Source organism: Pelobates fuscus, chromosome 1 (genome assembly GCF_036172605.1).
Source record: "Pelobates fuscus isolate aPelFus1 chromosome 1, aPelFus1.pri, whole genome shotgun sequence".
Taxonomy (NCBI): domain Eukaryota; kingdom Metazoa; phylum Chordata; class Amphibia; order Anura; family Pelobatidae; genus Pelobates; species Pelobates fuscus.
Genome location: NC_086317.1, coordinates 103,144,563 through 103,288,741, shown reverse-complemented (window position 1 = coordinate 103,288,741; position 144,179 = coordinate 103,144,563). Strand labels below are relative to the sequence as shown.

General features: G+C 41.3%; 1 protein-coding gene across 1 annotated transcript; it reads right to left on the bottom strand.

The window, feature by feature from the left end:
• Positions 1 to 27,236: 27,236 nt before the first annotated feature.
• LOC134606766 (amine oxidase [flavin-containing] A-like) lies at positions 27,237 to 132,738 on the bottom strand. Its single transcript, XM_063450142.1, has 15 exons — positions 132,537 to 132,738; positions 121,260 to 121,354; positions 118,708 to 118,845; positions 81,610 to 81,714; positions 79,968 to 80,059; positions 77,914 to 78,055; positions 77,010 to 77,159; positions 76,415 to 76,574; positions 73,946 to 74,042; positions 54,431 to 54,484; positions 53,576 to 53,633; positions 36,343 to 36,440; positions 31,841 to 31,952; positions 30,351 to 30,413; positions 27,237 to 28,796 (listed from the first exon to the last, which is right to left on the bottom strand). Exons 1-15 carry the CDS (start codon positions 132,580 to 132,582, stop codon positions 28,641 to 28,643), a joined length of 1,566 nt encoding a protein of 521 aa, XP_063306212.1. The 5' UTR covers positions 132,583 to 132,738; the 3' UTR covers positions 27,237 to 28,640.
• Between the last annotated feature and the right edge of the window lie 11,441 nt (positions 132,739 to 144,179).

Genomic DNA, 144,179 nt, shown 5'->3' with positions numbered 1-144,179 from the left:
GAGAGATTAGGTTACCGTAGACTGTGTGTTTTATACATAGGCTGAGTGTCTTGGTGTTTAAAGAGATACACACACACTGGGTTTATATCCTCTCTTCAATCCTCACTTCTGGGTTACCGCTGTGAATTACCTGCAGCTGTGCTACTGCTATGAAGTCCACCTAACTCTAGCATCTATTTGATAGGAGACTAAGTGTTTTTAAGCTTTACTAATAAATATTTTTTCTTTTAACGATTTAGCGCACTCTAAAGGGTTGTACCACTTTTTCCCGGCACCATACCCTTTTGGGTATATGTGTCGGTGAATTAGTATTTTTTTTCTCTTTTTTTCAATTAATATATATATATATATAATTATATATATTAATATTAAAATACACCTAGACAGTGTATGTGTGTGTGTATATATGTGTATATATATATACTTAGATCATATATATATATAATATATATATATGATCTAAGTATATAATTTTTTTTTTTTTTTACACTGTTTTAACTTTTTTTTTATTTGATTTCAGCCAGCAGGGGGACTAACTGTCATTTCAGTTAGTCCCCCTGCTGGCTTTGCAGCAGCCAGCTATCCCGGCCATGTGATTGTGAGGTCCTCGCAAGGACCTCACTCTCACATGGCCGGGAGGGCTCCTGGAGGGCGGACGTGCCGCGGGGGGCTCCCTGGGATTCCCCCCAACCGCGATCGCCGGCGTGGGATCGCCGGCGACCGAGTAAGTTACTAAAAACCGGAGGGCGTACTATTACGTCCTGCGGCGTTTAGAGCCGCTTTTAAAAGGACGTAATAGTACGCCCTCCGGTCTTAAGGGGTTAAACAAATATATTGCTCGAATTCCAGGTTTTGTTTACGTTTTGTTTTTATCAGAACTTGTACAATTGCCTCTGTCCCTAAGGTACAGAGATACTAGTGCTTTGTATACATTTTGAAAATAGGTGGAGTATCCGAAAAATAATATTAAGAAAAGTAGCAGCTAAACACCAAAAAGTGTAACTTTTCCAAAACAACACTAACAAATAGTACAAAGATTAAAAGTGTAGCGCTTATGAAAAGGCAATTATGACCTTACTGTTTTAAACTGTGCTACTCTATTGAACCCTCAGGGTTTCAATTTATTTAATTAATTAATTTAGATATTTTATAATTATATATTTTGCTAGCTGGGGTGGGTGGGAGTTATGGGAAAGTGGGGAATTTACTATTAGTGTTGCTTACTGCTAGTTAGGGGTTAACAGTAAAAAGAAAAGCTTATAAAAATGTTACATCTAAAATGTTAAAAATGTTAAAAAAAAGTTTTAAGAAAGTTTAGGAAAGTTTAAAAAAAACTAATAAGCTAAACAAAAAGTTTAAAAACTAGTTTTAAAAAGTAAAACAAGTTTAAAAAAGTAAAAAAAAATACATTTAAAGCCGCTCATTACCACTACACCTGCAACAAACTAGAGAAAAAATGATCCCAAGCTAAGATTCAAAATACGCTTTTTGAAATACCCCATGGTGTATTCTTTTTTTTTTTTTATTCTTTATTTTTTCGTGCATGCGAATTACAGTCGTTTCGTCAATGCCCCAACGGTAATGACCAACAGTGGACTTGACATAGCGTGACAATTAGAAGCATTTGAGTAGATAGCACAGTTTTTTGTATAATGCGAGTCTCAAGTGAGATCTAACTGACATATTACGTTTCAACTGACATATTACGTTTCAACTGACATATTAGGTTTCAACTGACATATTACGTTTCAGCTGGCGCATCACGTTTCAACTGACAGATTACGTTTCAACTGACTTATTAAGTTTCAACTGACATATTACGTTTCAACTGACTTATTACGTTTCAACTGACTTATTACGTTTCAACTGGCTTATAACGTTTCAACTAGCTTATGACGTTTCAGCTGGCTTATTACGTTTCAGCTGGCTTATTACGTTTCAACTGACTTATTACGTTTCAACTTGAATCAATGCTTTTTTTTTGGTTGTTTCTGTTTTGTGCTCGCTTAATCTAGCTGAAACAAACATACATGACTGCGTGCAAGGCAAGGCGATATTTACAAACATTCAACATTATACATGTAGCAAGATAGTTAACATAAAAGCATGCAGGTAACCACTGGAGGTGGGCAAGCCCAAGTTGTATTACACGATTCTGCGTGAGGCGGGAGAGCATAGCCATGGTGTACTTTAGAGTGCATTGGGTCTTAGGCGGGGAGCAATGCATGTGGAGCTGTTGTCCCTTCTATAGTCCATGTTCTGTGGGCTGTGTGTGTTTCTATGCCTGTAGGTCTTACTCGATCCCCATAGACACTTATCTGTTAACACAGCAGGTCTGCGCGCTCTCAGTGTTGTGGGGACCCTCAAGTCATTCCAGGTGTCGCTTACACTCTGCTGTGCTCGGTAGGTCTGCAGTGCCAGGCTTGTTGTCCCGGAAAAACCACACTTGTCCAGCACTTAGTTGTTTGGGGATGTCCTCTTGGCATGATTCTGCCGTGGGTCGGCACCTCTCGCATCCTGCCTGCTTGTCGGGTAGAGGGTCTCTCTTTCTCCCAGACCGAGGGGGTCGGCGTTTCTATCGGATACCCTGCTTTAGGGCTTTCCGTCAGAACGGACGGCGTAACTGCTGCTTGCTCTGTGGTGCGGGGATAGATGGCGCAGTGCCGGAAACCGCCGCCATTTTGCGAGGTAGGCCTCGGATGTTCTGTGGGTCTCAGTTACCTTACTGTACTAACCCGAGCCCTCATCAGTGGAGACCGGGATGACCCCCCCCGGTCCAAAGGGGGGGAAACGGGACCGGCTAGCGACGTATGCAGTCCGGATGTGGTAGCCGGGTAGGGAGACCCGGCAGCGGCCGTCCACCTCGCCTCCCTCCCAGGTAGGCCGCAGCCCTCGAAGCTTCGCGTTCCCCCTTGGGGGTTCAAAACTCCTGATCTCGGGGTCTGCTGCCTCTCCCACAGCCTTGGGTAGTTCGTGGGCTCTGTTTCTTTTGTGCCAAGTCTGCTTTTAGTTGCTTAAGAGGCCAGATTCCTCTGGAGCCTCTCCTGCATGCGACCGGTTAGCATGGCGGTCCGGCCCCGCCCCCCCCATGGTGTATTCTTTAATAAATAGTATGTGTTTGTGGGGAAGTTTCAATAACCAACATCCACATATAGCTGACAAAGGTACATACGGGGGTATTGCTGTACTCAGACGACATAGCTGAGCAACATATGAAGTATTATACAGTCGTAGCACACATACGATTTGCAAAATATACTGTGCAAACTCACTGTGTGTGTCAAAAAGGCAGAAAAAATGCTTATTACCACTACACTTGGAAAAAGCCAGCGGAAAAATTATCCCGTGCTAAGATTCAAAATATGCCTTTTCAAATACCCTGGGATGTCCTCTTTAAGAAATGGTATGCCATTATGGAGTAGTTGTAATATGTAGCCTGCTCAAGTCCTCCAAAGTGGGACATAGACACATCAAAACTCTCCATGAAAATTCACACTTAAAAACCAGAACTTGTCACGTCTCTTTTACAGCACTGTAACTTCACAAAATAGTGTCTAGGTCATACATTGGGCATATTGTTTTACTCAGAAGGTATAACTGAGTATAATTTGGGGATTTTTATGACAGTGGAACATATTAAGTGTAAGAAATACTCAGCCAAAATGCAACATATATGTAAAAATGCCATCCTCCCCCCCTCCCCCACACACCACAAACATTGACATGAATTGGTGAAAAAATGGTGACAAGTTAAGGCACAATATACACCATGTAAGATACCCTGAGGTGTCTGCTTTAGCAAATGAAAGCCCTTTGTGGGGTTATTTGAACAATCACACTGCTATAATACCCTAAAATGAGACATAAGCCTGTCAAATCCATCTACGAAAATTCTAACTATAGAAACTGAAATAGCCTTGTCTCCTATATGGCACTGTAGCTTTACATAAAAGTACCAAAGGCATACAATGGGGGTATCGTTATACTCAGCATATGTACCTGAACACAATATGGGATTCTGTGCAGGAATAGAACACACCAGCTTTATGAAATAGACACTACAAAAACCTTGGTATATGTGTAGATGCCAAAATTGAGAAAAAACACAATTTTACTCCAATATTTAGCAGAGATTGGCGATGAAATGGCTACGTAAAAAGTGTCAAACTAACCTTAGGTAAATAGCCTTTGATGTCTACTTTATATAAATATATACTTTTGTGTGGCAATTTTGTTTTCTGTTATGGCTACTAAAACTACAAGACAAACATACCAATTTCTAAAATTGTTGCAAATTGAAATTTTATTTTAGTCCTTGTATTTTGTGACCTGTAGCTTTCAAAATAAGTTGAAATCCTATACATATGATGTACTCTATAAATCAAGACACATAAATTAATTTATTTTGAATGACGTTTTCTAAGTTGGACATATTATGCATATGCTATTATTGCCAAAACTGTGAAATTTTTTTTTTGTTTTGTTTCAAATCTTTTGGCATTTTTATATAATTAATGAGAATGCATCTATGTACATGTGACATCAAATTAAAGCCCTGTTTGCCCTCTAAAAAATGATGTATACGGGGCGGGGCTTGCTACCCGACATGAACGGACGCCATCTCTCTCAGCTCCCAAACCCTGCGGACAAAATCCCCTAAATATCGGTCTTCCAAGGACCCATCCGTACTAGCCACATACCCCATCGGCACCAGCACACCGAGCCGAATCTCCCGATGCCCTTCTTTCAACCGCAACGAGTGCAAAAGCGGAGACGCAAAACCGGGGCCTACTATACCCCAACGAGCCTGAGCCTCGAGGACCTGCTGGGAGAACACCCAGTGGAATTTGCTGATCACACAGGCTCCCTGGACCTATCCAACGCCCGAACACATATACCGGCAATGGGACGCCGATCACAGAAACCACAAGGTACGGCAGGGGGCAGAGACATTGGGATTATGTTACAAACCCCCCCCCCAGCCCAAACCCACTCCCAGGGCAAGAACACCGGAGGCTGATCCGACACCCAGCACACCCCAACAACGGCCGGACTCACCTGGGCTCCCCCCCAAAGCAGGACAACAGGGGCATGAACTCCCTGGACAGCACCAAAATCTGCAGCTGCTCACCCAGACACCACGAGGCCCGGTTTCTCAGGGACCCTCAAGGGCAACACAGCCTGACAGGGCACTCAACCCACTACAACCCAGGCCTGATTCACAAGAGCACTTACAGACACCACTGCAGCCACTGCTGGAACCCACGGATGATTCTGCACCTACCACCAAACGTGACCTAAAGCTCCTATTAGCAGACATCCACAAACTCCTGGCAGCTGACTCAGCCCTTATTAAGACCGAACTACACACGGTGGCAGAAAAGGTGAAAGCCACGGAAACAGAACTAGTGGCGGTACATACTCACGTTAACACGATGGAAGACTCCATCAAACAAATTCAGCAACAGCAAACATACCTGTCACTCAAGATGTCAACCATGGAAGATCGCCAACGCCGCTCACACATAAAGATCAGGGGCATCCCAGCGGAGATATCGGCTGAAGAGCTGCCGCATTACGCCAGACGCCTACTAACTACAGTACTCCCACACACGGCGGTAAAGAAAATGGCTCTGGATGGGATATACCGCCTGCCCACTCCACCCCACCTAAAGACCCCAACGTCCAGAGATGTCATCCTCCGATGTGTCACGGTGCAGGACAAACTACACATAATGGCCGGGCTCAAAGGCAAGACACCACTGCTGTTTGAGAATGCTTCCCTAACGTTCTTTCAGGATCTGTCCAAAGCCACCCTTATGTGGCGCAAAACATATGGACCGCTTACCACACAACTCCGAGCAGCGGGAATTACATACAGGTGGGGTACTAACGGGACACTGGAGGTTACCCAAGATGGCACCACCCACGTTCTAACCTCTATGGAGGAAGCACCTTCCCTCCTAACCACATTGAAGCTACCCAACCCGATACCTTTACTACGACCAGGCCCTCCAATGGAAGTACGAGACCCTGGAAAGTCCGCCCAGTCGGAACCGAGACCCAGCGGATCCCGACACCCTGTACCATGATTGAAATGGACTGATACTACAGATTTTGCTACCAGAACTGGTGCACGTATTATGTTTTGAATCTCTTCCGAGACTTTACTTATGTTTTATGTTACTACTTATGCTTTCTGCTATGTTTTACGTTCTTGTAAGCCTTTGTTATAAATATCTAACCACCGCAGGCCACTGAAGCACACACCCTCTCTAAACCTACGAGAGCCAGCGCATCACACTTACAACCACAGGGCGCCCGACAACTCACCCCCCCCCCCCCCGCAGCCCCCTTGGTTAGGGGTAACTAGCCCAACAAGCCACTCACAGCAATAGCTCACCTCCACTAATACAGGCTGACGCCTATACCCAGTTCATCACAACGAGCCTGACCGTAACACACGCAACTGACGCAACCATGCCGCCCCACGACTCGAACTCAGACAAAACCCTCACACAAAGTCTCCTCACCACCTGAACCACACTTGAAGGGAGCTAGTGCTGTACAATGAAGCCCCATCTCAAACACTAAGATGCACAATACATCATATTATCTGGATGCTGATTACTATGTTTTGTTTAACATGTTACTATTGTTCAAGTTCTGTTATTGCCTGACCCAAAATGGTGCGAACCAAGAGCGACACAGAACCTTGATTTCTTAATTGTCTGTAAAGATTAAAAGGTTGCACCAAAACTGAAAATAAAGAATTAAAAAAAAAAAAATGATGTATACTATGTGTTGGTGCACTAAATGACAGAGATGCAAATTGCGTTTGAATGCAAACAGCAAAAAAATGCAAAAATGGACTTTGTCCTTAAAGGGAATCTCCAGTGCCAGGAAAACAATCCGTTTTCCTGGCACTGGAGGTTCCCTCTCCCTCCCACCCCCCAATCCCCAGTTACTGAAGGGGTGAAAACCCCTTCAGTCACTTACCTGAGGCAGCGACGATGTCCCTCGTCGCTGTCTCCTCCTCCGCGCCGCTCCTCCTTCTTACTCCGTTGGCCGGTTGGCGAGACTGATCCCGCCCACCGGCCGAGGAGACCTAATGCGCATGCGCGGCAATGCCATGCATGAGCATTAGGTCTCCCCATAGGAAAGCATTGAAAACGAATTCCAATGCTTTCCTATGGGGATTTGAGCGACGCTGGAGGTCCTCACACAGCGTGAGGACGTCCAGCGATGCTCTAGCACAGATAATCTGTGCTATAGAGCAGGAAGTTCCCTCTAGTGGCTGTCTAGTAGACAACCACTAGAGGTGGAGTTAACCCTGCAAGGTAATTATTGCAGTTTATAAAAAACTGCAATAATTACACTTGCAGGGTTAAGAGTAGTGGGAGTTGGCACCCAGACCACTCCAATGGGCAGAAGTGGTCTGGGTGCCTGGAGTGTCCCTTTAAGCGTAAGACAAGCTTCTGAAGCTCTGTCCTTAAGGGGTTAAAAACTATATTAGCATAACATTTATTTGAAACACGGAATGCATAGTGAGCACATAAACATACATCTTTAGAAAGTATACAGTGATAACAGGGCAGTTTTCACCCCTCATGTATCAGAAATCTGAGGCTGGTGTTGTTCCTGCAGTCGTGACTGGGAATTTTGGCTCCTTTGAAGGCAATTTGAGGCCTCCTGAATTGCGGCCTACTCGGGTTGGGAGAGGGGCAGATGGCAGCTTTTGCTCACCTGCTACAAACCAGCCCCTCGACATAACCTGTTGCTGATCCCGTTTCCCCCCCTCTCTGGACCGGTGGCGGTTATTCCGGTCCTTACTGGGTCCGCTAAGCCTGTGCCAAGAATATTGGATGGAGGAACCCTGCAAGCCACACGACTCGCCCAAGATGGCCGCCAAATTGAAACCGCACCATAACCAGCAGAGCCCAAACGGCCAAGATTGGAGAGAAGCCTTCAACAAAAGATTTGATCCAATCTGTTAGGCCTTTTGGTACCATCTTGCCAAGTAACAACCCTCGCTGTGCCGAAGACAACCCTGGAAGCAGTGCCGGTTGCCTGTTCCCCTTCTGGGCTGGGCGCCCAAATGGAGTCTTCTCCAAGTCACAGTCCATATACTTGCCAGGAAGCCTGCACTCCAGAAAATCTACGGGCCCATAATCCAGCCGCTCCAAGCAGGAGGATCCATGCACTAATGGCACTGTTGCCCTCTACGGCGCGGATCTGCAACTGCAGGGAACCGCAGCACTCAGAGCTACTGACCACCCGCCTGTCACACATACGGCACTGTCAGACATACCCTGTGTGGAGCAGAGGAGACAAGACACTTGGCATGGAGACAGACTCTCTGCTATGGCCCGCAAGTGGTGTGGGTGATCTCAGCCAAAAATATCTGCTCCTGTACCTCAGCTTTTGCCGGAAAAAGATAATTAATGATATGCTCAGCGCTGATGTTTGCTGATTTGCCTAACACTCCACTACCTGCCATTACCCAGTGTCAACTATATTACCTATGTTTTTTTTCTTTCATTTATTCTTAGTGTTTGTCACAGTAAACTGCAGCACAACGTCCATGCTATATATAGCCTATTCCTGACTAAGCGTGGATATCGACTACTGTTTATTTTACTTACTCTAACATAAAGAGAGGCTTGTGCACTCTTGTTACAACGAGCAACGTGTTTATCTAACATCATATATTTTCCTATGTAGACCTAGCCTGTTTATTATATTGTAAAAATGTGCAGTTGTATCAAATGTCTTATCATGTCTAATCCGAAATACTTTCATTAGCTATAGTGGCATTGTGAGCTTGTTGTAATCTTTTGCACTGCAAAAATAAAGAATTATATAAAAGAAAGAAATTATACAGTGCCCTTTATCGTGCGATTTTTCACACAGAGTCTGAAATACTAAAAACAAAAATAAAAATGTTCTCACATACATCAGTTGTGATAAAAATAGATACATTAAATTGGCCTGCTTATAGATATTTGCAAGAACCCTGAAGGCATTGAAGTACAGCTTACTGAAAATGGCAACAGAATGTAAAAAGAATGGTTGCATTTGAGCATATTTACTTGAAGAATAAAGGTATTTTAAAAGCACTTTTGCAATTACTATCTTTCTCTGAAATGCTAATGCAAAGTTAACAGTGAAATGGGACAGCTATTTCACCCCCTCCCCCCTACTGTAGGGATGATATAACCCTTTGAAACTGCCTTTACTGTTTACTGAAAGGAGAGGGTGAGCTATCATTTTCAGACCAGAGATAAATGTGTTCATCTACACGCTGGGAATCAATAAGTCCTAGAGTATACCTGAGGGCGAGTGAGGCTTGATTGACTAAATATTTTACTAAATTTCATTCTGCAAAGTACATGGCAGTAAAAAAATGTATTTTCAATAATGGAAGTGAAGCGGCTATTTTAATTTTCTATAGTTTATTTTAGTGCTTAGTTATTTTTAATTGTAGTTAGGGTTTTTTACTAAACTGTAAATTACCGTGTATTCATAGTGATAATCAGACTTATTCTCAAAGGAACACTCCAGGCAGCATAGCCACTATTGCTCGGGATAGTGGTTGTGTTACCAGGCCCTGGAGCTCACTCCCCCCATTGCCAGAAGGTCCGCAGCAGGAACAAACGCTAGCTCTCCTGAGCTAAGCCCCACAATGCAGATGTAGATATATTTAAAACATATCATGCTATATTTTAATCCATTAAGGACAGAGGTAATTGTCCAAAACCTAGAATGTGTGGTTTATAAAAGATCAGATAAGACAATTGGGTTTACTTGGTATATTACCAAAAAACTTTGAATTACCTCTTAAAACTTATTGATATTATTTCTGACTTGAAACTCTTTTAACCACCTTTTAGATTATATATCTAATGAATTTTCTCTATTATAGGATACCTGTAAAATCATAATATAGTAAGAAATATTATCATTATAAAAGTATAAAAAAAATGATCATCATGTTTAACCATACATAAATCCGTATTTTTACAGTAAAATACCACTACGGTTCATACAACTATGGTCAGTGGACTGTGACCTGTGATCTAAGTACATACACATCTATCATACAGTATAACATGCAGCACAAAATGTCCCTACTATGGCTCTCTTCTATGAAAACACCTTTATTAATTCCTACATAAAGACTGAGCATAGCACAAGGCACACACATGTACCCACAGCTGATCAGGGACTAAAAGTGGATCGCATAAACATCACACTGGGCTGGGGTTCAAAGTGGAAAACAATCAAGAAAATCTCGAGACATGGACTTTATGCAATTCTCTTATGTTTGATGCCTATGATGAATTAGTTCCTGAACATTCTATGAATCAACCTGAGGCAGGCCTGAGTGGCAACTAGCTTTTTCCTCAATACCAGACAATTTCTGGCAAACCATAGTGTGAGGACATTAGGCGAAACACATCTTTGATTATACCCACTGTGTGTGCCTTAAAGGGGTCCATATAAAACCCAGCATTGAGACAAGGGGTACCTGTCTTCTTATTTGTAGAGTTCCCTTTTCGACCTGCTGTCGATATAAATAAATGACGGAGAAGGGCAAAATGATCACTTGGCACTGCAGGCATTCTTCTTGTGGAAAAATAAAATTCTGCAACCATACGCACCATGTTTTTTTATAGCAGCCTTTTCTCTTCATGTGTGCTGTTGCTGTAGTAACATTAATCAGTCATCACTTTCACCGTTCTACAGATGAAGGGATTACACAGAAGATGTAAGGGACCCCTCATGCTGTATTGACTTGTTTCTATGACAACCAGCAGCCCAACAGTGGAAATAATTTAAGCATATTAATGTACAGACAGTTCATAACAAATCACATGGCATGGCCATGTGATTTCCCAAGAAGCAAGACATTATGTGAAGCACTCTATATATGTGGAATTTGTCAATCTGTGTTTTATTGTCACCTCAGCAATGTACACACAGCTGCAATAAGATGTCATATCAATTCCTTTATGTATAATAAACTCAAATACACAACTGCATCAAAAGAGATTTACTTTAAAAAAAAATGTAAAAGGATCAAATAGGAGAATATAAAATCCAGCGCACTCGCTTATTCACTAAACAATGATTTCAAATCTTGCAGATTGTAATAGTTTTATTTAAAAACACCTCGCCTATGCAAAAAATAATGGGGGTTTAGTTAGATTATATGATCAAACATTGCATAAGCCTGCCACAACGTCAACGTACCCCATTGTTGGCAGGTCCTATCCTAGCAGCCTCATGCTTGCTCTTATGAGATTAATCCACTTACTTGGGAAATGCTTTCTTACTGGGACTCTCTGCAAGTCAAGGCTAAATAGGGTCCTAGAATGAGGCACCTGTGACAGGGAGTTGGCATGGACTCCCAAATATATATATGTATACCAAAAATATAATGAATGCATGTTCAGGTGAGTGCAGCCCTCTTGGTTTCATTTATATATTTGGTAGTCCAGGCCAACTCCTTGGTTTTGCACCCCTCCCTGTCACAGGTGCCTCATTGCTGGACCATGGCATTGCAGGAGGAGCTGCAGGCTAGAGCTCACTCTATCTAACGTTTAATACTATTATTTTTTAATTTTTTGTCAATTCATTTTTATTGTTTTCTTTTCAATACTCGGTAGAAAACAGAAAAAAAGTCATGTGCAAATATGTATATCGTTATATTAGTTATCAGAAGCCAGAGTAACATGCATGATACATGAAAAACAAAGCATGATAATTATATCCATGACGGTTTAACCGTGACGGAAGATCAGCCTTAGTATCAAGATGTACCTCAATTTGTTACAGCTATAAGGGGAAAATAATGCTGTCTGTCTAGAGGGGGGAAAATAGAGGAGGGGAGTTGGGTGTAAGGAGGGGGTGTAAGGAGGTGTAGAGCTACAGACCTTCAACAAAAGGGCTAGGCCAATATCATCAGAGCACCGGAGCACATAACGGTAAGTACAACACGGTTAAGGAGGTTGCAAAAAGAATATCTGAAAATGCAACTGGTATGATAATAAAATTAAGTTAGCATAACAAAACACGAGAATTTGAGCCGCTTGTATATACTGTGACCCATAGCATAATCAGGTCAGGAAAAAATACATTTTACCTCTCTTTTTTTTCCTATTTTTCTATCTAGTCAGATTCAAAGGGAGAGAGGCTTACTACAATTTTCGTCCTTATGTCCCCTTCTTACCAGTCTATGCGAAGACCATCCATGCTGAGTTAACACCCTTTGACTCTGTATTAAGCACAGCACTTGACAGACATATATATATATATATATATATATATATATATATCTTTCCACATATATTGGTACTATCCTGCAATTACCATCACAACATCAGAAGTAACACATGCTAGTATTATCGATACTATTGGCATGATTACTTTGTATTTTATTTTGAGACACATACTGTGATGATCCTTGCTCAAATTTGACTAATATACATACAGAATCTACCTTACACTGGATCTACTTTTTTTTTTTTTTTTTCAATTTGACAATTTTTATTTTCTCAAAACAATAGGGGTACAGAAAAGAAGGGATAGGGTTAGGAAGGGAACATAGTACTGGTTTTACATATGACTTATTACAGAGTGACATTGCAAGGTTGTATTTACATTTCGTTTACATTTCCATGTTTGCGTTATGCTACACTCTGGGTCAGGCATAACTACTAGTCACAATATATCTTGGTACACGGTAACAATCCAACTCCCTCGTCCCTGTATCATGTTTCAATTATGACACCTAACGTGCGTGTATGGATTGGGGGCAGAGCAACGTGTGGGGAGGCAGCTTGGGTCGGCACCCATAGATGGGGGGGGAAGACGGGAGGGAAGGGGGGGAGCAAGGTGTATTGTCAGCATTCTGTTAGCTACCCATTGTAAATATCTCGGCTTTACTAGCATTTTTACAGTGTGGAGTGAGGAGCTCCATAGAGTCGTTACCTCTCAGACCATGTTACTACATTTTCCGTTGTCTCTGTACGGGTATAGGACCACATGACTTTTCATGACAATAGAGTTATGTGTGGTTAAGTAAACATGTGTGTCTCAAGTCGGGTGTTTTAGTTCCCAGTCCTCCCAGACTTCGTGTTTCCAGCTGTTACCAGGTGGTACTTGTGAGATGTTGGATTCATATTTCCCCACCTGGCACACATATTTAATTATTTCTTGTATTGAGGCATTATTGGGTGATAGCCAGTTTTTTGCTATAAGTTGTTGAGCTGCCACCAGAATGTGAAATATTAAATATTTCACGGATTTAGGGTAGGTGGTGCCGAACATGAATAGGAGTAAAGAGGCCGGGGTGTTTGGTATCGTAACTGACGTGTGTTGGCGGATCAGTGAGATGATCGCTCTCCAATATGGTTGGAGTTTGGAACACTGCCACCAGATATGAAGGAATGAGCCCGGTTCTTGTTTGCATCTCCAGCATGTGCTGGGTAGTGTCGGGTCTATAGTGGCTAGTCTTGTGGGGACCATATACCAGCGATAAAGGATCTTACGTGTTATTTCTAGGTGAGAGGCGCATTGTGTTAAGCCTTTCGTGATATTTGCCGAAGCCAACCAGGTTTTCTCTGGTATCGTCATGTTTAGATCTTTTTCCCATGCGAGTACATAGGAGAGGGTTTTGATACTTCGTCTAGGCAACAGCAAAGTATATATGGTTGATATTTGTTTTTTAACCTGTTTCCCTGCCACAACACATTTCTCAAAGTTTGTAAGTGTGATGCTAGTTTGAGTTTTGGGGATATGTATGTTGGATTTCCACCAGGACGATAATTGGAGGTAGGAGTGGTGCGCCGTGTTCGGAAGGGTATGGCTTTGTGTTAGTTGATCAAAAGTGGCTAGTTTCCCTTCATGTAGGAGGGTATGTACCTGAAGCACCCCGCATCTATTCCAGACCCTGTAGTTAAAGTCAGGTATTATCCGGGCCAGAGCTTTGATGGGGGTTGAGAGGGGGATTGGGTGGTTGCTGCATAGGAGTTTATGCGAAACATCCCATATTTTTAACATCGCTAGTGTGGCGGGGAGTGCTTGCGTGGTATCTCCTCTGCTGTTGGAGGGTAACCACATTAGTATATTAATATCCTGGTTTTGTAGCCAATGTTGTTCAATGGTTACCCATTGTGGTTGGATTCTAGAGTGACTGAGAAAAGACTGGCTAGTACAGCTGCTCTGTGGTACAATTGCACATTGGGGAGCCCCATTCCTCCCGTGGTTTTGGGTTGGTATAGTGTGGATATGGCCACCCTGGGTCTTTTCCCCTGCCAGATGAAGAGGTTAATTTGTTGTTGGAGTGATGCGAAATAGGTTGTTGGTATCCATAGGGTGAGTGTCCTAAATAAATATTGTAATTTGGGCAAAATTACCATTTTAACAGCTGCTATACGCCCTGACCAGGAGATGAATTTATTTTTTCCAATTTTGGAGAGTAGTTATGATCTCTTTACTAAGTTTAGTGTAGTTCAGGTTGTACAGGTTTGACAGATTGTGTGGGAGCCTTATGCCCAAAAATGTGAGATAGTCAGTTCTCCAATCATAAGAGAATTTCCCTCTCAAAGTCGACAGGTATGTCTCCTCCATCCCCACCACCATGGCCTGTGTTTTGGAGAGGTTCAATTTGTAATATGAACATTTACTGTATTCCTGTAGTACGTTATGGAATGCCGGCAATGATACATGGGGGTCAGTGATAGTGAGCAGGACATCATCCGCAGTTTGTGTTCTCTGCCTCCCACCCATATTCCCTTGATCTCCCCCCTCTGAGCAGATGGCCTCGGCTAAGGGTTCCAGGGCCATAATATACAATAGGGGAGACAGGGGACATCCCTGCCGCGATCCATTCGTGATGGAGAAGGGTATGGATTGAAATCCTGATGTGAAGACCCGGGCTTCCGGGTTACTGTACAATGATTTGACCACTGAGATGAATTGCGTGGGGAAACCAAATTTGGCCAGGACCGCCTGCAGAAAAGGCCAATGCAGGCGGTCAAAGGCCTTCTCCGCGTCCAAAGACAATAGGAGACTCTTAGGGGATTGTTTGTGCATAGTGTGTAGGAGTGTAAGGGCTTTGCGCGTTCCATCAGTACCCTGCCTGCCGTGTACAAATCCGGCCTGGTCGGAGTGTATAATATTTGGGAGTATGTTCGTTAGGCGATTGGCATACACTTTAGCTAGGATCTTCACATCCGAGTTCAGTAGGGAAATGGGGCGGAAGTTGGCACAGTGGGTTGGCGGTTTCCCTGGTTTGGGCAGTGTGGCTACGTTGGCTGCAAGCATATCCGATGGCATGGATTCTAATGCGGTGGTAGATGTGAAGAGTGCTACCATTTTGGGGGCAAGAATGGAGGAAAACCTTTTGTAGTACACATTGGACAGACCATCCGGGCCTGGGGCTTTGTTGGGAGGTAGATTGTGTATAACTGTGTCCACTTCCAGGCGGGAGATAGGTGCCGCTAGGGAGAAGTGTTGTGTGGCGGTCAGTTTGGGGAGATTCACTTTCTGCAAAAAATTTGCTATTTCTTCTTCTGTGGGTTGGTGGACTGTGGGGTCATTTTTGAGATTATAGAGTTTCCCATAGAAGTCTGCAAATAGGTTACTTATGTCTTGTGGTTTCATTATTTTCTTCCCCTCTTGCGTGAAGAGGTGGGAGATTTTGGTTTGGGCTTGTGCTTCCCGAAGTCTGCTTGCTAAGAGTGAACCTGCTCTGTTTCCCATGCAGTACTCTCTAGTTTTCAGTCTCTGAAGTGTCCGTGTGACTTTGGTTATGTTAATGTCATTAAGTTCTGATTAGATTTGGGCCATGAGTGCTGCATCCTTTGGGTTTGGGCTGATCATGTGGGATGAGGAGACATCCCTCAATTTCTTCAATAGAGTCAGGGATTTGGTTTGGGAGATTCGTTTGAGGTAAGAGGCCCGTCTTATAAACAGACCACGTACTACTGCCTTATGGGCTTCCCATACTGTGGTTGGGGGTGTGTCTGGTGTTTCATTAGTGGAGAAGTAGTTTTTAAGGTCCGATTCTATTCCCAAGCAAAACTGGTCGTCTCGCAAAAGCGATTCGTTTAATCTCCATGGATTACATCCCCGATACCTAAAATCGTCCTTATGGGTGGCGATCACTGGCGCGTGGTCAGACCACCAGATGCTACCCAGAATGCAGGACTGGATAAGGTTGAGGGAAGGGCCTTGCATGAGTAACACATCTATTCTAGAGAAAGATTTATGAGGTTTGGAGTAATATGAATATTCTCTATCAGAGGGGTGGAGGGTAAGGGTAAGGCTTTAGACAAGCAAGCTACCACTGGCCACCAACTGTCAGTAAGGCTTTAGACAAGCAAGCTACCACTGGCCACCAACTGTCAGTAAGGCTTTAGACAAGCAAGCTATCACTGGCCACCAACTGTCAGTAAGGCTTCAGACAAGCAAGCTATCACTGGCCACCAACTGTCAGTAAGGCTCCAGACAAGCAAGCTATCACTGGCCACCAACTGTCAGTAAGGCTTCAGACAAGCAAGCTATCACTGGCCACCAACTGTCAGTAAGGCTTTAGACAAGCAAGCTACCACTGGCCACCAACTGTCAGTAAGGCTTTAGACAAGCAAGCTATCACTGGCCACCAACTGTCAGTAAGGCTTCAGACAAGCAAGCTATCACTGGCCACCAACTGTCAGTAAGGCTCCAGACAAGCAAGCTATCACTGGCCACCAACTGTCAGTAAGGCTTCAGACAAGCAAGCTATCACTGGCCACCAACTGTCAGTAAGGCTCCAGACAAGCAAGCTATCACTGGCCACCAACTGTCAGTAAGGCTTTAGACAAGCAAGCTACCACTGGCCACCAACTGTCAGTAAGGCTTGAGAACGATCTACTGAAGTTCCGCCGGAGCTTAAAAACAGCTTTATTTGCTCAGGCGTACGGGATGACATGAAAATTTTTAACTTGGTCCAAATGCATGTGATTATAATGCTGTTGTTTGCTGGATATTGTTTTGTCTGTTTTTTATTGCTGGTATGCGCATCGAGACCCTATGGGTAATAAGACTGCGTTTCTTAAGAATTTTTAATAAATAAATAAATAAATAAATATCATATAAGTTGAATTTCATCAATAATTGCGTCAGAGCTTTGCAGTTTGGTTTAAGGGATTTATGTCTGGGTGTATGGGGAGGTATTGAGGTGTCGAGATGCGGGTCCAAAGTGTGGTTTATGTCCCCACAAATCACCGTGGTGCCCCTCTGCCCCTTTGCCACCTTTGTGAGCACACTGAACAGAAAGTTCCGTTGATTCTCGTTTGGTGCATAAAGATTTACTATTGTGTAAAGCGCGTTGTTCAGTAAGCAAATCAGGTACCTGCCATTTTTATCTGGAATATTTTGTAGCAGCTCAAAGGCTATTGAGTTGTGAATATATATGGATACTCCCCTGGATTTGGACACATAAGGTGCGTGAAATTGGTTAGGGAAATATTTCATGCCAAATTGGGGAGTGTTTGCCTTAGTAAAGTGGGTTTCCTGAAGACAGAGTATGTCTGCCTTCAGTTTGCAAGCTTCTCGTAGTAGTATATGCCTTTTGTGGGGTATATTAAGACCCCTTACGTTATGGGAGTAGATCTTCAGTGTGAGGCTTTGTTGTGTCTGTTACTTAAGCGAGTTAAGGCTTCATTTAGAGGCTTACGCAGCATATCATATAGGTTTTTGGGAGGTTTGATGAAATTTGCTGGATGGAACGGTCCTGAAATTGGAAGCCGGGTGCATGGTTTGGTAGACATGAGTAAAACCAGGGCGAGAGGATAGAGGGATGGAGGGAGGGTATAATCATGAAACAAAAGTATATACAAATAAACCCGATCTCGGTGCATGGCGTCAAAGTGCAACGCCGTGGGGGGCATGTGATCGGAGGTGTGGACAAACTATGGCCTGAGCAGTCGATTTGGGTGAAGTGCTGTGTGCACAACTACGTAACTTCAACTTAGATGGTCCATTGCTTCGGAACCGCAATGGAGTTTCGTAGGAGCACTTGTGTCTACGTGTATTAAGTGAGTCATCCCCGCGGGATGTTCGAGTTAGAGGAAAAGTAGTACTTTGTTTAATGCTACTAGGCGGTTGGTATCCCCGCTTTGGTACGGAACTGGGTGTTTTTCGTGGAGTGCTCTCACTAAGGTCAAAACCCAAAAATACAATTGACATACATCAGATGGGGAGGTAAGGAGTGCGTGTGTGGGAGGCCTTTCGCCGATAGGGTGCATGGGCACAAGGTATACTATATGGGCAGGTAAACCTGAATTACCGCGGCACTAGTATTGGGTCTCCCAGCCCCGCAGGCCTCGTTAAAATATTGTCATGTGCGGTCACTCAAGGTGCCGCAAGCTTGCCCTGCGACCTGTCTGGGTGGCAAGAATTTTAGATAGGCACTGGACATTTAAAACAAGGTAGACCCATCCTGGTATATTGAGAACAAATGTATAAATACAGTGTAACCAATTTTTAGTAGATAGGGTACTTCCCAAGTCTGTCGGGACCTTGTGGGTTGTTATACCTTGTGCCCCTTTCAAACTTACTTTTTAGTATTACATAGATTTAGAATTCCAATGGGCCATTAGTACATCATCTAGCTAGTATAAACTAAGTTACATATAGACACCTGGGGTGCCTGTGTCGATAGTTCGTCTGAGGATTAGTCAGGTTTATCTGAGCGCATTATTTGGATGTGACTTGGATTATCTTTTTTTTTTCTCACTTACTGTCTACCCAGGGGCCAGTAGTCGCGGCAGTCAGCCATGGAGTTGTTTCTGGCCCCTGCCACGTCCATGAAGCCCCGTGAGCAGTAACAACCAGATGGGAGTTGCAGTCTATCTGAGCTAGAGGAAAAATTATCAATGCTTTCCCTAGGTTTTACCACAGGCGATAGCTTTAATAGCACTCCTATGTGTATTAGGTTTGGGCTGTCTACTATACCTGGTGCGGTGCACGGGTTAGGTATCAACTAGTAGGTATGTGTATGCAGATCATGTTACCTCTATCAGACATTTTAAGACCTGTTGTAGTGGTTACCATACATCTTAGGTGTACTCAGGTGAGGTATAGGGCAGCCCCTTGGTTACTACTCGTGGGCATCAGAAGTTAACTATAGTAGCTTATGTGTGCTCATTACCTAGGCATTGTCTAGGTATTGCTGGTAGCCCTGTAGTCACATGTATTTCAAACGCTCATACATCTATATCCATAAAGCACCGTGTGAACCCTCAGCGTAATTCAGTTAATTAGCTTTGTAGTGGGATTGGTGTGATGGTGGCTTCAAGCATTGTCAATGCTGTGCATAAGTATTGTGCACAGAGGCTAGTCCTGCATGTTTACTAGGTGGATGAGTTCCACCGCTTCACCTTAGTTATCGAGTGCTGGGCAGGTGGGCTAACTATCGATTTCGTATGAGGTTTATAAGTTACGACCTATCAACATGGGTCTATTAACAGTCAAGGACCCGGGTATTTGGGTAATATAACAATACGGTACTGTACTGTGTGGTGCATCCATCGCATGGATGTGTTTGGGTAAAATATAGTGGGTTAAGTACTTGAGTGAAATACAGGTTATTTATCAGTCATGTACCGCCAAAGCGGGAATACTTGCTGTGAGTCGTCAGTTAGCGGTATGCCAATCTTTATCCACCCGACGCGGTGGCTTAGGCGTTTGGGTGTTTCCCACCAAAGGCATGTTCCACTTGCGGAGCAGGTTTAGGCCTTCGTCCGCTGTATGGATGATGTCGGTTGTTCCATTTCTGGAGACTATGAGGCGGACCGGGAAGCCCCAACGGTATAGGACATGGTTGGCTCGGAGGGTCTCAGTTATCCGCTGAAATGATTTTCTTTGGCGCAGGGTGGCCGCTGTAAGATCGAAGAACATCTTGATGCTGGAATAGTCGGCAGGTAGGTCTTTGGCTGTTCTGCTTCTCCTCATCAGAAGGTCTTTCACGTGGAAATAGTGGGCTTTCAGCAACACATCGCGGGGTAATGAAGCCGCTATTTGCTGGGGTTTCGGGACTCTGTGCAGGTGGTCCAGCAGCAGCATATCTGCATGTATTTCGGGGACCAGAGCTTTAAAGAATACCTGTACGTAGCTGGGGAGATCTGCTTGGAGGACTGTCTCCGGTATACCTCTCAGTCTGATGTTACTTCTCCTGGACCTGTCCTCTAGGTCCATGATCTTCGTCTCGCACTGTTGTAATTGGGAGGTGAGGGATTTAATTTGTTCTGTGGATGCATTGTGCGCATCAATCAAATCCTCCATTTTAGCTTCCACGTACGGGAGCCGATGTCTTGTATGTCGCGTTTTAATTCTGCAACACTTGATTGCCAGATTGTAATCAGCCTTTGAGATTGTTCCTCTAAGGCTTGTTTCAGGGTGGTAATAGTAAGTGGCCCTCCATCTCGCGGCGATTCTGCCCCCGATCTCGGGCTGCCGCCATCAGAGTTTTCGGTGCCATCTTGCAGATCCGCGGCCGCGGACTGCACAGCCAGAGCTGTCGCCTTTTTCTGCGAGAAGAAAGTTGATCTTTCAGGTTTTTCTTGTTGTCTTCTTGATTTAGATTGCGACATCTTAGTTATGGCACTTATTCCTCCGCAGGGGACTCGCTATTGTGCAAATTCGCCAAGCTCGTGGTGCAGAGCTAAGGGCTCAAGCGGCCCTCTTCCTCCGTGGTCAGCCACGCCCCCCCCTGGATCTACTTTTTACCAACAATTAAGCCACTCATGTATACTGTGTGGTAGACCTGTCTCATCTAATATAGGAATAGCCTTACAAGGCTAATGAATATATTTATATGGCCATTTTGCTAATAAGTTAAGTTTTTGTTACATTTGTCTCCACCACAGAGATCACACCATTACTTTAAATACTGGTATATATTCAGGGAGCCCTCTCCTCACTTATGTGAGAAGATTTGGCTTATTCCTTTTTCCTTCTTTTTTTCATACATTAGGGGTTAAGCCCTGAGACACCCCTGTAGTGTCTCACTGGTGTAACACCTCTGTGACTGTGTTAACATTTAAGACACATGTTGCTGTTACTCTGTTGTATGGGTGTAACACAGTCATAGAACCCTTTTCTATAAGTAATTCTGCAGGCTTGGATATCTTGTGCACAGTCCCATTGTGTGTGACCACCAAAACCCTAGGCGATACTCCACTTCAGCATAGTTACATAGTTACATAGCTGAAAAGAGACTTGCGTCCATCAAGTTCAGCCTTCCTCACATTTGTTTTTTGCTGTTGATCCAAAAGAAGGCATAAAACCCAGTTTGAAGCACTTCCAATTTTGCAACAAGCTAGGAAAAAAATGCCTTCTTGACCCCAGAATGGCAGTCAGATTTATCCTTGGATCAAGCAGTTATTACCCTACATTGAAAGATTATATCCTTGAATATTCTGTTTTTGCATCTCTCAGTTGACAAGATTCAGAGTCTTTCACCACAGTAAAGTGCACTGGGCAAGGTACTGGGAAATGTGAGGTTAGAACCTTCAAAGGTAAATGGTGTCATGCCCTCAATGCTGTCAGCAAGATCCTTTTATCCTGTCATGCGGTACAGCAGACAATGAGATCACACACTGCGGAGGTAGGAGCTCTGCTAGACTGTAGGAGATGATAAATCCCATCCAAGGAGAACTTCTTAGCCTGACATGGTGATAATACTGAGGCCACAAGGCATTTCACATAGTGAGGAAGCTCTTCTGGTGTGATTGTATCGGGTACACCTCTGATCTTCAGGTGATGGTGCCAAGACCAGATGTCTAGTGCAGTGTAATAAGGGTAGTTAATAAGGTTGCAAGGTTAGTACAGAATCCTTTAGAGAAGGCAGGCCCTGCTTGAGATCAGCAATGTCTTCCTCCGAGGCCTTCGTCCTGTCTGCGAACACTTGCAAGTCTGCTTTAATAATTGCAACATCAGCTGCCAATAGATTTTAATTTCCACTACCAGATTATAAACATCCCACTTAGTAACAGGAGCCGACCCATCATGGGTGTCCGGTATAGCATGCACTTGTCCCGACGGTTCAGGCCATGGGTATGATTCAGCCTGTGTGGGGTCGGGTGGTACATCTTCAGACTCACAGCCCTCTGGTGCTATTTTGAGCTGTGGCTGCCACTGAAAAAGAGACTCTACATTTCTGGACCCCGATGGTAAGTCCTGGTGTGAGCTCTAGGATTGCCTTCCCAGGGTGGATGCCGATTCGGGCAATGGAGAGCTAGTGACAGCTCCTGCTTCAGAGTCGCCGAGAGGCTCGGAACAGGAGAGTCAGATTGAGGCCTGTGGGCAGTTCGTAACCCCGGACCTGAGTTTCTGTCGTTTTGCCTTGGGGGTATGGAAAAACACCATAGGTTTATGCGGAGGTACTCACGTAAGTTATTGCTGGCAACAATCCGAGCGGTTGAGGGTTGTAGCACCCAAAAACAGGCTATTTCAGCGGAGATATGTGAAATGGCGTCTGCTCCGTCTTAAAGTTAGGATTCCCCCTCTATTATTTTTTGTTTTTTGGGGAGGGGGGGGAATGCATACTTGCTCCCTCTACACACAATTTAGACCTTTTACCCAGCACTTTCCAACACTGCATCCCTCACACACATACATTGCACCCTTCACACACACACACTGCACTCCTTACACACACACTGCACCCCTGACAAACACACTCTTGATCCCCTATGTACACACTAGGTTTTCTGTACGCAAACACTCTTTACTGCCCCTAGACACACTACATCACCTATACACACATAAACTACAGCGCCTAAACACACTATGTTCCCCCATACACACACACAAATATACACTATCTCACTCTCTACAGCCCCTAACCACACATATTACACAACTGAAACCAACCTATTTACACAAAGCATCACACCACAATCAGCTCCCTCTACACAGACACAATCCTACAAACAGCCTGTTTTGTCTCTGGTTTCCCACTTATGGAGATACCAGAGACAAGTCACAAGCAAATTTGTGTGCTCTGTGCATGGGCTTCTCTAGATAAGCATTGAACCACCATGCTCACTTTGAGGGGGCATGCTTGTCATTGGTGATAACAGAAGACTCTCTCTCTGGCTTCTGCCCTTTTCATTGGACGTCTGTGATTAAAAAATGCCTATGAATATGTATATATTTGTTGCATTATGATGCTTATTTCTGTTTAGATTTAATAGAGTACTTCTGGAATACTTCAAGTCAGAGGGAAGTGTGGCATTTGTATAGATTATTTTGCACTAATAGTGCTGCACTTCACATCAGGATTCTAGTAATTGTGTGTTTTTGAGAAGTTACACAGGAGTGTGGTAGAAGCTGACTATCATATTTATTCTGCACGTTTACATATAAAGTTTTTTTGTTTTTTTGATTGCACAGAATATTGTCACATACTTTGCATTATTTGTTGATATCAAGAACCGAGGCATAATTATTTTGGATATTTTACATAGCATTTTTCATTAATAAAACCAGCCAAGTGGTTATTTTATTTAAAACACAACTATTTCAGTGTTGCGTAACTACGTTCTAATGGTTTGGGTAATCTGTTGTTTGCCTTTGGGAATGAATGCATTATGTGTGGATTGAGGTTGAATTAATTGCTCGCAATAATGCTTTTCAAACATTGTATGAGGAAAGCTAAGCTGAGTCTATAGCTTATTTTCCCCAGCTAATCTTATGTAACTAGAGAGCAATGCTCACATTTTATATTTTCTTCTGAGCACTTGGCAATTAAAGTCTTATCATGGGAGAAAAATCTCTATACATATCTTTCTAATCTCACCCACAAGGACAGTCACGATCTGTAAAGCTGTGTAAATCCCTTTGTGTGAAACTCTGAAACCATAGATGATTAAACCGTCTGTAAAAGTGAGGCATGGCATTGATTAGATGGATACCCTGCTCTGGGGAAATTTGCCCGAATATAGATTAGAGGGATTCCCTGCTCTGGTGCGTTCGTCTATGTTCGAGGAAATTTCCTGGAACATAGACAAGTGCACCAGAGCAGGGAATCCCTTAACTACTCACTTAACGACCAATTTGCTATATGACCGGGTCCTAGGAACGGAACCCGGTCGGTAAGTGAGGAGTGTCTGTACTAACTATTACTGCATCTGAACAGTTTCATGAAGAAGCAGATAGTTGTAAAGACAGCTTTTTGAATGGTAAAACAGATAAACTAAAAACAAATCTTTTTGTATTTGTATTTACTTTGTATCACACAGCCTGGTTACAATGCTGCTACCCATCCCATGTGTTCCCTATTAAGGGTTAATAAGTATAGGGGTGTATCTAAAAAATACCCCTTTCTGTCTCATTAAAGATATCTTTGCCAGAAGCTCAAGGAAGCAGGCTGAAGGGTCAGTGTTAGGACCCGCTTAGGGGGGGTCTGCCTTGACGTTGGCAGGCGGGCATCCCTCCAATGGCCATTGGAGCAACTAAATGACCTCCATTTGTCTAAATATACATAGGGATTAAGGAGAAAGCGCAGGTAACGTTTTTCTTTTCTTTGGTTTTTACTATATATTGGGGCTGATGTGTGTGATAGTCCTTGCTGCTTAAGCGCAGGACTTCTCTTTTGTATTTGTAAAAACAAATCTTTATTCAGAATAAAGCAGACCCATGCCTATTTACCAACAAATAAATGTAAAATGGACTTATCTAGTACCATGGACTTATCTAGTAGTTCATGTAGAGGACATGTTACCCCATCAGGCTCATTGAAACCATATAGAATAAAGATCTTTGTGGTCTCCAGCTTTTGGTCAGTATAGCTATTATACACTTATGGGTTAATGCAGGAAACACTTTATGTGTGGGTTTATTGTATATTGTTAAGCACTTCACAAGTTTGAACTTTATTCAAATTGTACTTATGATCACATATTTTGTGAATAAAGCCTATTTTTGTGCAATATTTTGGTGTGCTATGGGTTTATTCTATATGTATTGCACTAAGCCAGAAAGGATACTGCCCAACAGCATAGACGACAACTGACATTTTGACAAAACCCTTGCCAAGATACATTTTTGAGAAACTATGCTTGAAGATACATTTGGTAGTTTCCAATTAGGCACCTTCGAGAAGAGGATTGCTCGTAATAATCGCTAGTGTCTAATCTGTATGTGTTGGAAGACTTACTGAGTGCTATATAGTGTTTATAGTGCTAAAAGAGAGATGTGTTGCTTTGTATTTCTTAACTTCATCTATCTCTCTTTTTCTTTGCAGCCATTTTTTTCTCTGTTGGAGAGAGCTACTTGACCCAGTTCTCTTTTTAATGGGTATGTAAAGAGCTGAAATAAGATCAAGATAAGAACAAGGTAAGGTTGTAGAAGGCTCGGAAAGTTGAAGTAGCATGGGAGTTTTCACATTATTTGCTTAGAATTATCTAGAAAAAAAAATTGGGTCTGAATTTGAACAGTAGATTGGTTCTTTAAACATATATTGATCTCTGCTGTAATCACATTGCCGGACAAAAAAAAACATACTGAAATATATTTGTACAATGGTGAGTTTACTACAGATTTTTCTAGCAGAATCATACAACATTCCAATACTGAAGGACTGGCATTAGTATTTTTTATTTTTTATTTTTTTTATTTACATTTGATGTATTTCTAGACAAAGCTTTAAGATCACATTTTAATGGTAGTTTATTATTATCAAGTGCAAAGAAAAGGTAAAGCTGTGAAGGTGTCAACTAGCAATACGAAGTCCAAATGAAGCTCCAGGGTCTAGCCACAAGACAGGACATTTCTAAGAATTAAATTAGTCCAAGTCGTAATAAAATATTTTGATATGTAGGGGAGATCATCTATTTTAAAACAGAACACTCACGGATTTGGTTTTGTGTTACTTTTTTGCCTTTAGAATATATCCAATTTTCATATTAATAATCAGCTGCACCTCTGCATTTGAGGCTGGTCCATAGATGTAAGCTGCAGATGCTTGTAAGGGGCAACTAATCAGGTCAAGACACTTTTGAAGAAAAAGACAAAACACAGATTACCAGGATTTCTGATGTCAGCCTTTAGCTGTACATTAAATGGAAGAATATAAATATCCAGGCACACCTGAGGTTTCTTCTAAAAGGCAGTCTTTTAATTTGAAACAAGAACGTGGAGACATTTCAGCTCCTCTCTGGGCATTTATCAGATTAATAAAGGCTCAGAGAGAAGCCGAAATATTGTCTCCACTTTCTTGTTCCAAATAAAGGAAGTATTTCCCCTTTTTTAGTGTGTGAGTTATACTCCTGTTTTTTTGTTTTGTTTTAGCCGTGCAATTGGGAGTCATATCCCGATTGCCTCAATAGACAGGTCTACATGGAACATATGTAATATATAATGCTGGGATCATGTGTTACATTGCTGGTACATAATTTACATATCAATTTTGATAGTTGTGTTTGAACTTTTGCTTCTCTCCCTAAAATCATGTTTAAATGAATAGATGTGTGTTTAATTATTTTTAAAAATACACCATGAGCAGTAATTAGCCAATATAATGACAATGTTTATTAAAAATGATTTTCTTTATTTATTGGGATATCAGTAATCATGTAGAATTCAGATTCAGATGTGAGACTCAAAACAGCTGTGTTATGCGATAGACTACAAGTGCAATGATGTACCACACAAATATTGACTTAAAGAGATAAATTGTTTGACTGAAACGTGTCAGATACTGGAAAATAGTTCATTCCTATAACGTATGAATCTAAAGTAAACATATGGTGTTCCCAGAGTAACACAGATTATTTGCCTTTTGCTAGAATATACAATAATTAATGTATAATAAAATGTTGCTTCTCATTTCTGTTGCACCCATCTACAAACCAATGACAATATGTATTATGTGTGTATGTAAGATCAATACCTGCAATTACTTTTATCAGATTGTCAGCAATAGACTGCATTATGTAGTATAGAAAGCAGAATGTTGTTTTGTAAAGTTTAGAGGCAGACTTGCTAAACAATAAAAAATTTGACCCCCCAAAAATCTTGGATTTTATTCATTAAAAGGTGGACTGCCTGGCTATATTGGCAGCTGTAAAAAAGGCAAATAGTCATTGGAGCCATCAGCGGAGGGAAGTTTAACTTTTGTTTTCAAAGAGTTTTCAAATTAAAAGGGCAGCCTGGGAGATATTTTTTTTGTGTGTGTGAAATAGCAGAAACTCAGCATGTATCTATGCTTTGAGACAGCAGAGTGACATTTGTAGGGTTTCCTGAGATAGGACTAGCATACCAACTAATTTATTTTTTCCTGAGTTTGTAACTGCAAATTTTCCATAGCATCCATATCTCTTAAATAAGTTCTCCAGCTTTAAAACCACACATTGGTTTGAAAACTGTGGCACATTAGCATAGTGGCAGTCTATGCACGATATGGTATTACAAAACCAACCTTTTGTTTTATATGAGATGGGTGTTTTTATGTAGCTTTGAAAAAAAAACAGTAGCTCATGGATGTGTACTGATTCCATTATGAATTGTGTATTTTCTGTTTATTTCAGCAGAATTTTTATTGTTATATGCTTGTTTATGTTAATGATTCAGTCACGGTTACCCCACTGAGTTTATAAAAAGGACTGTACACTGCAGCTGTATTTACAGCATATGTTAGGCTCCATTTCCATTCCAATAATTAGGAGATTGTTAAATCTGAACTAAGGTATTATGATGCATCGGTGGGCTACTTTTACAATTAGAATGCATTTGAAGTATTTGGAATAATGTATTCCAAGCTGGACATGGAGATGTCGTGACTATCCCCCTACAAAATATGCAGTAAGTAATCTGTATACTAGATGAAAGTGCTAGAATTGCCATTGTCTTCATAATGTAAAAAATAAAATGCATTTTCAGTTCTGGTTTCATGAATAACCATGTGTATTTATAATCCTCTTACATGTCAACTGCCTTTATGAAACATATTTACATTTTTATTAATATATATGATAGTTTGACAATTAAAAAAAAATATATGGAAGGGTTTTCTTAACTTCATTGGACATCATATCAATTTATGATAAAAAATACTCGTATTACGTACAAGAAATCTTGTTGTCCTAATGCTAGAATTAGGCACATTATCTCTTAGAGGCATTTCATGAACTATAACTCCCACAATCATCTTAAAACAAAGCCTGGATCATTAGTGTGGGCAGTTTAACAAACTTCAATAAACTAGAAAATTAGAATGTATTTATTAAAGTAAAAAAGAAACAATCATGCACTGCTCCCTGAAGCCTATGATCTCATAGAATGTATTACTCTTTAGTAAGCACTTAAGATGCTTTAAAAAGTATAATTTGCATTTAGCTGTATTCATTATAAAGCATCAACATGTTCTATAGTACAGTAATGTATGAAACACTGTACCATTCAAATATTTGGAATTGTGAACTGATTAGTCACCAGATTATGGATGCTAAAGAAATCTTGGTCAATATGGATTACAATCAAAATTGTATGTTGTCTAAGTAAAGTGATTAGTTAAAAAAAAAAAAAAAAAAACAAAGTTAGTTGACATCCAGCTGCTGGAAAACGATTAGGTGATTTTTAGTTTAATTCTTGCATGCATGTACAATGCAACCCTTTTTGTATACACACAACCCAAGAGCAGCAGCAGAGACGAAGAATGTCAAGAACCTTGCAAATCCTTGTGCGGATGGCAGCATTCTTTCCAAAAGCGTTCTGTTAAATGGCAGGGCTGGAACATCCTGTACAAAAATAGATTGATGTCACTTCTAATAAAAGAATCAAGAAAAAAAGGGAATATATATATATATATAGTAAATACATTGTTAAACGCAGATCTGCACACCCGCTGTCAAGCCATAATATTTGCTTTTTCCACAGAAATCTCATATTTGCAGTGATGTTAGTACTGCAAGGGATTCTGGGTGGGCATATGCAAATACCTTCAACGAAGAATAACCTTTTTGCCTCATTAATCCATTTTACACATGGATTCCTTGAACTTTATGTATGCTGTATAAAGCAGCTGTGAAACTAAATTTAGGAAGAAATGCAAAGCCAAGGAATTCATGTTAAAAATTGAATAATGAGCAAAAGGGTGATTAAAAGTGCCCAAGATTAAATGATTACATAGTTACATAGTTACATAGCTGAAAAGAGACTTGTGTCCATCAAGTTCAGCCTTCCTCACATATGTTTTTGCTGTTAGTCCAAAAGAAGGCAAAAAACCCAGTCTGAAGCGCTTCCAATTTTGCAACAAACTAGCAAAAAATTCCTTCTTGACCCCAAAATAGCAGTCAGATATCTCCTTGGATCAATCAGCTATTATCCAACTAATTAGAAATGATATCCCTGTATGTTATGTTTTTGCAAGTATTTATCCAATTGCAGGTTAAACATCTGTAATGACTCTGATAAAACCACCTCTTCAGGCAGAGAATTCCATATCTCTATTGCTCTTACAGTAAAAAAAAAAAAACTTTTCTTTGCATTAGATGAAATCCCCATTCTTCCAGCCTAAATGTGTGACCTCGTGTCCTATGTATAGCCCTGTTTATGATTAGTTTAATCAAATATTGGCACTTACTGGCTATGAACTAATAGTTATGGGTAGGTATAAGATACCTTATATAAGATACCAAGATACCATATGAGTAACATTTAAAAAAAAGCTTTTTCTTTTAACTCTTTCATCGCTGCAGCAGAAGAATTAAAAGTTTTCTTTTAACTCTTTCATCGCTGCAGCAGGACAGTTTTGTGTTCCTAACACTATAGAGTTCCTTAAAGAAAAGATTGTGTTCATACAGTATGATGAAATAGGAATACATATAAGAGCACTTATAACCCAAGCACAAAATATAACTTTTAACCATGTATTATTTGGAACTAAAAAAAGGAAAATATATCAGAAGAATTGATTTAAATTGAGAATGTAGAGAGAATGGATAAAATAATAAATGTAATCAGTAAAACGTTTTGAAAAATATGGTTATCCTTCCAGATATTTAGGGAAAATATTTGCAAAGAATACATTTAAGTCCATATTATGTGCCCGGTTATATAGAAAATATTGTTTATGCAAAGTAAAGGAGGCAATTTGGGTCAGGGACGCAAATAATATGACTGCTGAATGTTAAATTGTAATTTCTGTAAAAGATTAAATAAGCATTTGTGGCAAAACTGGGGCTATTTCTAAGTATATTGCATTGTATTATACATATAAAAAATGTAAAGTTATATTAAAAAAAAAAAAAAAAAAGATGATTTATATTATTTGAGTACAATAGTAAACTTACCACTGATTCAGGTTCCGGCACCCATATTTCACTTTCGGAAATTAGCCCCATCTGGCACATTACCTGCAAATGAGACATTTAATAACATAATTTTAGAAAAGGAAATATTTACAAATTGAGCTGGAATTAAAAGGGCATTCTAAGCACCATAATCACTTGAGCCAACTATAGTGGTATGGAAATTGTCATACCATTTACAAACTGTTTTACTCCTTACACTGGGAGGGTGCCAGAGTACTTCCTCGAAATATATTACAGCTGCAGTATTTATGGTGCTTGAAGTGTTTCGGTAATTTTATTTTAAATACTAAGAAAAAATTAAAATAGTTTGAATGGAAAAAAAATGTACACTCAGAAACCACAGTGGGATATTGAAGGTAATTACAGTTTTGTGACTCCTATGATTTGAGTGTAGGCAATCAGTCCAAATTCCTACAATTAATCTAATTCCAGCTGCAAACAAGAAACATAAAAGCAATTCACACAGACATAACTATTAAGCTACCAATCTTGTATTGCAGTGTACCATTAAATATATAAAATATGCAGACAAGAGGAAAGAAAAACAAAACACACCTTCAACATCTGACACTTATTCATAGGTATTACTGTGATTATTACAAGTGATGGTTACCGTAAGTAGGTAACAGGGATATATAACATAAATCACTTATTTCAACAAAAACAAATTTAAAAAAAGCACAATAAGATTTAACCAACAAAGCCATGTAGTGGGAGCATAGCCCTAAATGACATTACAATAAACTCTACATTTCCGAATCAACAAAACTAAAGGAAATGGGACAGTAGATGAGCGAGTATTACTATGTCGCTATAATATAATTAGCACTCTGTAAGGAGCACATTTTGCTGGGGGTAAGCTGACTTGTCAATAAAGGTACACAGTTTGATCTGCACACTTGGGTATAAGTCACAAAACATCAGACATAAAATCTACTACTCTCTGCATCCTACTCAAACCCTTGTGTGTTGTTTCTAATTGCCCCTTAACCCCTGTTTTTTGCTCTTAACCTCCCTCTATGCATCTCTTAACCCTCCATTACTTCCTATGTACATCTCTTATCTCCCTTCATTCTATGGTGTCTCTTCTAACCTCTAATACAATCACCTTTCAATATTGTAGCATAGCTAAAAGGGTTAATGGCACAATATAAGGCTCTGTAACCTGCTCTGCTCAGTCTGTGATTGGAACGCATATCCCTAGACTCTCCACTCACTATGCATGCTTCAATGACAGACCAGGCAGAGGTCTATGAATATAGACAATTAATAAGAAAAGGTAAATTATTATTAAACGTTTACAATCATTCTGTTATCACGCAATATATCTCACTTATTATAACATAAGAATACCATAAATAAAATAAATATTTGAAAAAAGAAAAAGAACATGACAACTTGCTACTCTTAGTTACATTTCCCACTGCAATAAAGTGCCATACTGACAGCCGTATAAAATGCTTTCTTACTTCTCTGGCAGCTCTCTCCCCAGCCTGCACAGCTCCTTCCATATATCCACTCCACTGCGTTGCAGTCTCAGTACCGGCAAAGTACAGCTTTCCCACCGGCTCACGGATGACACTTTTGACAAAGGAGATTAGGTAGCAGTGCAGAAATGAAGTATAAGAGAGACAGTTAGTTTGTTGATTCATAATGCATAGCATTACTGATCCTTTGCTACTAGTTTTCTCCAAAGAATGAGCAGATAGCTACATGTATAATAGAGAATTATAGCTGTAATTCTAGCTTCTATCATTTATTGATATCAAGAGAGGCGCATCGCATTTAGGCATCATTTCCAAATACTTTGCTAACAGTGTCAGGAGAGAAGCAAACCATATGGCACGTTTAACTTTTTTATAATGGTTACAATCATGTAGTATGACATTTTCTTGACTAGTTAATTTACAGTTTCAGTTCATTAGGAAAATAACATTTACAAATTCTGACAATAATGCATAGTAACAGAAGTATAAGTGAGATTTTTATTTAGTTATGATAGAAACAATTGAATATCCTCCTTCTAGAGTTAACTTACTGCACACCTGGTGTGTCAAAAATCAGAAATGACAGAGCTATAAAGGAAGATCTGTAATATGTAAAATGTTTAGCTGAGGGTAGAGGAACACAGTTATTGGGCTGGATAACAGAAAGGCATGTCTCGGTTAACTGAATAGCAATCAGATATCAATGGGAGAACTGTTATTCTGTCAGGAGGACAGGAAGAAAAAGGGAAAATAAATCTGAACTGTGCAGTCAATATGGTTGGTCTTTAAATCTGTACAAAGCAGTATATGTGGTCAGTCTTTGACTGCACAGGTCAGTATGTTGTCGGTCTTTCTATCTGAGAAAAGCAAATATTTACTTGTACTAAGCGCCATACATACTGTCTTTATAGATGCACATTGTCCTGCCAATGTTTAGTCTGTATGTGTCTATATATTGTAAGATTTATATTTGAACCACTGTTATTCTGTACGTTACATATTTTATTTTCCATCTAAAAAGTATGTGTACTATCTTTATGCAATATTGCGCTGGTGATTAAACCTGTCTACAGTAGACATGTGCAATTTGTTTCGGTCCGAATTAAAATTCGTCCGAATTTCGGGTAATTGAAGTGCCGAAATTACACAGCGTGGGAAAGTTCTTTGGAATTTTCCCACGCTGTGTAATTTGACTCATAACTCTCTGATTGGTTACTTAATCCACCAATCAGAGAGTTATGAGTCAAATTACACAGCGTGGGAAAATTCCAAAGAACTTTCCCATGCTGTGTAAAATGACACAGAGCACTCTGATTGGTGGATTTCAAACCAACCAATCAGAGTGCTGGGCCAGGTAAATGTAGAGACTTACCTGTCAGTCTCTTCATTTACCTGTCAGAGCACTCTGATTGGATGGCTTAAACCCACCAATCAGAGTGCTCTGAGCCTAATTGCAGGGCGGGGCAAGGCTTTATAAGCCTTCCCCCACCCTGCAGAGCTCAGTCTGCGTGGAGCCCTCCATGGGTGAAGATGGATTATATTTTTTTGCGCTCGTTTTTTTTTTTTTATTGCGTCAGTTATTATGGATTTTTATTTGGCCTTTTTTTGGGCTGACAAAAGAAGATGTTAGAAGAAAGAAAACATCAACTGGTAAGTTTATTTTTATTTTTACAGGTACTTAGTTAAAGGTCCCCCCTCATTATTTTAGGGTGAGGGGAGTAGGTAGGGGTTTATTTTTTTGGGGAGGGGGTGACTAAGGGTTTGGTGACCCCTAGTCACCGGGGGGTAGGGGGGCTAAATTTGTATTTAGGGTCCCCACCCACCGCTCAGGGGTGAGGGCCAGGGGGGAGGACATTAGGTCCCCCCAATTTGTATTTAAATTATGCCCCTACTCGCTATATCGCGAGTAGGGGCATGTCTATTAAACAGTGAGCAGCCACAGGTAAAAAAAAAAAAAGATTCCCCCCTCCTGAGCCCCCACCCGCGACGTGAGCGGTGGGTGGGGGCCCTAAATACAAATTGGGGGGGACCTAATGTCATCCTCCCCCCTGACCCCCACCACTGAGTGGTGGGTGGGGGCCATAAACTAGAATAAGGGGGGGACATAATGTCCTCCCCCTGGCCCCCACCCCTGAGCGGTGGGTGGGGGCCCTAAATACAAATTGGGGGGCACCTAATGTCCTCCCCCCTGGCCCCCACCCCTGAGTGGTGGGTGGGGGCCCTAAATACAAATTTAACCCCCCTCCCCCCGGTGACTAGGGGACCCCAAACCCCTAGTCACCGCCTCCCCCCAAAAATAAACCCCTACCTACTCCCCTCACCCTAAAAATAATGAGGGGGGACCTTTAAAAGTACCTGTTAAAAAAAAATAGACTTACCATTCAATGTTTTCTTTCTTCTAAAATCTTATTTTTTCAGCCCCAAAAAAGGCCAAATAAAAATCCATAATAACCGACGCAATTAGCCACAGGCGGCTCACTGTTTAATAGACATGCCCCTACTCGCGGTATAGCGAGTAGGGGAAAAATGTACTAATACTAAGTAATTTTTACTTAGTATTAGTAAATTTGGCTGAAAGACCAACTTAGGTATTTCAGCCTTTTGGTAGATAACTCCCTAATACCGTGGGAATTAGGGAGTTATCTACCAAGCGTCTGCAAGAAAAGTCCCGAAATGCCGGAGTTCCGAAGTTGTCGAAGTGCCGAAGTGTCTAAGTTCCGAAATGCCGAAGTCGCCGAAGTTCCGAAGTGTCGAAGTGTTCAAGTGCCGAAGTTGCCGAAGTTCCGAATTGCCGAAGTCCTGAATTGCCGAAGTCCTGAAGTCCTGAATTGCTGAACCGAGACGAATATTTTCCCCATGCACATGCCTAGTCTACAGTGAGCTGGTGCTTGGAATGTTTCTTTCAAAAGGGATTTAATTCTGACAAATACAGAAACATAGTTGACACACCTTAGATCGCCTTCTGATGATAAAGGTTCAAACATGCTCACAATACACAGGCAAATATTGTGTTTTAAAATACCAAAATAAAGTGAAGAGAGTTCTTAAAGGGACTCATGTCACATGTCAATCAAGCGTTCTGGGGGCCATGCAGAGTTAAAATCACTCACACAGCCACTAGAGGTGCTTCTGTAGATATTGCAGACCATCTGATTGGTGTAGTGCAGCGCTTTGCTGCACATGCGCACTGGCCTCCCAATGCTTACCTATGGGAAAGCAAAGGATTGGCTAAAGTAATGAATCTTGATGATCTCAGGCAAGGAAGCGGGGCCAGCTACGGAGCCCATCATTGCAAAGGAGAAAAGGTAAGTAAAAGTACTTTTTTTTACTCCCTGCACGTGGGGGCCAATAAACTAAACGACCACCAAGACACTATAGTGTTAGGAACATACATATAGTGTCCCTTTACGTTGAATAGTATTGAGAGTTTTGTTAATTTTGTTTTGGTTAAAACATCTAATTTTCCCAGGAATTCTCGAAGATTTCACAGTACATGATATCACCTTACTGTTGTTTAACAATACAGGGAGTGACAGTACAGAAAGAGAAATACATTTGAATGGGAAATATTCCCTACAATTTGTGCACAATGTCTATGCGTGTGTAATTGTGTAACTGTAGGTGTATACTATTTCTGAGTTTCTGTGTGTGTGTGTGTATAGCAGTGTGTCAGTGTGTATACTGTGTGTTTGTGGCAGTTTGCTAATCTGTGTATAATGTGTCTGAGTGTGTGTAGTATTGTGTCATTGAGTGTGTAAAGTGTCTAGCAGCACGTGTCATTGTATATATACTGTCTGAGTGTGTTTGTGTATAGTAGTGTGTCATTGTGTGTAATCTTTGTCTAACTGTTTGCATAGCAGTGTGTCCATACTGTGTTTGAGTGTGTGGCAGTGTGTGAATATTGTGTCTGAGTTTATGTGTGTTAGTATATAGAAATATGTGTACCCACCATGCGTAATAGAGGTGGATATTCTGGCTCCATTTGTCTTATCAGAGTGTCAACCCTAGTGTGTAGGAAATGGCATGTAAAAACTTAAACGTAATAAGAAAAGGATGCATGGTGGATATTGCATGTGCACTAATGCCAACCTGGCATTAAATGGAGGTATAAATCACAGAAAGTACAAACCTGGATCCACATGCCCTTTCTCAATGTACAGTACCCCCTGTGCATTGAGGGGTAACTGAGAAAGGGCATGTAGCCTGTAACCCTTGCACTTTTTGTTAGTTATAGCTCCATTAAAAACCAGGATGGCAGTAGGGCATCTCCAATTTCATTGTTTTGTCATTGATTTGAGTCATTAATGTCCACTGAATTGAGCTAACAATGTTCTGCAACCCAATGTAAAAGCAGTGGGTTACATTCTCTAAACATTTTAGGTACTGCAGTCACCTATAATCTTTTTGTGCATACAAATGAGAACCTGTGTGATACCTAATTTCACATCTTCCTCTTGCACCAAATGTAACCAATTTTATCTTACCTTCCGTACTGAGTCATGACTCCGGGAGGGAAATAGGCAGTGTAACATCCTCCAGAATATTGCTCTTCACACCAGTTCTTCTCCTCGTAATGTATCGGCTGTCAATCAATAATAACTATTTTCATGACGTATAAAACATTTCACATAACAATCAAATACTTTTGGTTCAAACATAATGAGCGATTCAGGTTTTACTGTATAACCTTTGCCTCTGTATGTAAGTTTAAATCACATTACAGCCTGTCCATACCTTTCACATTTATAATGCTTTTCACTGACAGGTACTCAAACTCAGTTAGAAGTCACCACAACCAGCCTCATGCCAGTAGCCAATTAACCACAGCTATAAGGGCAGTGGCTGGTAGCAACAAGGTGACAGAGCTTGTTTTTTTCCCCATGTTTTGTTTAGATTCGTAAAAGTTTTTGTTTTGCAACAACTCAGTTTACAGATTTGTACCTCAATAATGTATCACATATGAGCAACATCGCCAACACTGTTAGCAAGGTATATTTTGCTTGCAAATATGTCTAAGCATCAAAGTGATGAGGATGTAGTGTATGCACCTTCTCAGCTTTGTGTGGCCACTTCTGTGGGCGTTTGTGGAATACATTTATGTAACACATCCCGTGCTTATTCAGGATTAAAGAGTTATAGTGAGCCATAAGGGCTCGAATGCAATAACATAACTGATGTATCGGCATCAGTAAGCAAGTTAGTTTCTCATCGGAACATGACATAACCTAACTTATTATAATACATAGCATAACTCAATACAATACATCTGGGCATTAAGTCTACAGTGGTACTTAACTTTTGAACTGGCAAGACACCACTCCACCCCCTGGCCCAGTGACAGAGCTTAATTTTTTTATGAAAATGGGTAATAACTCTTAGATCAATGGTTTCCAAACCAGTCCTTGTGACCTACCAACAGTCCAAGGTTTATGCATTCCCCTTTTTTATTCCAATGAAGATACTCTACAAAACCTGGACAGTTGGTGGGTCATAAGAACTGGTTTGAGAACAACTGTCTTTGAATAGTAATGTCACAAAAAAAATACAAGATAGTTTTCTCAGATCAGCCCTGGAGAGATGGCTTCCCTTTGCTGCTATCTGCGCTAATATGGAGGCTTTACTGTAATTTATTGTTTTGGCAAATCCCAAGCGCCAATTTGTGAATGAGGTGTGTGCCAAATTTATGAAAAAACAATGCTCTCTGTGTGCCCATACAATGTTTTTTAATTACTGCTGAAATATTTTGCGAAATTATGTGTAGAAATGTTACAATGGTTTATAGAATATGTACTTTTGCAATACTGTAATGCCTGATTCTCAAGTTTTCTATTTATTTAAGGAAGTTTCCTATGGTTATGGGAAAAAACATAATTTTCAAAGTCTTTGGTATTATAAAGTATATCAGGTTGTTTTATCTTTATTCATTGGACAATTTAGATTTATAAGTACTCATGGTCATTATGTCCACAGCAATCCCCATAGCCTTTGCCTTGGACTTAGTTCTAACAGGAGACATTGTTCTATGCTGAAAGAAATTTATAAAGTGAACAAAATGAGGAGTTGAGAAAAGATTAGTAGAAGGACATTGGCCTCTATTTTATTGCTCCTGTGGTGTTTCTACTCTAGGGCCTACAAAGGGAATAACTCCCAAGTGCGCAGCCTAGCCTTCCCAGCAACCAAGAGGACGCCTAATTCAGAAAGACTACATCGCCCTGATTAGAGCATTCCTATAGTGAAATAACATAACCTCTTTTTGTGTGCCATGTAAACATGAACTTTAAATATCTCAAAGTCTTTTTTTGGATGCTGTTATTTTTTTCATTTTTCTATTTTTATGTTCTTTTTGCTAAATTTTTTTAATTTCTTGTGTTTGCAAACTTGCAGAATAGGGATTTTCCCTAGGAGTATATGTAAATAATTTTTGTCTCTTTACAAATAAATGAGACTTTAAACCTAATACTTTTTGACTGTAATTAAGAGGCTACTCTATTTAGAATTTGTCTTGTCACAGGACTGTCTCATCCAGGTTTCCAAGATACTTATTCCCTCTAGAAATTTTAATGCTGGGTAGTTGGCATTTAATCAGGCAGTAAATGAAACATTTAATCAGGCAGTTCACGTGTATCTAAGTATAGCATTTGTATCCTTGCTCACTAATGAGATAGACCTAAATACTGTGACTAGGTAGCTTTTCGGGTTTCCATAGTGTTACAATATTAATTCAGTTGTGAAAGGACTTTAAAAAAAAAAAAAACACAGTGGGAAAGTGAATGCACAAGGAGTGGCCTCATAGTGGCAATTGGGTAAATCATTTGGATCTGGAGCCTTTCTAGAAGGAACACTTGATTGTTTGATTTCATGTCATATTTAGTCTTATTTTAAAACTCATCTGCTTTATTGTACACTATATAAATAAAGGATGGCTGTGACGAACTGAACCTCATCATGGGTTCTTGGAGGGGACTGCTGGCCAGCCTCTTGCCTCAGGACTATGGGCCCTGCAACATACCTTGCCCAATGCACTTTAAAAGGCTCTGTTCATGTGATGTATGTACTTTTTACTCCAGACAGAGAGACCGATCGTTAGCCCTAATTCTCTGGAACTGTTTTGGGCATGGGATAATGCTAGCGGTCGGTCAAAATTAAGACTTTCAGGAAAATCCCGAACCCCTGAACTGATCCGGGTGATTTTTGGATATGTTGGTCATCCAGATCAGGGCTATCAGGGGATGTAAATCAGGGGTTTTACGTATTTTTAGGGTACTTTGGGGTGTTTGGGAAAAGGTGTGTTTTTTCTGTGCTTGGAGATAATTGGTACAGTACCTGAACCAATTATCTCCCAGGCACAGAGGAGGGATTAGAAGAAAAGTAGAAAAGCCAAAGTCAGTTCACCTATATGAGTGGAGCATACAGTGATAGTGATGGACACCTACCCTATAACAAGGGTCGTCTAGTCCTGATATTGTAGCAGTATCACTTTAAATTCAGCATATATGTACATAGAAAGAAAAACATATACAGGGAAATAATAGTGTACATCTGTGTGGTAATTAACCGTTGTGCAGTGATCAAAACAAAATGCTAACTCACACTTTTTAGAGCCTAAGATGGGATAGGCTCAAATCACTTGCGCTTTAGTACCGTCTGGTGGTACTTGTGCCCTTTTTTTGGAGCATTGGTGGAATCCCTCAGAGATAAGAGATACAAGGAAAACGTAATAGGAGATAATATAGTGTAGTAACTTAAGTTATAAAGGTGAGTATACTGTATCTTTAAATAGGTGCTCACCTTATTCAGAGCCAGGTACTCGGCTCTGAGTTTACCAACATGAGTGTCAATAAGGGAGACACTTTCCCTTCTTGGAGCAGGTTTGGTGAAGATCAAAGGGGATTTAGATAAAAAATAAAAATTTATTTTGCCAGCAGGCAGTAAAATACAAACAAACAAAACAGAGTAAAAAAATGTCCCATAAATATCCTTCACTTCTGAGACACGTTTCACCCTACTTGAGGGCTTTCTCAATCGGTGTTCACTGCTCTTCTCCTCATTCTGGTTTAAATATCCCGGTCCGGTTCTTCATTGGTAGATTTCCTCATTCAGTGAGTGATGTGATTGGCTAATGAAAAATGATTATGCCCGTAACCAAGTTCGTTCTTACTCTAAACACAGTCCAAACATAGGACTGAAGACCGCAATAATTATGGTCCAAAATATAAACAGGTGGATAGGAGGTACCAACCATATGCTCCCAATACACTACAACAACACCATATGAGATATACTGCTGGAAATAGAGACTCGGGATCCATACACACCACAAAGGTTAGGGACTATTCCAAAGGGAGGAACCCTTCAGCGCATACCAACACTTACACCCCTGAACAGGTAGTAAGAAGAAGGGAACCCAATAGACCTACACACCATCACTCCAATACACATTTCCAACAAAAAGCCTATCACTATCAAAAATCTCATATTCCCCTCCAGAATAGATTTAGTAACTTGGAGGTGTCCCCGGGAAGGGGGGATTTTCAAGGGACTTATCTCAGGGACAAGCACAAGGATATACCATAGAGATGTTTGGGTAAAAGAACGAGGAGTTTAGAAGAAGGGGAAGTAGAGGAGGAACAGCAGTACAGAAGAGAAAGACAAGGCAGATGGGATCCATAGAATCTGAAGGTATCTTTAACCTTACAACCCAAATATTAACTAACACGCAAATTACACTTTTATCGAAAGGTTTAAAGGATGCTCCAACTAAACCAATAGATAAATTTAATGTGTATGTGGATCTTCAAAAATTTAAAAGAAAACTGTGCCTAAAAAAGTTTTTTCTAAAAAACCCAATGAACTCCACTGATCCTCCTCAAGATGACTTTATCCACTCTAATCTCAAAGAGCCGTCCACTTTCTATCCCCAATCTCTGATTTCAGAAGAGATCATTACATTTGAAAAGATGGTAATGAAGGAAGTTAAAAATCTCAAAGCACCAAAAACATGGGAACATAATCTTAATAATAAAGAAAGAAATACCCTTAAAGATCTTAAGAAGGATGACACACTGGTAATCAAACCAGCTGATAAGGGAGGGGGGATAGTTCTAATGGAAAAAGACAACTACCTTAAAGAATGTCAAAGATTATTGATGGATGTAAAAACATACAAAAAATTACCAAAAGACCCCATTAATGATATAAAAATAACTTATAATCAACTTTTAGACCAGGGTAAACTACTGGGGATTCTAAACAATGAGGAACAAAAGTTCCTTAGTGTTCAGCATCCAAGAACCTCAGTATTTTACCAACTCCCTAAAATACATAAGGATAAAAGTCACCCTCCTGGAAGACCTATTGTGTCTGGCATCGGCTCTATATCTAGCCGTTTGTCTCAGTATATAGATAGGTGCCTAGAATCTGCAGTCCCGCGCTGCCCCAGCCATCTTAAAGGCACATTAAGTATACTTAACATCTTGAAAAATCAGATATGGGAAGATAACTTTTTCTTGTTAACAGCAGATGTGAGTTCACTCTATACCATCATCTCCCATGAACAAGGATGCCAGGCCACTAGGTTTTTCTTGGAGGAATTTGGGGTATTCCCTGGTGATCAGATAGATTTCATCATTGAGGCAATCAGATGGATCCTTACCAATAATTACTTTTGGTTTGGAGGTGATTTTTTCCTTCAGGTCTGTGGTACATCAATGGGCACCAGATTCGCCCCCAGTTACGCCAATTTGTTCATGTCATTTTGGGAACATCAACATGTATACACGAGGTGGGACTGGGAGGCAAGTCTGGTGCTCTATCGCCGTTACATAGATGATATTTTTTTAATCTGGAGGGAGACGAAGAGTCCCTCCTATCCTTCTTATCAGAACTTAATGACAACACATGGGGTATTAAATTGGAGAGTAACTACAGCCGTCAGTCCGTTGATTTTTTGGACCTTCAAATATACATAGATGAAGGAGAGATCAAAACCAAGACACATTTCAAAAAAGTAGATGTCAATAGTTATATTGAGGAGACAAGCTGCCATTTTTCACCCTGGCTTACCAACGCATCTAAAGCACAACTGATGAGGATTAGGCGAAATTGTACTGACAATGAAGTTTTTAATATCCAATCTTGTAAAATTCTCAATAATTTTAAACAAAAAGGTTATAAAGCCCAACTATTAGATAAAGCTCAACGTGAAGTTGCTCTAAAGATAGAGAGTCACTCCTACAGTACAAAATACCGCCCACTGAGACAGAGGAACGTAATCTAGTGTTCATTTGTGATTTCAGCTGCCAAAGTTATAAATTAAAAAGAATTTTCCAAAAATACTGGCCAATTCTACAAAATGATACGTTCCTGAATTAGGTTTTGCCAAATAAACCTATTTTCACCTATAGAGGAGTTCCCAGTTTAAAGACTAATTTAGTACGTAATCAAATAAAAGAAGGTGCAACGATTAAAAATGTCTTTAATCAAAAGAATGGCTTCTATGGCTGTGGCACATGTGGTGCCTGCAGAAATAGCGGCCAAAAAAAGAGACAAATCACTTAATTCCCTACCTGTGAGTCTCAATTTCAAAGCAAACAGCCTGATAACTATAAAATAAATCAACGTATAACTTGCTATTCTAAACGAGTCATCTATCTTATCACATCTCAATGTGGTCTAAGTTATGTAGATAGGACCACTAGATCCCTCTATATAAGAATACAGGAGCATATCCGTAATATTAGGAAGGGTTTTGAGAAACACAGCCTTTCAGCACATTTTAAATATAAGCACAACTGTGATCCAACCCAATTGACATTTATGGGTATTCAAATTGTTAACATCAATTGGAGGGGTGAGGATCCAATAAGGAAGATGGGACAACAAGAGATGAGATGGATTTTCAATCTCAACACTATGATTCCCACCGGCCTTAATTGCGATTTTGAAATGTGTCATTTTTTGTGATATTATCCCAAGCAGCATGTATTAATCCTCTATGTTTATTATGTATTTGGAATAAATAGATGTATTTCCCTTTATAAGATGCTTATCACATCGATTCTATAGGATTCAAGTGAAGCTTTACTCACAGGTGATTGAAAATTACTATTAATAACTATGTTAAAACCTATCTCACTATATAATCTATTTCTGTAGCTACTGCTTTAAAGTTTTTCGAAAGGATCTATATACATGCTGTGGGAATGTAAATTTTTATTGTATTTAAATTCAATGCACAGTTTATTTATATATGTATTTTTGTTTTTCATTTACGCCCCAATCATTTTTCCTGCACGCTTGACAAAAATGAGGACATCTTTTCAATATACAAGATATATGTGCATCCTTCTACTTGCTTAACACATATTGCATAAAGAATATGGGTAAAGGGCATAAGGGAAGTGACAAGCATGAATATATGGTGCTCTGCCACTTTCCCCACTTATTGCCCACGAGCAAAATGGCGATAGCAATACCGGAAGTGACGCGGCAACATGCCCGACGTCACTTCCGGTTACGGACGCAATAAAAAAAAAACGGAATTTGACAAGCCACATTACACTCCCCCCAAACAAGTGATGTGATTGGCTAATGAATGTGGAAATCTACCAATGAAGAACCGAATCGGGATATTTAAACCAGAATGAGGAGAAGAGCAATGAACACCGATTGAGAAAGCCCTCAAGTAGGGTGAAACGCGTCTCGGAAGTGAAGTATATTTATGGGACTTTTTATTACTCTGTTTTATTTGTTTGTATTTTACTGCCTGCTGGCAATTTTTTTTTTAATTTTTTATCTAAGTCCCCTTTGATCTTCACCAAACCTGCTCCAAGAAGGGAAAGTGTCTCCCTTATTGACAATCATGCTGGTAAACTCAGAGCAGAGTACCTGGCTCTGAATAAGGTGAGCACCTATTTAAAGATACAGTATACTCACCTTTATAACTTAAGTTACTACACTATATTATCTCCTATTACGTTTTCCTTGTATCTCTTATCTCTGAGGGATTCCACCAACGGTCCAAAAAAAGGGGACAAGTACCACCAGACGGTACTAAAGCGCAAGTGATTTGAGCCTATCCCATCTTAGGCTCTAAAAAATGTGAGTTAACATTCTGTTTTGATCACTGCACAACTGTTAATTACCACACAGATTTACACTATTATTTCCCTGTATATGTTTTTCTTTCTATGTACATATATGCTGAATTTAAAGTGATACTGCTACAATATCAGGACTAGACGACCCTTGTTATAGGGTAGGTGTCCATCACTATCACTGTATGCTCCACTCATATAGGTGAACTGCCTTTGGCTTTTCTACTTTTCTTCTAGTTTCTACAATTTGAGGTGGGTGTGAGGGACCCCCACAAGAGTGTTGTAGCATCTACACGATTTTCAATATTCTATAAGCGCCTTTTATACACAGTTTCCTTTGTCTTTTTCTCTACAGAGGAGGGATTATCTGATTTTTATGGGAGTGTCCTGGACCTGAGAGCCAATGTGATTGTGTATTTATTTCTACTGTGGTTTACTCTCAGGTCCAGGGGGGAGTGCCCCTTGCATGGGGACTGTCATAAAAGGCCAGTTGTGGCTACCATTAAAGTGAGATTAGTTTTTCCCTTCAAAAAGTCTAGGCTCATGTTTGAAGGATTGGAGAGCTATAGTTACACTCTGGGGATTGCTATATCACAATACTCCCCTGGGTATAATCTTATAAGAGCTGTTCCTGCTATATTTTCTGGAGTAAGAGAGGTTCACCCACTGGAAGCTGGATCCTGGTCTTGGGTCCAGGGTGGGTGAAGGACGGCGAGATCCCCAACCAAGCTGCAGCGATTTGTGGGTTTTACGGTGCTGATGGTGTCTGGTGGAGTGCCCGAAGTACTCTGTGAGCACTAGGGAGCAGCGACTGACGGAGGTACCCGGTCGGGGTGCCAGGCAGTCCGTCACAATGGCTAAACTGCATATACATGTAAATAAAAAACAGTGACCTCTTAAAGGGTTACTACAAGCACCATTATCACTTCAGTATTTTGAAGTGGTCATAGTGCTTGGAGTTTTTTTCTGCAGACTTTTCTGCAGTTTTTTTCTCAGTAAGAAATACTATCAGCAAAGTGCTTTAACTCTGTGCATGCAGAGGTGTAATTCCACCTCCATAAGTGTCATTAGCCAGTCCGGAGTAAGAGTTCCAGGCTGGCTAATGTTAATTCTGTGCATATTGGGAATCTGTCATCAGCACAAATGACGTTGCTGGCGACAAGCAACCGATGGTGGCACAGCTAGCCGGTGCTAGCCATTCGTACCCTCAGCTAGTCCTCAGGAGGAGGAGTACCAGGCCTTAGCATGGGATCTAAGGTAATTTTTTTTTTTCTATCTTTTTTCTTTTACAGAGGAGACCATGCCAGCCAAGCTTACTCCATTCTAAAACAGTGTTTCAGTAATGCATGAGACAAAAATACCACTGGAGGTTAACTAGAGCAATATTCCAAGTAGAGCATCCACATGAGGTGAATAGAGCAAATAATCAGATTACTTTAATGGACACTTCAGCAGTATCAAAAAAGACTTGAAAATGTCAATTTAATTTCATCATATGTCTAAGTATAACTACGGTGAGTAGGCTGTAAAGGTTGTCCCTGTGTTATCCAGTAATGCTTTAAAAAACTTATACCAAATATTTCACCAATATTCTAAGAATTTTTTTTTAATTGGAGCCTTTGTATTAGGGATCGACCGATTATCGGTTTTACCAATATAATCGGCCGATATTCGGTATTTTCGGCAATATCGGTATCGGCCAATAGGGATACCGATATTGCCGATATTGCCGATAATACCTCCCAGGACCGCCAGGCTCATTACAAGCCCGGCGGTCCTGGGGGGGGGGGGGGCGGGCAGCAAGCGTTTACTCACCTCCCAGCAGCTCCCCTGTGTAAATCTCGCGAGACCCGCGGCCAGCTCTGACGGCCGCGGGTCTCGCGAGATTTACACTGGGGAGCTGGAGGAGCTGCTGGGAGGTGAGTAAACGCTTGCTGCCCACCCCACCCCCCCTCCTCCCCTCGCTAAGCTAATGCCACTGGACCACCAGGGATTAACATATCCCCCCTCCCTGGCAAGGAAACAAGCAGGGAGGGGGGACAACAAAAAAGAAATAATAATTAAATATATATTAAAAAAAAAAAACACGTTTTTATTAAAAAATGCCCCCTCACACATACACTATTATTATATACATACACTACACAAACACACTGTGTATATAATTCAGTGTGTTTGTATTGTGTGTGTGTATATATAATGCAGTGTGTTTGTGTCATGCCAAAAGCACGAGTTCTTGTTTGATGTGTGTTTATATATGTTAAGAGTTGTTTTTTTGTAAACCTTGGGATGGCATTTATTGTGGTCTTTGATCTTGCACCAGGCCTAGACCATAAAACATCTAGATAGCCATCACCAGAGCTGGACACAAGGAATTTCATAGAGTGGGCAATAGACTGATTCAGAGTCTGATAGTGCAACAAGCCCAGCAGAAAGACCCCAAAATTAAAGAGATGATGGGTGTTGATACAGCACATCTATCCTGGGAGTGTTCTCTTTCTGCTTTTTTGTGTGCTTACCGGGGAGTGCTGCATAAATCCATTGGTTTCTTCCCCTTACAACTACTACATGAGCGCAATGGGTGTGGTTTAAGGGATGTTACCAGAGATCGATGGGAAATTGAAACAGGCAAATCAGGCATGTTTGTTGAGGATGTAGCAGTGGTATGGACTGATCACAACCTGCTGCAGGTGTCAGGTAACAGTGATAAACTGCTCCGTTGGAGCCTTATCCTCCAGTATAATTTCACTGCCCAGCACAAAAAGGGCAGCTTGCATGGGAATGCAGATGGTTTGTCTCGGCAACTAGAAGGTTAATGGTTGACAGATAAATCAGCCTGTGGCTGAATTTTTCTGTCCACCATCTTAAGGGGGAGGTGTCATGCCAAAAGCATGAGTTCTTGTTTGATGTGTGTTTATATATGTTAAGAGTTGTTTTTTTGTAAACCTTGGGATGGCATTTATTGTGGTCTTTGATCTTGCACCAGGCCTAGACCATAAAACATCTAGATAGCCATCACCAGAGCTGGACACAAGGAATTTCATAGAGTGGGCAATAGACTGCCAGACCAACCCCCTCTGATTCCCCCAGGGGTCTGCCCACTGAGAAATAACTAGTTTTAGATATATAATGAGGGTGCTGGACTATCCAGAGTCAGTATTCATTTTTCTTTTTGTCAGTAACTTCCAGGAGATCAATACCATCTAAGACTCCCACAAGAATTCTATATAGGGTAAATATATGTAAGGAATTTCTTGTGTTTTCTCCTATTTTATTATATGTACTGTTTTGCAATTTATCTGTATGTCATTTATTTCTGTATTTTGTACTCAGCACTGTGAATCTTTTTTGTCAGATTAAATGTTTAATTAATCAGCTTGTGTCTCTGTTTTCTACGAGCTCCCCTCCCCAGAGAGCTCAGGTAAACACGTTACCAAAAAGGGTTAATTATAAGTGTTTGATTAGTAAAAGTAGAACTGTGATCCTAGAATTCTCCTGTGTGTGGGGTAACCTAAGACGCCCGGGTTTAAAAGTCTTGGTGGTGGCAGTAAAGTGTGTACTAGGGGGTTAGTGTAGAAGGGATTGCAGGGGTTAACTGAGTGGTTGCTGGGACTAGCAACAGGTAACCAGGGGTCTGGTGTCATTAACCCTGTCACTTCCACGCTCTCCCCACTGTCTCGGCTGGGCCTATAGCCCACGCTCGTGACAAACTGGCGGCAGCTGGTGGGATATATTTAGAGATTTTTAGTGCTTGCTAGATTTTACCTGTAAAGGGGGTCTTAGCACTAAAAGAAATTGCATACTTGTTTTTGTGTAATTTCCAAAGACCAAGCTCAGTGCTGATTTAAAATACATACAAAGTGCAAAACAGTTCCCCCCTCCCATCTTTTGTTTTTCTTTCTCTATCCTATTTGTGAATATGGAGGCCTATCGCAAACACTCGAAAGAGGCCTTGGAATTTTTGTGCCAAGAAAAGGATTTACCAACTTTTGGCAAAAATAAGGCACAACTTATTGCTGACCTTGTGGAGGCGGACAGCCATGTTTTGCAGCCAGAGACGGACACTGAAAGGGTTACTGAGCTCCCTACTACTGCAGGAGTGTTGCTTACTGAAATGCCTGGTGGTTGTACTCCTCAAAACATTAAGGACATTTGCTCAACTGATTTATTTCGGCAACTGATGGCTGCAAATCCTCAGGAGGCCCTGCATGTGATGATCCAACAGCAGGCTGCAGAAAGGGAATCTGCAGAGAGGCTAGCCGAAAGGGAGGCGCAACGGCAGGCTGCAGAAAGGGAATCTGCAGAGAGGCTAGCCGAAAGGCAGGCTGCAGAAAGGGAATCTGCAGAGAGGCTAGCCGAAAGGGAGGCGCAAAGGAGACATGAGCTGGAACTTGCTAAACTGCAATTTACCCTTCAGTCCTCACTGAACAGCAATGCATCAGAGTCCAGCACACGTAGGCTCCGTAAGGATGATTTTCCTTCCCTCGAAGAAGGGACAGATTTGGATGTATTTTTAAAAAGTTTTGAGAAAGTATGCAGGCAGCATCAACTACCCTCAGACCAGTGGGGCAGATATTTAACTCCACAATTGAAAGGGAAAGCCTTGGATGTGTTTGTGTCCCTTCCCCCAGAGACTGATAACAACTATGAGGCAATCAAATCTGCATTGCAAAAAACTTTTAACCTTACTCCTGAGTCTTACAGGAAAAAGTTTAGGAGTATGCAGCAATGCCCATCATCCAGCTGCATTCTATATGTTGCACAATTAGAAAGCACGTTCCGGCAATGGATAACAGGAGTACAAGCTACTACCTATGAAGCCCTTAATGACTTAATGGTCCTGGAGCAGTTCTTGCAGACCCGGAGCCCTAATGTACGAGAGTGGATTTTGGAAAGAAAGCCAAAAAATGCTAGGGCTGCTGCAGAACTGGCAGATGACTATGCCGACATCCATGCACCCACATCCAGGCGTGGGCTGGTGTCAGCTGCTACTTCGACCTGGAGAGAAGCTACAGTTCAATCACCACCTGTAAGATCTGCAGTGAGAACTTCACCGCCGACTGCCAGCGTAGCCGGGGCTATGTCAAGTGAGTCAGATGCCCGCCGTTGTTTTCGATGCAACCAGATTGGTCATCTGAGCAGGACTTGCCCCACTAGGAATATACCCTCGCCAGCCCGTGGAGGGGCACCATCAGTTTTGCTTGTGGGTGGGTCCGTGGGGAAACGAAACGATAACCTGCAGAGTGTAATTGTGGGTGACCGAGTGACCATGGGACTGAGAGATTCTGGAGCTTCATTCACCCTGGTGCGCCCTGAAGTGGTGAATACGGAGGACATAATCCCTGGAAGAACCATGTCCATCAAAGGAATTGGGGGTGTGCGCCCCGCTGTGCCCCTGGCATGTGTGTACCTTGATTGGGGTGCAGGCAAAGGTTTGCGGGAAGTGGGGATTTCGGAGGATATCCCTGTTAATGTTCTGTTGGGGAATGATTTGGGCAGGATGCTCTGTCACTATGCTCCACAGGACACTGTTTGTGAGCCAGAAGGGCTGACTGCTCCACCTAAGGTATTGTGTGAGACTTTGGGAGACATTGTGAACTGTGATGGCTGGGAGGGAGAGCAGGGTGTGGATAAATATCTACCTGTAACTGAACCAGTGATGTCTACCAAATGTGAGATAGGGGTGAGTAGTGATGTGCCTGTATCAAAACACTGTGTGACTGGGATGTCAGAGAGTAAGGGAGAGGAGGAAGGTAAGAGCAAGGGATGTGTACCACTAGTCACAGTGGTACCAAGTCAGCAGTGGGTCAGGGCTAAAGCAGGAGAGTCTGAGGGGCTATGTGAGATTGTGAGAGGATGGCCTGCCTTGGAGAAAAAATTATGTGAGTGTGTGCAAAATTCTGTATCTGATCAAGGGGGGTCAAATGTGTCCTGTGAAAATGTATGGGAAAAGCCTTCCAGCGAGAGGGGGCTGAATGAATATATGTGCCAATATGTGCCTGAAGCAGATGTATGTGATGCGCTGGGTGAAACTGTGAAGGGACAGCAAGGCTATAAGGGAGGGCAGAGGGTGTGTGAGCTTTACTCTGCGCCTGGCTTAGCCAGTTTCCAAAGTTCTGTATGTGTGATGACCTGGAGTGAAAGTGAGGGGCACGGACAGACTCAGCCTGTGGGTCCAGGAAGGATGGCTGCAGGGAAACATACTGTTAGAGGAACCAGGGACTTTGTCAGTTTATCACAACTCACGCATACACCTAAGCAACTTTCTGATTGTGAACCAAAGATTCAGAGTCTGATAGTGCAACAAGCCCAGCAGAAAGACCCCAAAATTAAAGAGATGATGGGTGTTGATACAGCACATCTATCCTGGGAGTGTTCTCTTTCTGCTTTTTTGTGTGCTTACCGGGGAGTGCTGCATAAATCCATTGGTTTCTTCCCCTTACAACTACTACATGAGCGCAATGGGTGTGGTTTAAGGGATGTTACCAGAGATCGATGGGAAATTGAAACAGGCAAATCAGGCATGTTTGTTGAGGATGTAGCAGTGGTATGGACTGATCACAACCTGCTGCAGGTGTCAGGTAACAGTGATAAACTGCTCCGTTGGAGCCTTATCCTCCAGTATAATTTCACTGCCCAGCACAAAAAGGGCAGCTTGCATGGGAATGCAGATGGTTTGTCTCGGCAACTAGAAGGTTAATGGTTGACAGATAAATCAGCCTGTGGCTGAATTTTTCTGTCCACCATCTTAAGGGGGAGGTGTCATGCCAAAAGCATGAGTTCTTGTTTGATGTGTGTTTATATATGTTAAGAGTTGTTTTTTTGTAAACCTTGGGATGGCATTTATTGTGGTCTTTGATCTTGCACCAGGCCTAGACCATAAAACATCTAGATAGCCATCACCAGAGCTGGACACAAGGAATTTCATAGAGTGGGCAATAGACTGCCAGACCAACCCCCTCTGATTCCCCCAGGGGTCTGCCCACTGAGAAATAACTAGTTTTAGATATATAATGAGGGTGCTGGACTATCCAGAGTCAGTATTCATTTTTCTTTTTGTCAGTAACTTCCAGGAGATCAATACCATCTAAGACTCCCACAAGAATTCTATATAGGGTAAATATATGTAAGGAATTTCTTGTGTTTTCTCCTATTTTATTATATGTACTGTTTTGCAATTTATCTGTATGTCATTTATTTCTGTATTTTGTACTCAGCACTGTGAATCTTTTTTGTCAGATTAAATGTTTAATTAATCAGCTTGTGTCTCTGTTTTCTACGAGCTCCCCTCCCCAGAGAGCTCAGGTAAACACGTTACCAAAAAGGGTTAATTATAAGTGTTTGATTAGTAAAAGTAGAACTGTGATCCTAGAATTCTCCTGTGTGTGGGGTAACCTAAGACGCCCGGGTTTAAAAGTCTTGGTGGTGGCAGTAAAGTGTGTACTAGGGGGTTAGTGTAGAAGGGATTGCAGGGGTTAACTGAGTGGTTGCTGGGACTAGCAACAGGTAACCAGGGGTCTGGTGTCATTAACCCTGTCACTTCCACGCTCTCCCCACTGTCTCGGCTGGGCCTATAGCCCACGCTCGTGACAGTTTGTATAGTGTGTGTATATAATGCAGTGTTTGTATAGTGTGTGTGTGTGTGTGTGTATATAATGCAGTGTGTGTTTGTATAGTGTGTGTGTATATAATGTAGTGTGTGTATATAATGCAGTGTGTTTGTATAGTGTGTGTATTACACACTATACAAACACACTGCATTATATAAGCACACTGCATTATATACACACACACTATACAAACACACACACTACATTATATACACACACACTATACAAACACACTGCATTATATACACACACTATACAAACACACTGCATTCTATAAACACTACACAAACACACTGCATTATATAAACATTACACAAACACACTGCATTATATACACAGTGTGTTTATATAATGCAGTGTGTTTGTGTAGTGTGTTTATATAATGCACACTACACACACACACTCTGCATTATATACACACACTATACAAACACACACACTCTGCATTATATAAACACACTACATTCACTATACACACAACACAAATACACACACTCTGCATTCCTTATATGCACACACTACACAAACACACACACTTTGCATTTACTATATACAGCATTCACTTTACACACACTGCATTCACTTTACGCACACTACCCACACACTACACAGACACGCTGCTTTCATTATATACACACTAGACAAATACACACTGCATCCACTACACAAACACACACTGCATCCACACCACTCACACTACACAAACACACACTGCATCCGCTACACACACACTGCATCCGCTACACACACACTGCATCCGCTACACACAAACTGCATCCGCTACACACACACTGCATCCACTACACACACATACACAGCTCCCCTGTCTAAACACACTGCATCCACTACACGTGGCATGTATATTTTGTGCATTTACCTTTAGAAATAGTTTTTTATTTTCCAAAATGGTAAATGTACAGAATATCGGCAAATTATATCGGCTATCGGCCTGAAAGTTCACATAATATCGGTATCGGTATCGGCTCTAAAAAATCAATATCGGTCGATCCCTACTTTGTATTTAAAGTCTGTCAGTTTTATTATTCTGCATACATTTTTAAGTATTTTCAAGCAATATCCTGAATAAGACAGGTGGCATCTTGTATATATCTAGGCTATGGATCTAGCCAACAACCGTTTAGGCTTCGATAGGTTGAGATTAATTAAAGCAATTAGAGGTTTGAACTAGTCCTTTTATTTAAGATGTTTTTTGTTTTAATTAATTTTATGAAGATTCCCCTAATTTTTGCCATATACACTAAACATATTTGACACTGAGGTGACCTCACTAGTGGGATTTTCTTGGAAATAGATTTTGGAGAATGCACCAAGGGACCACATTTACCAGGAAGAGTTTTGATTTTGGACTCTAATCCTTTTGTTCTAATAGTGTCCCTCTTTTCTAGAAGATCCAATTGTTCATTGCTTATTTCACTGACCCTATAACAGGCATAGGCAACCTTTGGCACTCCAGATGTGTTGGACTACACCTCCCATGATGCTCTCCCAGCATTATGGGTGTAAGAGCATTATGGGAGATGTAGTCGACAACATCTGGAGTGCCGAAGGTTGCCTAGCCCTGCCCTATAACAATACTCAAAACAATTCAGCAGTCATTTTTCACAGTATCTATAGTAAACCTCCACGATAATTTGACTTTTATCTAAAAATGTTTTTAGAAATGAGTCTGCAAAAATACTTCCATCTAGTCTTATATTACATTTTTATTATATCATTGTTTCTCAAATTTGGCCTCACTTTTACCCACACTACCTAAAGTCTGAGTTCTCCTTTGGTAGGGACCTATGTATAATCAGACACTCTGTTCTATTGTGATATGGTTGTCAAGATCATTTACTATTTAATAAAGCAATATCTGTGGGTGGGATGTTACTGTATTGCAATAACACAGACAGCAGTTCATTGGAACAAAAAGAGTTCAACAATATGTCCCAAACACATTTACAAATATAGTTAATAATACATTAATATATAATAGACTTATCTCTTACATGCAATGCTTCCTCTGTACCCAATGCTTTGGCATAATATTCACATATTCTTTTCTTCCTAAGATAAGAATACAGATGTGTTACAGATTTAATATTTCTAATGCAAAAATAATCACATACTTTTAGGGACACTATATTCACCAGAACAACTACAGCTTAATGTAGTTAGGCTGTAGTGTGTACAGTATGTTCCTGCAGGCATTTAACCCCTTAAGACCAAAGCCAAATGTACAAGTTGTGATCCCAAAAAAATTTAAACAAACCACAGAATTTTACTATATGTCTGTTCAACAATAATTTACCTCTTTCATATTAAATGCAACCACACTTATTATATGTAATTTTATTCAGGGGAAACCGGGCTTTTATTTAACATTAAATATTTAGATATGGAACATAATTTAATATGAATAAAATATAAAAAAAACTGAGAAAATAAAATTTTATTAAATTTTCTTAGTTCTACGTGATATTTTAACTGTGAATGTCATAATACTGTTTGCTTCTACTGCAATAAAATACACATTTTTGTATTTAGCAATGTCTCACGTGTAAAACAGTACCCCCTATGTACAGGTTTTATGGTGTTTTGGAAAGTTACAGGGTCAAATATAGCATGTTACACTTATAGCATGTTCAGTTTTTTCACATTAAAATTAGCCAGATTGGTTACGTTGCCTTTGAGACTGTATGGTAGCCCAGGAATGAGAATTACCCCCATATCTATGTAGGTAATTTGTATTTAAATTTTAAATTGCAATGCAATCTCTGCCCTGCTGTGGTTGCCCAATTTCTAATTGCAAAAGCTACTAACCAAGGTTTTTGAAAAAAAAAATGGTATTAAAATAAACATACCTCTCTTCCTTGCTCAGGTTTGCCAGTGCAGTTGCTTTTCTGGACAGGATAAATCTATAAAAGGACATACGTTAAAAAATTAATTACAGTATGATTATCAGCCTTTGAATACTGGAGGAATGGGAAATATATTACAATTAACTTTACAAAGTTGTTTTCCTGACACTATAGCTCCTTATAGTGCTGACCCTCACTTACCTTACCACCTCCGCTCCTCCGCCAGCCCAGGCCCGTCGCTACCCGACAGGCAAAACAAGCAACTGCTTGGGGCCCCGAGCTGGCCCGGGGCCCCAAGCAGAGCCGGCAGGGGCATGCGGTCCTGGGGGGCCCGGACTGCTCAGGTCGTCCGGGCCCCACATTCAGTGGGAACATACCGGGTCGCAGGGGGCCCTGCGACCCCGGTATGTTCCCACTGGGCCAGCCTCTTCTCCTGGGGGGCCCAGCAGCCAGTCACCTCAGGGACCCCCAGAGGCTGGCCCTGCTGACACCCGGCGGGCGCGCGAGGGAGCACTCTCCCTGTCTGAGTGCTTCCTCTTCAGCTCCCTCGCGCACCGTACTGATGCCGGAGCCGGAAGATGACGTCATCTTCCGGCTCCGGCATCAGTACGTGGCGCGCGAGGGAGCTGAAGAGGAAGCACTCAGCCAGGGAGAGTGCTCCCTCGCGCGCCCGCCGGGTGTCAGGGACAGCCAGTTGGGGGAGGACATTTCAGTGAGTGGGGGAGAGGGAGGGAGGAAATTGGAGGGGGGAGGGGGGAGAGGGAGAAAATTTGAGTGGGGGGGAGGGAGAAAATTTGGGTAGGTGGGGGGGGGAGAAAATTTGGGTGGGGGGAGGGAGAAAATTTGAGTGGGGGGGGGCGAGGGAGAAAATTTGAGTGGGTGGGGGGGGAGAGGGAGGAAATTTGAGTGGGTGGGGGGAGAGGGAGGAAATTTGAGTGGGTGGGGGGGGCGAAGGGAGGACATTTGAGTGGGTGGGGGGGGCGAGGGAGGACATTTGAGTGGGTGGGGGGGAGGGAGGAAATTTGAGTGGGTGGGGGGAGGGAGGAAATTTGAGTGGGTGGAGGGGGAGAGGGAGGGAGGAAATTTGAGGGAGTGGGGGGGAGAGGGAGGGAGGAAATTTGAGGGTGTGGGGGGGAGAGGGAGGGAGGAAATTTGAGGGAGTGGGGGGGAGAGGGAGGGAGGAAATTTAAAGGAGTGGGGGGGAGAGGGAGGGAGGAAATTTGAGGGAGTGGGGGGAGAGGGAGGGAGGAAATTTGAGGGAGTGGGGGGAGAGGGAGGGAGGAAATTTGAGGGAGTGGGGGGGAGAGGGAGGGAGGAAATTTGAGGGAGTGGGGCGGAGAGGGAGGGAGGAAATTTGAGGGAGTGGGGGGGAGAGGGAGGGAGGAAATTTGAGGGAGTGGGGGGGAGAGGAAGGGAGGAAATTTTGGGGGGGGAGAGGAAGGGAGGAAATTCGAAGGGGGGAGAGGAAGGAAATTTGAGGGAGGGGAGGGAGAGGTAGGAATTTGAGGGGGGAGAGGAAGGGAGGACATTTGATGGAGGGGGGAGAGGAAAGGAGGACATTTGAGGGAGAGGAAGGAAATTTGAGGGAGGGGGAGAGGAAGGAAATTTGAGGGGGGAGGGAGGAAGGAAACTTGAAGGGGGGAGGGAGGAAGGAAATTGGAGGGGGGAGGAAGGAAATTGGAGGGGGGAGGAAGGAAATTGGAGGGGGGAGGAAGGAAATTGGAGGGGGAGGAAGGAAATTGGAGGGGGGAGGAAGGAAGGAAATTGGAGGGGGGGGATGTGAAGAAATGACTATATTATTCGATATTTTGTTGCATAGTTCTTGTTTTTTGTGTATTTTTCATTCGGCAGATGGGACTGCCGAACAGAGACCACCCCTGGCTCACTTAACTTCAAAGCCGGCATCACTTTCACCCTCTATGTGTGCGGTCAGCGTTCGTACTGCCGAACGCCACGTGGCAGAGAAAACCGCGGCCATCTTTTTTTCGCCAAACAAAGGCAGCGGGACTTGGTCGTCGAGTGTCTGGAACTAAAATCGGACACTCAACTTCTATAACACCGGTCTCAATCATACGAACGCTGGAACTAGTGATACCGATTAGCTAGGAGAGCGCTATTCGGTACAAATATGCACACGAATGAGGGGAACAATCGCTGCTAGGAGCCAGGGGAATTCATTCGGTACTTTTATGCATTTTTTCCCTTTTTCTGAAGTGACCGGCAAAACCACACGAACCTCTGGAACTATTTTGGGCAGTCCGCCCACAGTGAACCGGTCACAAAGGACTTCCATACTTTTTGCGAACCCCTGAACCGATCCGGGTGAAATTTGGATATGTTGGTCACCCGGATCGGGGCTATCAGGGGATATAGTATTTGTGGGGATACCCCAGGTATAAAGGGGTGTTCCAGAAATTGGGGAAAATAGTGAATTTTCAGCCTGGAGATAATTAGGTTGTTACTATATCAGACCTGATTATCTCCAGGACTAGGGGAGGGAACTGCCTGTTTGTATTGGGTGTGTTTTATATTTTTACTGTTCGGGATTGGATAAATGTTACTCCTCCCTGTGGGATGTCCCCTTGCATGGGGACCTGCATAAAAAGCCATGTGTGTGAATAAACGTTAGTTCTACTTGTATCCTGAACCTGGACTCTGACTGTTATTTGGAATTCGTATGCTGTAACAAGGGAATTATCTTATGCAGCTGTTTTATTCCGTATGGATTTCGGTTCCTGTAACTATCGAAGCAAGCTCGCACTACCTTAGACTCTGACCTTTCGGGAGGAAACTACCGAACGCGGTTTGTCTAAACTTGGTTTCCTTACAATTGGTGGCAAGCGGCGGGATCGTTCCTACAACCAGAGGGACAGCTACAGACAACACCATTTCTGGATTACAAATTGAGGGCAACGCTAGTATCCGTACAGCGACCCTATCTACAAAGGAAATCAGGAAAATGGAAGGAGACAGAGTCGCAGCTGCTACAGCACCTCCGAGGGAGGAGGAGGAATCCGAGTTTTCCAGGGAATATAGGAGCAGGATGGCTCTATTCTTACCACCCGAGCTCAAGCCAGACTGGAAGCTCCGCTGCACTCTGAGGAAAACCAGGTAAGAGTCGAAATACCCCCCTTACCCGATCCTCCCTTTCCTTTCTGGGATACCCCCCAGGGGTTTGAACAAGAGCAGCGTACCGACCCCACATTAGAGGGTTATAGGAAGACCGCGGCCGTTACCCCAGGGAACAACCCGCACGAAAAGTTTGAGTGGTATAAGGGATTGCTGTATAGAGTGACCGAGGGGGTGGGACAGGGGGCCACCCAGGTCATCAAAAGACAGTTAATTGTACCCCGTAAATTCCGGGCTGAGTTGTTAAAACTCAGTCATGACATTCCCCTAGCAGGACATTTAGGGGTCAAAAAGACAAGAGACAGGTTAACCCAAACCTTCTTCTGGCCCAGGGTCACCCAGGACCTCAAGTATTACTGCAGGACGTGCGACGTCTGCCAAAGGGTAGGAAAAAGGGGAGACCTTCGGAAGGCCAAACTTCACCCATTGCCCATTATAGAACAGCCCTTTCACCGAGTAGCGGTAGATTTAATAGGACCCCTCAGCCGACCCAGCCAGTCGGGCAAAAAGTTCATATTAACCGTGGTCGACTACGCCACTAGATACCCGGAGGCAGTCGCCCTCACCAATATAGAGGCAGAGACCGTGGCCGAAGCCCTTATTCAGATATTCACCCGAGTAGGTTTCCCACAAGAGATCCTATCCGATCGGGGAACTCAGTTCACGGCTACCCTGACACAACAATTGTGGCAGAGCTGTGGAGTGAAACCCCTGTTCAGCGCCCCGTACCATCCCCAGACTAACGGGCTCTGTGAACGTTTCAATGGCACTCTAAAACAGATGCTAAAAACCTTTACGGAGTCCCACAAGAACTGGGAAAAATTCCTCCCCCACCTTCTGTTTGCCTACCGTGAGGTGCCCCAGGCCTCCACTGGGTTTTCCCCCTTCGAACTCCTGTACGGGAGAAAAGTTCGGGGCCCACTGGAGCTCGTACGGGAGCACTGGGAGGGCAATACAGACGAGGGGGGAGTCCCTATCGTCCAGTATGTCCTGGAGTTCCGGGACCGTCTGCGGGCGCTCACCGCATCGGTTCGGGAGAACCTGCAGACGGCCCAGGAGGACCAGAGGAAATGGTACGATAGGGGAGCCCAAGATAGAGTACTAGACTTAGGGCAGAAGGTGTTAGCTTTGAGGCCAGTTAAAAAGGATAAGCTCCAAGCCGCATGGCAGGGACCATTTAAGGTAGTCGAACGGGTTAGCGAGACCACCTACATCGTGAGCAAATGCTCAGATGAAAGGCTGACCAAAGCCTTCCATGTGAATATGCTCAAACCATACTTTGAGAGAACAGAGGATGTGGGCGCCGTGTGTGCGCCCGCCACAGAAGATAGTGAGGGACTACCCCTCCCCGATTTACTAGACACCGCTCCCTGTACTATTGACCAAGTAAGCTTGGGTCAAAATTTAAACCCCCTAGAGAAAGGTGAGGCCACGCAACTGCTGCAGAGATACCAAGAGATGTTTTCAGCCACCCCAGGCTATACCTCCGCTGCGGTACACCGCGTGGAAACCCAGGGAGAGACGCCACTGCGGCAACAACCATATCGGATCCCGGAAGCAGTGCGTGAGAGTATGCTCACCGAGTTAAGGGATATGTTACAGTTAGGGGTAATAGAACCCTCGCAAAGTCCTTGGGCCTCCCCGGTAGTACTAGTACCGAAGCGCGACGGCACCACGCGCTTCTGTGTAGACTATCGGAGGCTTAACGATCGTACCATAACAGACGCCTACCCCATGCCCAGAATAGATGAGCTCTTAGACCGTATGGCGGGGGGGAACTACTTGACTACCCTGGACCTGTGCAAAGGTTATTGGCAGATCCCCTTGGAGCCTGCGGCCATCCCCAAGTCGGCATTCGTCACCCCTTTCGGGCTATACCAATTCAAGGTTATGCCCTTTGGGATGAAGAATGCCCCGGCTACCTTTCAGAGGATGGCCGATAGGCTCCTGGAGGGGTTTCAGGACTTCGCATGCGCGTATCTAGACGATATTGCCGTCTACAGCCGCACATGGGGAGACCATCTGGGCCATGTGTCCAGGGTACTCCAACGAATCCACCTCGCAGGGCTCACGTTAAAACCCGACAAATGTCACGTAGGTCTGGCCGAGGTACAGTATCTCGGCCACAGGGTGGGCTCCGGTAGACAGCGTCCAGAGCCAGCTAAGGTAGAGGCCATAGCGAACTGGCCCCAACCTCGGACCAAAACCCAGGTACTAGCTTTCTTAGGGACGGCCGGTTATTATAGAAAGTTTGTCCCAGAGTACAGCGCCCTGGCCAAACCCCTCACCGACCTTACCAAAAAGGCCCTCCCCAAACAGGTTTCCTGGACCTCAGAGTGCACGGACGCTTTCCAGAAGCTTAAAGCGGCATTGAGTGAGGCTCCTGTGTTGGCAGCACCCGACTACACTAAACAATTTCTTGTACACACAGATGCCTCCATGTTCGGACTGGGAGCCGTGCTAAGCCAAGTGGGCACAGACGGCATGGAACACCCGGTGGCATACCTCAGCCGTAAACTGTTACCCCGAGAAGTCAGCTATGCCACCGTAGAAAAAGAATGTTTGGCCCTCGTGTGGGCACTCAAGAAGCTACAGCCCTATTTGTATGGGCGGGCATTTACCCTTATGACGGACCACAACCCCCTGGTATGGCTTAACCGGGTAGCTGGAGACAATCCCAGGCTATTACGGTGGAGCCTAGCCCTTCAACCTTATAATTTCACTATGCAGTACCGGCCCGGAAAACAAAATGGTAATGCGGATGGCCTGTCACGCCAGACCGAACTGGACTCCTAAACCGCTACTTTTCTCGGACATCCCCAAGCCAACCCGACAGGGTCTAGGCGGGTATGCCGACCTATGGACTTATAGGGGAGCAGTGTGAAGAAATGACTATATTATTCGATATTTTGTTGCATAGTTCTTGTTTTTTGTGTATTTTTCATTCGGCAGATGGGACTGCCGAACAGAGACCACCCCTGGCTCACTTAACTTCAAAGCCGGCATCACTTTCACCCTCTATGTGTGCGGTCAGCGTTCGTACTGCCGAACGCCACGTGGCAGAGAAAACCGCGGCCATCTTTTTTTCGCCAAACAAAGGCAGCGGGACTTGGCCGTCGAGTGTCTGGAACTAAAATCGGACACTCGACTTCTATAACACCGGTCTCAATCATACGAACGCTGGAACTAGTGATACCGATTAGCTAGGAGAGCGCTATTCGGTACAAATATGCACACGAATGAGGGGAACAATCGCTGCTAGGAGCCAGGGGAATTCATTCGGTACTTTTATGCATTTTTTCCCTTTTTCTGAAGTGACCGGCAAAACCACACGAACCTCTGGAACTATTTTGGGCAGTCCGCCCACAGTGAACCGGTCACAAAGGACTTCCATACTTTTTGCGAACCCCTGAACCGATCTGGGTGAAATTTGGATATGTTGGTCACCCGGATCGGGGCTATCAGGGGATATAGTATTTGTGGGGATACCCCAGGTATAAAGGGGTGTTCCAGAAATTGGGGAAAATAGTGAATTTTCAGCCTGGAGATAATTAGGTTGTTACTATATCAGACCTGATTATCTCCAGGACTAGGGGAGGGAACTGCCTGTTTGTATTGGGTGTGTTTTATATTTTTACTGTTCGGGATTGGATAAATGTTACTCCTCCCTGTGGGATGTCCCCTTGCATGGGGACCTGCATAAAAAGCCATGTGTGTGAATAAACGTTAGTTCTACTTGTATCCTGAACCTGGACTCTGACTGTTATTTGGAATTCGTATGCTGTAACAAGGGAATTATCTTATGCAGCTGTTTTATTCCGTATGGATTTCGGTTCCTGTAACTATCGAAGCAAGCTCGCACTACCTTAGACTCTGACCTTTCGGGAGGAAACTACCGAACGCGGTTTGTCTAAACTTGGTTTCCTTACAGGGGAGAAGGAAGGAAATGAGAGGGAGGGGGAGAAGAAGGAAATTTGAGGGGGGAGAAGGCAATGAGAGGGAGGGGGAGAAGAAGGAAATTGGAGAGGGGGAGAAGAAGGAAATTGACGGGGGTAGGGGGAGAGATTGACATCCATCACACACACACACAATGCACCCCTTGCACACAGAAAAACACACAATGCATTACACACAGACACACATACACAAGCAATGCATCCCTTACACACAGCAACACACAATGCACCCCTTCCACACACTCAGTGCATCCCTTACAGCAGTGTTTCCCAACCCAGTCCTCAAGACACACCTACCAGTCCAGGATTTAGGGGTGACCCAGTTGTGTCTAAGGTGTTTTTTCTTTTTTTTCTAAAAACCCCTTAGACAAAACTGGGTAATCCTTAAATCCTGGACTGGTAGGTGTGCCTTGAGGACTGGGTTGGGAAACACTGCCTTACAGACACACACACTGCATCCCATACATACACAAACTCACCTTGCAGCCCTTACACATACAAACACAGATTCACACAATGCATTCCTTACACACATCAGGACATACCCCCCCCCCCCCCCCCCACACACACACACCCCTGTGAACAAACTCATTGGTGGAACATGAAGGTGGACCCTGGGACCCAGACCTTGAGCTGTGTAAATGGCCCTCAAAAAATGGAGCTGCTCCCAGAACATTGATTTTTGTGACCACAGTTACAAACCGCCTCCAGAGAGCCTGTTCTACACCAGTACCAGTGGAGCCAGACGGCAGCTGAAGCCCATCATCATCCTCATCTGGTTGTAAGTAGGCAATCTAGTATATTATTCGTGGCACTAATCTCTAATTTACCTCACATTAAAGGGACACTATAGTCCCCAAAACCACTGCAGCTTAATGTAGTGGTTCTGGTGTCTATAGCCTGTCCCTGCAGGCCTTTTATTGTAAACACGGCGGCACTGCAGCACTGTGTTAGTTAACATGGCAGATCATATGGGTGGGGCACTGTGATGTCACATGGGGGGCGGCAAACTTTACTTTTGCCTAGGGCGGCAAAAATCCTTGCACCGGCCCTGCAGACACTGGGAGGACCCGGGTGCAGGCGCCGGGGGGCCCAGACCTTGAGCGTGCATGTGGGGGCCTCCATGTCCGTTTTGCTTGGGGCCCCCAAATTCCTTCAAACGGCCCTGCGCCAGCCGGCAGGAGAGACCTAATGCACATGCACAGCAATGGCCACGTTCACATTAGTATTTTAGTATGTATAATGCTTTCCCATGGGGTTTTACATGAAGCTGGATGTCTTCATGCATTACCAAAAGAAAGAAATCGTGCAAAGTGTGTTCGTGGTTAAAAAGGGTGATCTAACGGAGCTTACTAGCAACGATCCAAATACTTTTTTAAATGATACAACATAGATATGAATGTGAACCGATATGCATCTACAGAAAAAGTATGACATATACAGTTGCAAGAAAAAGTATGTGAACCTTTTGGAATGATATGGATTTCTGCACAAATTGGTCATAAAATGTGATCTGATCATCATCTAAGTCACAACAATAGACAATCACAGTCTGCTTAAACTAATAACACACAAAGAATGAAATGTTGCCATGTTTTTATTGAACACACCATGTAAACATTCACAGTGCAGGTGGAAAAAGTATGTGAACCCTTGGATTTAATAACTGGTTGAACCTCCTTTGGCAGCAATAACTTCAACCAAACGTTTCCTGTAGTTGCAGATCAGACGTGCACAATGGTCAGTAATTCTTGACCATTCCTCTTTACAGAACTGTTTCAGTTCAGCAATATTCTTGGGATGTCTGGTGTGAATCGCTTTCTTGAGGTCATGCCACAGCATCTCAATCGGGTTGAGGTCAGGACTGGGCCACTTCAGAAGGCATATTTTCTTCTGTTTAAGCCATTCTGTTGTTGATTTACTTCTATGCTTTGGGTCATTGTCCTGTTGCAACACCCATCTTCTGTTGAGCTTCAGCTGGTAGACAGATGGCCTTAGGTTCTCCTGCAAAATGTCTTGATAAACTTGGGAATTCATTTTTCCTTCGATGATAGCAATCCGTCCAGGCCCTGACGCAGCAAAGCAGCCCCAAACCATGATGCCCCCACCACCATACTTCACAGTTGGGATGAGGTTTTGATGTTGGTGCGCTGTGCCTCTTTTTCGCCACACATAGTGTTGTGTGTTTCTTCCAAACAACTCAACTTTGGTTTCATCTGTCCACAGAATATTTTGCCAGTACTGCTGTGGAACATCCAGGTGCTCTTGTGCAAACTGTAAATGTGCAGCAATGTTTTGTTTGGACAGCAGTGGCTTCCTCCCATGGTATCCTCCCATGAAATCCATTCTTGTTTAGTGTTTTACGTATTGTAGATTCGCTAACAGGGATGTTAGCATTTGCCAGTGACTTTTGTAAGTCTTTAGCTGACACTCTAGGATTCTTCTTCACCTCATTGAGCAGTCTGCGCTGTGCTCTTGCAGTCATCTTTACAGGACGGCCACTCCTAGGGAGAGTAGCAGCAGTGCAGAACTTTCTCCATTTATAGTCAATTTGTCTTACCGTGGACTGATGAACAGCAAGGCTTTTGGAGATACTTTTATAACCCTTTCCAGCTATATGCAAGTCAACAATTCTTAATCGTAGGTCTTCTGAGAGCTCTTTTGTGCGAAGCATCATTCACATCAGGCAATGCTTCTTGTGAAAAGCAAACCCAGAACTGGAGTGTGTTTTTTATAGGGCAGGGCAGCTGTAACCAACACCTCCAATCTCATCTCATTGATTGGACTCCAGGTGGCTGACATCTCACTCCAATTAGCTCTTGGAGATGTCATTAGTCTAGGGGTTCACGTATGTTTTCCACCTGCACTGTGAATGTTTACATGGTGTGTTCAATAAAAACATGGCAACATTTCATTCTTTGTGTGTTATTAGTTTAAGCAGACTGTGATTGTCTATTGTTGTGACTTAGATGATGATCAGATCACATTTTATGACCAATTTGTGCAGAAATCCATATCATTCCAAAGGGTTCACATGCCTTTTCTTGCAACTGTAAATACATGTCTAGTTGAAACTGAGAATGCATCAAATGCATCAAAAAGGCGCAACAAAGAGCCGAAACGCGTTGAGCTGTGTCATTCCGCTCTCTAGCTGCATTTTATTTTAACAGGGATTCTAAAAGGAGCCTTACTTAGTTAGATGAGCATTATATTGTAGCTTCCCTATAATCTTTATTGTACCCTTGGGGATTGACTCTCCATAAGGGATCACTGGGTTACTTAGCAGAGTGGGTAATATCTGTTGCCTGCAGTAAACAGCTGATTGGACAGCCGAATTTAATAACAAACCGCACTGTTGTACTTGATGGGATCTGTTTAACTTGGGGCACAGTACTAAGTATCTAATTGGGAAACTATATCGACTTTTTTGATTCCCAGATACTTTGAGACTGATTTGCATTATTATGTGATAGATTTTGGTCTTTACAGATTCCCCATACTATTTAGGTGTCACAAGAGCTACATCTCTGTTTTTCTACTAGCCTAGTATATTTGACCTTTGGACTTTGGTAGATAAACCTGTTCTCTGTCTCCTTTTTACCTTATACAGCAGTGTCAGTATATTTAACTGGCTGACTAGCAGTGCTATTACTGACAGAATTCTACTTTACAGCACAGTTCAAAGTGTCATAATTGTGAAATAGGATCTGTTTAATTTCCCAGACACGTTGTTACATTATTGTGCTATATCTCTATTTTGATTCTGTCAGTAACACTGTTACTTTATGCTGGAGTTTTATGTCACATCTGACATAACATCTTTGTCAGCTGATAGCTCTAGTTTACAGTGTAATATTAATTGCCTTGGGGAACTGTACTGACGTTTATCCACCAGGACCTTATGTCATTCTACTGTGCAGTTCGACATAAATATAATCTCACTGTGCTATATGGGAACCCTACTTTGGCCCATTTCTTACCCGCTCTGCACTAGTGTTCAGGGTTTATAGACACTGGACAGTGCTTTACTACTATTTTTTTTAGAGCAGGGACCATTTCGATCCACTAGACTGCCTTTATATTATATACTGTATTTGATGCATTCTCAGTTTTAACTAGACATGTATTTACGGTATATGTCATACTACTTTTTCTGTAGATGCATATCGGTATGGCTGTCTTTAACGCAAGGCAAACGGGGCAGCTGCCCCGGGCCCAGTTACTCCTGGAGGGCCCAAAGCAGCTGCCCCGTGGCCCCGCTGCCCACATGAAAAAAAAATGCACCGGGCCCGCACACTAAGGGGGTCCACCGGGTGACCCATACACTTATGGCCACCCGGTGAGCATGTTTCAGCAGGGGTCCGGTCGGCACTGTGGCCCTTTAACAGCGCGACCGGGCCCCTTGCTTAACGGCTGCATGGGAGGAAGTGACGTCCGCAAATCACTTCCTCCCACCTCAAAGACATTGGGCCGCGTGGGAGGCTGAGCCAGCATCCAGTGAGGAGGGGGAGCATTGATAAGACCAGGCATTTTATTAAGGGGTGCCCTCGAAGGCACAAGACTCAGGAATCTTTATTCTATACGCCTTCCTCTGTCACTGTCTGTATATTTTCTATTACCTAGGCAACCTGTTCAAAACTGTTTGCAAACCCTCTCTTTATACCTTGACCTATTATTTAGATGCAGCTAGCACTTAGGCAACTTGTGTGACTTTTAACCGGTTAACTGCTGACTGTCAGCAGTCCTTTACAGGTGAGCTGGTACTTTGTGCTCCACTGTGGTAAAGCACAAGATAACTCAGTGCAGGCAGTCATTGTTACACTAGAATATACTGCTAGGTATCTTGCAGAAAAAACGGAGCCAGGTCAGCAACCCCTTATTTTACACTTTACTGCTTGACAGCAACCTTTATTTATTTATTATCAATACGCTGCTATGATCTAGGCAGCTTTTGTGATATTTAACTGGCTAATCGCCGTCTGTCAGAAATCTGTCTTAGCTGAACCATTATCTTGGATCTTTCTGAGGTTAAGCACCATAGAACATTATCAATTATTGTATGTGGAGCTAACCCATGTCGTTAATTGTACTATCATGTAGGGATTTACTTATCCATAAATCTTTTAACTATTGACAGCACTGGTTTAGCAGTCGTCTTATCTTGTTACAGCTATTAGTGATATATAATATAGTATTACTTGGGAATTCTATTCTATTACTTGGGAATACACTGATGTTATATTGTAGCAAAACAGTATTGCTTCAGCATTAGTGTTATGTATACACTTTTACAGCTTGTATAAGTAGTCAGAGTTTTACTCACTGTATAGTCTCCACCCACTCCTGTTGTTCATATGATTTTTCTTTAATATATTTTTATTTTAGATTTATTTATTAAAAGTTACTTTTTAAGCCTATAATCTTCTCAGTAAATCATACACAGGTAGAATGGCATTTTTTTTTTGTTTATTCTCTATGATATTCACCATTTAGGGGTTACCCCCCTTTTTTGTGCCCTCTACCTTGTGATATCTAAATTTTGGCCCTAGGTTAATTCTTTTTCATTTTCTTCGTATAATAATGTATGTCTGTGTGTGTCAGTATGTATGTCTGTGTGTGTCAGTATGTCTGTGTGTGTGTCAGTATGTATGTCTGTGTGTGTGTCAGTATGTATGTCTGTGTGTGTCAGTATGTCTGTGTGTGTCAGTATGTCTGTGTGTGTGTCAGTATGTCTGTGTGTGTCCGTATGTATGTCTGTGTGTGTCAGTATGTCTGTGTGTTTTTCAGTATGTCTGTGTGTGTATGTATGTCTGTGTGTGTCAGTATGTATGGCTGTGTGTGTGTCAGTATGTCTGTGTGTGTCAGTATGTCTGTGTGTGTCAGTATGTATGTCTGTGTGTGTGTGTCAGTATGTCTCTGTGTGTGTCAGTATGTATGTCTGTGTGTGTGTGTGTGTATGTATGTCTGTGTGTGTATCAGTATGTCTGTGTGTGTATTAGTACGTCTCTGTGTGTGTTGGTATGTATGTATGTGTGTGTCAGTATGTCTGTGTGTCAGTTTGTCTGTGTGTGTGTCCGTATGTATGTCTGTGTGTGTGTCAGTATGTCTGTCACAGTGTCAGTATGTCTGTCATAGTGTGTCTGTGTGTGTCAGTATATCTGTTTGTGTGTGTATCTGTATGTTGTCAGTGTGTGTGTCAGTTTGTGTGTGTGTGTATCAGGGTATGTATCTGTATGTAGCCAATGTGTGTATCTGCATGTGTGTCAGTGTTTGTATCTGCATTTGTCAGGTTATGTATATGTGTGTCTGTGTGTTGTCATTGTGTGTGTCTGGTATCTGTATATTTTCAGTGTATCTACATGTGTGTGCATCTGTGTGTCTGCATGTGTGTCTGTATGTGTGTGTGTCAGTGTGTAAATGTGTCTGTATAGCTGCATCTGTATGATTGTGTATATCTGTGTATCTGCAAGTGTTTCTGTGTGTGTGTATGTGTATCACGGTGTGTGTGTGTGTGTTCTTGTGGCAGTGCATGTGTATATGTGCATATATCTCAGCATTCAAACGCCAACACTACAAGGAAATACACACCTGCATTCAAGCTTCAACACTACATATAAACACACCTCTTTTTTTAAACAACAAATTTATATATAAACACACCAGTGCATTCATAAACCAACACTACACATAAATGCATCCTTACATTAAAAATGCCATCTCCACACAAATACTGCTCAGTGCTAAATACAACCCTGTATGCATGGGAAAATGGTAGAGCCCCAGCTATCAAAGCATTGTTGGAGTTGCACGACAGATGGGGATCTACCTTTTGCCCCCTCTTGCCCAAAATAATTCATGCACCAGAGCCCTCGCTACTTTATGTCCGCCTCTGCGTTGGGGTGGGTGGCTTGATTGCATGCCAGGGAGGGGACGACGGGGTCCAGGGGGCCCAAGCAAATGTTTGCCCATGGTCCAATCAGTATTAAAGACGGCCCTGCATATCGGTTCACATTCATATCTATATTGTATCCTTTAAAACAGTCAGTATTTGGATCGTTGCTAGTAAGCTCCGTTAGATCCCCCTTTTTAACCACGAACACACTTTGCACAATTTCTTTCACGGTGTGTATTTTTGCACAGTTTTCTTTTATTGTCGGATGATGTAATACAGGTTTTTCCATGTTCCTCTCTTTTAGCTATTTGCCCATTTTTTGAGCTGATTATTGCACTTGGGTAAGACCTGTGTCTATGCGTTGTAATTAGGCACTTGAAGTTTCTTTGGGGCCTTTTTTCTATCACACAGTAACACGGGTATCTGCTTCTCTTTTTTTGTTTGAATAATATATGGGGTTACCCCCCTTTTCCTTACCCATGTAGTCCACTCTCTGACTATCGGGTCAATACTAGTTTGACCTCCTAGTCACTCTTCTTTTCGCGAACTCTCAAAGGTAATTACTGGAGTTTATTGAAAACTGAAATTATAACCTTTGCAGGGTTATGGTAACATAGAAACATAGAAACATAGAATGTGACGGCAGATAAGAACCATTCGGCCCATCTAGTCTGCCCAGTTTTCTAAATACTTTCATTAGTCCCTGGCCTTATCTTATAGTTAGGATAGCCTTATGCCTATCCCACGCATGCTTAAACTCCTTTACTGTGTTAATCTCTACCACTTCAGCTGGAAGGCTATTCCATGCATCCACTACCCTCTCAGTAAAGTAATACTTCCTGATATTATTTTTAAACCTTTGTCCCTCTAATTTAAGACTATGTCCTCTTGTTGTGGTAGTTTTTCTTCTTTTAAATATAGTCTCCTCCTTTACTGTGTTGATTCCCTTTATGTATTTAAATGTTTCTATCATATCCCCCCTGTCTCGTCTTTCCTCCAAGCTATACATGTTAAGATCCTTTAACCTTTCCTGGTAAGTTTTATCCTGCAATCCATGAACCAGTTTAGTAGCCCTTCTTTGAACTCTCTCTAAGGTATCAATATCCTTCTGAAGATAGGGTCTCCAGTACTGTGTACAGTACTCCAAGTGAGGTCTCACCAGTGTTCTGTACAATGGCATGAGCACTTCCCTCTTTCTACTGCTAATACCTCTCCCTATACAACCAAGCATTCTGCTAGCATTTCCTGCTGCTCTATTACATTGTCTGCCTACCTTTAAGTCATACCTGGGACTATGCACCCAGACCACTTTAATGAGCTGAAGTGGTCTGGGTGCCTATAGTGTCCCTTTACCTTATTTCCCACTCAGTTACTGCTTCAAAGGTTAAATCTGGTTAGTTCTTTAGGTTCATTCTTTTTTTGCAAAGCAAAGCACCCGAACTGAAAACGTAAAAAAATAAAATAAAATAAAAAGTCCAGTTAAGCTGTTTTATCAGGATGTATGGAGGTCATATTGAGCCCTATATACTTTTTTTTGTTTTCGGTTAGCTGAAGTGCTTCCTATTTACATTGGATTTCAATAGAATTTGACCTTGTTAAACTTGTTACACCCTTTGGCTGTCAATAAGACAACCGGTCTTGTTACTTCCTGTTTGACCAGCTCAGTGGCTCAAATCTCAAGAGGCATGCCAATGCCCAGAGCACCTGCCTTGCAAAGACTTCTCATTGAGTAGACTGTGATTGTTTAAATTGGGATTTTACCTACTAAACAGTGATTTGAAAAAAATATTGTATTTGAGCAGTGGAGTGTCCCTTTAAATAGTTACAGCAAGTGCTGCCAGGGGACACATAGTACTTACTTACCTTTTGCTTGTAAAAAGCAAGTTAATATAATTTGTGCAAGTGCATCCTACTGGATTTTCTTCAAAACCGGTGCTTTATAATTATCTGAAATCTTATTGTTTCTACGTGATTCAAATGCTAAAACCATTGATTTTAAAGTTGACGCAGAATGCATCAGGACGAATGTTGCAAATTACGAATGGACCTGGCTTTTGGAAATTTGAAAACTGACAATCCTTTAAAAAAAAAAAAAAAAAAATACCATGCAGTCTCTGTCGGACAGGTGAAACTCTTCTTCTGAAATCACCCTGACAGAAGATTTCTGGTCCTTTTAAATGCTTCTCATAGAGAAGCCTTGGGGACCTACTGAGCATGTGCGGCAATGGAAATTAATTCAATGCTTTTGTATGTGAAGAATCAACAGTGTTGGATGACGTCAATGAAAGACTTTCAAAAATGGAACATTTTCATGAGGTAGTGCCTGTATTGTCTGTCTGACTGATCGTCACTATAGGCCTCCAGACTAGCAAAGGTAAACATTGACGATTCTTAGAAACCGTAATGTTTGTCTGTGCTGTGTGCACCAGCAGGCTTTATCACTGAAGTTCTAGAATGCAACTGCAGTTTGCAAGAGTTTTATTAATGATGCCAGCTCAAGCACAAACCATAGGCAAACAGTGCACCCCAGCTGGCCAGCATCCTCAACTACAGGAAATAAAGGCAAGATGACGGCCCTGATGCAGACCAAGCCCAGCCATCCGGGACATAGAAATGTTTGAGGGATGCAGAGAGCGTGTAATGTTTACCTTGCAATCTGTACTTAAAGTGGTATACATTGTAAAATAAAACTCTGTCGTAATTAAGGAAAGTGGACATGTTTAATAACTGGCATAGCTATAAGCTGAAATTGGCACATTAAATATATGTTTCATTGAAATGGGGGAGGGGGGCAGGACACAGATAGAGGCAGACATGCAGTACATTTACTGCGTGTCTCCCAGTTCCTCCTGTTTGTTCTCCTGCAGTCCAGCCTAGACACTGCTATGGGTGTCATAGCTGGCTCCATACATTCACTGAGAGCTTTTTAAAATGGAGAAAAGTAAGGGGGTCTTAATGTGCAGAATGCTGCAAAATATTTTGAGCGTACTGGTGCTCAGACTGTCCTTTTAAATGATCCCTACTTTCTGTACTTCAATATAATGGTTAATGGAGCAGTGGTAATTGTTCGCATCTTATCACTGGCTCTCCTGTTGCCAAAGTTGATAAAATGAAGCATCTATGAACAGCAATAAAATCTGTTAGCTGACTGCCAAATCAACTAAAATCACAGAGAGAGAACTTACCCACCTTAAGTTCCCTCAGGGAGAAAGGCTCTGTATGAAAACTATATTATTATATAATCCGTTATTTTAATGATTTGGAAACCTTAATCGAGTTGACTCCAGTTTTTGCAAGCTATATGTATTTCCTCCTCAATGTACAGGTATATTGCACATCTTATATATAAAGACCAATACAAAGGCACAACTAGTCAACTATTCTTTTAAAGGGGAACTGTAATGTCTCAAGATTTTTAATATTATGTTTACGTATCCCTATTTTTAATAAATATGTACTTGGAAGTTGTGAAAAATAAAATTTGATGTAGAAATTCACACCTCTTTCTCCTGCTATCGGGCTCCTCCATCTCAACCATGTCAGTCATTGTTATAAACTCTGTTCTGGCATTCATCGTAAAGAACGCATACATAAAAGAAGGGAAATGTGAACAATGTTTCTATTTATCCTCTTCACTTGCAATATTTGACTTGCAGTTGCCTTGACTACACTGGATTACAAGAATGGTTATCACAAGTTATAGGTCAGGCCTGTCCAACCTGCGGCCCCCCAGATGTTGCTAAGCTACTACAACTCCCATGAAAAACAGATAGCCAGGGAATCATGGGAGTTGTAGTTCAGCAACATCTGGGGGCCGCAGGTTGGACAGCCCTGTTATAGGTGATTTCCAATGTTTTACTCAATGGTGTAGAGTTAGAAATAATTTCACAAGTGCTGGGCAAGGCAATTTATCAATAAATAATCTGTCATGTAGGCCACAAATTTAATTTCATTAAAAAAAAAACTAAATGTCTTTAAAAATAATAATTGTGAGCATAGGTGGGTGCATGGGATGTACTGAGGTTTTTAAATGAGAAAATCATGCAAATCTCTGCATCCACTTGGTTATTACTAGAATAACAATCTATAAAGTCCATTTTTAATTTAGTTTTTAAAACTTAGACAGTAATTTTCTGTGTAACATGCTGCATAACACTAAGATTGTGAGATTAGTCACATGAACTGGTGAATATCAAATAAACACATGTAAAGCTAGTCAATGTGCTTTACCACACTTACCCCTTGTGAGTTATCTTTTATTTATTTTTTTCGATTTAATTTTTTTTATTATTTTTCAGACAAAAAGAAACAGTGTGGGGGTACAGAAAGGAAGAATAGGGGGAGAGGGAAGATTTGGAAAGTGCCTCTCATAGGAGCTCTGTATATCTAGTTCCACGAGGAGGCCTTGAAAGGATGGGGGATTGATAGACTTCCAGTTCCTGGCAACACTACGTTGGGCTGTGAGCGCTATGTGCATAATCAGTTTAGTTAATTGTCTTGGATAGGTCTGAGGCATGTCAAGGATGAGGTACGTGTCGGGCAAGAAGGTGATGGGGTGTTCTACCCGTTTAGTTATGAATCTATGTACCTCTCTCCAAAAGCCAGAGAGGGCCGAGCATGACCATCAAACATGTATATATGTGCCTTCCTCGGCACTGCATCGCCAATAAGTAACTGATGAGTGCGGGAACATGAGTTATCTTTTATTTGCATGTAAAGGTAATCAAATGTCTATATGCACTAAACAGAAAATATCTATTTTATGGAATATTCAATTTAATATGTAAGTGATGTGATAGATTTGAGTGCTAAAAATATATAACTTCACAAAAGTATATTTGCTTAGTATGAATCATATGATCAAAAAAAAATAAAAAACAAAGAAGGAACTATTGAATTTGATGTAACATTTGACTTTGCAACAGAATCATAAACTTTAAAGAAACAGCACATAGTTAAAATAAAAATAACATTAGATGCCCTAGAGCAGGGGTGAGCAATCTGCGGCCCTCCAGATGTTTTGGACTACATCTCCCATAATGCTCTTAGGGCCATAATGCTAGCAAAGCATCAAGGAAGATGTAGTCCAAAACATCTGAAGGGCCGCAGATTGCCCACCCCTGCCGTAGAGCATTGTTAACTTAACTAAACCACAGCCTGAATGTAAGAAATTTGCAATGTGATAGTGACACAGCATACTTTATTCACAAACCTAGAAACTGCGTAGAACTGAAAATGTATTCGCAAATTTTATATGAAAACAACCGTGCTGGAAAAATGTCTGATTCTAATATTTTGTTCTATTTTAATTACTTTGGCGTAAAATCTGCAGTTCTCTTGTCATTTCTCCACTATTCTCATTGTAGTGAACAACACCAAACATGTTTGTGCATCTTGGCCACATACAGAGAAAAAAAACTATTTTGCTGAAATGTAAAAATAAATTATACTGGATTGAAAATTCCCAGAAAAAAGTAATTATGTTGCTTACATTTCTCAAATAACATTGTGACATAAAATTATTATGTTTTGATGCCTTACCCCATAATGGCTGGGACAGATCCATCAGGCTTGGTGTCGTCTAATGTAATCTCAACAGGTGCATTATCGTCGGCAATAAACATAGCTCCACAGTAATCTGAATAGAAACAGTCAAATGTATATTTTTGTTCTTTATCTTTATTTTTATTATGCCAGTAAACTTTGAAACATACATACAACAAAATACAGCCTACACATTATTATTATTATTATTATTATTATTATTATATTTATAGAGTGCCGTCAAATTCCGCAGCGCTTTACCATGGGTGGACGAACAGACATGTAGTTGTAACCAGACAAGTTGGACACACAGGAACAGAGGGGTTGAGGGCCCTGCTCAATGAGCTTACATGCTAGAGCGAGTGGGGTAAAATGACACAAAAGGTAAGGATAGTATTAGACTAGTGACAGTTGCAGAAGAGGAATCAGTTGGGAGCTATTAACAGTTTAATTGATACGCTTTTATGAAGAAGTGGGTTTTTAACGATTTTTTGAAGGAGTGGAGACTGGGTGAGCATCTAACGGAGGAGGGAAGCGAGTTCCACAGGAACGGTGCAGCCCTCGAGAAATCTTGAAGGCGAGCATCAGAGGTGGGAGTACGGACAGAAGATAGACGTAAGTCTTCAGCAGATCGTAAGGGCCTAGACGGGACATACTTGTGTATAAGGGAGGATAGATAGGTGGGAGCAGCATTATGTACAGATTTGAAAGCAAGAACCAGACTTTTAAATTGAGCTCAAATTAAAGGTTTACGCCAACCAAAAATGTTTAGTCAGAGTAAACCTTGCTTTCTAAGTATCACCCCAAATATAAACTAGAAAATAGCTAAAACTCACCTCCATTTCTCCCTCAGGTAGTTCCACCTCTGTTTATGTCACTAGACTGGGACAAAAGACTGGGAGACCGGATTGAGACAGCACAGAGCTGAGGATGTGCCATCATCAGCTTTCTGTTGCCAGCATGCTTTGCGTGCTGATGACAGATATCAAACACGCACAGAATAAGGCCTGGACTGGCCATCAGCCAAATGCCTGGTGGGCCACGATGGTCAGGGGCCGAGGCCGGCAGAGAACTTCCCTGCACTATCAAAGCGTGGCCCTGCTGTGTCCCATGCCTGGCAGGTGGGGAGATCAAATATCTCCCTCACCATCCCAAAGGCATTTTGCTGCGGCTGCCGGAGAGGGAGGAAGGAAGGAAATTAGTACCCAGGAGCTCCAGCTTACAGCTCCGTTGGGTACTTCCACTTGCGAGGTTGGCATGTTGCTATGGTTACCATGGCAACGCTCCAATCTCGCAAGAGTGAACCCTAGCCCCACTAGGAACATCAGGGATTGCAGCAAGGTCTCCACTCCATGAGCAAAGGTAAGAAGGGAGGAGGGACAAAAAAAAAAACTCACATATATTGCTTTAATCTACCCACCCCCCCATACACAATACCTCCCTACCCACACTGCACCATTCACACATACACACTGCAGCCCTCACACACACACATGCATACTGCACCTCTCACACACACAGCAAGGTCTCCCCTGTCTGGGCATAGGTAAGAAGTGGGACATAAAGAATATCTTTTCATAATTAAAAAAACACATATATTTCTTTAATCTGCCCCCATACACAAACACAGGCACAATTTTCTTTCCTGGCCCTTTTGTCCTCTAGTATCCTACTTATGGAGGCACCAGAGACAAGTTACAAGCAAACACAGCGCAAGCATGTTAATAAATTAGCTTGAGCTGTGCATAACAAATACAGGGCCTTTTTCTCATGCAAGAGTTCTTCCGCAGAGCTCTGCGCATTGAACCAACATGCTCACTTGATGACAAAACACCCACTCGCTAGCCCCACTCCCCACAGTGGGCTGCTGTGGTGCAAAAATGCCTGGGCTGAATTTTTTTCCCAGTCCGGCCCTGCACAGAACTCTAGAGATGTCCCGAACAGTTCGCCGGGAACTGTTCGCCGGCGAACATAGCTTGTTCGCGGTCACCGCGGTGGGCGAACATATGCGATGTTCGGTCCGCCCCCTATTCGTCATGGAGGTGGGAGGGTCTGGGAGGGAGGGTCTGCTGCTGATTGGCTGGAATGTGTCTGCTGACTGTGAGGTACAGGGTCAAAGTTTACTCAATGATGACAAATAGGGGGCGGACCGAACATCGCATATGTTTGCCGTCTGTGGCGAACGCTAACAAGCTATGTTCGCCAGGAACTATTCGCCAGCTAACTATTCGGGACTTCTCTACTCCACAAATGAAATATTTTATCCCTGAATACTATGTTTTTGTAATTATTCATCTAGTTGTGGCTTAAACATCATGTACATCTGTACATGAGTTACACCTTTGTCAGTAGAGTGGTTAAGCTCTGTATATGCAGCATTATACAAGAAAATGCATCTATACAAGAAAATGCATCTATACATACTAATGTGAATATTTATTTGTTTACGGTGATCACATTTCTTACCCTTTTTCCTCCAGAAGGCTTCCTTGTAGTACATCATACATTTAATAACAGATCCCATTGGAAGACGCTGAATTAACTGGTTTCTGACCGGAGGGAGTTGTGGTTTAAAGTGGATCTTTGTAGTTAGAATTGGTGGTATGGCACTGATAACATACTTCCCCTAGAATAGAAATCATGCTTAGTAAGATCAAGCAGTAATAAGAACAATTTAAATTGCGTATTACAGGATAATAATTCACAATGACTTTTCTGTAGCAGTTTCATCTGCCACCCACTTGTGAAAATTTTAGTATGATTTACTATGTATTTTTCTGCTGCACTCTCTTTAATCCATATAATAGTGGGTCTAAACACAGTATGAAATAATATTTTGCATTCTTAGATAGCTTACTAGTAACTAGAAAACCACAGGGCGTACTTGCCTTTATAAGTCAGTTAATACCAATTATCTTTGCACTATTGGAAGGTTGTCATTGGAATTGTTTTATTTACAGTTATGATATTCTTGTTGTCACTTTACATCTAGGAATACCAGTAGTACTTGCTGTAAAATGTAATACAAAATCTGATATGACAGACTTTTATCCATATTTACCTGATAGATTTCATGATTTAAGGTTTCCACGATTACTTTGTCTCCTGATTGGTCAAGGCTTACAACTGGTCTCTCTAACTTCACTCGTCCTTGGAGACAATCCATTAGTTTCTCACTTATCTGTCCAGATCCTCCTACAAACTTTCTTTCCTGAAACCAAAGATAAATATGATTTTACAAATTATTTATTTCAGTATACTCATTTACTTCACATCCTTTGTAATTTGCCATTATACAGAGATGCAATTTTTAAAAATACATTTTTTTATTTTTTTTTTTTTAAGAATTCAGCACTTATATGATTGTATAATAATATTATGAAGGTGTTTGACAGATTCACAGTCAATGCTTTGTCACATAGTCTTCTTTTAAGTAACGAATTAAGAGTAAAAAATCAATGATAAGCTGGCAGGCAGCTGAAAGAAGGTGGTGTATCGTTCTGGCATGAATGTTTGCCGAACCGACCGATAGCCTGCCTGGCCTTCCTCACTCAGAGCAGACCATGCGCAAAGCACTGCTGATACACTCTCTGCATGATTCTAATGGCCTGACACCATTCAGCACCAGCATTACATCACATTATCATTATAGCTGATACCATTTGGGCACTGTGGACAAAGGGTCCACTTCTGGGTTCCATTCACCCTCTCGTGGTAATATTTCTTTAAGAAATTTACTAGTAGGATTTGGGGAACACTAAAATATTTACCAATGCAAAATCAATGACTCATCCAACTTACTGAAACCTACTGGGAATTATTCATTAGTATTCTTAGTTGAGCTAAAGACGAACGTGGAAATTGCTAGATATTTGCTAAAATGTTTCCAATGTGTTTGCATCTTCAGTGAAAAGTTGAAAGTTCATACATGCGTCAATTTTTTTTAAAAATTGAAACTCCACTACCTGGCCACCGTTCGTCACAGAAAACATCCGTTCTGTTCCACCACAGAGCTTTGTGTACCACAGGAACCAAAGAGCAGAAACCTGTTGAGGCTCTGAGGTGACATTCACATTTACGTAGAGTAGAGCAAACCTCTTTGCAAGCCTAATAAAACACAAAACATTAAGTGAGCATTGTAGGTAAGCCACTGACATAACATGCTGATCATGCAATCCATACATAAAAACATGACACTTTACCATTCTTAAGAATTTGTTACTGCTTGGTTATAAAAATCAGGTACTGTGTGATTCTGACTTATTAAAACTATAATAATCACAGTTTCAGAAATGCAGCTGTATAATTTTAATTTTAGACATGTTAAGCACCATGTCATTATAAGCTAATACAGGGGTGAACTACAACTCCCATGATGCTTTGCATGCCTTTGGAAAGACTTTAGAATGGCAAAGCATCATGGAAGCTGTAGTTTTAAAACATCTGGGGATCTACCTTTTGGGCACCCATGTGTTAATAAACTTATTTAAAAAGTATTTATTTAAAAAGTAGGTATCAAATAGAGATAACTAGATTAGGGCACTGTTATTCTGTTTGGCTTTGGATTTATATAGAAACTGTTCACTGTTATAGATGGCAAACAAATGAATCAATTTATTTAACAAAATGAAAACCGAGAAATCCCCTGTTTAAGTTTTAGTTGTTCTTTTATTACTTTACCACTTGTTTATGTTGGTTTTAATAGTTGCCACTCTACCCTACCTTTGAATGAAGGCCCATATAATTAAACACGGTCTGTGGAACGTGTGGAATGATTTTATTTGGCACTAAAAATGAGCTTCAATGTCACTTCTGGACAGAACTGAGAGATCTGTGCATGTGATGCCGATTGCAGTATGCATTAAAGGGTTACTGAAACTCAATTGAAATATACACCATCGAATAGCATTACATTTGTAAATAGAATGGGCCACTAGTGATCCATAAAAATTTAAGTGTCCTGCATGGTTATAGTTAACATATGATACTGGTTAATGGTAGGGAATTGGAGTATTGAGAAATTGGTGAATGTAAGGTAGCATGGATATTATCTAGAGAAGGTGGTTGTTTTGATGGTGTTTGTGTTATATAGTTTTTTTTTGAATGGGTTACTATTGAAACTGTTGGAAGACTTTGTCACTACAATGATTTTACATGTGGTGTATGTTAATTTTATTTTGATAAATAAATAAAAGTTAATTTAATGTAAGCTTTATATGTTGTGTACATCCATATTTATAATATTGATATTGGTTTGTTTTACTTAAGAGTGCATTGCATGGATTAGGAATACTGTGCTCTTTCTATGTACAATCGCAGGAGCTGTTTACATTAAAAAATATACTTACCTGGCGAGCAATTCTTACACTAAAATGGCTCCAACAATGGTTTTGATGTGTTTCAGAAAACTATACTTTGCATGTGATGGCATGCTACAAACTGTGAAATTTTGATTAAGGCATTGGAAGGGGTGGGTTCCAAATGCAAACTCATGGGCAATACTTGTAATATTCCATACTTTGGTTTAAAAAAAAAAAAAAAAAAAAAAAAGCTTTGTTTAAAATAGTGTCCATTACTTAATGGTATCTGCAGAAATGCAGTATGAAGTCTCAAATACAATGCCTGTCTGTGCTCATTTGCATATATATCTGGAAACTCTGAGATACGTGTGGAAACATGATTTCTCCAGTTTCTATGTCCAATGCTTGGCCAGTGGATTGTTTTGAAACTGGGGGAGGACAGGAGTTGAATGGAGATTAAATACTACATTACTCAAAAACAAACATTTTTGCTTAATTATCAGATTGACTAAGTGGGTGTAAGGCCAAAGATATAGCCCACACACAGTATCACTTCATATTGTGCCTCAAAAAACACCACTGCAGGATAATATTTAAGCATAATATAAAATCCCTTTAATTGAATTTTATTGAGAAGCCTTTACTTTCTTACTGATATCACCTTCATGCAAAAAAAATCCAATTAACAATAAATTTTACTCATAGTGCAAAATGTTTACTTTGTCCAGCAAACGTTGTCAATAAACTCTTTCATTGACATTTGATCCCATTCTGCAGCATGGGGTGCCTTCCACGGAGCATCGACGGGTATCTGAAAAAAGAAATATGAAGAGTCAAAAACCTATAACTCCGCACTTATAATATTCTTCTTCTTTATTAATTTGACCTTCATTATTGGCTTAAAGAATCTCAATAATAAAGCCATTGTAGTGGTTATTGGGCTTGGAGGCTACCGGTGCTGGCCATCTTATTCTGTATCAAGCCATTGTTTAGTAAGTTTGCCACAATCCTTCAAGTGCCAGTGATCCGGACCCTCATTCACAGTATTGCTACTGTGGTCTATATAGCTGATGCTCTCATGAATGGTGTCCACATTTGACATTGCTAAAATGAAAACATAGCTTCTACATTGGCAATATGGTGAGTGATAAGTGGTGCCAGAGGGACCTGGAAAAGGTGCTAACTGGAACATAACTTGCAAATATGGATGGGCTAAGATCATGACTTAAAGGACCACTCTAGGCACCCAGACCACTTCAGCTTAATGAAGTGGTCTGGGTGCCAGGTCCAGCTAGCTTTTACCCTGTTTTTTATAAACATAGCAGTTTCAGAGAAACTGCTATGTTTATACTGAGGGTTAAGCCAGCCTCCAGAGCCTCTAGTGGCTGTCTCACTGACAGCCGCTAGAGGCGCTTGCGTGCTTCTCACTGTGAAAATCACAGTGAGAGCACGCAAGCGTCCATAGGAAAGCATTATGAATGCTTTCCTATGCGACCGGCTGAATGCGAGCGCGGCTCCTGTCGCGCATGCGCATTCAGCCGATGACGTCGCAAGGAAGAAGAGGAGGAGGAGGAAAGCTCCCCGCCCGGCGCTGGAGAAAGAGGTAAGTTTAACCCCTTCCTCCCCCCAGAGCCCGGCGGGAGTGGGTCCCTGAGGGTGGGGGCACCCTCAGGGCACTCTAGTGCCAGGAAAACGAGTATGTTTTCCTGGCACTAGAGTGGTCCTTTAAGCTTCCTTTGGAATTAAAGGAACACTCAAAGAACCATAACCACTCATTGTCCTGTAGTGGTTATGGTGCCATGAGTCCTCTGTCACCTCCAATTATAATGAGTCAAACAATTGTATAATGGTTGGATTCACTCGGGGTATGCTGGGTGCTACAACCTGTCTCCTCTACAGCTCAGTTAGACTCAGAAGTGCCCCTTAGTAAAGCCTGCAATGTTGGCTAGCACTGCTAGCACATTAGCTTAATTCTCTCTGCCAATGAGCTAAGCCCTGCATCACCAGGTTTAGCAGTAATGCAGACAGTTATCAGTGTCCATGAGACCACAGGTAATTCTAAAATGGTTTGATTCCTTACAACAGGGGGAATTTCACGGCACTCCTGTCACCACAAACACTACAGCATGCTGTAAGATGTGTTCTTATTAAAGTTTTTTTGGGAGATTTTCCATAGTCCATACATTCGTGCAAAGAATGCTTTTAACTTGTTTCTATATAAGTTATCAATAACTTTTGAGAATAGATTAACATTTAAAATGAGAAATTGTACATTTTGTTTGCACACCTGCTACTGTTACCATTGTAAAGCTATAGCATCATGGACATTTTGTTGTTACAATGAAATAAAAATAACTGTACCTCTTCTCCCCATTTGTCAATCGTTCTCCAAAGATTATTATAATCTAGAATAACAAATAGATTCCATGAAGGTGGGAATGCTCCATGAAACGCATGTGTCTTTCCCTGTAAAATACACAATTCTTTTTAAGAATAATACACTAGTGTTAATGATTAACTGCACAGAGAACAAGACTGAATAAAAAATGATAAGTGAAATGAAATCTACAATTCAAAATAAACAGAAGATCTGCAAATAGAATAAACATACTACATAAAAGGTGCTAAAAGTAAATACTTCTCCAGTTTAATTCAGTAGCATAGATCAATACGCATTAGAGCGACTAAATAATGCCATCAATAAAGCATATCTCTGCTAACAAAAACCAAAAACATGCTTATTTCAATTTTATGAATGTTTCATTTGAAGGGCCACTGTAGTCACCAGAACCACTACAGTTTAGTGTAGTGGTTCTGGTGTCTACAGCCTGTGCCCACAGGCTTTTCAATTTAAACACTGCTTTTTTGGAGAAAAGGTAGTGTTTACATTGATACTTAGTGACACATCTAGTGGCACTCACTCATATGGTCACTAGAGGTGCTTCCTAGTCCAGTGCTGCAATATGTGCAGCACTGGCTTTCAGCGTCTCCGCACTATGCATGGAGACGCTGAACGTTACTCATAGAGATGCACTGATTCAATGCATTTCGATAAGGAGATGCTGACTAGTGCAGCACAGTGTTTTGCCAGGCAGGGGCGGACTGACCGGTCGGGAACTTCGGACATGGTCCGAGGGCCCGGCCAGGAGGGGGGCCCGCCATCAGGGGGCCCGGCCGCCCCTTTAAATGCTGCAGCCGCCTGAGCGCTCTCTTAAGAGCCTCAGGCGGCTGCAGCTTCTCACCTCCCCTCCCCTGTAGCGTGGCCGAGCTGCACTCCGGTCCGCGGTGCCTGGCCGGAGTGATAGGAAGGTGCACACTGAGTGTGCACCTTCCTGTCAGTCCGGACGGTTACAGGAAACAGAAACTCCTGTTCCGCGGAGGGGGGAGTAAGAAGAGGGGAAGAGTAAGAAGGGGGAGTAAGAAGAGGGGGAGTAAGAAGAGGGGGAGAGTAAGAAGGGGGGTATGAAGAAGGGGGAGTAAGAGGAGGGCAATTGCCCCCTCCCCTGTCCGCAGGCACTGTGCGGGCAGGGGAGGGAGGAAGAGAGGACCCGGGAGCTCAGCTCCTCTGGGTCCTACTTGCGCGAGCACAGATCGTTGCCGCGGTTACCACGGCAACGTTACGGCTCTTGCGAGAGTAAACTCTAGCCCTGGAGCTATGGGCTAGAGTTCACTCTCAACACTGTGACCACCAGGGATTCCTGGTGGTCGCAGTGGTGAGAGTGAACTCTAGCCCCATAAACACACTGCCCCCACACACCATACACATTCACACACTGCCCCCATACACCCACACACACCATACACATTTACACACATTGCCTCACACACACACACACATACACTGCCCACCCATACACACACAGCCCCCCATACTAACATTGCCACACACATACACAACCCCCTCATACACACATTGCCCCACACACCCTACACATTCACACACTACACCCCCTCACACACACTGAACCTTTCACACACACTGAACCCCTTACACATTGCACCACTGCTCCTATACCCTACTACAGCCTCATATCCCAGCAGACCCCAGGTAAGTTGTCAAACTGTTCTTAAACGGTTTGACTACTTACTCTGAAAGGGGGGCCTGGCCCTCCTGGCACCATAACGACTACACAGAGCAGTAGTGGTTATTGTGCATGGATTATTTCTTTAAATAATCTACAAGTGCCCCATTAGTCAGCAAGCCAGCCAGCCCACAGGCCGGCCAGCCAGCCAGCCCACAGGCCGGCCAGCCAGCCCAAAGGCTGGCCAGTAGCCAGCCTGCCCACAGGCCACCAGTCAGGCTTACAGCCAGCAAGCCCACAGCCTGCCAACCACAGCCAGCAAGCCACAGCCTGCCAGCCAGCAAGGCACAGCCAGCAAGCCAACAGCCTGCCAGCCGCAGCCAGCAAGCCCACAGCCTGCCGGCAGTAGCCAGCAAGCCCACAGCCTGCCAGCAAGCCCACAGCCTGCCGGCTGCAGCCAGTAAGCCCACAGCCTTCCAGCAACAGTAATTAAGGTAAGAGGAGCCAACTTGGCCTAGGTATCAGCGAGCTATGTTGTGTTGCTATATTGTGAATAGGAACCAGAGTGTTGGAGAGACCCCCCTCCAGGCCCCATTAGACTCCATTGTAGTCTCTAATGGGACCTGGAGGAAATTCTTTCTAACACACTCTCTAAAGGACACTGAGATAGCCTCTGCTAGAAAGACCCCCCCCCCCCTCCATGGCCCATTAGCCCTCAATTGTAGTCTCTACTGGGGCCTCGAAGGGATTATTGCACTTTTGTTCCTTGTGTCTAAAGATTGTGTAGGGTGTGGCTGGAGGCGGTGCATGGAGGCGGGACATGGGTGGCGCTTGCTGCGGAGTATGGGTGGGGCCTGTAAGGGGGCCCTTGATTTATTTTGCCGGGGGCCCTGATGGTTCTCAGTCCGCCCCTGTTGCCAGGTATGCAAAACAGACTCCAAGTGCTTTCCTATGGGTAACCATTGGATGGCTGAGATCATCAAGATCGATGACCTCAGTCATGGGGGCAGTGCTAGGTGAGAACAATCGGTGAGGTGTAGGAGAGAAGGTGAGTAAAATCGCCTCTCAGTGCAATCGGACCATGGCTGGTCACCTAAATAGCTAGTTAAAGGAACATATAGGATCAGGAACACAAACATGTATTCCTAAACCCTATAGGGTTTAACCCGCCATTTAGGTGGCTTGCCCCCAGTTAGCCCCCTATAAAAGTTTAAAACTCACCTTATTTCCAGAGCCGTGCAGGTCCGCCGGAGCTGTCTCCACCACCTTTGTGACATAATCAAAATGTCTGATTTTTAGACAGGAAAGCATTGGATTAGCTAAAATCAGCATGGGGCCAATCAGGACCTCCTCATAGAGATGCACTGAATTAATGCATGTCTATGAGGAAAATTCAGTGTCTCCATGCAGAGCACATATAATTGGGGACGTGGGGACGCTGAACGGCAGTGCTGCTTTTTCGGCAGCACTGACCCATGAAGCACCTCCAGTGGCCATCTAAGGAGTGGCCACTTGGAGGTGTCCCTAGAGGCAATGTAAACACTGCCTTTTCTCTGAAAATGCAGTGTTTACATGAAAAAAGCCTGAAGGGAACTATTATACTCACCAGAACAACTGGTGACTATAGTGTCCCTTTAAACACTATGTTTATATTCCTGACACTATAGTGTTCCTTTAAGCTTACAGACATGGGCAGAACCAGATTTTCATCACAGGAGGTCATATTTAGGTCATGTTCTTAAAAAGCAGAAGTGTGGTAAGACAGAGGACGTAGCGGTATACAGTAGCAACCTAGGCCAAAACATTACATTTCTCCAAAACCACCACAAAATACATTTAGATTGACACTTTATATGGAACTAAAATATCTTTAAGATTGATACATAATCTTTTTGACAGGTGTTCTTCTGACACCTAGCAATTCTAACAATACTTATTATGGATTATCGATACACAGAAACTAACTTTGGAAATGTAGCCTGTCTCATGCTTAAAAGCATAGTAAGAAATGGTATTATCATATAAATAGGGTTTCAAATGATAACATTGCTGCTATTAAAGGGACACTATAGTCACCTGAACAACTTTAACTTAATGAAGCCGTTTTGGTGTATAGAACATGCCCCTGCAGCCTCACTGCTCAATCCTCTACCATTTAGGAGTTAAATCCTTTTCTTTATGAACCTTAGTCACACCTCCCTGCATGTGATTTGCACAGCCTTCCATAAACACTTCCTGTAAAGAGAGCCCTATCTAGGCTTTCTTTATTGCAAGTTCTGTTTAATTAAGATTTTCTTATCCCCTGCTATGTTAATAGCTTGCTAGACCCTGCAAGAGCCTCCTGTATGTGATTAAAGTTCAATTTAGAGATTGAGATACAATTATTTAAGGTAAATTACATCTGTTTGAAAGTCAAACCAGTTTATTTTTTTTCATGCAGGCTCTGTCAATCATAGCCAGGGGAGGTGTGGCTAGGGCTGCATAAACAGAAACAAAGTGATTTAACGCCTAAATGACAGTGAATTGAGCAGTGAAATTGTAGGGGAATGATCTATACACTAAAACTGCTTTATTTAGCTAAAGTAATTTAGGTGACTATAGTGTTCCTTTAATATATAGACATCAGTGTCTTGTGTTAAACCATAGCAGTACCATGCACAATTCTAATGCAGCTTTAGGAGCCAGCCATACATGAAGCACTAATATATCCATATATGTAACTCCATACCACCCAAGTGTCCCTATTTCGGTGGGAACGACCCAAATTTAAGCCAAAATCCCTCATCCCTCCATTTTTATAATTTTTTTTTGACAATCTTTTTTTTTTTTTAAATTCTTTATACAAATTTGTTCATATGCATTGGTAAAGCGAGATTACAACTTTGGTATTTCACAGTTTTAAACAGTACAAATTTGTACATAATATCAAATAAATCGATTGATACGGAGTGAGAAGTTAGTAGTTCGTATTTGAGGTATCTTAGTTTCCATAGTAGGGTGCAAAGCTGTCGAAGTTTGAAGACTTTCTATCTGTTCGAATGTTTACATTTTTGGATATCTTTGTACATTTGATAACATTTAAAAAAACAATACTATAACTATAAGTAGTATAAATTAAACAATAGGCGATTTAAGTAGAACATCTCACGGTAGATGGAGATAAACTTCTCGTTTAGGAAAAAAGTTTCTGCTATGAATTGGAGAACCAAGACTCTGTGGTGAGTAACAGGAGGGGGGTGATGTGGATGGAAATGTCAAGTGTTGGGTCAGAACTGTTCCTTTAGGATTAGTTGGATTGTTAGGTAGTTATGTCATCTAAATTTTTCGTCTCAATCTTGACCTATTCCAAAATTGTATGGGGCCTATATGCTCGTTGTGAAGTAAGGTTCATGAAAAATTAAGTTGCTGTGGCAGGGGAGGCTTGCGGTTTGTGTATTCATTCCAAAGTTCCCAGATGGATTTAAATTTACCATATCTCCCTTGTTTTGAGAAGGTAATTTCTTCCATTAATTTAATATTTTCTACTCTCAATATCCATTCTCGAATTGGGGGTGGTTTAGGTTGTTTCCAATATTTTGGTATTACCAATTGGGAAGCTGCCATGGAAAGGTAGCGGAACAAGGCCATCTCTTGTTTCGTGAGCCCTCGGGGGGGTAGGAGAAAAATGTAGTGATCGGGGGCGCAGGGGAAGGTTTTATGGAAAATTAGTTGTATGATAGTGTGAATCCTCTTCCAAAATTTGTGTATCATCGGGCATTGCCACCAAATATGTGTGTGGTGGGCATTTGAATTATTACATCTCCAGCATAGGTCTGGTGATGTATGGAAAAATCTGTGGAGTTTAAAAGGTGTGTTGTGCCATCGGGTTAATCGTTTAAAATTGCATTCTTGTGCATAGGCTGAAATGGAAGATTTATGTGAGGAAATAAAAACGTTTCTCCACTGTTGTGTAGTGAAGTTGAGTTGTAATTTGTCTGTCCACTTTAGTGTGTAGCTAGGAGAGGTTTGTGGGCAAGTATCTCTGAGTATTGAGTGTAGAGAGGAGAGAGTTTTTATTTTTGGCGGGTGTACTGTGCATAGATGTTCAAATTTAGTAAGAGGTCTGTCTCCTTTTGGAAGTAGTGTCCGAGTGTTGATAAAGTGTTTCAACTGGTTATAAAAGAAGAGTTGGACCCCTGTGTGAGTATCTGATGAGGTAAGATCTTGTAAAGGTTTCAGCTTACCTCCCCTTATTGCATCTCTCAGTTTCAGGAATGGGCCTTTGTATCGAAGGCCAAATTGTTTCCCTGATGTTCCTTGGTGGAAGTGAGGGTTCAGAGTTAAAGGATAGATAGGTGAGGGGAAAGGCGAAATATTTGTCTTCGTTCTCACCTTGAGCCAAACTTGCAACATAGTAGAAATTGTTAGATGTTTGTTCAAACTCCCCATGTGTTGAGTGTCATTGTGGAGCCAAGGGTAGGAGTAAAGCGGGAAGTCCATAAAGTTGTTTTCTAAGTCAACCCACTGAAGCGTGTTAGAGCTTTTCGTCCATTCATAGAGTCCTTGTAAATGTATCGCTTTATGGTAGGTGTCTATGTCTGGTAGGTTTAAACCTCCTTGATCCTGTCGTTTAATTAGTGTTTGGTATGCTAGACGTGGGGGAGAGTGGGCCCATATGAATTTCAAAAATAGTGATTTAATTGTATAGAAGAATTTGATTGGGATTTTGTTCGGAGTCGTCTGTAGGAGATATAAGATGCGGGGAAGGACATTCATTTTAATTATATTAATCCGGCATATCAGACCAAAGCAAGGTTTGTGCCATCTACGTAGGTCTCTTGTGATGGAGTCAACTAGAGGAGGGAAGTTGGTTGCGTAAATAGAGTCTAGATTATTCAGAATGTGTATCCCCAGGTATTTAATTGATTTGGCAGCCCAGTTAAAGGAGAAGCTGGATTTGATTTGAGTATTTAAAGTGTTCGTTGTGAAAATTGGCATTAGGTCACATTTTGTGAGATTGGCCTGGAAGAATGAGAGTTTACCGTATGTTTCCATTTCTGATATAATGATGGGGATGGTCGTGAGAGGGTTTGATATGGTAAAGAGGAGGTCATCAGCAAAGGCTGTAATTTCATAATTCTGTCTCCTGATTTTGAGTCCTTGAACTAGTTCGTTATCTCTAATGCCTTGGAAAAAAGGTTCTAAGACTAAAATAAACAAAAGTGGCGAGAGAGGACAGCCTTGTCTCGTGCCATTCCAGATAGTCACCGAGTTTGATAATTGGCCATTTATTTGCAGTCTCGCTGTGGGTTTCGAGTAGATCGTGTCTATCCACTCCAGCCATCTAAGGCCAAAATGTAAATATCGCAGTGTGTTTTAGAAGTGTCCAATTGACCCTATCAAAAGCCTTTTCGGCGTCAATGGCCAGAAGGGCACTCTGGATCTTATGTGTTTGGGCCCAATGGATGATGTTAATGATTTTTGTGGTGTTATTTTTGGCTTCCCTACCTAGAACAAAACCTGCTTGGTCTTGATGTATTAGGTTTGGCATGAATGGTTTAAGTCTGGTGGCCATTATTTTAGTCAGTATCTTCAAGTCAATATTTATAAGTGAGATAGGTCTGTAATTTCCACATAGGGTTGTGTCTTTCCCTGGTTTCGGGATGATCGTAATAGTTGCTTCAAGGGCTGAGCTCGGAATGAGGTAAGAAATATGGCTCATATTGTAAGCCTCAATGAATGGTTGGGCTAGAACGTGTGATAGTTCCTTGTAGTACTTCCCTGTGTATCCATCCGGACCTGGGCTTTTCCCTAGGGGTAAAGACTTGACTGTGGCGTGAAATTCTTCCAAAGTTATTGAACTATCGAGAAATGCTGTTTCGTTTAAAGGGATAGCGCGTTTTACCCTTGGCTTCAGGAACTCTAAGATATCTTCAGCTGAAGGTTTTGTATTGGTCAGATTGTATAGCTGTGAATAAAATTTATGGAAAGCCTCTAATATGTCTGGCATATGGCACGTTAGAGTGCCATCGCCTTTCTTGATTTCGGAAATGAAAGAAGATTATCTTTCTTGTTGTATGGACTTTGCAAGAAGTCTTCCTGCTTTGCCCCCTTGAGTGTAGTATGTATTTTTTGTTAGGGATAGTTTATGCTTGGCATGTAGGTGTAGGATAGTCGTCAATTCAGTTCTTTTATGTGAGAGTATTTTGTATTCTTCTAGTGATGCGGTGGTTTTTTGTTTACTTTCCAGATTTTTGATATCTCTAGTGAGTTGTTCTATTTTCTTTTCCCTACTCTTTTTCAGGGCCGCCGCTGATTTGATTAGTTCCCCCTAAGGACCGCTTTATGTGCTTCCCATGTCATGATTGGTGATGTATCTGGATGGGTGTTTTCTTTGAAGTAAGTTGATGCTAACTCTCGTATCTTGGTCAGGGTTCCCCTGTCGTTTAATATTAAATCGTTAAGTTTCCATTGAGTGAATGGGGTAGGTATGGCCGGAATGGAAAGGGTCAATGTCAAAGGAGCATGGTCTGACCAGGTGATCGGGCCATATCTTGCCGAATGTATTAGGGAGAGATATCTATGTTGCAATAAGATGGTATCAATTTGAGAATATGTACCCGTAGGGGGGGTGTAGAAGGAGTAGTCTTTTTTTGTGGGGTGAATGGCCCTCCAACTGTCATATAGCTGGGCTTCGTATAAAGTGTTTTTTATGAGAGTCCGTGTTTGTTATTGATATTCTCCAGAGTTGGAGGTGGTGTCTAGGTGTCCGTCTAGTGCAATGTTAGGGTTGCCTCCCACAATGAGAATTCCCTCTTGGAATAGTGAGAGTTTATATAGAATTTTTTTTAAGGGATTGGTTCTGTTTCTTGTTTGGTAGGTAGATATTTGATAAAGTGATCTGGGTGTTCCCTATTTTACCCCTAACGAACATGAATCTGCCCGAGTCGTCCACTAATTGTTCTTGATATGTGAATTGTGTGTGTTTCCCTATAAGTATTGCTACTCCCCTAGATTTTGCTTCAGAGAAGTGACTGAAGTATCCCAGTGGGTAATCTTTGTTTCGCATTTTGGGGGGAGAGTTTTTCCGAAAGTGAGTTTCTTGAATAAACATGATGTGTGCTTTGTTTCTTTGGAAATCCGTGAGTGCAATTGATCTTTTTTCAGGAGAGTTTAATCCCCTTGCGTTTTGTTTATGGATGATTAAGTTAGTCATAATTATGGCTGTAGTCAAGAATGACTTAGTAAAGGTAGAAGGAACTTTTGAGGCTTTTACAGGGGGTAGAATTTAGTCTATGTTGATAACCCTTGTTATAGTATGTTACATATGTTTTCAATAAGTATTGTGAGGGAATTGTTAGGTGAACGTAGCATGGGTTTGGGAGTATCTTGTAATTTAGTCTCTATTATAGTGATATTGTCACTTTAATTAGATTAGTTTGAGGTTTATTTATAATAGGACAGCTCCTATCTGACCGAAATCGGGGGTTGTCACAGCAGAATTAACTGACGAGTGTCTGTTAGGATTTGAGATCACTACCTGAAAAACCGGTTAACATATAACAATAAGAATTGAGAACAATTATACAATATAAAGCAAAATGACAAATGTACTGTGTATAAAACTATTTCTATTTCACTGAAATACCCTTTTGGCTGAGTGTGAATGGTCTCTCGAAACAAGAGAGCTATTTCTCAGCGTGTTATGGTTTGGGGAATCAAGGTTTCTCGCTAGTCAAGGTTTAGGTAAAACCTGGTTCTTAGGAAAAATCAGGTAAATAAGTGGGGAATAGAGGAAGGGGTATGGAGTGAGTAAGGAGAGGGGGAGGGGGTTAACATGGAATAGAAGGTATAGGAGGAGTTCTCCCCTATGGGGAATATAGTTCAATCTCGATGCTAGAGAAAGAACCAAAAGATATTAGGGGTCGTGGACTTGCACATAAGCCTGTGACCCAAGTTACAATCCAAAAGTTTAATCAGTTTTATGGGAGAAGTAGAGGTGTAGGAGTTTACTCTCTGTCGGGTGAAAGTAGTGTGGCATCTGAGAACCTTTACAGGATTAGTAATGGGATCTTGAATTTAGCTATTTGGTCAAAGTTATCTAAACGACATTGAAATAAGGTTGAGCTAGATGTAGTGTAGCAGTGTGTGTCTCTTGTTTGTTTTTTTTGTATGGTATAAGGTAATTTACTTGTTGTCGGTCAGTTAGTTAGCCGTCACTAGGGTAATGATGCAGGATTGATAATGAATGCGTGAGATCGCATTGATAGTGAGAAAGAGGTGAGAATCTTAATGCATATTAAGTCATGGTTGTTTGTTTTATGCACCGTGTGTTAAGTATGTCGTCTTAGGTAGACTTAAGGGACCACTAAAATTAGTTTTCCTTCTGGATTCATGCTAGATGCCTCTAAAACCCCTAGAACCATATGAGAGTTGGTGATTCAAACTCTTCTTTTAGTCAGGAGTAGTTAAAGAAGCAATGTATGGATCTCTTTATCTAGGAGTTACAAGATGTTACTATGTATAAATCCATGGTAAGGGAGCAGAGTAGAATGTCTCATATCCCTCATAATCGTTTTACAACTATTAATACAGTAGAAAGAGGGTGAGAAGTAAGAACCTCTAATAGATTGTAGTTACTTTACAGTAAAAGTTGCCTAGTATGGTTTCTTGTGTGTGCTCCGATTAAAATTAATGGAACCATTTTAAAATCTATTAACATTCCTGCATCACCACATCTTAGCTATGACTATTAATAAGATATATGGCAAACATAAATAATTGAACATACAACCTGATATTCAAGGTAATCCCGAGCCACTCCTAAGGGAGATCAAAAAGTGAGTCTGAGTAATAAGAGTCACTTGTATATAGTATGCTAAGAGATGTTCTTGTTGAAAACGTTTTTAAAGTCACCTGAGTTGATTCAGTGGTTTCAGGTGAGTAAAGATTGTCCCTGTGGCGCTTCTGTAAGGTTAATAGATGGCTCTGTATAATAGTCATTGCTGAGGTACCGCTGAGACAGAGAGATTAGTACTGGAGTAGAGGTAAATTAATTTTGCGAAAGTGAGTTCGAACAGCTGTCCTTAGGGCGCTGTCTCTGAGGGGTGCCGTCTGCCGTAGTTTTCACCTGCCTTTGAATTAGGGATTGGAATCTCTGGTCTGTGCGTCTCTTCCTGGCCGGTGTGGACCATTTCTGTCACTGGGATGGAAGTAGTGAATCTTGGTTTGGCGGAGGGGAGTTCCAATCTATGACTGGTGTGTCTGGTAAATCCAGTGCTCTGAGAAAAGGTGGTACATCTAAGGCAGATGAGATAGAGTGAACGTTGCCTTTGGCTGACACTACCAATGCAAATGGGAATCCCCATCTGTACCTTATGTTACGGTTTCTTAGGAGCTCCGTTATGGGCTTGAGTGCTCTCCTCGCCTGCAGAGTGTACCATGATAGATCTGGGAATATCTAAATTGAGCTGCCATGGAAGAGTAACGGTTGAGTGGTGTCCCTTAGGGCTTTCACAATGTTGTCTTTCACAGAGAAATAGTGGAGTCTACAAATGATGTCTCTCGGGGCGTCTTGTGTCAAGCCACGTGGGCGAAGCAATCTATGGGCCCTGTCTAGCAGAATTGGGTTTTCGTTAGGGGCTCCCAGCAGTAAGTTGAAGAGTTCCGTGAGGATTAAAGTGATGTCTTCACCCTGGGTCTCCGGTATCCCCCTTATTCACAGATTATTTCTGCATCCCCTATTGTCGAGGTCATCTATATGTCGTTGCGTTAATGCCCAGTTTTGAATATGTGAGTCCAGAGTTGTTGAGATATTAGTCATTTGTGCTTGTAACACATCTTTTTCCTCTTCTAGGTTTGTGACCCGTAAATTAAGTTGCTGGACATCCGTGCCCATCTCCTCCATCTTGGATTGGAAAGAGGCTTCAATTTTGCCCAGCATGTGTTGAATATCAGCCTTTGAAGGTAAGTTTTTAATCAATTGCCGAATGTCTGTTTAGTCGTTTTTGTCTGCTGATTGTGAGCATTCCGAGTAGAAGGGGCTACGGGGCTGTGAACCCGAGGATGATTCCATATCTGCCATACTTGAGACCGCAGCCGCGGCCTCAGTCGACCGATCAGGGTTTTCTTTGAAATAGCGGGTTAAAGATCCCGATTTCGCCGAAGGCGTTTTCCCTGGTTGTCCCTGAGTGTTGGAGTGTTTTTTAGGGTTGCGCATGATTTGTAGTTTTCTCAGATTGCGGTGGATTGCAGTTAGGTCGGAAGCAGCAAGTTTAATGTGCGTCCATTAAGTTCGGCGGTTAGCCACGACCCCTTTTTTTTTTTTGACAATCTTTATATTTTAATATTGAAAGAAATTTGGTAAACAACAAAAAGTACAAAAGGCACACAAAGTTCTCACAGTACAAAAAGTACAAATCACATTAATAACAAGCTTATTAGCCCTGAAGAGAAATGTGTGACATCTCAGTAAAACATACAAAATACACATATTGAAACCATCCCATTGTCATGTGATATTCCAATGTATTGGTTGTAACAGTGTGTGTCATGATGTGGCCCTGAAATCTCTGCTATGGAAAGGCAATTAAGGCATGTTATCGCCCGTGGGTTCCTTTCACTAACCTGCATAACTAACTGTTATACTGAGCACTTAAACATGGTACTTTGAGTTGTGTATCCACTGGCAATGCAGGATATCAGGTTTGTATAGGTTATTCTACTATCTAGTCCTATGGCAATTCTCTATGAGTAACTACTTTAAAGTAAACGACAAACAGCAATATACCAGGATGTGTCAAGAGACACACAAACTCCTTCTTGGTAAATCACTAGCACACTTTATTCTGGTTCATAGAGAGAATATACTTATATCAGTTCTTCAAATAACACATAAACAACAGTGACCAATCAGGGACATGAGTGCCCCTGGGGAAAATTAAATCAATTCCAAAATTGTCATTCAATTACAGGTACACCAGACAACAGGTAATATTATTACAAATATCAAACTCTAATCAACAGAAGGCATCAGGTGCAGATAATGAATTAAATTAACACACCCACTCCCCCTAATTTGTGCAGAGAATGTAATCCCGTGGAGTCTCCTTTACCTTTAGAATTCTCATTTGTATATAAAGCAATAGGGGAACATGGTAAGGGTCCCTGGCATCTTTGGCAAACAAGGGACAACATAGTCCCAGTATATCCCCGGTCAGCCAAGGTCTCCATATCTTAAAAAAAAATCTCAGTCCCATCATGTTGGGCCGCTGTCTGCTCTTCCATGGTCCTAATTTCTTCTACTCTCTCTGTAAATTTAATGAGCACTGTCCTATCTCATGTAAACCCATCCAGGAGCATCATAAATCATCATTGTAGTCTAGCAAGATATTCAACCCCCATACATAAATATGCCAGTCACCTGGAGGACACTGACATAGTGGACCAACAGACTATTCACAAACCTACACAGTGTTCGGCTTGCAAAGGCCCTGCAGAAATCCTGCTTCCTCCCACACTCCTGCAGCAAGCCTCCCAACAGTCCCAAATATGGTGGGACAGCCCAAACATGCGCCTTAGTTCCCTGATGTCCTTGCTTTTAGGGACACAAAGGAACTGTCCCCAACATACTGGCTGCAGCCTAAAACTCCTGCATGCTAGTGCCTGAGGGCAATCCTTGCCCCTTTGCAAGCTTCCCCATGCATTATATATATTACCGATATAACTTATATAGTTACATAATTATATTGCTGAAAAGAGACATGCGTCCATTTTCTCACATCTGTTTTTGCTGTTGATCCAAAAGAAGGCAAAAACACAGTTTAAAGCTGTTTGCAATTTTGCAAGAAACTAGGGGGAAAAAATCATTCCTCACCCCCAGAATGGCAGTCAGATCTCTCCTTGGATCAAAACGCTATTACTCCACAAATGAAATATTTTATCCCTGAATACTATGTTTTTGTAATTATTCATCTAGTTGCGGCTTAAACATCTGTACATACTCTGATAAAACCACCTCTTCAGGCAGAGAATTCCACATCCTTACTATAGAAAAACCCTTTAATTTTCCTTAGACTAAATTTCCTTTCTTCCAGTCTAAATGTGTGACCTTGTGTCCTAAGTATAGTCTTGTTTATGAAAAGAATTCCAGACAATGGATTGTATTTGCCCTGAATATCTTTGTATAATGTTATCATATCCCCTCTGAGACACCATTTGTTTTAGACTAAACAGATACATTTGTTAATCTTTCTTCATAACTAAAATTCCTTTTATTAAAATTTGTAGCCCACCTGTGCACTTTTTCTAGTGCCGTAATATCCTTTTTTAAAACACGTGCTTACAATTCCACAATATATTCAAGGTGTGGTCTTACCACTAATTAAAAAAGAGGCATAATTATATATTCATCCCGAGAAATAATTTGTATACATGACAATACCTTACTGGCCTTAGCAACGGCTGTTTGACATTATTTAAAACAAAAAATACAAACAAAAAAAACACACCTGTGCAGTAACTATGACATTTAAACAAAATGTATTTTCATGATCACCTAAACCGGCAAGGTCAGTGTGGTTAAAAAAAGGTGAAGGGAAAAAATAGATTAAAAAATAGTTAACTGCCCACACCCAGTTCCCTCCCTGTGGACAGCAGGAGACTGGCAAGAAAAAAAAGTAAAGAGTTTCCTAAATAATGAAAGTACTATATGCTCACACTACCGGTAAGTTAAACATTAGAGGGGCAAGAGCAAATGTATTCCAACAAAGAATGGACTTGGCTGGGCCCACACTTTTATTGATACAGTTCATGAAATTGAATATGACTGCTTATTGTTTCAAATTAAAATAATAATTTTAGAAATTCTATATTAATCACTATATCAGATCTGTGTTAATAAATGCATATTCCACTGTGTTCTTGAATACCTATATAGATTGTGTGCTTTTTAGTTTACATGTGTTTGTGATAAAGAATTGCATTCTGTTGCAGAATCTAAAACCTTTAAACAAGGTTTTTATGATTGCTTATCTTACTTTATGTTTTTCCATTTGGATGTAGTAAGATTGATGTTAATATTTAACATAATTATAAAATGATCAAAGGAACACTCCGGGCACCATAACAGCTTAATCTCAATGTTGTTATGGTGCCAAGTGATCATGGGCGCTCTCTTACCTTAAGGGGTTAAACTGTTCAGCCTGGTTTCTGGTGATGGTCCAAGACATCATAATTGAAGCCTAGAAAGGTCCATACTTTTCTCATAAAGTTTTGTGAGTGGGGAACTCTCAGCTTATCAGTGACACCAAGAAATCTTGGATCATCACCAGAAACTACGGGACAGAGCAGAAAGGCATGGTCTTCACAACTTTGGGGGTAAACTGTTCATATATTGTTTTAATCTGTAAGGTAAGATGGTACCCAGGATCACCTGGCCCAATAACAACTTTATTGAGATAAAGTTGTTATGGTGTTGAGTGTGTTAATTTAATATAGGCATAAACAGCACACCTCTTTCTTTACAGGTACACAAAAAGAGGCATGTTTAATGACATTAAAATTAGAATGTTATATCAGTTATGTTGACAGACACACCCTTATTACACATGTTACACAAGCCCCGGCCTGTGCTCCCTTGCTTGTTAGGGTGCTTTCCTGGTGGGCTGCTGCTTCTGCCAGCAATTGTTAGTTAGCGTGTAGTGGTCACTGTGTGTGTCAGTGAGTATATATGGGTCACTGTGTGTGTCAGTGAGTGTGTATGGGTCACTGTGTGTGTCAGTGAGTGTGTATGGGTCACTGTGTGTCAGTGAGTGTGTAGATATCACTGTGTGTGTCAGTGAGTATGTATAGGCCACTGTGTATGTCAGTGTGAGCAATGGGTCATTGTGTGTGCCAGTGAGTGTGTATGGTTCTCTGTGCATGTGTGTGTTAGTGGGTGTGTATGGGTCACTGTCTGTCAGTTGTGTAGGGGGTCACTGTGTGTGTGTCAGTGTGTTTATGGGTCACTGCATTAGTGTCAGTGAGTGTGCATTATCAGACATATTATCTCTACAGTATGAGTCACAGCTACCCACACACATCACACACAACTACCCAAATATTCACTCATGCACTGCCACACAAGTCACTCACAGTTATCCACATCAAACAGGGACTGCCACATACATCATACATACAGTCACCTCATACACAATAAAAACATATGCATCACACACAGCTACCACACTTACAGTCACCATACTCTGTAATAGTTATGGTGTTTGGAATGTTCCCTTAATAAATATTCAACTTCTATAAAATTTTAAAAATAACATAGATGGAACTCCTGAGTGCGCAACCTAATGAAATGTGCTGTGCACAACTCTGGTTATGTTCATACGTTTTTATTCCTCCACCTACATCATTTTCTGAATGCATATGCACAAGTTAGGCATAAAGGATGGCTAAAACAGAACTCAGTTGGTGGTATCTGTGTGTGTGTGTGCCAGTTCTTATATGTGTGTGTCTGTGTGTGGCAGTATGTGTCTGTGTATATCTGCAACAAACCGAAAATACCAGCTCTCCAGGGCTTTAAGTAGTATAGTATAAAACATAGCTTTTATTACTAGATACTGTTGTTTACAATCACAAAGTAAGTAAGAAAAATTAGTTGCATAATAATTGCCATTATGAAATTGCACTGTGCATAATCTATCTTAGAAATATCATAGCCACAAAAAGCATATGGTGGTGAGAGCATGAATGTGAATTCCCATCACTGTGTGTGTCTGTGGGTATGTGTCTATGTGAATGGGTGTGTATGCGCGCACATTTGTGTCTACTAGTCATTGTTGGTGGCAGTGTAAAGATTTTGTAAGGTGCCCTATAAGTTCTGATGGCAGCCTTGTTGCTGACTAAGCATTGTGGGAAAGATATTCCACAACTGCTGGAGTGCCAAAGGTTAGCAATCAGTGGTGTGTGGTACAGTTTCCCTAAATGATTGCAAAAAAACAGTCAAAGATCAATGTGCAGCTTATTGTCCTGGAAAAAAATGTGTTAATTATTGCTGAAACTTAAAATCTCACTCCAGACATAAATTAAACTCTATGCAGAACTTTATCTTCCTCCTGCGTACGTGACTCCTGACCAGAAATATGACACATAAATCTGAAATTGCTTCTTGTTTTCATGTGTTGGCTTGTATCCTGCAACCATTAATCATTAGAATTTAGAAACTGTGTACTAAGCTCTACAAACCGTAGTGTGGATCATTAAAACTGTGTATAGTTTAGCAACCTAATGCTATGCCTCTATGGCTATTAATGTCTTCAACTAGTCTAGAAGCATATATACAATAAGTGTGGGAGATAAAATTGATCCATTTGGTAGTCCATATAGCAGTATTACAACAATAAGTATACCCCTTAGTACACTACAAAGCAAGCCAGATACAAAGAACTTGAATCACTAACATTGACATGATTCGCTCAGGTGGCCACATAAAATGCCATTGGTACACAGAGCATCTCTGCGTGGGAAGAAAAGAAGAGGAATAAAAATACATTGCATTCATATCATAAAATTTAAAAGGAGCCAACCAGTCTGTAAGTGACCCAAAATGTAGTGCATTGCGCAGATAATACAATAAAAACGGTGCAAAACGAATACAAAAAGGAGCCAAGACAGTGTGCACTTTACAGCATCTCCTGCATGCTGCTTCTCACATTAGTATCAGCTACTCAATGTTCTCTTAGTGGCTAGGTGACATGACACTCTAGCATATGTAGCGCTTGTGACATCACAAGGAATATTTTTTTTCTTCTTCTTTTGTAGTGCATACGATTATTACATACACGCGTGAGGTACCCCAACGTTAATCCTCAGGCAGAGCATCATTCTAGACAATTGAGGTATTCGGATTTAGGAATGATTTGCACAGCTTTATAATAGGTGTTAAGATATACAAACATTGGTCTAAGTGCCATTAAATATAACATTGATTTAGAAACATGGCTTTAAAGGCACACTATAGACACCCAGACCACTACATCTCAATCACGTAGTCTGGGTGCAGTGTTCCTGTTCTCTTAACTCTGCAGTGTAAAACATTACAGTTTTGAGAATTTACATTGGAAGGTTAAGTCCATCTCTTCCTATGGGGAAAATGTGAACGCGCAAGTGGTACTTAACGCACTTCTCTATGAGGAGTATTGGTTTGGAGTATCGGCATAGGAGACCCTGTCCTGTTGTTAAATAGGTGATTAAAAAAAGGGGTTTTAACCCGTTACATGCCAAATTGGGGGTGGTGTTTAACCTAATACCACTTGGGACACTATAGCATTAGAAATACAGGTTTATATTTTGAGTGCTACAGTGTTCCTTTAAGGGAATAAGACTCAGATACCCTTGATCCAGAATAGTGTTATGTTGCAGTAAGTCTTATAATTATATTGTGGGACTATTGTTGAGAAATTTAAATCCATGGTCAGAACCTATTTGGCATTTTAGCTGACCCTTTTCACAGATACATGTAAGGTAATGTTAGATGATTAAGTCCTTGACACAAAATAACTTAAAAGGGGAACCCTCATATTACATAATGTTTTATGTTTTGTTTACTTATACCCTCTATATTTAGCAAAAGTGTGTGCTGCTGGTTTTACCATAATCCTGGAGCTGAGTGCCTCCATTTTGGTTTCCTGTTAAAGGGACACTATAGTCACCAGAACAACTACAGCTTAATGTAGTTGTTCTGGAGAGTATAATCATTATATGAAGGCATTTTTATGCAAACACTGCCTTTTCAGAGAAAGGACAGTGTTTACATTGCCCCTAGAGACACCTCCAAGTGGCCAGTGCTAGGGTTGCCACCTGGCCAGTATTTTACCGGGACAGACGGCATTTGAAGCTGTGTGGCCGGTGCCGGTATTGCAAAAATACAGACACTGAGGTACTGGAAAGTAAAAACACTTCTGGTGCCGGATAAAAGAATCCCCCACTACTAAAGACTGTATTCACCTCTACAAAGATATACCTCGTTGTTTGATTCATCTACAAGTCAGACTATTTATTCTGGACTTCTATTTGCTTATTATCTATTATATATATTGCATTTTAGTCTGCCTATTCTATGCTCTTTTAATTTATGTGGGTTTTAGTGGCGCTGCCTTCCTTTCTTTTTTCATGGTAGAAGGAGTCTGTGAGCATTTTAAGCAGAAATGTTGCACATCCAGTGCTATTTTCAGTTTTGTGCCAGTATCTAGACGCACCCCAGCACATGTGACTGCCAGAACTCTGTTTTGGACTGCCTTACTTTAATTCTGTGCAAAAAAAAAAACATCTTCCATTATATGCAGGCTGGCAACAGTCATACAGAGCTTCTCCCCTTGCTGTGAGCAACTACAAGGTATAGCATGCACCTCCCCTCTTTCTTTCCCTTTCTCTTTGATTAAATGCCTTCCCGCTGTCCTGCCTCCCTATCCCCTTTTGTTTTGGAATTATTTTTTTTAAATCCCCTTTCCTGTTCATCGCCACTCCGACCATCCCCCTTACTGGTTAAACAGTCCAATCAAATACTTTCCTGTAAAAATAATTTGATTGGACCGTGTGAAAGATTTGTGACGTCAGAAGAGGCATGGAAACCAGCATGTTTCACGGTATGTTTATTTCTTTTTCCTAGTAGTCATTTTAACCATTAGATTTATTTTAACCATTAAAAAGTGGGGCATGTCAGTAATGCCCAGTAGGGCATTATTGATTAAAATAAATGTTAGCAGAAAAAAATGTTTACTGTGAATGATACTTGTCTTATAAAAATGTCTCTTAGTGCTCCTACTACATATATTTAAAAACATTTGGGATAATGCTAGCTAAGAGTAAATAAGTTACATGAGTTATGGTGATAGACAATGAATCCATGAGTAGGCTTCCTTTAATTAAATATGAAATTATCAATATTCATTTTAATAATGTAAAATTTGGTGGTAGGATCTGATCTATATTAATTAAATTAAAAAATAAGTAAACAAAATATTCAATGCACTTTACATAGTTACATAGTTACATAGTTAGATAGCTGAAAAGAGACTTGCGTCCATCAAGTTCAGCCTTCCTCACACCTGTTTTTTGCTGTTGATCCAAAAGGCAAAACAAAACAAACACAAAAACAAAACCAAAAAAAACCAAAAAACCCAGTTTGAAGCACAATTTTGCAACAAGCTAGGACAAAAAAATCCTTCTTGACCCCAGAATGGCAGTCAGATTTATCCTTGAATCAAGCAGTTATTACCCTACATTGAAAGATTATATCCTTGAATATTCTGTCTTTGCAAGTATGCATCTAGTAGCTGTTTGAACATCTGTATGGACTCTGATAAAACCACTTCTTCAGGCAGAGAATTCCACATCCTGATTGTTCTTACAGTAAAAAAACCTTTCCTTTGCCTTAGACGAAATCTTCTTTCTTCCAGTCTAAACGCATGGCCTCGTGTCCTATGTAAAGTCCGGTTTGTGAATAGATTTCCACACAATGGTTTGTATTGGCCCCGAATATATTTGTATAATGTTATCATATCCCCTCTCAGGCGATGTTTTTCTAAACTAAATAGGTTTAAATTTGTTAACCTTTCTTCATAGCTGATATGTTCCATTCCTTTTATTAATTTTGCAGCCCGCCTCTGCACTTTTTCTAGTGCCATGATATCCTTCTTTAGAACAGGTGCCCAAAATTGCACAGCATATTCAATATGTGGTCTTACCAGTGATTTATAGAGAGGCAAAATGATATTCTCGTCCCGAGAATGAATGCCCTTTTTCATGCATGACAATACCTTACTGGCCTTGGTCACTGCTGATTGACATTGCACATTGTTGCATAGTTTGTTGTCTATAACAATTCCCAAGTCCTTTTCGTGTGTTGTTATCCCTAATTCACTTCCATTAAGGGTATACGTTGCTTGTGTATTCTTTACGCCGAAGTGCATAACTTTGCATTTTTCAACATTAAAACATTAAAGTGTAGCTGTTTAACAACACACTATACATTGTGCTACTCAAATTGACAGCAAATGTATCTATAAAGTTTCACGCCTTGATTTTTCATCTAGTCATTAACCCTTCCGTGTCTGTATCATACAGATATAAACCACAAACAAGATCCCACAATAGATTTGCCACAACCATCCTGGAAAATGCTAAAACAGTTTTGCTTGCCAATTTTAAGTAGCATAATCGCTTTTATGAAGGTGACTGTTGCCCTCATTTCTTCAAAATACACACACACAAAAAAGGAGTGGGCCGCTCCGGTCAATTGTGCAACACATGCTACCACATTTATTGCTGCTGGACATTCTTGTTATCACTTCAGTTTTTTTTTTGTTTTTTTTTGTGTTTTCACTCCTGGAGCTACAGTGTGGGGGGGATAGCAGCACCTCTGAGACTATTTTGAGTATTGCATCATTCAAAATTGCTTGTGGGCCCCTAGGTAGCCTTAGTCTTTACTTAGCATATGTGACCGCTCATTTCCTCATTGCAGTAAGAGCCTTTAAAGGACCACTATAGTGCCAGGAAAACATATTCGTTTTCCTGGCACTAAAGGGTCTCTAGGTCCCCCCCACCCTTAGGGTCCCCCTCCAGCCGGGCTCTAGGGTGAGGAAGGGGTTAAACACTTATCTTTTATTTCCGCCTCCTTTCCCCGTCATCGACTGAATGCGCATGCGCATTCAGTCAGTCCATAGGAAAGCATTCTCAATGCTTTCCTATGGACGCTGACGTCTTCTCACTGTGAAAATCACAGTGAGAAGCGCAGAAGCGCCTCTAGCGGCTGTCAATGAGACAGCCACTAGAGGCTGGATTAACCTATAGGTAAACATAGCAGTTTCTCTGAAAATGCTATGTTTACAGCAGAAAGGGTTAATCCTAGATGGACCTGGCACCCAGACCACTTCATTAAGCTGAAGTGGTCTGGGTGCCTAAAGTGGTCCTTTAAAGCACTTTTACAAGGGTGAGCAGTGTAAGAAAAAAAAAAACAAATATATGAAGTACTTGTGTTTTCAGGATGATGTCATCCACCCCATGATGCAACATGAACTCTCAAACACACTTGGGCATCTGCAGAGAAATGTTGTACACATGTTTGGGAACTCCCTCTGTATTGCTGTTATAGGCAAGTAGCTTGGTGTATGGCATTGTTTGGGTTAAGTTAATTTACATGGTATGCTTTGGTCCAGAGCAGGCAAGTATACAATGTCTAAGAATAAAAAGCTCAGAATTTAAAAAAATAAATAAAAAAAATCACACAAAAGTGCATAAATCTGACAGTGAGAAACAAGCTGATGAGCTGCACATGTTTATACATGCAGGAATCCTTCCAGACTGAGGTGGCACAACCTCTATTTCATGTCAAAGAGCATAAGGTCCAGGCACTCAATGGTGGATCCAAAGCAGATTTTTATTGGATAAAATAGGCCAACGTTTCGACTCCAATGAGTTCTTTTCAAGCCATAATGGATTGAAATAGATAATGTCTTGAAATAATCTATGTGGAGTCAAAACGTTGTCCTTTTGTTTCTAATAAAAGTCTGCCTTTGGTCCATCATTGAGTGCCCAGACATTTTGATTGTTTGTTTTTTACATAAATATATAATTAAGTGAAGCTGAACTTGTCATCCATTTAGTTTTGTGAATGGCAAGTCCACTTCAAAAACAAATAACATTTAGTTTAACAATATCAACTACTGCAGCACATTCCAATTAGCAGTGGTTAAATAAACAGATAAATGACTTTAAGCAGACGTGTTCCAAAACATTAATACATGCCTAAAGGAATTGGTCTCCCAAGCTAATCAGTAAGAACTAAACACAGGAAGCTAACATTTCCACCATTTGTTTCCTCTATAGATGGAAATTATTCAGTATTTCCAGTTCAGGGGAATACAGAAAGCAATCAACAACTAAAACGATATGTGTATGCCTCAGGGATTGAATAACATTCTATTCACTTACAATAGTGGGAACCTTTCAGAAATGATATCAGCACGTTTCAGTACAAAAACTAAACTGACGATTATATATAAAGTGATAGCAAATTCTGCTGTCCCCCACAATGTACAGGGCTTTGATATTTGCGTTTGCATTTAACCTTGTAATGTAATTTTTTTTTTTTTAATATTTTTTACTGTTAACCATTTAATTTATTTCTTTATTTTTTTGTTGTTGTAATTTTGTTTTTGTTTTTGTTGTTTTCAACAAATGCAACATTCACAGTTTTTTTTTTAAATCTTTCTTTTATTGAGGCACTTGTGAGGGGTACAGAATAGAAAAAAGGGGAAATGCATGGGTAATCATCAAAGTGGATTAGTACAGCAAAAACAGTGTGCATTACATTTCCAGAGTGGTATTGCCTCATTTTTTATGTTTTTATGAGTCGGTAAATGAGAACACAATTTAAACAGGTTAACAGTAAATGCTATAAGACAGGTGTGACCTTATCAACATGATCAGTTATACAGGAACGTACAGGCTGAATGACATGAGCTAGGGCTGATCCGTTAGAGCTACATAAAAACCCATCGGCACGAGGCCTAGTGCTGGTGCTGGTTGCTTGGCATGCAGATTAGGTTACCTTGCTGGTCTGCCTGGACCCAACGATCTAAACATCTCAATGGTGCTTAATGTGTGACTGATAGGGTGGTGCGTTTTACAAGATACAGTTTAGTGCCTCCTGGTGCCAATCAAGTGTATTTCGAGTAATATCAGCATTTAATGAGAGGCAGACGTGTTAAACAGGACATAGCATAGCAAAGCTCTACCAGAGAGGGTATATGCAAAATGTGAGTTAAGTTATCTGTGATTAAGTAGGGAGCTTGGTGTGTTTCGATAGGCAAGTTTATCTCGCACCAGTGGAATGGTTTATGTTAGTACAGTAGTAAGTGTTACGGCAAACGCTTAACTACAGGCAAATAGCGGTTTCCATTAGTACTGTTATGACAGGCTAGACAAGCTAATCAAGCTAAACATTAAAGGCATGTTGGACTAAGGTGGATACAACCCTGCCGGGATATCAATCCTGCCATCTCTAGCAGGATCGGTGCCAGCAGTTTTATATCCACATATTAACATATTAAGAAAGCTAATTTGTGCTCTAACAGGTACAATTAAAATTGATAAGGCAGGCTGGTGGCATAGCTTATAACTATCTGTTAGGTTGCAGTCATAAAGTGTTAACTGTGAAAAGAAAAAGTTAAACATCACGGAGTATGTAAACAGAGTCCTTATGGGTAGAACCCTCAGGGTGTCTCTTTCGGTTGCTTGGATCAGTCCAAGGCCTCAAATGTAGCAAGTGTCCATGCTGTTGTTCAGCCCATCCCACTTGGAGGAGTTGTGTTGTATTTTGCGCAGTCTAGTCCACTCGGTTGTGGGGGGCTGCCTTCTTGATCCGTCGCTCCATTGAGGCCGGGATCAGCTTCTCCATAGTGGGCATTTTGACCTGCTTGGTGCTTGGCTCCCTGAGTCATGGTGCCCCCGGTGTTTCTCCTAGTGCGTTGCCGCTTAAGTGTCCCGTGTCTTTGGCCCGAGGCCTTAGCGGGGGCCCTTGCCACAGGTCCATTGACCCCATCTCCAGGGTCGTGGGCCCAAGGTTTTGCCGGAGTCCGGTTGTTCCCCTGGGTGTATGGGTGGCGAAGAGGAGTAATCCTCAGGTGGGCTCCCTGCTCGGAAGAAGAGTGGGGAGAACTCTTGGGTGCACGGGGGGTCCCATGTGTTCTGCTGTCGCGCTCCGATGTTTGTTTTCTCTTTATGAGTATGCCTGTGGGCAGAGGATCACTCCTCCTGCGGCACCATCTTGGGGCTCCACGCCGTTTAGGAGTGAGGCGTCGGCAGATATGTTGCTGGAATTGCACTTGGCTCTGGTGAGTGCTCTGTTTGTGCAGCCACGCCCGGCGCTCCAACTGTGCCCAAAATGCATCGAAGAGAGCGGTGAGTCTGGCTTCGTAGTTTGGTATTACTGTATGCCGTTCATGTATTTCGCTCGGTGCTTGATCTGTCGCCATTTTAGTTGCGCCTCGTGTTTGCCTATCCTGTTGTTGTTTTGCCCCATATTGTGGGCTCTGTTTGTTGCCGCTTTTCCAGTCGCTTGTTGCGGACCGAGATGACCCCCATCGGTCCAGGGGGGGGGGGTAGGAGGTGGTGCCCCCGAGGTATGTCCGACCAGGTCAGTCAGCGCGGGCCGTCTCCCCAGCGCTCGATCTCCGGTAGGCCTCAGGACTCTTTTATGGGTTCCCGGGGTGGTAGAGTCTTGCATTTGGTGTCTGTCGATTCCCCCGGGTGTCCCCAACATGTTTTCTCACCTCAGGTGGGCGACTGTGCCGTGTTTTTTGGGGTTTACCCCCTCGAAGTACAGTAGTTAGCAGGAGCTGAAGTGAAACACAGCCGTTCAGCCTGAGTGCCAGGCTCCGCCCCCCAACATACACAGTTTTAACATCACAAAATGCATAGTTTCACATTAGTTTATATAACTGTTGTATATAGCATATTTTACCAGATACTTTAACAATTAGTCATATCACGGCTGCTTAGTGCAAGCAAATCCAAGAGTTTTTATTGACAAGTTTACTGAGAATGAAGTTGTAGCTGCTAGTGCTATTTTTTCGTTAATGGAAGTCACATCTTTCCCGTTACTCCGATGGGAAATGTAGTAATGTTCCCTATCCTGTGTTCCTTACTGTGGTTACTAAAGGCTCAATATGTGGGTCAATAATTGCCTAGGGGTGCTAGATTCCCGACTGCTTTCGGTGGTTGTTGCGTGTTGGTTGTTGCCGCTATGTCTGTGTATGTGTTGGCTATTTTCATTGTCCAGTTATCTCTGCCCTTAGGAAGGCATTCCACGGTTCCCATATTTGGGTGAATTTACTGAAGTTTCTAGATATGGCGTGTGTTATTTCCTCTATCTGCTTAATTCCCTCCACTCTTTGTATCCATTCCCTGATCGAGGGTGGATTTATTTGCTTCCAGTTTTTGGGGATAAGCTGTGCTGCCGCCATAATTAGGTGAGTAATCAGGGATATGTCAGCTTTTTTAAGGTGAGGTGGTGGAAGCAGTAGGAGAAAGTGTGCTGGTGTGAAAGGGATTGTAGTTTTAGTGATTGTTTGGATGAGGGTATGTATTCTCTTCCAGAATCTGGTTACTACTGGGCATTGCCACCAAATATGTGATGGATGAGCTTCCGATTGGTGGCATCTTCAGCACTGATCTTGAGCTGTGCTATGTATTTTATGGATCTTCGCGGGGGTGTAATGCCAGCGTGTGATGCGCTTGTAGTTACTTGCTTGTGCCGCAGTGGAATTGGTTGTTGTGTGTGTTTTCAGAAAGATAGTCTGCCATTGTTGCTGTGTTAGGTCTATTTGCAGTCCTTCTGCCCAGTGTGTTGCAAATTTAGGGAGATCAGAGTCCTGCGACTCTCGGATCTGCTTATACATAGTAGAGAGTACTTTCTTTGTCAATGTGTGTGAGCTGTATATTTGTTCAAATTTTGTCAGTGCTCGATCACCCTTTGGGAAGATATTTTGGCTCCTGATAAAGTGTACCATTTGGTTGTAATGTAGGTAATGATTCCCTGTAGGTGTTGCTTTGGTTAGGATGTGAGGTAGCAGTTTAATTTTACTTTCCCAGATCATGTCTTGGAGTTGTAGGCCTGTCCCGTCATGGTACAGCTTGTATGTCTTCCCTGATATCCCTTCTAAAAATAGTGGGTTAGGTGTGAGTGGATTTAGTAGGGAGGGGTATGGCGATAACGATTTTGTTTGTGATAGTTTAGACCATACTTTGAGAGTTGCATAGGTTACATGATAGACCTATTGGCCCAGGAGAAGTGGAATCGTTCGCGTAAATGGGCTTCGAGGGTCTGCGTTGTTTAGAGGGGTAGTAATTCGCATTTAGCGAGGTTCGCTTGGAAATTGGAGATCGCACTGGATTTGTCAATTTCTGCTAGTATAATTGGTATAGTGGATAGTGGATCTGCTATGGTAAATAGTAGATCATCTGCAAATGCTGTGATCTTGTATTCTTGTTCTTTAATCTTAAAACCCTGTATTTGTTGGTTGTCTCTAATCCCCTGTAGGAATGGTTCGAGTACCAAGATAAATAGGAGAGGTGATAAGGGGCATCCCTGTCTTGTACCATTTGTTATAGTTACTGGGTTGGAAACTGACCATTAATACGTAGTCGGGCTGTGGGCGACAAGTATATCGCCGCAAGCCACTCCTGCCATTGTGGCCCAAAGCCCAAGTGGCGCATCGTGAGGGACATAAGCGACCAATTCACCCTATCGAAGGCCTTTTTGGCATCGATGGCTAGCAGGGTACTGTGTATTTTATGTATTTGGCCTTAGATTTGTCGTATTGTTCTTCGCTTCTCTACATGGGACAAATCCTCATTGGTCTTGATGTATGAGGTTTGGTAGGAAGGGTTTCAGTCTGGGGGCCATGATTTTTGTCAAAATTTTTAGATCAATATTTTTAAGTGAAATGGGTCTATAGCTGCCGCAGTTAGTAGGGTCCTTTCCCGGTTTGGGGATTAAGGCAATAGTTGCTTCTAGTTCTGATTTGGGAATGGCGATGGACAGCTTTTGTGAGTTAAATGCGTTGATAAAGGGTTGGGCTAGCGTCTGGGACATGATTTTAATAATATTTCCATGTGAAACCGTCTGGTCCCGTGCTTTTACCTATTGGGATGCTTTTGATCGTGTGTTGGAATTCTTCTATCGTAATTGGGTCATCTAAGAATGCTATCTCGTTGGGTGGGAGAGTGGTTTTGATCCTGGGTCTGAGAAAGTTGAGTATGTCATCAGTGGATGGCTGTGTTTGTTTTAGATTGTAGAGATGTGTGTAGAATTTGTGGAAGGCTTTGATAATGTCTGGCATTTGATGTGTCAATGTGCGGTCCGATTGTTTTATTGTGGAAATAAATGTGGACTGCTTGTCCTGTTTCAAAGATTGTGCTAGCAGTTTACCTGCTTTACCCCCCTTGGAGTAGTATGTGCGTTTTGTTAGGTTCAGTCTGCGTTTGGCGTGGAGTCTGAGTATGGTCGTCAATTCAGACCGTTAGGCCATCAGTGTTTTGTAGTTCTCTAGTGGTTGTCTTTGTAATGTAATTTATAGAGTTGTTTATTTCTTCAAATGTTGCACACAGTTCTACCAATAACTTTTTATACAATACGCACATGACAAGTAATAAAACCGATTCTGTGCACTAATTGGAAGATTGTGCTCAAACACCTAATAAGTGGTAACCCCTACACCACTTCAAAACATATAATATACATACATATAAAAGGTGGAGCTCCTAGGACTATGATACAGTCAGTATTCTGTAAGACAAAATTATACAGACAATAGTGCAACACTGTAAATGAGCATTAAAAGTGTATAAGCTGAAATATTGTAACTCACAAGCCTGGAGTCATACCCTCATATGACTCAGGTGGTATACGCCTCTGGACCATTCAAGGATGTCCCAATCCTTTTTCTCTCCTTGGGGACTAGGTGGTTCCTTTAAGGGTGCTTGGTGCTTTGTGCTTTCCCTTTAAATTTGCTGCTAATAGAGATGCAAAATCCCAAAGGAATTCCAGAAAAAGGTGCTTTATTGTAGGTAAAAATTCAAATATAAAATCAAATATATATATATATATAAAATAAAATAAAAGATAAGTTCCAGATATTAGTCTGGTTTGACTCAATAGTCTACAACAGTGTCCAAAACGCGTTTCGCCTTACAAAAGGCTTCCTCAGTTGGCTGTTATGTGGATCTTTTCCTCTCTTTCCTGTTTAAATATCCTCCACTGATCGGATTTTGTGCGCCTTTTTTCACTTCCGGGTTCCGGGTTCCATCTTGTGGAACGCAACGTGCGTTCCACCGTGCGTATCTATTTCCGCGTTCTTCATTTCATGAAGTGGTGTAGGGGTTACCACTTATTAGGTGTTTGAGCACAATCTTCCAATTAGTGCACAGAATCGGTTTTATTACTTATATTGTTTTAACCCCTTGCACGAAGTGGGAGTGACAACTATTGCAATATGGCTTTAACTGAAAGTAGAGAATACTCCACTAATAACATAGATCAAATGTTTGCCCTAACAAATGACCCACCAACCGAAATACCATTTGTAGACTCAGAGAAATGTAAATACAATCTAGAAAAAACCCTCATAAGAGAGATGAAAATCAAATGGGAGGTAGCCACCCTAAAAAAATATGTGAGGGAAAGAATCACACCAAGAGGTCTCAGATTCCAAAAAAATCCTTCCTTTGATAGAGAAGATGATGGTTTCATGATGGGTTGGAACAAAATGTTGGAGGGCTTCTCGTTTAGCACAATGGGCTATATTGTTTCCAGACGAGAAGAGACCCTAACACAAATAGATAAAGACATTAAAATCTGGAAAGATAAAATAAGTGAGTCCACTAATCCTGAGTTATACAGTCAAATAATGAGGGATCTAAAATCTAGAGTAGAAAAAATAGAAAAAGACGTGATTGAAGTAAAAAAAAGTAAATATTTGAGGGACAAAAATGACTATAAAACGGGTAACATCAATATCATAAACAAACAGAAATCAAGGTATAATAAAGAAATAATACCATATAAGAGATATGATGATCACTCACAGAAAACCAAATATATAGGAAAAAGAAAAAGTAGATCACCCTCTAGAAACAAAAGAATTGAAAGAAATAGGTCACCCCCCACAATAAAATATACAGACAAATATAGAGAACAAAGAACAAATATAGCACCCAATTGGAGATTAACTAGGGAACAGAATCAAAGAGACAGAAGAGAGGAGGAATGGTCGGAACCACAAAGACAGGAACGAACCTTTCCCAGATGGAGAGACCATAGGAGAAACTGTTCTCCTCCACCCAAACATACGGACTACAGAAGCTACAGCCAAGTAGTCAAATCAAGCCCTCAAAAAACTGAGGAAAAAAGAGGTGCGACATGGAAGAGAGATGAGAGGAGGAGAAGAGACGATAGATATTCCCCAGAGTTACAAAGACATAGAATCGAGAGGGTAGATGGAGAGCTCTCTGGACCAAGACAAGGAGACGCATCTATACCGACTCCTTTTCAGAAGGACCTAACAGCAGAGAGATCGAAACAACAACGCCAGATCAGGATTTGGGAACCTCCAGGCAAAAGACAGAGATCGGTAACAAAAGAAAGAGAAGCAGAAAAAGAAGAAGAGAGACATACGGAGAAGAGAGGAAAGAGATAAATTCAGAAGGAATCTTCAACCTAACGGGGAATGAGTTACCCGTAGGGGAAGTGGCAATCTTACAAAAAGGTTTGAAATTCGCACCTACCTCTGATCTAAATAAGTTTGATTTTTTTTATAGATATTAATAAGTTTATTAGGAATCTGAGCCTAAAGAAATGTTTCTATAACAAAGAAGAGAAACTGAATGATGAAGCACCATCAGAGTATATACACACAGAGCTTAAATTAAAATCAGATTTTTTCCCAAAGCATCTCATCTCAGATGAAATAAAAGCTTTTGAAATTATGGTAATGAAAGAAATAAAGAAAATTAAACCATTAAATAGATACCAGCAAAATATGTCAATTAAGGAGAAAAGAGTAATAAAAAAATTAAAACAGAACCAAGAAATTGTAATTAAACCGGCGGACAAAGGAGGGGGTATAGTGGTCATGCCGAATGACAAGTATTTACAAGAAGCGGAACGAATCCTTTCAGATCCAGCCACGTATAAGAAATTAGAGAATAATCCGATAGAGAACATAAAGAAAAAATTCGATGATTACATCGAAAAAGGTTTAGAAAAGGGTATTCTAACTATTAAAGAAGCCAAATACTTGTCAACCTCGCATCCAAAGACACCAGTATATTATCATCTCCCAAAAATACACAAGAACAAGGAAAACCCACCGGGGAGACCCATCATATCTGGGATAGATTCTATCTCAGCTAAGGTGTCAGAGTACCTCGACCATTTGCTACAGCCTCTCGTGATAAAGAATCCAGCGTATCTGAAGGATACCATTCACATACTACAATTAATGGATGAGATGACCTGGAAAGAAGGGAATTTTTTGGTGACGTGTGACGTGACCGCACTTTATACTATTATACCGCACGAAAAAGGCCTTGAAGCAGTACAGTACTTTTTAAACAAACACAATTTTAAGGAGGAACAAATTTTATATATTTTAGAAGGTATTTACCTAATCTTAACAAATAACTTTTTCTGGTTCAATGAAACCTTTTACCTACAGGTTAGGGGAACGGCGATGGGCACCAAGTTCGCCCCCAGTTACGCAAACTTGTTCATGGCCTATTGGGAGGAGCAGTTTGTGTATCAGGGACACCCATGGGGGGCGGACTTGGTGTGCTACCGCCGTTTCATAGACGATATATTTTTTATTTGGACAGGTACGAATACAGATTTGAATGATTTTATCTTGTACTTAAACAACAATCAGTGGAACATCGTTTTAACAGCACAGATTAGCCAGGACACAATTAATTTTTTAGATTTAGAGATCAACATTAAAGATAATAGGATTATAACACAAAACCATTTCAAAGAAGTCGATGCGAATGGGTACATTGACAAAAAAAGTTGTCATTATGCCCCCTGGTTAACAAATGCCCCCAAGGGCCAGTTCTTGAGGATTAGGCGCAACTGCACTAACGATCACGATTATATAACACAAGCAAATATAATCAAAACACAATTCATACAAAAAGGATATGAGGAAGGAAAACTCCAGACCGCACTAGAAGAAGTCCTAAGAATCCCTAGAAGAAACACCTTGAATTATAAGGATAAAGAAAAAAATTGAAAATGGAACGGTAACAACGTCCCATTCATATGTAGTTTTAATGGAAATAATAGAAAAATAAACAACATTATTACCAAACACTGGCATATCCTAAAAGACGATCCGATTTTAAAAAATATTTTATCAGATAAACCCAAAATAATTTATAGAGGGGCCAAGAACCTAAAAAGCACTTTAGTACAGAGTTGCAATAAAAAGAGAACACCCGTAAATCCACCGTAATCTAAAAAATTAATTGTGTCGTGGCTAATCTGTGCTGTTAAAACGATGTTCCACTGATTGTTGTTGCCTGACGGTATCCATCCACGTGTACTTAAGGAACTAAGTGTAGAAATAAGTGAACCTCTGTTTTTAATCTTTCAAGATTCTTTTCTTTCAGGAAGTGTTCCAGAGGATTGGAGGAAGGCAGATGTGGTTCCTATATTCAAAAAGGGTTCAAAATCCTTGCCTGGAAATTATAGACCTGTGAGCTTAACTTCTGTGGCTGGTAAAATATTTGAAAGGTTATTAAGGGATAATATTCAAGAATTCCTTGAGAAGAATATGGTTATCAGCAAAAATCAGCATGGTTTTATGAAGCACAGGTCATGTCAAACTAACTTGATTGCGTTCTACGAAGAAGTAAGTAGAAGTATAGATCAGGGTGTTGCAGTGGATGTGATATATTTGGATTTTGCCAAGGCATTTGATACAGTTCCACACAAAAGATTAGTGTTCAAACTCAAGGAAATCGGTCTCGATGAAAATGCTTGTTCTTGGGTAGAACATTGGCTTAAAAACAGAATACAAAGAGTTGTCGTTAATGGTAAATTTTCAAGCTGGACAGAGGTGGCAAGTGGTGTCCCTCAGGGGTCTGTTCTGGGACCCCTTCTATTTAACATTTTTATAAATGATCTTGAAGACAGCATTGAAAGTCATGTTTCAGTGTTTGCAGATGACACAAAACTTTGTAAAATAACAATGTGAGCAAGATATTACTATGCTGCAGAAGGATTTAGATAGACTGGAGGACTGGGCACTCAAATGGCAGATGAAATTTAATGTTGAAAAATGCAAAGTTATGCACTTCGGCGTAAAGAATACACAAGCAACGTATACCCTTAATGGAAGTGAATTAGGGATAACAACACACGAAAAGGACTTGGGAATTGTTATAGACAACAAACTATGCAACAATGTGCAATGTCAATCAGCAGTGGCCAAGGCCAGTAAGGTATTGTCATGCATGAAAAAGGGCATTCATTCTCGGGACGAGAATATCATTTTGCCTCTCTATAAATCACTGGTAAGACCACATATTGAATATGCTGTGCAATTTTGGTCACCTGTTCTAAAGAAGGACATCATGGCACTAGAAAAAGTGCAGAGGCGGGCTACAAAATTAATAAAAGGAATGGAACATATCAGCTATGAAGAAAGGTTAACAAATTTAAACCTATTTAGTTTAGAAAAACGTCGCCTAAGAGGGGATATGATAACATTATACAAATATATTCGGGGCCAATACAAACCATTGTGTGGAAATCTATTCACAAACCGGACTTTACATAGGACACGAGGCCATGCGTTTAGACTGGAAGAAAGAAGATTTCGTCTAAGGCAAAGGAAAGGTTTTTTTACTGTAAGAACAATCAGGATGTGGAATTCTCTGCCTGAAGAAGTGGTTTTATCAGAGTCCATACAGATGTTCTAACAGCTACTAGATGCATACTTGCAAAGACAGAATATTCAAGGATATAATCTTTCAATGTAGGGTAATAACTGCTTGATTCAAGGATAAATCTGACTGCCATTCTGGGGTCAAGAAGGATTTTTTTGTCCTAGCTTGTTGCAAAATTGTGCTTCAAACTGGGTTTTTTGGTTTTTTTTGGTTTTGTTTTTGTGTTTGTTTTGTTTTGCCTTTTGGATCAACAGCAAAAAACAGGTGTGAGGAAGGCTGAACTTGATGGACGCAAGTCTCTTTTCAGCTATCTAACTATGTAAATAATACTTTTTTAAACATGAATAAAGGGTTCTATGGCTGTGGACAATGTCTAGCATGCAGAAACACCAAAAGCAAGAAAAGACACATCACAGACATGGAACCTATCATTAACCAAAAATTTCAGATAAGAGACCACTTAACCTGCTACTCAAAGGGAGTAATTTACATATTAAAATGCCCATGTAACCTTGTGTATGTAGGCCGAACAATTCGAAATTTGAACACCAGAGTGGCAGAACACACAAGGAATATAAAAAATGGGGTAGAGACACATAGTGTCTCAAGTCATTTTAAAAGAGTCCATAATTCAAACCCAGACGGAATGTTTTTTAGCGCAATCAAATTGGTGAGGAAAGATTGGAGAGGGGGAGACTACACCAAAAAAATAGGAAGGGAAGAAATGAAATTCATTTACGATTTTAATACTATGGTCCCACATGGATTGAATAATGACTTTGAATTATGTCATTTTATGAGTTAATAGTCCCTTTTTATAGTGTTAAATGCTTTTTAGTCTTGGATAAAATTTCTTACTGATTAAATTTTTTCCTCCATTTTTAAGACATTTTATATACCTTTTAAAGACATCTATAAATTGCCACTATTATGTTATTTTTTATATTTGTCTATATATGTGCTCATGGGACACTATTTATCTGTTAAACTTTGTATGAATCATTCATTGAAAGAATTAAGCCAATATGCTGTTTGGCTGATTGACATAATATATTTGAAACGAGAAAAATGAGATTTCTTGCATGTTTTAAACCATGTCCCTAATAAAGTTTGTTGTTTCAAGAGGTGGAACGCATGTGCGTTCCACCAGAAGAAGTTAACAAAGAGGAACACACATAGAGCGAAACGCTGGAACGCACGTGCGTTCCACCGCAGTGAGGAATATTGAAGCGGATGCGCATTGAATTAAGCGCCGGAACGCACGTGCGTTCCACCGAAATGAAGAACGCGGAAATAGATACGCACTGTGGAACGCACATTGCGTTCCACAAGATGGAACCCGGAACCCGGAAGTGAAAAAAAGGCGCACAAAATCCGATCAGTGGAGGATATTTAAACAGGAAAGAGAGGAAAAGATCCACATAACAGCCAACTGAGGAAGCCTTTTGTAAGGCGAAACGCGTTTTGGACACTGTTGTAGACTATTGAGTCAAACCAGACTAATATCTGGAACTTATCTTTTAATCTTTTATTTTATTTTATATATATATATATATTTGATTTTATATTTGAATTTTTACCTACAATAAAGCACCTTTTTCTGGAATTCCTTTGGGATTTTGCATCTCTATTAGCAGCAAATTTAAAGGGAAAGCACAAAGCACCAAGCACCCTTAAAGGAACCACCTAGTCCCCAAGGAGAGAAAAAGGATTGGGACATCCTTGAATGGTCCAGAGGCGTATACCACCTGAGTCATATGAGGGTATGACTCCAGGCTTGTGAGTTACAATATTTCAGCTTATACACTTTTAATGCTCATTTACAGTGTTGCACTATTGTCTGTATAATTTTGTCTTACAGAATACTGACTGTATCATAGTCCTAGGAGCTCCACCTTTTATATGTATGTATATAATACTCACATGACAATTGTAAAGAATCCAGCATTGCAAAACTGTAGATCTGGTGATAAATGTTTACAAAGACAAGAACATTTTTTTTCTACTTCCTCCGGCCCCAACTGCTATTTTTGCTATAGAGACAGCAGTATGCATGTGCTATGTTTCCCAGAGAAATTAGTAAGTGTTGCTCATGGAAATGGAGTAGTACAGCCACTATAGTCAGCAGAACAACCACAGCTTAATGTATGTATCCAGCCTGTACCTGTAGGATTTTTTATATACGTTTTTCAGAAAAACGTGCAGCACTGACGTTCAGCGGATCAAGCGTCTATGAGGAGATGCTAGTTGGCACAGTGCAATGTTTTGCCACGCATGAGCAATAGCCTCCCAATGCTTTCCTACGGGAAAGCATAGGATTGGCTGAGGTCATGAAAATGAAAGAAAATAAGGGGTGTAAAATCACCTTTTACTCCTCTGACAGAGGGTCACCTAAACAATGAGTTTAACACTATAGGGTCAGGAATACATGTTTGTGTTCCTGACACTATAGTGTTTCTATTTTACTGATGTCTAGGTACTGTGCATTTAACTCCCCAAATTACTTTCTATGGGGGAAGCACAGCACAGAAGTTAGTGAGAGATCATTTCACAGGCTGGGATGACTCTTGATATCCCTTAAACCCAGTGATTTCCAGTGAGAGAGAAGGGTGCCTGCTATCTTTGCATTTTTGTCCATAAAAACACAGCACTTCTAGAAAGTATATAATGTATTTAAAAGTTACATTAAGCAGTTACATAAAGTCAGGTTGTCTAGTTGAAACTATTTCTCTCAATGGGCTCCAATTGACAAGAAGATAGTGTCAGCTGAAGCACTCAGCTTGTTGCCAGTAGTGTCAGATGGTAAAGCCCCAACTTCTGATGCCAAGTACTTTAATCCCTTAAGGTAAGAATGCATTAGGACACTGCTGGTATAATAACGTAAAAGAGCTTAAGTTGCTATGGCATGGCAGTGTTCGTGTATTGACTACATGTTAGTGTGACTAAAATTGCATGTGTATAACTGTGTATCTATTAAAGGACCACTCTAGTGCCAGGAAAGCATACTCGTTTTCCTGGCACTAGAGTGCCCTGAGGGTGCCCCCACCCTCAGGGACCCCCTCCCGCCCGGCTCTGGAAAGGGGAAAGGGGTAAAAACTTACCTTTTTCCAGCGCTGGGCGGGGAGCTCTCCTCCTCCTCTCCGCCTCCGTTCCTCCAAGAGCTGCGCGCGCATTCAGCCGGTCACATAGGAAAGCATTCATAATGCTTTCCTATGGACGCTTGCGTGCTCTCACTGTGATTTTCACAGTGAGAATCACGCAAGCGCCTCTAGCGGCTGTCAGTGAGACAGCCACTAGAGGAAATAGGGGAAGGCTTAACTAATTGATAAACATAGCAGTTTCTCTGAAACTGCTATGTTTATAAAACAATTAGTTAACCCTAGCTGGACCTGGCACCCAGACCACTTCATTAAGCTGAAGTGGTCTGGGTGCCTAGAGTGGTCCTTTAATGCATATTAATGTGTGTCTGAGTATGCATTTTTGTGTGTCCTTATGTATGTATCAAATTGAATGTATGTGTTTGTGTGAACACTGGTGAGGGTAGATGCAAAGCCCCTAAATGTTTCTTATCGAGGTTCCTGTACAAAGTGTGATTGGCCGTAAACCAGAGGACGACTTAAAGTCGATGGCTGGAGATTGTAGGAGGAATTGTGTAAAATGCTTTCCTGTTTGTGAAAAAAGAGGAATTTGGAATAACCGCAAGAGACTATCTGCAGGAGAATAAATCTGTTTCCAGGAGCAGTTTAACCCCTTAAGGACCAAACTTCTGGAATAAAAGGGAATCATGAGATGTCACACATGTCATGTGTCCTTAAGGGGTTAAGCAACTGGGGACCCCTATGAATGCTGATAGAATAGAGTACAGCTGTGTTATCATATGTTGCAGCTTTCTAAGAATATCCATCTCTCTAAACAGAATATATTTCAATTAATTTAATTCATTCAATTAAGTGTTTACCTTTACATGGTGGATGAGCCGTTCTTTTACATTCACTTTGTATGTCTGCAAACCCAGTTCTTTGGCCACTCGAAGTATGCGATTCTGCGTTGGTCCAACATATGCTCCACCGACATCTACATACTGTACCTCTTTATTCTGTGGGGGAAATAGCAGATATCCATTAAACTGGTATCACAAGAACACAGTTAGGAATTTCCAGTGACAGAACTTTTAAGAGCATATACTGGGATAGCATAGAAAGAGAATCATTTAAAAATATATATATAATTTATAGATGTGCAAAAGAGGAAGGGGACAGCCTGCTCTTACATAAACAACGGTCCTTCTATACAGTACCACAGAGAGGGATTTTGCCTCCTTCAATAAGAGTCTGCATTGAAAAATTATACTAAGTCCTCTGACATTTATTGGCATTACCTTTAACTTCAGTAATATGGTAGCTTCCATAAAGGATAGATACCCGTGAGACACTGCTTACATATGAACCTACTAGCTATGTGCTATCGTGCAGATCATATCTTTTGACCTCCAGCAAGATGTGGTAACTGTCTCTGAAATTAGATTACAGATAAAGCTTGTGTGTGGGAAATAGAACCCTGCAGACAAATCTATATGAGTTCGAAAAATGGAGAAGCAAAGAGGAGGGAGAGAAAATACAAACTTAGAACACGTGAAAAGGTGCTCCCTTATGCATTGACCAGATTCATTTGGTGAACCACTGACGACAAGTAAGCTTGCAGAAAAATGTTCTCGTTTTTTTTTTTTTTTTTAAAAACAGGCATCTCTAACGCCAACCCCCATGATTCTACAGTCATCTGTTGCATTAAAAGGATTCTGGTTGTTGTAGGCCATCAACATCCGGGGCCAGAGTTTGAATTCCCTGCTCAAAAATTTGCCTTATTACAAAACCAGGCATTTGGTTTCTAGATCCTCTGAAATACAAAACTATACTAAAAAAAAACAACATATTATTATATATATTAGTAATTGTGTAAAGGATATTATGTTTCCCTTGCGAATCACATAATGCATTTCCTAAAGGCACGTTAATAAAATAATTAAATTATCTTTTTAATTCTGCTGAGACATCCATTACTACATAATGCCAATATATTGCTATGGAGAAGGCTATGGAGAAAATGTGACACATTATGGGTCAAAAACACCCATGGGATTTATTCTCTAAACATCACATTGTAATTGAATGCTATCTACAGAAACATACTGGATTGCCAGTGAGAAAGCAAGCATCCAAGACGTTTGTACCTCGTAATAGGCAGATAGACCTGACATGTTAAGGGAACAGTAAAACAACAGGAACGCAAACGTAAATTCCTAACGCTATAGTGATTCTGTACCTAATTCTCTACAGGCCTCTCCTCCCTGTGTGACATAAAACATGAAGGAAAATAAAACTGTTATTTACTTTTTTACAGAGCTGAGAATCACTTGATAACCTCTACCTCCCGTAACGTCATTAAGGAGGCATGGCCTTCTCATCGATGGTTCAATCTAATGCTCTTCGTAGAGGGGCAATGAGTATATGATGTGTATGCGCTGTAAGCCAATCAGAGCTTCCCCATATGAAAATATTTGATTTAATGCTTTTTTGTGAGCTTTCAGGTCATGTGACAACCAGCAGTGGTAGGTTTAACTCTGCAATGTAGACACTGCAGCTTTTAAAGAACTGCAATGTTTTACATTAAACCGTTAAAAGGAAAGGACAGGACAGTGGGCAGAGTTGGAGATGCGGTTATTAAAATGGCGTGGTCTGGGTGAGTTTAGTGTCCCTTAAATTATTCTGTCTTGTAATTTTGCACTGTAGCATATTAACATAACACTACACATTTTCCAAAATACATGAAAATAAAGATATTTAATCACAGCAAGGATGAGTTGCATCTATAATAACTGCTCAGTTTTACATTCTGTAAATTTTTCGTAGGAGAATGAAAGAAGCCAGATGTGCAGTTTTTACACAAGCCTCGACTACTCTGATAATAAACAGATTGTTTGAGGAGTGTATAGAGATATGTTCCAAAAAGGTGGGGGCTGGCTACTATTGGCCTGGAGGAGGGGGGCAACTACACACAGCCCAATCTGACACCTTTTCAGCACAGTGTCCTGTAACCGTTCACTCTATTTCTTAAATTTACATTAAACATTTTATGCTAATAGTTCACGATAAAATATTTGAGCTCAGTAAGTCATGGATGAATTGACACGCACATAGGATGGCATATCTTTATTTGGGCAGTGGGCAGAATTGGAGATGTGGTAAGCGTGGGCGTGTGTGGGAAGATGGTAATTTCATGGGACAACATTGGTACATTACAACCTATCAATTTTTAATAGAACATTCTGACTTTAAAGAAGCATTTTCAGCTGTTCAAACTACAATTAGGTCATTTTCATTTAATGGTATAATATTTGGATGATAATATTATTTGCCTTGCTAACACCTTGGGGAGCAAGGATAAACAGATCATTATTGTTACAGCCCAACATGATATTGGGTCTGAATGGGTTAATTGTCAAAGCAAACTTACTCGTATTGTGTGAGTTCTTCCTCCAACTCGGTCACGAGCTTCCAAAACCACAACACTCAACCCTGATTCAAAGAGTAATTTAGCAGCAGAAAGACCTAAAAAAACAATTATTAAACAATTGAGAAAAATTATAAAATTATATTTGCTACATAAAAAACCCTTGTTCGAAGATACATGTTGACAATTGTGCCTCTTTAATTAGTGATGTATATGAGACCTAAAAGATAATATAGTTTAAAAATTAATTAATTGTAGATAGCTGCTCCTTGGAGTGTTACCCTTTTTTCCTGTGTAATGTCAGGTGAGAGGCACTTTGCACAAATTTGTCAGTTTTTAATTTTATATCTTTATATATATACGCAACTTACTATGATTTCTTTTCAATGATTTATAGTAGTCCATTTCCAGTTTCAAATATACACATCTTTTGTTATCTTGCAATATTTGCAAGAGTTTAATTTCAATATACTTTCTTAGTAACAATTTGTTAGCCTCCCAACTTGAATATCCCCTTTAACAGGTTGCTGTGACTGCTACCATGTCGATTTACTCATTCCCCATCTGTATTAATGGGTGCTTTATGTGACCCCCTTAAAAAAAAAAGCTGCTACATGCACCTTGATGCACTTGGTCTCTTGATTAAAATCTGTGCTTTCCTCATCTTATTCCTGTACAAAGTATAGGATTTAAAATATTGATAATGCATTGGTTTTTACAAAAAATTGGGACAGAATCCATCCAGCAGGATTCACGTTTGCAAGTGAACAATAGTTTGAAGTACTATTTGCCCACTGCAGTGCTAGCAGCCAATGTGCAGACTGTTTAAAAACCCTTTATTCTAGACTAGATCAGGCAAGTGCTGGCTAGCCATCCACCACATTGATGTAAAAAAATAAAAGATAATAATAAGCCTAAGGGGATCAATATAACCTCTCATATTGGTATAAGGGAGGCTATAAACGCTATGCCCTCATCTACCATTCTGCCTATGGGGGCATTTCTACTAAACAGTGATGTTACAGCAATGGCTGCCCTTTTGTTAATAACTAGTAACCAGGCAGCCATTTCTGTAAAAAAAACAGGGGGTGGTTCTAGTTCCATTGTGCCCCCACCAACAGGCATCAAGTTGGGGACTTTAAATTACACAGTGAGGAGTGGACTGACTACTGCTTACACCCATCCCCCTACCTGCAGCCTGTAGGTAGTGGATATTACAATAGAAAACCAGAGGGAAAACCTAATAACCCCCTGCCCCAACCCATGGTCAGCAGGTTTGAGCTGTGCAAATTGAGCTTCAAGCTATTAAACAGCCTTCGTAAAGCCTTTTCACATTTTGAATTCTCATTTTATAGCACGTGACTGGTTGGCTTGTATACCAAACAATCAGAGAGCTCTAAAAGGCAAGTCTTACTTCTCTCGAGACTTGCCATAGGAATATTCTCAGGCAATATTTGTTGTCCCTCGAACTGAGGCATGGGGGCACTACATGGCCCCATTAATTTTACAGCCATGTGGAATATGTTGGTGCTAAATCAATAACTGTAATTGTAAATCCAAGGCTATTCACAATCATCTTAATGATAGCAATTTTCTCGCAACTAGCTATTAGAGAACATCCACACTTTTCGTCTATATATAAATAAAAGTTAATTGACATGAGTAAATAGATATCATCCTATGTGCATAATCTAAAATATGCCATATGCTCTATACAATGCTCCTCTATGGCATTCACCTAATGTCACCCACTTAATGCAGCAACTCTAAATCCTTTCCTTCATTCATCCCCATGTTATTAATTTCAACCACTTTCTTCATCTATCCATTCTCTTGCCAACTCTGGCCTGTTTATGGCAGTTAGTTGCACTCCCCATTGTGAAAGTTTTGTTCCACCAGGCTTTTAAGCACCCTCTGTTTAGATGTCTTTGATGTGCAAGACAATAACCTTAAAACTGCACCAAGTGATGTTGCGGCACTGCTCTGATGTAATCTTGTAATGTACAATAAGTGGTCCCCACAGCATTAGTTTCTGACAATAGAAAGCTAGTGCTACTGCTGGGTAGCAGATCCACCCACAACCTGGGAATCTTAATGTGACCCTAATTCAGCTAATGGTAAAAAGTAGTATGGCCCAGGCACTCAAAATCACTTAAAAGGCAGTGTTATTATAAAAATACAATACAGAAATATCAACATTTCAATCCACACATGGGGTCTTGACAAAGACCCCTGTGTGGGTTAAACCATTGCTATTTCTCTATTGCTCTAATAAAACTGTCTTTTGAGCAACTTTGAGTTCCTGGATCATACTACTTTTCTATATATGTATAGGGGTTGCCAGACATAGGTCTGGTTGCACCAAGGTCCAAGAGCTTTTAAGTGTGTGGAATGCTTCTTTTCATGCAGATTACTTAATTCAGCTAATGGTTATTTCATTCTGCCTGAAATGATAAAAGGCTCTTTTACTGGGAGGGCTGGCATGGAGAGGAGGTTGGCCATTTTTTTCTGGGCCAGTAGTGTACATGTGTAGTGCAATCACACATCATTTGGTATTAATAGAAATAGCATGTTTAGTTATAGACACATCCACAGAGAGATCTGTGACTTTTGTGTGCACTTCCTCCCAGGCCAAAATATGGCAAGCCTTGCCTGGTTCTTCTGTATTACAATAAAGTGAATTAGCATCCCCATCTCCCCTTTCACCCCCACACACCATCTCATGTGTAAGCAACAGAAGCATAAAATAGCAGCAACAGGCATCAACTAAAGCCATATGCCTTACAAGGAATGAAAGCTGGAAGTGGGACTGTGATATGAAGAAGTGAAAAAAACCATGACTAAAATTTAGTCACGTAAACAACATAAACCAAAAGAAAAAAAAAGAAAAATGATGTAGTGTCAGATTTCTTTTAAAACTTTTACTCATAACATGACAAAGCCAACGTAAATAGTACATTGTTGCCATTATGTCTTATTACAGTCTACATGAACTTTTGTAATCCTCTTTCAAACTCAGGCCTCAATGACAGAGATGTCAGGATGCTATTACTGACAACACCAGGCAGGCACAAGGTAGTAAAGCAATACCCAATCTGAGGCTGTCCCGGGAATGTGATAGCTGTGATATCAGAACAATCATATCTCTCAGCCTCTGCTGCAGGGATGGAAACATCATCTGTAAATGTTGGGTTATATATACATATCGGGTAGCAACGAAAACTCAATGGGAGATATTTAGAACAGTGTCCTAAAAAGTGGCAGATAAATTCCGTAATTAGTTTGGTCGGATTTACTAAAATAATCTAAAAAATGACAGTTCTCCAATTTTTTGCAAAAATGTATATTTTAGAAGACTACCATATTGATAATGGAGGAACAATTCTGACACTTTTTCTAAAATAAATCAGTTGTGTTCACAAAAAAATTACCCACATTTAAAAATGATGCTTACAGGGCAACAAAACTACAAAAGCATCTGACAAATTTAATAAACTGCACTAAACAATAGCAGAACATTTAAAGGTAGAAGTGTTACCCCCCCCCCCCCCCCCCCCCCTTTTCAATACATTGCATGTATGGGAGCAAAAAGATGCCGAAATTACTTGAAGAAACATCTGTCATAAAGGGGTACATAATATCACCATCCTAATTAGTAGGCCTGTGGATTTCAGAATGTAAAGTCTGACAAAAGTCTGGTTTTCAATAAGATATCAGCAGCTAAAGTAGAGCTTGCATGTCAAGTTTAATTTTAAAATGGATATTAAAAGATTACATTGTAATAATGTTGTAGTTTAACCAGAATGTATATCCAAATTGGGAAAACATGGTAAAAGCAGTGTTGAAATGGGTATACAACTTACTGCCTAAATGAACATGAGCACATTGAAAAGTGCATTACCTGTGTAAATGGGCATCCTAATTGATCACATGGTACCAGCAAGTCATTCATAAGCAAGAACTCTTCAGTATTAAAATGCACAGACCCCAATCATAAGCAACTCTTTCAAAATACCCAGGAAATGTATTATTTTCATTTAGATTTGAAGAGTGTTCCAGTTTTTCTGAGTGCACTACGGTTACATATTCTGGTATAAATCCATGCATTACTTTTTAAAACAAAAATCATTGACATTTCTCTGTTTATTATGTTTTCTTTTAATTTAAAGGAACACTATAGTGTCAGAAATACAAACGTATTCCTGACACAATAGTGTTTAACTATTTAGGTCTCCAGCCTCCCCTTAGATTGCATGGGAAAGGTGTTTAAAGGACCACTATAGGCACCTAGACCACTTCAGCTCAATTCAGCGCTGACGTCGGAAGAGGGAGGAGAGTTCTCCAGCGCCGAGAGAGCCCGGTGGTGAAACGTAAGTGTTTAACCCCTTCCTCTCCCTTCAGCCCAGCGGGAGTGGGACCCTGAGGGTGGGGGGGACCTAAAGACCCTATAGTGCCAGGAAAACGAGTTTGTTTTCCTGGCACTATAGTGGTCCTTTAACCCCTTAAGGACACATGACGTGTGTGACACGTCATGATTCCCTTTTATTCCAGAAGTTTGGTCCTTAAGGGGTTAAACTTACCTTTTCTCCAACGTTGCGCTGGTCTCGCCACGGTTGGATCTGCTTTCATGGCTGAAATCATCAGTCTCCCCATAGAGATGCATTTCTATGGGAAGTGTTCAACATCTTCATGCAGAGCATTTGAACACTGAATGTAGATACTGCACTGTGCAGCACTGAGATAGAAAGCACCTCTAGTAAGTGTTTGAGTAACTGCCACTAGAGATGTTCCAATACAGCAATGTAAACACTGCCATTTCTCTGAAAAGGCTGAGTTTACTGTGCTCAGCCTGCAGGAACTGGCTATAGACACCAGAACCACTACATTAAGCTATAGTAGCTCTGGTGACTATAGTGTCCCTTTAACCCCTTAAGGAAACATGACATGTGTGACATGTCATGATTCCCTTTTATTCCAGAAGTTTGGTCCTTAAGGGGTTAAATAAACATTAACCTTTCTAAATGTTTGTTTTAGCAATTTATTATACAGTATACTAATTGCAGTATAGTGTATATTCTACATTTCAGATTCTACATGCAGATTGATGTTTTCCCGTCAACACATAGTCAAACCAAAACATTATTTCCTAATTGATGTGACTCAAAAGCTATGCCAAAAAGAAAATAATCGAAATCACACAGGAAAACTTAGGAACCGTTGATTACTAAGTGTGTTGTGGTTTCACCGAAATAAAAAAAGTTGGTGTATGTTTGTAAGATTTTCTGGGTGAATGGACAATCTTCTTAGCATATATGTTTTTGAGTAGATTCTTATGACAGACAGACATATTGTGATAGTTTCAAGTTATTTTTAGTGGAGTAGGCAAACATTTTAAATATAAGCCAATGACAATAAAAGTGAGTAGCTTTGTTATGACAACTCAGACCTTAAACAGTTAAAGTAAAAGGTAATTTAAAGATAAAACACATTACAAAGCTTTCTAGTACAGTGCTTTTAAATTGTTTCTGTTGCTTCCTTTATCTGCACTACATTTCCATTAGAACATTCTACTGTAGATTATGTCATTATTAATCTCTGGCATGGAAAGTGTCATTGTACCAAATCTAAAGATATATGGATGGAAGAAAACATTGAATACCTCATTACATAAACAGATGGAGACTTATCCTATCAGCCCAAAAAAATGACTTGTGTTTATCTTCTTCTGTGTTCTGCATCTCAACTAGCTACATACTGAAAATAGAAAACTTCAGTTTCCTGTGGGCTTGTTTTAAAAATAGTTTTTGCAAACCCTCTTCTTGTTTTGTCTATACAACTTAGAGGGGGAGATTTATCACAGTGATCCTTTCTAAAAAGCAGTCTAACGCCCAAATTTCTCAACTCTAGGGGATACATGCACTATTGGCAAGGGTTATGTGGACATGGTCCTGTGCTTCACCAGGAGACGGTAGGTTGCCATGGCAAGAGCTGCCTAATTATAAAGAGGGAGTGATATAGTTTGCACCTCCTGCAGGTGCTGCGGTAATGCCAGTTTACTCACAGTCCCAGTGCTCAGGAGAATGAATCAGAGCACTTCCAGGTTACCATGGCAACACTCATCACAGCATGCCAGGACCAGAAAGGAGCATTTACAAAGCTCTGTACCAACAAGAGGTGCAGGCACATGCTCTGGCCCCTGAATAACCACATAAATAGTTCCTATCAAATCAGCAGGGGTAATAGAGTACATCCCTGCAATAAAGAAGCAATGAAATAAAATATAATCTACACATATATTTTTTTCTGAAGGAAAATTAGTGGGTAGACTGAAACACACAGCCTTCTCCCACAAACCTGCCTCTCGTCCCCCACTCATGCACACTCCTTTTCACAAACATACACAGATATCCAGGGGTACGTCTACTAAAAAAAATATTGAGAAACACTGGTCTAAATTTTATTAGAAGCTGGCCTACCACAATGGAAACTAGCAGGGACATTCCATTGGTAACTGCTCCCCATTTACATTTCTGCACCCCTTTTGAGAAAAGGCACTTTGATAATTCTCCCCAGTATGTCTGGGTGCCTCTATCTACGAGGAGAATCCAGACTTTTCAATTTACATACACTATAAGCACTGTAACAAGGCACAGGTTATGGTGAACTGCTCCTGTTTCTCTTTTGTCATAGGGCAACATGTTAAAAATGTATTTAATTAATAAATAGACATTACTTGCCTCTCACTTTCTCACCCATCTCTAAAGAGCCCCACTTTTAGGACTCTGGCAGTATGACACCTACTAGAGACAGATTAACCTTGCAATGAAAACATTGTCATTCCTGCAGACCAGCAATGTTTTTAGCTGCAGAGTAAACTGGTGGGAGTCGTGGCCCAAAAAACACTTAATTGACATAAAGTGGTCTGGGTGCCTATAGAGTCCATTTAAAATAAATGTCACTTTGTTGTGGTATTTGTAAAGCACAATATTTTTAAAGCTTCATTATTAGTAATAGTTTTTCCACTGGATTTTAAGACTATTGAACTTGAATACACTGGGGCACCTTTAAAAATCATCTAGAGGGGCATACTATGCAGGGCTATGGTTTCTCTGACTGAACAAAAAAAACAACAACCTAAATTCTACACATATCTGCCTTCAGCAGCTTATCCAAACAATTATAATTCATTATCGGTAAGCCTGTTTGTGCTACAGTGCAAGACGGGGAGAGGACACTGAAGCACTACAATGCTATATGTTTACCATTTATAATGGAAATTTGAAATTTAACATCAACAGCATTAGTAATTGACACCGTTACCACTGACAATAGATATATATTTTTATGACGATAATCTGACGGGGTGCTTCCCTAAATGTATCAATGGATGAATCACCACGGGCGGTAATCACAGCTTGGCCATTTTTGGTTACATTTTAGCATTTGGATTTCAGATTACTACAGTTTAGTTTATAAGCCCTATGTTATTTTTATTGTGTGGTGTAAATAAAGGAGCTATTTAACTAGAAGGTATTTACTTCTGAAGGCTCTCCGAGGCTCATGCACAATAGTAAGCAGATTCTAGTTGTGAAGCCCCTCTCCTTAACCCCTTAAGGACCAAACATCTGGAATAAAAGGGAATCATGACATGTCACACATGTCATGTGTACTTAAGGGGTTAATCTTATCACAGATGACTTGACTGTTGAACGACCAGGGGTGGCCAGAAAGTGGATGCATAGTTGTTGTAAAATGATGATGCTTTGCCATGTTTGCAGTAAGTAAAATAACATGAGAGCTGGAGTTCTGTACCAGATGGGGTACACCCCATAACCCTAAATTACACAACAGGTGTATCCAATTTGAACGTTGAATGAAAACAATACGTTTAAGTAGTCCATACATTTATCCAACTATAAAGTTAATTCTCAGTTAGTGATCCACCACCACTTGCTGTCTGTATTATTTCATTGTGTTCCCCTAATATGTGTTAGAAGGCCACCCCATGCTTAGAGAATAAAAATGTTTGCCAGACATTCATTGGTTATGGACCTCACTTTCTTTAGATATGCGACTGCCTACAAGAAGCTGCTTCAGACACACACAAACGCATACACACAGCTCTGAAACACTTGTATAGTGATAAAGCATGCTGGCTGAGTCACTGTATGTGTATGTGCACAGTGAAGTGTCAGTGATGGCTTACAAGGACAGCAGATAAATAAAAGGAGGGGTGGAGGGCAGGTGTAAAGGTACTATTCAAGGCCATTGACTATCTTCTCACTAAAGTGATTGCACACACGTCCTTCTTCACAAGAGCTGTTTGCCTCCTCCTTAACACACACCCATTACCCTTGTAACTGATGGCCAATCTTGCCTCCCAAATAAGAATCTCCCACTGCCCAGCACAGAAAATGTAGTGGTGAGTGACATTTTAAAATAGAACACCTTTGGAGAAAACAAAAGAACTGACAGGGACATATTTAAAATAAAGGGATTCTTAATTATGCACACCACAGATTTAAATTCTATTTTTTTTTTTTTATTATTTAACAGAGCTTTAATCCTAGTTGGAAAGGGTCAATTTCAGTAGTTGACAAATGAAGTTCATATGGGCATGGTTTTCTGTACTACACAATTTTCAACATACCAGAAGATGAATTCCACCAACGTGGCAAATATGTTAATAACGGAAAGTAAGAAGCCTTTGAAGCCACTGTATTTACAACAAATACTAAAGATTAGCATCTGCATTGAACCCGCAATACAAGAATGTTGCTAAAACCTTTTAGCCAATCACAGCTTTCCATTTTTGTTAAATCTTCCAAGCGTCTATGAGATATGTAATTTCATCAAAATATGTAAATAAAATGGCTGGTCAAGCTAGCAGAAGGTTAAAGGACCACTCTAGGCACCCAGACCACTTCAGCTTAATGAAGTGGTCTGGGTGCCAGGTCTTTCTAGGGTTAACCCATTTTTTCATAAACATAGCAGTTTCAGAGAAACTGCTATGTTTGTGAATGGGTTAAGCCTTCCCCTATTTCCTCTAGTGGCTGTCTCACTGACAGCCGCTAGAGGCACTTGCGTGATTCTCACTGTGAAAATCACAGCTCTTGCCGTGCGTGCGCATTCAGCCGACGGGGAGGAGAAGAGGAGGATCGGAGGAGGAGAGCTCTCCGCCCACCGCTGGAAAAAGGTAAGTTTTTACCCCTTTCCCCTTTCCAGAGCCGGGCGGGAGGGGGTCCCTGAGGGTGGGGGCACCCTCAGGGCACTCTAGTGCCAGGAAAACGAGTATGTTTTCCTGGCAATAGAGTGGTCCTTTAAGCTTGTTGCATTGGTCCATTCTTGATGTTATTTTGTATGCTTTTCCTCTCACGACTCATTACCCCTTCTCTTCCTCCAAACTTGTAAACTTATTTGAGTAGGCACCCCTGGGCTATTTATACAGAGCCTTGTCCGACTCTGCACCATGTGAGTTTGGTCCTACCTGTATATACTATCCTACAGATTTTTGTAACAGTTTTACACTATGTCTGTTTTATAGTTTTCCTTTAGGTCCTGTATTGGTCTTTAAGATTTCTACCTCATTTACCGAAGTATTCTAATTGTGTGTGGCACTTTGGTGTACATTTGGTACTTATTTTGTTGTATTATTATATTTGAGTTCTAGGGGAGCACTTTGTGCCACCTATAAATATTTGGAATCGCATAGTCATTATTTTAGAAGCGCCTAGTAACTTTCTATCTTGTGTCTGTCTATATATTTTCTGTCTGTCAATTACTCGCTGTTAAATACCCAACTGTTTAATTATAAAGTGCTGTGGAAAATGTTGGCACAATATCGACTCTAAAAGTAATACTAGTTTCACAATAATAGTATTGAATAGAGCTATCAGGCCAGGGTCTCTCAAACAATATGTTAATTCATCTGAAAAGGTAGAATTACATACAGTAGGTTCAGCAAATGTATTTATTATTGATCAATGGGCATACTTGGATAATGACTGCATAGCAGGAAAACAATGGACTTGGGCATAATGTTGGGTTGCGGCCCTATATAGAGAGAGGATGTGAGGTAATTGCCAGGGAGGGGTTAATGCATGCATGACCAGGACAGGTAACTGGCTTACAGTAGACAATGGGGAGGGTGAGAGGCTATTATGGGTAAATCAGGGGTGAACAACTGCTCTGGAACAAATTCTAATTGGTAAAATACAAGTGCAAAGTAGGTCTGCATGGCACTGGAAAATGAGGGGTAAAATGAAAAGATAAAATGGAGTGGGATAATAATGCATTATCAGTAGAATCTGTTCAACCCTTGGGGTTCGCAGGTTCAAATCCTGGCAAGGTTGACTCAGTCCTTCATCCTTCTGAGGTAGATAAAATATGTAATATTAAGTTGGGAAAAAGTAACATCCCCTGGATGCACTTGGAAACCAGAGTAACCTGAATGTGTCTGTCCTGGTTAAATATTATTATTGTGCAGAGTTTAAATTTCAGGGCTGATTTAGAATGGAATATCAGGGGTAAAAGAGAAGATGGTGTGCAGAATACATGATTTCAAAGCAGGGCTGCACAACAATCAAATTTTGGGGGTAAAAGGAGAAAATAATATGGGTAGTGCAGTGGTTAAAAGGAGGGTTGTAGACGAGTAGACGCACAAGGGTAAATTGAAAGGATACTATGGACAGCCTTTGGGTGAATGAGGGGTTAACATAGGCAGTAGAAAGGCTAACACATCTAGGCTGCAATGCAAATGAACTTTGACAAACGTATTAATTGATATGCACAAGGATGCCCAGCAGAAATGAGGGACTAACATGAGGTAGTTGCAAAACTGAAATTGCTAACTTTGCAAAGAATCTATTCCAGTTGGAGAATCACTAAGGCTACCCTTGTTTTACACACAAATATTTCTCCATTAATTTAAGTTGCAAGCCAATTCTGAAAGTTTACTTGTGACTTAAACCCATATGTTGACCTTTCTAGCTGACTTGCATTCTAAATTAACCTTCCACATTCTGGACTGCAAAATAAGAACTTTTACATCAGCCCCTGCAATCACGTGTCAATGCCCATATTTATTGGCACTTTCACTGCAATGGGTGTGGACTGTTCCCACTGACAGTTTAATGGCAAAGCATTCTTCACAGTCCCAGATACAAACCACTGGAGCTATTGGGGGGGGGGGGGGGGGGGGAGGGGGGATACATTGTTGCTCAATTTCTTCTATGCACTGAAACAGTGAGAGCTAAATAAATAAGCATTGAAATGCCAAACCTGAAATGCCTCCACCGATGACAATCACATCATATTCGTTACTCATGATTCCTCCTTGTATTAATTCCCTTTTAAGGTTTTCCTAAATCCTAACAGGTTTGTGATCGACTGGTTGAATGTGGAGGAGATCACTCTGTGCTGCTAGTTATTGTCATTCATTACGGTAGAGAGAAGGCAGTCCTGCCAAATACTGCTCCGCCTATGGACATTCCCCAACACTGTAGCTCCTTGTCCTCTGCATGGAGTACGGCACCCTCCCAGTGTCTGTGGACAAGATATTCAACAGGCAGCCATAAGGATTGCTTGTTTGTCATCATTAATGTGGCAGTGGAAGAGTTAAACTGAATGTGTGAATGTGCAGTGAATGTGTGGGTTTTCTTCTTCCTGTGGATTCATTGTTGCTTTGTATATAGGAATAGAGGCCACACGAGTGTTTACATGACATGGGGGATGGGAGGGAGAATCTCTAGCTGTCATGAGGATTTTTAAAACTGCAGGGTTGAGAAGTAATTTCTGAAGCTGAATTTCATGATGTGGGTATTTAACCTCTTAAGGACAGAGCTTCGGAAGCTTGTCTTTCACTTAATGACAACGGCATTTTTTGCATTTTTTGCTGTTTGCGTTCAACTGCAATTTGCATTTTACTAATTTATTGCACCGACGCATATTATATACCGTTTTTTAAAGGAGAGAAAGGGCTTTAATTTGATGTAACATATATATATATATATATATATATATATATATATATATATATACATAAATGCTTATTTATTATTAAAAAATACAGAAAAATGCAAAAAAATGAAACATTTTGATTTTTTTTTTACAGTTTTTGCAATAATAATGTGTGCTCAATTAGTGCAGGTTAAGGAAAGTAATTCAAAATAAATTCATTTAGTTGTTCTGATTTACAGAATATATAATGTGTCTGGGATTTTTTTTTTTTTTTTGGTAGTTACAGGTCACAAAGCACAAGGACTAAAATAAACTTTTAATGTGGAGCGATTTTAGAATTTGGTATGCTTGTCTTGTAAGCTTAATAGCCATAAAAGAAAACAAAATTGCCACACAAAAGTATATATTTAAATAAAGTAGACACCACAGGCTATTTACCTAAGGTTTTTTTGACACTTTCTACGTAGCCATTTCACCGCCAATCTCTGCTAAATATTGGAGTAAAATTGTGTTTTTTGGGGGGTTTTGGCACACAAACTTATAACAAAGAACTTTGCATGTGTATTTTGTAAAGCTGGTGTGTGCTATTCCTGTACAACGTTTTATTTTGTATTCAGTTACATCTGCTGAGTAAAATGACACCCCCATTGTATGTCTTTGGCACTATTTTGTGAAGATACAGTGCCATATAGGAGACCTGTCCTTTTCAGTATTCACAGTCGAATTTTGAGAGACGGATTTAATGAGCCTATGCTTCCATTTGGGGTATTATAGTAGTTTGACTGTTCAAAAACCCCCCACAAAGGCCTACCATTTGTAAAAGTAGACACTCCAAGGTATCTCATTAGGTGCATATTGTGCCTTAGCATGCCCCCATTTTTCCACCAATATATGCCAAAGTATGTGGTAAAAAATAATTTTGGGCATTTTTTTACATACGGATTGCATTTTTGCTGGGCATTTTGTATATGTCATATGTGCCACTTAGTTCAAAACCCCCAAATTATGCTCAGCCATAGGCGTGCGCACGGGGTGTGCCGGGTGTGCCTGGGCACACCCTAATCCCCGCGGCACGCCTATGCATTGAGACCGGCAGGGGAGATCTCAGGATCTCCCCTGCCGGCTCATGCAGAGCCGGCGCTATCCGAGCGCCGGCTCTGCTCTCAGCCTCCCCTCACCGGCTCACAGGCAGTGAGGGAGGCAGGAGAGGACCCGGGGAGCTATTGCCTGCAGCTCCGCCGGGTTCCTCTCGCGAGATCTGAGCGTTGCCGCGGCAACGCTCAGATCTCGCGTGAGTGAACTCTAGCCCTGCGGGGCTCGAGTTCACTCTCCTCTGGACCACCAGGGATGGCAGCAGCAGCAGGATCCCCCCTCCCAGGCATAAGGTAAGAAGGGAGGGGGGATAACTGCTCTGCCTCCACCTCCACTGGACCACCAGGGACAAGGAGTAAGAATCCCCCCTCCCCACATAAAGTAAGAAGGGAGGGGGGATATTTAGTAATGTACCCCCACCTCCACCCCCCACAATCACCCACACACATACACACATACACAGCACACACATACACACACATACACAGCACCCACAGACATACACAGCACCCACAGACATACACAGCACCCACAGACACACACAGCACCCACAGACACACACAGCACCCACAGACACACACAGCACCCACAGACACACACAGCACCCACAGACATACACAGCACCCACACACAGCACCCACAGACATACACAGCACCCACAGACACACACAGCACCCACAGACATACACAGCACCCACAGACATACACAGCACCCACAGACACACACAGCACCCACAGACATACACAGCACCCACACACAGCACCCACAGACATACACAGCACCCACAGACATACACAGCACCCCCACAGACATACACAGCACACCCACAGACATACACAGCACACCCACAGACATACACAGCACACACAGCACCCACAGACATACAGCACCTACACACATACAGCACCCACAGACACACAGCACCCACACACATACAGCACCCACACACACATACAGCACCCACACACACATACAGCACAAACAGGACCCTAACAAACACACACACACAAAACACTACCAGTACCCTCACACACAAACAGCACCCTGACACACAGTACATTTACAGCACCCTCACAAGTGCACACACACACACACACACACAAACAGCACCCTGACACACAGTACATTTACAGCACCCTCACAAGTGCACACACACACACACACACAAACAGCACCCTGACACACAGTACATTCACAGCACCCTCACAAGCACGCACACACAAACACCCTCACCCACATAGTACACTACCAGCACACACACATCACACTAACAGCACCCTCACACAGCACACACACAGCTTTGTGTGTGTGTATATATGTGTATATATATATACATACATATACATATATATATATATATATATATATATATATACGCCGCGTGTGCTTGTGCTTGAGGGTGCACACCCTAATGCAATAGGCTGCGCACGCCTATGTGCTCAGCTAAGTCTTCTGAGTAAAAAGACACCCCCAATGAATGTCTTTGGCACTATTTCGTGAAGCTACAGTGCCATATAGGAGACCAAGCCATATCAGTTTTTACCGAACTTTGAATTTTGACGCTGGGCCTATGTGCAATTTCCAAGCATCTTCGCAGGTTTTAAATTCAAACTACCCCACAAAGGCCTACCATTTCTTAAAGTAGACACCCCAGGGTATTTCAAAAGGCATATTTTGAACCTTAGCGTGGGATCATTTTTCCGCTAGCTTGTACCAGGAGGGGCACATTTGGGACACAGCCATTCCATTTTTTTTCAAACTTTACATTTTTACGCTGTGCCCATGTTCCATTTTAGAGTATTTTACCAGGCTATATAATCCAAATACCCCATAAAGCCATACCATTTCTTAAAGAAGACATCCCAGGGTATTTCAAAAGGCATATTTTGAATCTTAGCGTGGGATCATTTTTCCGCTAGCTTGTACAAGGTGTAGTGGTAATGAGCGTTATTAAATTTATTTTTTTACTTTTTAAAACTTTTTTCACTTTTTAAAACTAATTTTTAAACTTTTGTTTTGCTTATTAATTTTTTTAAAGTTTCCTAAACTTTCGTAAAAGATTTAACATTTTTCTAAGCTTTTTGTTTTACCGTAACCCCTAACTAGCAGTAAGCAGCACTAACAGTAAATTCCCCATTTTCCCATAACTCCCACCCACCACAGCTGGCAAAATATTTAATTATACAATATTTAAATTAGTTAATTAAATAAATTTAACCCTTGAGGGTTAAAAAATAAATAAAAGTTAATCGTCAGGGGTTAAAAAAAATTAGATCACAGTATAATACTGTGATCTGTATTTTGATCACTGTAGGCAGTGATCGACTGGCAGGGAAGGGGTTAATTTTTATTTGGACTGGGTAAAGGGTTTATTTTTTTTATTTTTTTACTTAAACGTTATTAAAACTTTTTTCACTTAATTTTTTTAACTTTTTAAAGCTTATTTTAAAACTTTTTTTAACGTTAACCCCTAGTTAGCCTAACACTAAATCCCCCAATTCCCCACTAACTTCCACCCTCCACAGCTAGCTAAATTTATAATTTTAAAATATTTAAATTAATTAATAAAATAAATTTAACCCCTGAGGGTTAAAAAAAAGAATTAACCCTCAGGGGTTAAAAAAAAAAATGAGATCATATTAAAATGTAATCCCTGCCAATTGATCACTGTAGTCAGTGATCAATTGGCAGGGAAGGGGTTAATTTTTTATTAAAATGGGTAAAGGGGGGTGGGATTTTAATTTTACTTTGTTTTTTTTAAACCAGGGGGCAGGATCAGCACTGATCCGTCTCCCTGCACTTCACAGTGAACCCAGAAGTGCAGGGAGGCGGAGGTGAGTACTGAGCACCTGAGGCAGGCCGGAGCACCATTAACTCCACGATCGCCGCAATTTTTTTGCTGTTTGTGTTCAAATGTAATTTGCATCTCTGTCATTTATTGCACCAACACATATGATATATCGTTTTTTAGAGGGCAAACACGGCTGTAATTTGATGTCACATATACATAGATACATTCACATTAATTATAAAAAAATGGAAAACAAAAAAAACTATTTTTTCACAGTTTTGGCAATGATAGCGTAATATGTCCAGTTTAGAAAAAGTAATTCAAAATAAATTCATTTATGTGTCTTGATTTATAGAGTACATCATATGTATAGGATTGAAGCTTATTTTGAAAGTTACAGGTCACAAAATGCAAGGACTAAAATAAAATTTCAATTTGCAACAATTTTAGAAGTTGGTATGTTTGAATTGTAGGTTTAGTAGCCATCACAGAAAAAGAAGTTGCCACACAAAAGTATATATTTATATAAAGTAGACATCACAAGCTATTTACCTTATGTTAGTTTGACACTTTTTACGTAGCCATTTCATCGCCAATCTCTGCTAAATATTGGAGTAAAATTATAATTTTTTCTTTATTTTGGCATATACACAAATAACAAGGTTTTTGTAATGTGTATTTCGTAAAGCTGGCGTGTGCTATTCCTGCACAGAACCCCATATTGTGTTCAGCTACACCTGCTGTGTATAACGATACCCCCATTGTATGCCATTCGCACTTTTCTGTAAAGCTACAGTGCCATATAGGAGACAAGGCTATTTCAGTTTCTATAGTTAAAATTTTCGTAGATGGATTTGACGGGCCTATGTGTGTGGGCACTGTGTGTGTGTGAGGGCGTTGTGTGTGTGTGAGGGCGTTGTGTGTGTGAGGGCGTTGTGTGTGTGTATATATATATATATATATATACGCGTGCGCACATACACACACAGGTACACACACATACTCAGACACATACATTCAGAGACACACACATACACTCACAGGCACACACACACACACGCACACACTCACAGACACACACATACACACAGACACTCACATACACTCACAGACACTCACAGACACACACAAATTATTTTTTTTAATAAAAAAATGTCCACCCAGCCTCCCTACCTGGAGAGCTGGCGTGGACCTGTCCCTGGGGTCCTGTGGGTCGGGCGCCTGTCTCCATATCAGACGCGGCGAGGGAGCTGTGTTCTCTCTGCTTCCTCTCACTGCACGGGCTGTCTGCTGATGCCGGGAGCTGGAATATGATGTCATATCCTGGCTCCCAGCATCAGCAAATGGTGCGCGCGGCGAGAGGGAGCAGAGAGAACACAGCTCCCTCGCCGTGTCTGATATGGAGAAAGGCGCCCGCCGGGGGGGGGGGTCCATCAGGTGGCCATTAGGCCACCTCTTGGACCCCCCATGACAGCGGGAACACGGGGGGGGGGAGGGGAGAGGGGCATTTGGGGGCAGCATTTTTTTGCCGCCCCCTGATTACCTGCAGCAACAGCGGGAACAGCGTTCCTGCTAAAAAAAATAGTGCAGGGACGCCGTTCCCACGCATTCCAGCAGGACTTGAACCCTGTGTAAGGGTGCTGTGTGTGTGTGTGCTGTTAGTGTGCGCTGTGTGTGCGTATGTGTAAAGGTTCTGTGTTGGAGGGTGCTGTGTGTGTAAGTGTGCTGTTAGTGTGAGGGTGCTGTTAATGTGTGTGTGTGCTGTGTAAGCAGGGCCGGACTGGGAAGAAAATTCCGCCCGGGCATTTTTTAATTACAGCGGCCCACTAAAAAGGGGGCGGGCCAGATGTTTTGTCATCACCAATGACAAGCATGCCCCAACACAAAGTGAGCATGTTGGTTCAATGCTCTTCCAGGGTAGACCATGCGCAGAGCTCTGCTGAAGAGCTCTGGCATGAGAAAAAGACCCTGTATTTGTTCTGCACAGCGCAAGCAAATTCAATAACATGCTTGCACTGTGTTTGCTTGAAATTTGTCTCTGGTGTCTCCATAGTTGGGATACCAGGAGACAAAAATGCTAGGAAAGCATATTGTGCTGTGTGTGTGAGGGTGCTGTGTGTGTGTGTGTGTGAGTGATGGGTGCTGTGTTTGCGTGAGAGTGCTATGTGGGTAAGGGTGCTGTGTGTGTGTGCGAGTGGGTGCTGTGTTTGCGTGAGGGTGCTATGTGCGTGTGAGGAAGCTGTGTGTGTCATGGGTGCAGTGTGTGTGTGTGAGGGTGCTGTGAGTGTCAGGGGTGCAGTGTGTATGAGTGAGGGTGCTGTGAGTGTTAGGGGTGCAGTGTGTGTGTGTGTGTGTGTGTGTGCTAGTGAGGGCGCTGTGAGTGTCGGGTGCAGTGTGCGTGTGCTGTGAGTGTCAGGGATGCAGTGTGTGTGTGTGCTGTGCATGTCAGGGGTGCAGTGTGTGTGTGTGTGTGTGAGGGTGCTGTAATTGTTAGGGAAGCAGTGTGTGTGCTGTGAGTGTCAGAGGTGCAGTGTGTGTGAGTGAGGGTGCTGTGAGTGTTAGGGGTGCAGGGTGTGTGTGTGCGTGTGTGTGTGCTGTGAGTGTTAGGGGTGCAGTGTGTGTGTGTGCTGTGAGTGTTATGGGGTGCAGAGTGCGTGTGTGTGCTGTGAGTGTCAGGGGTGCAGTGTGTGTGAGGGTGCTGTGAGTGTCAGTGGTGCAGTGTGTGTGAGTGAGGGTGCTGTGAGTGTTAGGGGTGCAGTGTGTGTGTGTGTGTGTGTGCTGTGAGTGTTAGGGGTGAAATGTGTGTGTGTTTTCTGTGTGTGTTAGGGGTGCAGAGTGTGTGTGTGTGTGTGTGTGCTGTGAGTGTTATGGGGTGCACTGTGTGTGCTGTGAATGTTAAGGGCAGGGCCACCATCAGAAATTTTGGGGCCCCTGACAAAGCACAAGGTCTGGGGCCCCCGGGCCCGCCCACGCCCTACCCAGTCCGCTGACAATGATGCGGGACTGAATGTGGTGTGTATAGTGGAAGTGAAATGTGTGTAATGGGTGTAGTGTTTGTGTGTATTAGATACTGTTTGTGCAGTGAATGCAGAGTGTGTGTTTGTGTAGCGGATGCAGTGTGTATACGGAATGCAGAGTGTGTTTGAGTAGTGGATGTAGTGTGTGTACAGTGATGTAGTGGATGTGTTTGTGTGTACTAGATGCATTGTGTTTAGGTGATGCAGTGTCTGTAGTGGATGTAGGGTGTGTATTAGACGCAGTGTCTGTGTATAGTGAATGCAGAGTGTTTCAATGTGTGGTGGATGTAGTGTGTGTACTGTGAATACAGGATGTTTGTGTAGTGGGTGCTGTGTGTATAGTTAATGCAGAGTGTGTGTCAGTGTAGTGAATGTAGTGTGTGTAATAAATGCAGTATGTGTTAGTGTAGTGAATTCGGTGTGTGTTAGTGTGTAATGAATGCAGAGTGTGTGTGTGTTAGTGCAGTGAATGTAGAGTGTGTGCCAATGTGTAGTGAATGCAGAGTGTGTGTGTGTTGTACTTGTGAATGCAGAGAGTGTGTTAGTGTGTAGGCAATGCAGTGTGTGTGTCAGTGTAGTGTATGCAGTGTGTGTCAGTGTAGTGGATGCAGTGTGTGTCAGTGTAGTGGATGCCGTGTGTGTCTGTGTAGTGAATGCAGTGTGTGTCAGTGTAGTGGATGCAGTGTGTGTCAGCGTAGTGGATGCAGTGTGTGTCAGTGTAGTGGATGCCGTGTGTGTCTGTGTAGTGAATGCAGTGTGTGTCAGTGTAGTGGATGCAGTGTGTGTCAGCGTAGTGGATGCAGTGTGTGTCAGTGTAGTGGATGCAGTGTGTGTCAGTGTAGTGGATGCAGTGTGTGTCAGTGTAGTGTAAGCAGTGTGTGTCAGTGTAGTGGATGCAGTGTGTGTCAGTGTAGTGGATGCAGTGTGTGTCAGTGTAGTGGATGCAGTGTGTGTGTCAGTGTAGTGGATGCAGTGTGTGTGTGTCAGTGTAGTGAATGCAGTGTGTGTCAGTGTAGTGGATGCAGTGTGTGTCAGTGTAGTCGATGCAGTGTGTGTCAGTGTAGTGGATGCAGTGTGGGTCAGTGTAGTGGATGCAGTGTGCGTCAGTGTAGTGAATGCAGTGTGCGTCAGTGTAGTGAATGCAGTGTGCGTCAGTGTAGTGGATGCAGTGTGTGTCAGTGTAGTGGATGCAGTATGTGTCAGTGTAGTGGATGCAGTGTGTGTGTCAGTGTAGTGGATGCAGTGTGTGTCAGTGTAGTGGATGCAGTGTGTGTGTCAGTGTAGTGGATGCAGTGTGTGTCGGTGTAGTGTAAGCAGTGTGTGTCAGTGTAGTGGATGCAGTGTGTGTCAGTGTAGTGGATGCAGTGTGTGTCAGTGTAGTGGATGCAGTGTGTGTCAGTTTAGTGGATGCAGAGTGTGTGTCAGTGTAGTGGATGCAGAGTGTGTGTCAGTGTAGTGGATGCAGAGTGTGTGTCAGTGTAGTGGATGCAGTGTGTGTCAGTGTAGTGGATGCAGTGTGGGTCAGTGTAGTGGATGCAGTGTGTGTGTCAGTGTAGTGGATGCAGTGTGGGTCAGTGTAGTGTAAGCAGTGTGGGTCAGTGTAGTGTAAGCAGTGTGGGTCAGTGTAGTGGAAGCAGTGTGGGTCAGAGTAGTGGAAGCAGTGTGGGTCAGTGTAGAGTAAGCAGTGTGGGTCAGTGTAGTGTAAGCAGTGTGGGTCAGTGTAGTGTAAGCAGTGTGGGTCAGTGTAGTGGATGCAGTGTGTGTCAGTGTAGTGGATGCAGTGTGTGTCAGTGTAGTGTAAGCAGTGTGTGTGTGTAAATGTGCAATCTGTGGAGGGGGAGGGGTGGGGAAAGTGGCATTTTTACATTAATTTTATAATTGTATATTAAATTAATTAAATGTTTCTCCCCCCTCCCTGCTTCTTACCTGTGTCCAGGGAGGGGGGATATTCCATCCTTGGTGGTCCGGTGGCATGAAGGGGCCCCCGGCCCCCAGTTACCGCAGAGGGGGCCCAGCACACAGCTTCTTCACATTCAGCTTATTGCCTCCAATAACTCTCGCGAGACCCGCGGGGCATTGCCATGGCAACCGGGTCTCGCGAGAGTTAATAGAAGCGAGAAGAGGAGAAGCTGTGTGCTGGGCCCCCTCTGCGGTAACAGGGAGCCGGGGGGCCCGCGGCTGCACACATAGATAGCGATATTCGCTATCTATGTGTGCAGAGAATGAAAGAGGGGCCCAGGACTGCCAGAGCAGTCCGGGCCCCCCAGGGCCGCCGGGCCCGTGACAACCGTCATGGTTGTCACCCCCTGATGGCGGCCCTGGTTAAGGGTGCAGAGTGTGTGTGTGTATGTGTGTGCTGTGAGTGTTATGGGGTGCAGTGTGTGTGTGTGTGTGTGTGCTGTGAGTGTTAGAGGTGCAGTGAGTGTCAGGGGTGCAGTGTGTGTGTGTTGTGAGTGTTAGGGGTGCAATGTGTGTGTTATATAATATATATATATAAATGTAATTTTTTTACATTATTTGTATTTATATATAGATAGATATATAGAGATATTTACATATATATTTATATATATATATATATATATATATATATAAAATTTTGTATTTTTACATGTATTTTGATATCTATATATATATATTTTTTAATCAAAATACACATAGAACGAAATTACACATGTATATGTATTTTATATATATATATATATATATATATTTATTTTTTTATTATTTTAATTGTGTGTATATATATATATATATATATATTTATTTTTTATTATTTTAATTGTGTATATATATATATATATATATATATTGTTTTTTTATTATTTTAATTGTGTATATATATATATATATATATGTATGTAAAATCAATATCATTCTAACTGTATTTTAATATTAATATATATAATAATATATATTAATATTAACAAACACTTAGAGACATAGTGTATTTGTATGTATGTTTATGCATATATATATATATATATATATATATATATATATATATGTATATATATATATATATATATGTGTGTATATATATATATAATCTAAGTATATATAATAAAAGTTTAAAAGTTTTTTAACTTTACTAAACTTTATTTCAGGCAGCAGGGGGACTGCCTGTCATTCAAGGCAGGCCCACTGCAGGCACTGCTGTGGATGACTATTCCATCCATGTGATCACGAGGACCCTGCGATTACATAGCCCGGGAGGGAGGATCAGCAGCAGGGGGACTGCCTGGGATGACAGGCAAGTCCCCACATTGCGATCACCGGCGGGAGATCCCCAGCGATCAGGTAAGTACATAGGACGGCGTGGATGTACTATGCCACCCCCCAGCGTTTAGGACCGGGTCCCCAAGGATGGCATAGTATGCCCGCTGTCCTTAAGGGGTTAATTACTTCCTCAGGGACCATTCATGTATAACAAGAAAAAAAAAATCAAATCCCCCTGGCACCTGAGCGTCCCTTTAAACCCCTTTAATTATCTTCTGACAGCTTCTATTGTTTCTCTCCTCCTCCGGCTGAATTGCACTCTGCCAATCATTGCAGCAGCACTTTACAATAACTCACAATGGCTTCCTTGTATCTTCCAAATCTAGAAACATTGCGTTACACAGTGTGTTCCGTTAACATGCTAGAGTCTCGTATGTATAATATATATATATATATATATAATAGCAAATCTTTGATTAATAGTCTCTCCATGAAATGGAAATAAAAATATAAGAAATGTAAGAACACCCAAGGAAAAATCTCACTTTAATGTATGAACATAAAAAGATCTTAAATATATATATTTAAAAAAAAACGCATAAATTTAAAATGTATATGTTACTAGAGATCACCATATAGATGTAATTGTATAAAAAAACATATTAATATATATATATATATATATTAACATATTAATATATTATATATATATATATATATATATATATATATATTTACACAAATATCCAGGGATAGTGCAGATATACATATACAAAACAATTTAATGTATATTACAAATCTAAGAAACAGCATAGGTCTATATCAATATTTATCCCGCATGGTTG

What these genes read in the sequence shown, in the direction of transcription:
- LOC134606766 (XM_063450142.1), bottom strand. Translation starts at nt 132,582, where the DNA reads ATGAGTAACGAATATGATGTGATTGTCATCGGTGGAGGCATTTCAG. An exon ending in CATCGGTGGAGGCATTTCAG is followed by an intron (nt 121,355 to 132,536) that starts GTTTGGCATTTC and finishes TTGTTTTTTTAG; the next exon opens with GTCTTTCTGCTGCTAAATTA. An exon ending in AGCCTTCTGGAGGAAAAAGG is followed by an intron (nt 74,043 to 76,414) that starts GTAAGAAATGTG and finishes GTTTCTATTCAG; the next exon opens with ATTACTGTGGAGCTATGTTT.